This window comes from Bos mutus, chromosome 6 (genome assembly GCF_027580195.1).
Source record: "Bos mutus isolate GX-2022 chromosome 6, NWIPB_WYAK_1.1, whole genome shotgun sequence".
In the NCBI taxonomy this organism is placed as follows: Eukaryota; Metazoa; Chordata; class Mammalia; order Artiodactyla; family Bovidae; genus Bos; species Bos mutus.
The window spans coordinates 19,148,873-19,267,259 of record NC_091622.1 but is presented as its reverse complement, the minus strand read 5'-3'; the positions used below and the strand labels follow the sequence as shown (position 1 = coordinate 19,267,259).

General features: G+C 41.0%; 2 protein-coding genes and 1 pseudogene across 9 annotated transcripts; 2 read left to right on the top strand and 1 right to left on the bottom strand.

Moving 5' to 3' along the window:
- The first annotated feature begins 2,926 nt into the window (after positions 1–2,926).
- Positions 2,927–102,622, top strand: NPNT (nephronectin). 7 transcript variants are annotated; one of them, XM_070372049.1, is made up of 14 exons: positions 2,930–3,322; positions 5,528–5,628; positions 23,445–23,495; positions 43,414–43,506; positions 48,000–48,092; positions 53,213–53,332; positions 54,650–54,769; positions 56,623–56,757; positions 57,066–57,188; positions 58,572–58,961; positions 71,669–71,755; positions 72,330–72,428; positions 79,163–79,419; positions 80,800–82,850. In XM_070372049.1, exons 1-14 carry the CDS (start codon positions 3,252–3,254, stop codon positions 80,908–80,910), a joined length of 1,851 nt encoding a protein of 616 aa, XP_070228150.1. In that variant the 5' UTR covers positions 2,930–3,251; the 3' UTR covers positions 80,911–82,850. The 7 variants fall into 7 exon arrangements, with proteins under 7 accessions (XP_070228153.1, XP_070228150.1, XP_005907350.2 ...); XM_070372050.1 differs by lacking the exon at positions 2,930–3,322 and adding an exon at positions 4,290–4,418; XM_070372052.1 differs by lacking the exons at positions 79,163–79,419; positions 80,800–82,850 and adding an exon at positions 99,513–102,622 and having other exon boundaries at positions 2,927–3,322.
- Positions 90,741–91,122, top strand: LOC138988283 (ragulator complex protein LAMTOR5 pseudogene; annotated as a pseudogene).
- Positions 102,623–115,521: 12,899 nt separating the features above from the next.
- LOC102281851 (tropomyosin alpha-3 chain-like) lies at positions 115,522–117,635 on the bottom strand. 2 transcript variants are annotated; one of them, XM_070372921.1, is made up of 2 exons: positions 117,429–117,608; positions 115,522–117,294 (listed from the first exon to the last, which is right to left on the bottom strand). In XM_070372921.1, exons 1-2 carry the CDS (start codon positions 117,494–117,496, stop codon positions 116,814–116,816), a joined length of 549 nt encoding a protein of 182 aa, XP_070229022.1. In that variant the 5' UTR covers positions 117,497–117,608; the 3' UTR covers positions 115,522–116,813. The 2 variants fall into 2 exon arrangements, with proteins under 2 accessions (XP_070229022.1, XP_070229021.1); XM_070372920.1 differs by having other exon boundaries at positions 115,522–117,635.
- Positions 117,636–118,387: the final 752 nt, after the last annotated feature.

The window sequence follows — 118,387 nt, the reverse complement described above, 5'->3', positions numbered from 1 at the left end:
CTTTGACAAAATTCAACACCCATTTATGATAAGAACTCTCCAGAAAGCAGGAATAGAAGGAACATACCTCAACATAATAAAAGCTATATATGACAAACCCACAGCAAACATTATCCTCAATGGTGAAAAATTGAAAGCATTTCCTCTAAAGTCAGGAACAAGACAAGGGTGCCCACTTTCACCATTACTATTCAACATAGTTTTGGAAGTTTTGGCCACAGCAATCAGAGCAGAAAAAGAAATAAAAGGAATCCAAATTGGAAAAGAAGAAGTAAAACTCTCACTGTTTCTTGTTTGTTTTTAAGACTGAGATAGCAATATGTCACTCCCATGGGAACCCCGCTTCTTTTTTGGAATGGGCACTGGTGGTCCTAACTGCATCAGGCTACCCGATTAGACCTTGCAATTCTTTTAGAACCCCCTCTGCTCCATGATTCAACAAAGAATGATATAATTAACTACAGCTGACTTGAAGGAGAGGCTAACGATCACCAAGCAGAAGTCAATCCAGCCTGTGCCAGGTACCGTGCTGGGCACAAGGAATATAGTGACACTGCTCTTGCCCTCCTGCTGGTTAGTGTCTTGGGGAAACCTCAACGTGGTAGAGAGGCAGTTCCACCAGTGCTTTAAGAGTTACTCTAGGGGACGCGAAGGGCTGTAGAAACACAAGCTACAGGAGTCTCAGCCAAGTGAAAACGTACACGGGCTTCCTTCCTGGGTAAGTGTCAGCTAAGCTTGGACCCAAAGGGTAAGTGGAAAGTGTGTCTGTATGAAGAAGGGAGATGCTGAGTCACTTTGCTGTACACCTGAAACTAACACAACAATGTCAATCAACTATATTCCAATGTAAAAAATAAAAAAAAAGAAGGAAGATGAATGGAGTGTTTTCTAGGTCAAAGAAAAGATACAAAAAAAAAAAAAAAAAGAGGCAAACAGAGGGGGTATTACAATCTTACTCCAGCTATCCATCCTGTTTTCACCTACTACTCATCCTCCTTTCCTTCCAACTCCAGTTTCTAGCCTGTCGGTTAGCCCCTTTCTCTCTAATCATCCATTGCTCAACCCAGGAACCTATAAAACAAAGAAAATGACTAAGGAGTAGCCACTGAAACCTGGAACCAAGCCTACATTACACTTAAAAATTTTTATTTTCTGCAGAAAAAATATTTTGACTACTACATTTTTGGAGTTCATTAGAAAGATCTGAAATGGATGACACCAAGCTGTTTGCCTAAAATAATTTCCCAAGCCCAAAATGGCATGGATGTTTCCTGAGATTAAAATAGAAACTTGTTTTGCTAACAGAAAACAACTTGGAAATCAAAGAGTCATTTAAGTTGAAACCATTATTTTTCCTTTTCTTGCAGAAAATGCCTGTGTTTATACACACTAAGAGATCAGGATAGTGAGGTCACTCTGCCACAAAATTTTCCATTAAAAAATTTAAAGTTGGAGAAATCTCAAAAAGAAAATAAAGATTGGGGTAAAGTTTGTAACGTAGCAAACTCAGTCAATAAACATTTATGAGCATGAATGAAACATACCGTTTCACTACATGAAACACACCGAACAAAGAAACTTGCCCTTGTAGAGTTTGCATTCTAGCAGGAAGAAGATGGGCAAAATAAGAAATAAGCAAATTATATAGGAAACAGATGGTACAGTGGTAAAGAATTTGCCTGCCAACGCAGGAGACCCAAGAGAGGCAGGGTCGATCCCTGGGTCAGGAAGAGCCCCTGGAGGAGGAAATGGCAACCACTCCTGTCTTCTTCCCTGGGAAATTCCATGGACAGAGGAGCCTGGGAAGCTACAGTCCATGGCATCGCACAGTCGGACAGGATTGAGCACACAGGTACAGAAAACTAGAGGATGAGTGGTTTGCAGAAAAGACAAAGAAGAACTGGCAGGGGACATCAGGAGGGGACAGGTTGCATTTTTAAATAGGGTGGTCAAGACTGGTCACCTAGAAGAGGTGACATAGAGCAAAGACAAGGGAGGGTGAGAACCACACAGAGAAGAACTCTCTGGGTTCAGGTGGAAGTGACCGTCAATGGCCTAAGGCAGGAACGCCTGAGTGTGGAAGAAAGGCATGGGCGACCACGGATTAGAGGAAGGGAGGGCATAGACTGTTAGTTAGGTCGGAGAGGTGTGGGATGCCAGATCAGTGCCCCGGGCAGTCATTCCGGGTTGGGTGTGGGATGAGAGGTGACTTGATCCGACTGATGCTTTAACATGAATTTTAGTATAATCATTGCGTGTTTATATTTGAACACAGCCCTTCTACAATACATTTCACTCAGCAGTAACAGAGCAATAATTGCTCAAAATGGTTCTCTAAATGATCTTCGAGGATTAGGCACCACAAGACTTAAGAAGTAACTGCTCTCCCTCTCTGGCGGGCATGTGCCCCTGAAGGGGCAGCCGCTGCTATCCTCCTACTGTGCTCAGAGTCGAGCTGGCGGAGACGGAAACAGTCTGCACCTCTCTTCAAAACTCGAAGACGCCAAGCATTTCGTTCGGTTGGTTACAAATTTTTTAAAAACCCTGCCTCTGCCAGCTCTGCGGGAGAAGCAAACTCCCAGAGTTTGCCTTCGCTAATTTGTCCAAGTCGTGCTGCGGTTTCGTTTAAATGCAGACACAGCTCAGCTCTGGCCCCACAAACCTCTCATCTTGGACTTCGCCCTCCGGTGAAAGCTAGGGCTCGCCCCTGCGGTCCCCACCTGTTCGGAAGGAACCCGCGGAGCGCGCACCTACGCCCGGGGCCCCTTTCCTCCCCGGCTCAGACTTTCCTGCTGAGCACCCTGCTCTCCCTGGTCCAGGCCGGGCTGGCAACTTTTCTCCCAGCCTGGCGATCGCCCGGCTTGGCTGGTCCCCAAGAGACTCTGCCTTTCTGCAGTGCCCCCGCCCCCGAGCTTCCCGCCGAAGGGCCGGGCGCCCTCCACCCCTCACCCGGGGACCCGAGGGCGGCGAGCCGAGCGCACGCGCGCCCCCCGCCCCTGCGCCCCTCCCCGCAGGCGGCGCGGCTTCCCGGGCAGCGCCTCCCCTCGCGGGGAGGGAGCCGGAGGGGCTCGGGACGCCGCAAGCAGACCTGCTCCGGCTGCGTGCCGCGCGGCTCTCCTCCGAGAGGGGCAGCAGTAACCTCGGCGCCCGCAGCTCCTCGGGGGAGCCGAGCACGCCTCTTCTGCGCCCCCAGCACCCGCCACCTGCTCCCCGCTTGCAGCTGAGCCTCCGCCCGGGACTCGCAGCCCGAGATGGATTTCCTTCTGGCGCTGGTGCTCGGGTCCTCGCTCTACCTGCAGGCGGCCGCGGAGTTCGACGGGAGGTAAGTCGCCCCCCGGGGACCCTCTCTTGCTCTATCCAGCGCTAATTTCACACCGCCCTGGAGTCCCATCTCTCTTCTCTAGGGCCAGAAACGGGGCCACCGCACGGCCTCGGCGGGAGGAGAGCCGTCGAGCAGCCGTCTCCACCAGTGGCTGCCCAAGGCCTAGAGGGCGCGCCCCCTGCGCGTCCGGGAACCCGGGGAGGCTGCGCTGCGGGGTGGGCCGCCGAGCCCTAGTCGGGGCTGCGGGAGAAGGGAGGTGGAGCCCGGCATCTGGGCTCTGAGGGCGCGGGTTAGCTGCCCCACAGGCGGTGACGTGCGGGACATCCCTTGGGTGGGAAATTCTTGCTTTAGACAGCTCTGCAGTGGGGAAACTTCCAGGTGGTCCGGGCCACATCCCGCCTGGGGGCTGTCACGATGACTCACACAAAGGGTAGGGAGAGGAAGCCACTGTGTTTCCAGAGGGAGACCCGTTTGCTTCCCCACTTGGTTTCCTTGGTGGGAGGGAGGACTCAAAATAAGGACCGAGGGGCCGGGGGGAGGACGCTGCGCGCGCGTGTGTGGGTGCCTGTACGCACACACAGCTCCCGAGACCTCGGGCGAGCCTGACTGCTGCGTGCTCTGACAGGTCCCAACAACCCCAGGCTCTGCTCCGCTCCCCTGTCACTCAGCCGCTCCTCCTACTGCAGAGCGAGGAGCCCTCGCCCCGGCTGCCAGATCGGCTCCCGAGTGTGTGCGTGCATGCGTGTGTGTGTGTGTGTGTCGGGAGGGCGTGCTTGGTTACTCCACCTCGGTGCTATTACAGACCAGACTTGCCCCGAGCGCCCATCGCTGCTGCTTAAGCAGAAAACAGGCAGCAGGAGCCAGGAGAGATTTTTAACTTGGGTCCCACCGCCACCCAGTCAGCCCTCATGCAATGACCCTCACCCCCGCCCCCGCGCAGCCAGAGAGACTGCCGCACCTGTTTTACCTGCAGTCTTGGAACGAATCAATTCCACGATTGATTGGCTTTCTTGTGCCTGGAAGGAACGGAGGGGAGCCAGTGGAGCGCTGGAGAGAAAAAGAGCAGCCGCTTGTTTATCACCTGGTCTCAGGAAATGTAAAGTTCGGGGTTATTTGTCCTTTGGGCTCGGGGGCAGAAGCGGGAGATGAAGGCAAGGGGAATGAAAAGATTAGTAAAGTTAAAAAAAAAAAAAAAAGTGGGTAGCGGCCAGAGGCTGTTTTATTTTATTAAAGCAATGATTTCCCCACATTCGGATATCCTGTGCGTTTCTTGCACACATATTTGCAGCAAGAAATAATCACATGACTATGCATAGATTTTCATGTAGTCTTAAAAATATCTAAAACAGACGATTAAAATATTGATCCTCTGGTGGAGGGGGTGGCGAGGAGAGTCGTCGAGGTAGGTGTGAATCTAAACAAGGAACCGATGTACCAAATAAGGTGTCAAAGTGGAATCTGGTTGGTAAATCGGATCCTGAAATCCAGTGTTTGCTTTAGTCCTTATTTATGTTAGAGAGGACGGTAACACGAATTGTTGATGCAGGAAGGAAAGTTTCAAACTACAAGGACACTTGAGATGTTAGCTACACTTTAAACTCTCCTTGGTTTCATTTAGTCTTCTTTCTCCAGTACGTTTTTTTTTTCTGAAACCTTTTTTTGCAGAAGAGTCATATCCCCAAAAGAGTTTTGTTCCATTTGATTTTGAGAAACCTCCCCTCTTTCTGCCCCTTCCCACAGGTACCCCCTTATACAAGGCAGACTTTTTTTTTTTTTTTTTCTGCTTTGACATGTCTGATTTAATACTTTTCAGTTTACCATGAATCAGCCAAAACTGGCCTTCCCCTCAGTAACAGGTGTGGGCCTTTGAGGAATCTGTTTTATTTCAAACTTCAGAAACCATCCTGTGAGTGGCAGACTTGAGAATTCTTCATTTTAGCTGGTGCTATTTCCCTGTAAGAAAGGATCTTCCCCTCCTTTTTCCCCTCAATTCTTGCGCTGTTGTATATATGTCTGTCTGATGTTTGAAATTAGATCATAGCAAAACCATTTCTCTGAAGGTGTTCTGTTGTTTAATTTCTTCAGGCATGAAAAGGATTCGTAGAAAATTGTTGGGTGCTATTAAAAAGTTTTTCTAAAGTACTGAGAAAATTATTTTTGATTTCAAGAGTGTCTTTATTTAATTTGCATCTTTTTGTTTGGTAGGTGGCCCAGGCAAATAGTGTCATCCATTGGCCTGTGTCGTTACGGTGGGAGGATTGACTGCTGCTGGGGCTGGGCCCGCCGGCCCTGGGGACAGTGTCAGCGTGAGTATCAGCCGGGGACGCCAGCATCTGTGGGGGGCGGGCTGTCCACTGTCAGTCATGGCTTCACTGTGCACATCGGAGGGCTCCTTACTGAGCAAGGCTTCCTGGTGTGGTTCTGACGTGGGAGTTGCCCCTGACCTCTTACTCTGCCCCCTTCCAACCGGAATCCCCCCTACTAAAGTAAGGTGCCAGTTTTGTTATTCCCAGAGGTACCTAAGACGCCCATTTTAGCATTTGTCCTAGGGACCTCCAGCTCTTGTTTTCCCATCAGGCTTACTCTTTGCTGTGGGCTGTGAGATGGGGGTAAGATAATGAGTCTAGACTGTATTTACACTAAATAAACTCTGAACCTTACAGCACTTGTAAATTCCTTGCCATAGCTGTTGTATAAAGTGGCCTATTTGTAAATCTTTTTTTTTTTTTTTGAAGTGAGATTGTATTGACTGGATTCTAAATGGACCACCCAGTATAATCAAATAGCACTTAAAAAAAATCATTTTGAAGTTCTATGAGTAGTCAACATCATGTAATAAGTGCCAAATCAGAACACTGATTTTTTTTTACCTTTTCCATAATCACAAATGGATATTTTACTGGTAGAAATCAGAGCCACACCCCAGAAGTTTGAGAAATTCATTCCCACTTTTTTATCTACATCTTAAAATTTTATCTTTCCCAATTGCCCTAACAAAAAAATTCACAAAACATTCAAGTAAATTTCTGCCATATCTTTGGATCCCTAGATTGGTATGTCTGGTTAGATGGTGGAACTGAGTTGATTTCGATGTATTCCATTGTTTTTAACAGTAATAAAAAAGGGGCTTAGAGAAATATGGAAGGGTGGTTAAAAAGGCTGGAGTTGCAAAGGGAGGAGCCTGCCTTAGAGAAGTGTTGGCGAGGTGAGGAATCAGGTAAATTTCAGTTTGGAAAGCTAGGCATTTCTTAGTTATTTCAGTCTTTGGGGATGTCTGCCCCTAACTTTGTGAAAGAGGGAGAGTAACAGCCCTGGGTTGACGTCTCTGGTTAGGGAGGAAAAGGGAAAGGGGACTCATGGTTGTTTGCCCGTTCCTTGCAAGCCACTGGGTCAGACTTGTTGCACAGCTGGGTCACTGCTGCGTTTATTAAAGGCAGATGGTGGTAACTCCAGTTTTTGGTAAACAAAAGAACAAGGTAAAGCTTCTGTGCCCCTACTGGTTGGTCTGTTTCACGTTGTTTTTAAGGGAAGATGGTCAGAGAGAAGAATGGTACCTGATGGACTATAGTCTATGGTGCCACTTATGCCACTGGGGCAGAGGTGTTTGCACAGCTGGAGGCCACAGGTGTGGAATGTGAAGATCAGTCAGGTGTTGTTAAGCGAAAGGTGAAGAGAGGACTCTTCTCTTGACCCAGTCAATATACACACCTCTCCTGAATAAAAGATAAGTAGCTTCTTGGCAGGCAGGAAGGTAGTTTCCACCTCCTTCATTGCCTTTGTTTTCTGAACACCGCCAAAGCGAGTGTTGCAGCACTGTGGGGTGTGCACAGGCCCCCAGCCCCACCCAGGACAAGGCTGCCTGGCAGAGCGCACTGGAGTGCACCTCCCTTGAAGGCAGCGTGCCAGGGCAGTCGGCAGAGGCAAGTGGGAGGATATTTGCACTCTGCCAGCTGTGCTTAAAGAATTTTGAGGAGAAAACTCTCTTAGAGGTTCATCAGCTGTGGAATTCCCCCAGAAAGAGCTGTTTTATGTCTCTTTATCTTGGAATTAAATTTGCTCTGATACACACTGCCTTGGCAGTTCTGAATTTGAATGAGTTTAAAGACCTTTGAAGAGTCCAGTGGTATGACAAAATCTAAACGTCCAAGTGATTGCCTGGCATTTCATTTTCTGTGCAGTAGTTTTCCCAGCAGATACGGGACACTCTAATTTTCTGTACCTTCATTTTGTTTCTGAAAGACCGCACAAGCAGTCAAATATAGTATTTGATAGTATTTATCTTTTCTTTCTTGCATTGGATCTGAGGAAGCTGCAACGTGGCATGAGTTAGTTATTGAAATGGTGATAAATGCGTTAAGGTGATCCTTCACAAATCCCAGTTTATCTTAGATTTGATGAAAATTTGAAAGGCAGCATAATGGAGGAAATGTGGACTCTGGAGCTAGACTCCCTGGGTTTAAACTAGTTCCACCTCCTATTAGCTGTGTGACCTTTAACAGATCATTCAGTCCCTCTCTGCTCTGTTTTGTTCATCTCTAAAATGGATCTAAAATAGTACAATACCTCCTAGGACCGTAACAGAGTTGAAGTAAATTATCATTTGTAAAGCATAGAAAACTACTCCAGGTATACCCTATTATGTGTGTCTGGTGAAATTAAATATAAAGGAATACTGGTGTTGACACAGTGTTGTGGGATGGGTCCTTATGTGCCATTAGATTCTTTGTTCTTTATACCGCCTATGTTTTTTAAAAAATGGTTCTGAGATTCTCTTTGTTGCAGTAAAATAAAATGCCTTCAGAAAGGGCCAGATGGATCTTTACCGATGGATGCTTCCTTGCCTGTGTTTTATTTTTGCAGAATCTCAGATGGTCCCAGCATCTTTTACCAGTTCAGAGATCCCTCTGTCTTTGTTTTGCTATAAACAGGTAGAGGAATGTGCATGTTGGGGGTGAGTCTGCTCAAAGTGGGAGTGAACAGCACCAAAAAGAGGCTTGTCGGGGACAGAAGGAAAACTCCTGATTGGTTTTAAAGAAAGCTTTTGTGAAATTTAAACCCTTGTCACTATATTTATTCGAGGAAAAGAGACTTGCTATTCTTTAACAGTTACATCTGGTAATGGATTACCTATAAAAATTCCGAACAGCTGCTGGGAAATTTAATGTGAAAAATGTTTTTGCCTTTCTGACCCTTGTATAATCTCAGAGTCCCTTTCCCATGAGGAGCGTTCTCCCTTCCTCAACAAGGTGCCCTGGGTCTCGTTTTTCTGAATGATTCACTTTGAAATTTTCCTTCAAATCAGCCCAGCAAAGCAAAAGGGAGCAATTCCCTCCTGCGTACAGTACCTCCCAATTTATCCCTTAGGAAAGGTGTAAGTTGGGGGAGATCTCACAGGCTAGAGCACTGACCCTGTGATGTCTATTCCATTTGGTTGAGCACATGTGAGATGTTTTGACTCAATATTTATGTGAGTCGAGTATATGTATTTACCCAAAAGATGCTGTATTTCATTTTCACTTGCTGCCCACCTTTTCATGGACGATTCACCTGGCATGGGGCTTGCATTGCTCAGCCTGCAAGTCCAGCCACAGTTCCCCCAGACCTCCCGTCCTTTCCTCTGGGACTAAGAAAGGAGGGACCAGAGATGCTCCCCAGCAGGCACAGGAACCATCCTGCATCCTGCCCATGCCACCCAACGCTTCCACCTGGCCAGGGAAACACGCCCTGTTCCAGAAATAGGCAGGTTATGTTTTCACTGCGCTTTCAGAGGTCATACCTGTATCTTCCTTCTATCCTTTGACTCTTTGTTTCATATTCTTGACTCAAACGGATCTCTACATGTTGAGGATTCAGAATTGGAGTTTCTAATTACCTGTCTTGGACTTTACCTTTATTGACTATTGATATAACTCTGGACTGGAAAAGGGAGGTTTCCTAGTATGTTTGCAGCACACCGGATGGGTCTATGTTTACAGAAGCACGTTAATCATTCAGAGGGTCACAAACTACTTGTTACTTGCTCTGTAGTTATTCTGCTTCACTTCCTTAACTTCCCCATCGTGTTAATGAGACATTTCAATTACTTTAACAATTTCTCTGCTCCTAACAAGTGGAGATCTCAGTAATAAAGATTTCTCGGTGTTTCTCTGATTTTAAAAAGCCATGCATGCCGTGGAAACAGTTCTTAACTAAAAGCACAAGACAATTTGAGACGACTGAGTGGAGTTCTGACGTTTGCACCTGATTGGCTATTTAACATTTCTCAGCGGCACTTTCCCAGTTTACCAGTGGATTCTAAGGTGCCCTGCAGCTCTAAATCCCACCTGAGAACTTCCTTTATTTTTTAAAGTATACAGGATCTAGACATTGCATTTTCTGTATGGTTGTTTCTCTGTTTCCTGGGAGGTTTGGCTCTCTATGTGGCTGTAACAATAGTGTTTCTGTCGAAAGCACTTTGTAAAGGTGTGAAGAAAAATTCAAAATGCAACTAGTTCTAGGTTTCAACAAAGCTATTAAGTTTCTGAGTTCTTTGGCTGTCCTTGAGCAATTATTCTTAAGACCAGGAAAAACTGTGGGAATTTTGTTATGTTTCTTTGGAGATTTTGGTGAGAAATAAAACCCACACCTAAAGTTTGATTTTACTTTACTAGTTCTAAACCTCATTTCCTCCTACCGTCCCCCGCCCCAAAGTTAGTAAAGGCTGCTGCTGCTGCTAAGTCACTTCAGTCGTGTCCGACTCTGTGCGACCCCATAGATGGCAGCCCACCAGGCTCCCCCATCCCTGGGATTCTCCAGGTAAGAACACCGGAGTGGGTTGCCATTTCCTTCTCCAATGCATGAAAGTGAAAAGTGAACGTGTAGTCACTCAGTCGTGTCCGACTCTTAGCGACCCCATAGACTGCAGCCTACCAGGCTCCTCTGTCCATGGGATTTTCCAGGCAAGAGTACTGGAGTGGGGTGCCATTGCCTTCTCCTAGTAAAGGCTACAACTGTACAATTGCCATGTAAAGTGAAAATTCTGGATTCTTAAAAGTGCTTGATAAACTTACAGGTTAGTTCAAGGACTAACTCAAGGACTGAGAAACAGTAATTCATTCTGAAACTGTTTTGGAGTTGTACCTCCAATAATTTCATTTGGATAATATGCGTTATGGCTAATGATCGTGGATCACTGGAAAGAATGATGAGCAAATTATTGAATGCATTATTGCTGTATGTCAAATGAAATGGTTATTAGTTGAAGCAGAAAATTTTAATACAGTAAATGAAACACTTAAAATTCATATTTTATTCCTCATTCACATCTGGTTTCAGAAATCCAGCCTCATAAAAGGAACATGATTTGTTCATTTTCGCTCCCTATGTTAGTCATTGATTTCATGTCCCTAGTCACAAAATACATAGATTACATCCTTCTTGGATTATTTGGATTTTGAATCCTTTTTTAAAATAAGAGTAAACGAGAAATACCAGAAGTGATTTTGAAGGCCAACCCTAGTGTTCCCACACTGTTCCTAGTGAGTGCCTTTCCCTTAGTAGTGAACAGCTATGGCAGCCTGCACTGGACATGAATCAGCGTTTTATGGATGAAGCAGTTTTCTATACCCATACAACTGTATGCATCCCACCAGGAGTGGCTGGGAATCTCAAGGTGAGCTGTGCTGCTCAGAGCCGTGTTGAAGACTGCCAGCAGGTGCTGGGCCAGCTTAATGGAGTTGAGCATGCTTCTCTGTCTTAATGTTTTTCAGCTTCCTCCTCTAATCTTGGGGTGAGAATGCAAAATGTCATGGTTTATTTTTGGAGGTAGGAATAAATGCTAGACTGTGGACCATCTTATAACTACTTTCAGCGCTCAATCTGAATTTCCACATCCTTAGGAAGTAGTCTTCAAGATAAACCAAACCACCCACTTTCCATGAAAAGGTTATTTAAGAATGGCATGTACTTTGGGTAACTTCAAGTGGTCCTGGAATGTAGATTCCACACCAAAATCAACGCTGAAGAAGTTTGACTCTTTCGCATAGGTAGTTTTGGAGGATGAGTCTTCTTGCAAGTCAAGGTTCAGAGAAATTACCTTGTTCGTTCATTCTTTCCCTTGATTAGAACTGATCTTTATATCTTACTATTGAGAGCTACTAATTTCCTTAGAGGGCTTCCCAGGTGGTGCTAGTGGTAAAGAACCTGCCTGCCAATGCGGGAGACATAAGAGACGGGGGTTTCATCCCAGGGTCAAGAAGATCCCCTAGAGGAGGGTATGGCAACCCACTCCAGTATTCATGCCTGGAGAATCCCCTGGACACAGCCTGCAGGCCGCAGTCCGCAGGGTTGCACAAAGTCGGACCCGACTGAAGCAACTTAGCATGCTCCTAAGATCCCCATTTCAGTTAATCTGGGCGGGTCTTAACGTTTATAGACCAGAAATGTTAGCACTTCTCAGCCTGGGATATCAGGTCAAGTGAAAGGAAGCACTTTAGTGGCTGGAAGTTCAGCTGCTTCGTCTGCCCTCAAATACCTGCCACATGGAGATGCTGCCTGAAAGCATATGCACCTCTGGTCCCAAGGAGCCGCTTCGGGCCCAGAAATGACACTGTTTCCTCCTTCGAAATTTTTTAATAAGCTTTGAAAAATGTAGGTGTACTCCTCACCCTCCCCTCCTGTGGCAATTGTAATGGTGGTTTTCAGATGTAGAGTTCGTGTTATCTGCATTTTCAGTCAATTGAACCAACCGCATGCATTTAAAATGACAATCCAGAGATGCTGAGTGATTCTGCAGTTTCCTTCTGTGAATAATGGAATATATCCACAGGGGAGGTGAAAGGGAAGAGGAGGAGCATTCTTAGCCTTAATTCTCATTACTTCCCCCTCCCCTAACTATAGTGGATATTTTTGTCTCTCTCTCAGCAATTTTGTGCAGGTTTAAAATTTTTTCCCACTAATTTTTAAAAAAAATATATTTTATTTTATAAGAGTGTGTTCAGGTCCTTAAATACCCCTTGTTAAACAATATTACCAGGTTTTTGTATACTTTTCAGAAATATCTTACATATTTGTGGGCAAATTCCTGTGTATCTCCACGCCTACCTCTTTGATGCAAATGAAAGCATGCTATATACCCCATTTACCTTCTTAAAAATGCATCTTGAAGGCCTTTCTTTATCATCAGTACATGAAGCAATTGATCATTTTTTAATGAATGTGTAGTATTCCACCATTGGAGAAGGCAATGGCACCCCACTCCAGTACTCTTGCCTGGAAAATCCCATGGACGGAGGAGCCTGGTGGGCTGCAGTCCATGGGGTCGCTAAGAGTCGGACACGACTGAGTGACTTCACTTTCCCTTTTCACCTTCATGCATTGGAGAAGGAAATGGCAACCCACTCCAGTGTTCTTGCCTGGAGAATCCCAGGGATGGGGAAGCCTGGAGGGCTGCCATCTGTGGGGTCGCAACAGAGTCGGACACGACTGAAGTGATTTAGCATTAATATTCCACCATATGACTATGTTATAATTGATTAATCAAAATTCTTCCTGTTCATAAAGTAATGGCATGAAGTAAACCTAGTCTGTACCTTCTTTTTTCATATAATACTACATTTTGGAGGCTAGTTCTTATCAATTCATGTAAGCCTGACTCATTCTTCTAAATATGGATTACCATATTATTGTTCAGTCGCTGAGTCGTGTCCAACTCTTTGCAATCCTATGAACAGCAGCGCTTCAGGCTTCCCTGTCCTTCACTATCTTCTGGAGTTTGCTCAGACTCATGTCCATTGAGTCAGTGATGCTATCTAACCATCTCATCCTCTGCCATCCCCTTTTCCTCCTGCCCTTAATCTTTCCTAGCATCCGATCTTTTCCAATGAATCAGCTCTTTGCATTAGATGGCCAAAGTATTTGGAGCTTCATCTTCAGCATCAGTCCTTGCAATGAATATCCAGGGTTTATTTCCTTTAGGATTGACTGGTTTGATCTCCTTGCTATCCAAGGGACTCTCCAGAGTTTTCTCCAACACCACAGTTCAGAAGCATCAGTTCTTCAGCCTTCTTCATGGGCCAACTCTCACATCCATACATGACTACTGGAAAAACAACAGCTTTGGCTAGATGGACCTTTGTTGGCAAAGTAATCTCAGCTTTTGGACACACTGTCTAGGTTGGTCATGTTTTTCTTCCAAGAAGCAAACATCTTTTAATTTCATGGCTGCAGTCACCATCTACAGTGATTTTGGAGCCCAAGAAAATAAAGTCTGTCACTGTTTCCACTTTTTCCCCATCTATTTGCTATGAAGTGATGGAATCAGATGCCATGATCTTAGTTTTTGGAATGTTGAGTTTTAAGCCAACTTTTTCACTCTTTTCTTTCACCCTCATCAAGAGACTCTTTAGTTCCTCTTTGCTTTCTGCCATTAGAGTGATACATTTTCATATCTGAGGTTGTTGATATTTCTCCCAGGAATCTTGATTCCAACTTGTGATTCATTCAACCCAGCATTTTACATGATGTACTCTGCATATAAGTTATATAAGCAGAATGACAATATACAGCCTTGATGTAATCCTTTCCCAGTTTGGGGCCAGTCTGTTGTTCCATGTCTGGTTCTAACTGTTGCTTCTAGTCCTACATATACGTTTCTCAAGAGACAGGTAAGGTGGTCTGGTATTCCATCTCTTTAAGAATTCCCAAGGTTTGTTGTAATCGACATCAAAGGCTTTAGCATAGTCAATGAAGCAGAAGTAGGTTTTTTTAATTCTCTTGCTCTTTCTATGATCCAGTGAATGTTGGCAATTTGACCTCTGGTTCCTCTGCCTCTTCTAAATTCAGCTTATACATCTGGAAGTTCTCAGTTCACATACTGTTGAAGCCTCGCTGGAAAGATTTTGAGCATGACCTTGCTAGCATGTGAAATGAGCGCAATTGTACATTCTTTGGCATTGCTTTTCTTTGGGACTGGAAGGAAAACTGACCCTTTCCAGTCCTGTGGCCACTGGTGAGTTTTCCAAATTTGATGTATTGAGTGCAGCATTTTAACGGCACCACCTTTTAGGATTTGAAATAGCTCAGCTGGAATTCCATCACCTCTACTAGCTTTGTTCATAGTGATGCTTCCTAAGGCCCACTTGACTTCACACGCCAGGATGTCTGGCTCTAAGTGAGTGATCACACCATCATGGTTATCTGGGTCATAAAGATATTTTTTCTACAGTTCTTCTGTGTATTCTTGCCACCTCTTCTTAATATCTTCTGCTTCTGTTAGGTCCTCGCCATTTCTGTCCTTTATTGTGCCCATCTTTGCATGAAATGTTCCCTTAGCATCTCTAATTTTCCTGAAGAGATCTCTAGTCTTTCCCATTCTATTGTTTTCCTCTATTTCTTTGTATTGTTTACTTAAGAAGGCTTTCTTATCTCTCTTTGCTATTCCCTGAAATTCTGCATTCAGTTGGGGATATCTTTTCCTTTCTCCTTTACCTTTTGCTTCTCTTCTTTTCTCAGCTATTTCTAAGGCCTCTACAGACAGCCACATTGCCTTCTTGCATTGCTTTTTCTTGGGGATAGTTTTGGTCACCACCTCCTGTACAATATTGCAAACCTTGGTCCATAGTTATTCAGGCACTCTATCAGATCTAATCCCTTGAATCAATTTGTCATTTATACTGTATAATCATAAGGGATTTGATTTAGGCCATACCTGAATGGTCTAATGGTTTTCCCTACTTTCTTGAATTTAAGCCTGAATTTTGCAATAAGGAACTGATGATCTGAGCCACAGTCAGCTCCAGATCTTGTTTTTTGCTGACTGTGTAGAGCTTCTCTATCTTTGGCTGCAAAGAATATAATCAGTCTGATTTTGGTATTAACCATCTGGTGGTGTACATGCGTAGAGTCTCTCTTGTGTTGTTGGAGGAGGGTTTTCCTATGACTAGTGCGTTCTCTTGACAAAACTCTGTTAGCCTTTGCCCTTCTTCATTTTGTACTCCAAGGGCAAACTTGCCTTTTATTCTAGGTATCTCTTGACTTCTCACTTTGGCATTCCAGTCCCCTGTGATGAAAAGGACATCTTCCTTTTTGGTGTTAGTTCTAGAAGGTCTTATAGGTTTTCATAGAACTGATCAACTTCAGCGTCTTTGAAACAAGAAGGCATAGACTTTTTCTATGAAGAAGTGGGTGGTAGGGGCATAGACTTGGATTACTGTGATGTTGCATGGTTTGCCTTGGAAACAAACCAATATCATTCTGTTGTTTTCCAAGATTGCACCCAAGTACTGCATTTCAGACTCTCTTGTTGACTATGAGGGCTACTCCATTTCTTCTAAGGGATTTTTGCCCACAGTAGTAGGTATAATGGTCATCTAATTTAAATTCCTCCATTCCACTGGAGAAAGGAATGGAAAACCATTTCAGTATTCTTGCCTTGAGAACCCCATGAACAGTATGAAAAGGCATATGACACCAGAAGATGAGCCCCTCAGGTTGGTAGGTGTCCAGTATGCTACTGAGGAAGAGTGGAGAAATAGCTCCCGAAAGAAGGAAGAGTCTGGGCTAAAGCTGAAATGCTGCTCAGCTGTGGACATGCCTGGTGGTGAAGGTCAAGTTTGATGCTGTAAAGAACAATATTGCATAGGAACCTGGAATTTTAGGTCTATGAACCAAGGTAAATTGGATGTGGATGCACCATAATTAATTTTAAATTAATTAATTAAAAAATCCCCTGTTTATGTATATTTAGATGGTCTTCAGTGCTTTGTTTTTACAAAATAAGCCGTAGTGAATATCTTTACATATTCATCATCACTATTGTATACATACAGATGTGGGGGAATTGGAGAGTCATTCTGTTTTTATGTAAGTACAGTTACTAAATAGCTCTCATTTTATTTTTATAAAATTTCTTGTATAAAACATGTAACTTAAAGGAGATTAAGTCATGGATAATATTACTGAGCGTAAACCTTCCATTCAGTCACTTTCTATTTTGGGCTCCTTAGAAGATACCTTAAAAGACAAGCAGAATGGATTTATTTCTATGGTTTTATGTCCTACCTTGTTTGGAAGAGGATGTGGTTTCCAGGAACGAGTGCCTTAAAATAGGAAAATAGAATTAACAAAGTCTAGAGGAAGAAAAAAGGGTAGAACAAAATGTAAGATGGGAGGAGAGTTAATAAATGCAGACACGTAAGCCATAGGAGTCAAATTCTGTTGTACAATTTGGCTCTTAGTTTTTCCTAGCCAAAGAGAAAAGGGAATTTTCATTGCTCATATAATTCTTCTTGTTTGTTAGGGAAGAAGCAAGCCCGTTATTTGGGGGAAATTATGGCTTTTACCACATACAGTTCTGAAAGACTTTCATGTGGTATTTAGAGAAGAGGGGTGAATGATGGAGTGGAAGGGGCCACAGCAACATTTTTACCATGAAATAGTGGTGGTTTTGTGAAGCTGTTCCAAAAAAGAAGGCCAGCCTAAGATGAGGCCTTTACTCGAGAAGTGCAGTTCGTAGAAAACTGTTCTATATGCAGCTTAAGAAACATTATACACACTGAGCTGTCCATTTTTTTTCTTTCTTTCTTTTTAAATAAAACAAAGATGAATATTTTTAATGATAAAAGGTACAATGTATGAAGAAGATAGACATCATAAACCATTAGACACCTAACAACAAAGGAACAAAAGATACATACAGCAAAAGTCAGAAGAAATTAGGGGAAAAGAAAAGAGTATATGATCAGAGTAAGACACATTAACATTTCTCCGAATATTTTATCAGGTACAGAAAAAATAAGAATAGGAGCATCTTGAATGATGTCATTAATAATTTAAACATAATAGATTTCTATTTATATTAATTTATATTAATCTTATATCTTACACAAATATATTTAAAATTTTGTTTCTCATATGTTGTTATTAGATGTCCATGGGACATTTAGAAAAACTGGCAAAAAGATACACATTACTAAATTTTAAAAAGTAGAATTCTTTCCTTTTTTTGTGTGTTTGTTTGCCTTAGCATGAATAGAATGCTAGATTTCTAATTTAAAAAATAAGTATGCAACAAGCAACAAAGTTTTACTGCATAGCGCAGGGAATATAGTCAATACCTTGTAATAACCTATAATGGAAAATAATTTAAAAAAATATATATATGGTATAATTTGAGTCACACACTGAGCTTTCTGATGGCTCAGCTTGATTCATTTCAGAATATCTGGCAGCAATGGGTTAACTATGGGATTTTGGATGGACTAATTGGATGAACCAATTAGATTTTGGTTAGACCAGACAGTTTCAAGTTAGGATCTCTAACAATGTCAGGTTTTCTGTAATATTAATTAAAAGCTAACCATATATCTTTACTTTTTTAGCCCATGTATTTTAAGATCAGTCAGCAGTTGATGGAGTTGGTACCTAGAGGCACTGGGAATGGAATACAGATAGATGTCTCCTAGGATCCAGTATCGGAGAAGGCAATGGCACCCCACTCCAGTATTCTTGCCTGGAAAATCCCATGGACGGAGGAGCCTGGTAGGCTGCAGTCCATGGGGTCGCTAAGAGTCGGATACGACTGAGCGGCTTCACTTTCACTTTTCACTTTCATGCATTGGAGAAGGAAATGGCAACCCACTCCAGTGTTCTTGCATGGAGAATCCCAGGGACGGGGGAGCCTGGTGGGCTGCCGTCTATGGGGTCGCACAGAGTCGGACACAACTGAAGCGACAGCACCAGCAGCAGCAGCAGCAGGATCCAGTATAAAGAGGCTCTGCAAAGAAATCAGTGGGAGAATTTTTTTGTATCAATTTTAATGAGTTATTATTTTTGTATTCATTGAACATCAGTGTGAAAGTCATTATCATTTTGTATGTACTTTCTCCTTTTTGTGCAAATTATGACTTGGCATAAGTGGTGAGGCATGAACGCATCATTTATCTTACTTACGCTGTAACATGGAATAAGGGCCAGTGAGCCAAGAAACAACAAAATCTTTGACCAGTGTTCATTTCCCCAAAGCTCCTGATTGTTATACATGTGCAGAGGAGCCAAAATGACTCTTAGTTTTTATTTTAGTTCCCCTGGATCTCATGGAAGGCTGCTTTAAATAAGCTACTTAGACCTGAATAGACTCAAAGCAGGGTCTCAGGTCACCATCCAGACATACACTTAACTTCACTGGGGCCTGAGGAAAGCCTGCCTGGCCTTCCCAGGTGGGGCTAGTGGTAAAGAACCTGCCTGCCAGTGCAGGAGACATAAGAGATGTGGGTTTGATCCCTGGGTCAAGAAGATCCTGTGGAGGAGGAAATGGCAACCCACTCCAGTATTCTTGCCTGGGAAATCCCATGGACAGAGGAGCCTGGCGGGCTACAGTCCATGGGGTCACAAAGAGTCAGACACAACTGAAGTGACTTAGCACACACACACATGAGGAAAGGCTAATTCTCAGGGACTCCTGAAGCTCCAGTGGCACTGGAACCTGAAACTCTGGGATACATGTGCCCAGGAGAATCACTCTGTCTCTCTCTCAAAAAAGAAGAGGACTCACCATGAATCTTGAGAGGGCACCAATCCAGTAAGTCCCCCATCTCTTTAGGAGAAACACAGAAAGGGGTTTTGAATGCCTCTCCTCAAAGATCAGCACCAACCGAGAATCTAACCTGTCCAAAAATTGCCACCTTGTATCAACCTGGAGGGGAGCCAAGGAGTTTACATTGCCAGGGCCAAGATCTTACACTTCTTTGTGGGGATTAATAAATGATCAGTTCTCAAAGAATTAAGCAAAGATAATTTGGCTTGAAAAAATTTTAAAGTGGTATCAATCACTGCCCATAGCAAAATACTGTTCAGTTCAGTTCAGTTCAGTCGCTCAATCGTTTCCGACTCTTTGCGACCCCATGAATTGCAGCAGGCCAGGCCTCCCTGTCCATCACCAACTCATTAGCATAGGCTTAATGGGATTGACAGTGTATCCCTGGAAATTGACCAGAGCAAACTGGTTGCAAAATATGAATCTAATTACTTAAAAACTGGTGCATTGCAAGGTACAGAGTTCAGTTAAGTAATGTCAAATATAAAGAAGCTTGTGCATTTTAAATTATATTTAGTGCATTTTAATGCACTAAAGCTTCATTTAAAATTTTCCAGTTTTACCACTCAAGTTACTGCTAGTGCCTAATTCAGATAATTATGGTCATAATATAATTACTAATAAAATTCCTAACAAAGCCAGCATAAAGGAATACATTATAGCCTAGATGTGATAAAGTATTATTATATGTTAAAATAATGTCGGATACCCATGTGTTATTACATATTCTTTCATAAATATTCTCAAGAATTGTAGTTTTACCTTAGCCTATGAAGCACAAGTCAATTTGTTATTTTTATCTGATTGAAGCAAAAAGAGCTATGAATAATTAAGTTGGCTTCTTAGCTTTATTGTAGTTGATTTTGTAGAAGAAACAGTTTTATTTTTAATTATATTTAGCTAGAAGCCCTCATTTTTTTTTTTGCCATATTTAACCAAAGGCTGGAGACAGTCTTCATAGGTACTAGATGCCAGGGAAATACAAGTTAAGACTAAAGATTTGCTGTAGATGATTCAAATGAGGGTATTCTAGAATCAAATAAAATTTAAAACTGAACATTTAATTTGGTCAATATGTCTTTAACTGTCCTGTAGATTAACGATATAAATTCTCCAAATCTGACATTGTTTTCCTATTATAACATCATTAAATCACAAGGTTAAAGTTGTCTTTTGTAAATATTACTGACTTATTCTCAAGTTTTAGGAACTATGTCATCACAGTTAAAATTTGCACTGATGTACACAAATGAAGAAACTAATATTTTTGGATTTATGCTTAACTTTGCTGAAAACAATGCTGTTTTATAAAACTTTAGCCTTGTTTTCATAGATCAGAGTTTTCAAACTCAGTTTCTATGAAAAATCCTTAAACGGTCAGAGAAACTAACTAGCACAGAAACTAACTCCTAGGATAGACTTTCTGAATATAGCTTCATGCCACCCAAAATATTTTTCTAAAGCCTTTGTGACCTCCTGTTTTCTTTCACTGTTAAGGTTTTGTAGGTACTTGAAATCTACTGTCCAAATGCTTTCATGCCAACAACTAGCAAGTAATAGAAAAACACAAATTGCAGCTTACATGTATTTTTTTAATATACATGGGTTAGGGTACATGATTTTATATAATTTACTATGGCGATAGTTTCTACTAGATAAATTGTCCTAAGTTCATCTGATTACATAAATATTTCATGGTGTTTCATATTGATAAGGTTAGTTTCAAGTTCTTTTGTCCCTTAGATTGTTTTTAAATCACTGATGAATTAAAAAGTTCATTACATCTTTGTGTATGGTCCAAAATTAAGATATCCCCCTGCATAGCTTATTTCCTAATTAAGGCAGAATTGTGGGGGTTTTTTGTTTTGTTTTTTAAGCAATTAAAAGGGGGGAGAAAATACAAAATTATGAAGAGATAATTTGTAGATTTGTTAAATGTTCTGTTCTCTAATCTTGTGTTGAGGTTTAATGAATTTTGTAACTTAAATACTTATAAAAGAATGGAAAGATTCCAGATTGTTACTCAAAATTCTATTCATGGGATCTGTTGTCTTGGATGTTGCTTTAATAAACATGCAGAGTTGGAGAGTTGTCTATAAATAGTGTTTCCTGGGCCAATATTAACTTTTTTGACAATGAGAGATACATGAAATTTTGGGTTAGGACATAGAGAACATCTTAGAGTTACTGCTTTTTCCAGCTGGAGATTAGGGTTGGAAGATAGAGGTGCAAAGTCTGGGAGGGCCAGTCCCTTTCATCTGGGAGCCTGGATTTATCGCCTTGAAGGAAGTGCGTGTATCATGCTTCAGAGGCTGTGTGATGATACACCATAAGATAGGGATCCCCTTGGATAATACAGAGGCTCCATTCCTTTGGGTTTCTTATCCCTTATTTTCCCTAACTCTGTCCAGGGCCCAGAATGGACTCCAAATCTGTGACCTGTGTTTAGCAGGCAAGAAAAGACATCCCCAAATTGTTTAGCTTCTCTGGTTTATGTTAGTTACAATTTTATAAAGTCATCAGAGTGCTTATGATGTTTAAGGATGCCTAATAATCACGGAGACCTGTCTGTAAAGTCAGAGTGTCACTGGGAACCTCAGGTGAACTGAAGCAGTGGTCTGGGGCAAGTCTCAGGAGAGACTTCTGCAGTTGAGAATTCTCACTGGGTGGCTTGGAGCTGGCAAAATTGCATGTGTTAAACACTATGGCTTTTTATAGTGGCTGTTGGAAAACTGATCATCAGGAGAAAATGGACAGGCGTTTCTATATTATGTGCTACGAATGAATCCTATTTTAGTGCTTTTCACTGTGGGGTTTATACCACACAAAAAATACATGTAGGGCATTTTTATTTTGGCAGCTTTCACAAAAATTGTGGTGATGGTTGCCTATGAACATTTCCTTACACATCATTAGAGAATAGATTCCAGAAACTTCCTGGAAATAATTACTCCAAGTTTAACATTGCTTTGATTTAAAATGCAGTTTTGTATAGTTTTAAAATGCAAATTTTAGAATATGGGACCTCGGCTAAAATTTCATTCTGGAAGTCTTATTTAATGGGTGTAGATACCAATACCATAAAACTTGCTAAATCTATGTGTGTCAACACTGATTTAAGTGAAGTAGGAGAAATGTGACCCAACTAAGATATTATGAGACAAAAATAAACTATACAGAACTGTTTGGCTGCTTGATACTAACATAACTAGTTAGAAAATAATGATGTTTGCTATTCTTTATTAGCTTATTTCACCTTTATTTTAAATCATTTAATATTTTTTCTTGATAGATTATTCAAAATTGACATTTAAAGAGTATTAAAGAAACAGTATCCTTTTATATTTTTCCTTCTCATACATAACCATAGTCCTGGTTTTCCTTAATATGTGATCCAGAATATAATTTGCAATTTATGCTTCGATATATTTTCAGCTTTTTGCTTAGATTGTGCCTGATATATTTCATTATTTTAAGAAATGTATCAAGATCAGGAGTTCTTTTAAAGTTAGGAACAATAACAAAAACAACATGCTAACTTGTAAACCCAATGGACATGAAAATAATACTCTAAAAAGCAAATGTTATGTGTGCCTTTAAAAGTATAAAACAATCATTCTGGATCGATAAACTGCTACTTTGAGTCAAATTGGACTTACAGTTTTTTTCTTCTGATACTACCCCAAAGAAGGCTCTATTCACCTCGCTTTAAATTATACAAACAAATAACACAAATGGACAGTTAGAGTGAATATTTTATGCTTTAAAGAAGACTAATATTTTATGCTATAAAGGCATGATCCAAAAGAGAAGTAATAAAATCATCTCTTCCCTTACCTCTAGGATTTCTAGGCTGGTCGAACCCTGACCATTACTAGTAGTGTTTCAAGTTTCTTCCATTTACTTTCATTATACTGGGTTATTTGTATCTTCGAGTGAAATGGCTGAGCTTTCCCTCTAATTCCTGTTGCTATTGACAACCAAAGCAGCCATGCAAGAAGAAAATGCTGTGGAAGGAAAAGAAAAAAAAACCTTAATATTCCCTTCTCAAAGTTGGAGAGAAAAGGGAAACACAGTATGTAAGAAACAGGTAAGTAAAAAAAATATCAATTTAAAAAACTACCAGCCTTGGTTACTAATTGATCAAAAGTTTTAATTTTTTTTCAGATATTTTGTCCAATATTCATTTAAATAAAAGGATACTGTCTCTTGGAACCAAACATTAATATTCTGAAGATTAAAAATTGGACTGGAAGGTACAATGTCGTTGAGGTCTGAAATATTTTAATTTAGAATTTGAACTATGAAAGAATAGCACAACTTCAATTATTGGTTAATATTTTTGTTACAGAATGTTTTTTAATGACAAAATGGTGACTAAAATATTACTATTTTGAACATGTCCTAGATTTTTTTTGTTTGTTTCAGAAAAGCACTGAAAGTTGCAAATATGTAAGTCTCCGGGAATGTAACAAGTTGATAAATACCCAAGTCCAGCCTCCTTACAGAGAAAAGATCTGGAATTTCTTTTTTTGGACATTTGTTTTGCAGCTTTCTACGTCTTAAGGCAGAGAATAGCCAGGATAAGGTGCCAGCTCAAAGGTTAGATGAACATTTTTTTTGAAATAATTTCAGCTAATCTATGTCTTGAAAGGCATACTTCTAAATAATAACTTTATAAAGTTATTAATAAAACTTAACACTAGTTGTGTTCTTGAGTTGCTTTTTGGGGGGAAGCTGTATTCCTTAGAGATGTGTTTATTCTGTTCATAATTTTGTTTTCAGTTCTTACATTAAACTTTTCCATTTCAGTTTATAATTCCTTTCTTCTGTTTTACGAATCTAATAAATTGACCTCCATTCTAACCTAAAGGACAGTTTATATTTTTAATACTTAAAGAAGCAAAAAAAAAAAAAAAAATCCACCAAATGAAATTACTAACACCATCCTATCATTAACCTGAGGGAATTGTGTCTCGTATTCATTAATTCTCCATGGAAAAATCAGGTAAGAAATATTTTTATTGTATAGCATATGTAAGATGTTGTACTAGCACCTAGGAGTGTTCATGCTATGATTTTGGTGCATAAGGAATTTCTTGTTTTAAATATTTTTGAAAATGAACAATGTCACCTGACAAATCATCCTTATGATACTTAACTGGAAATTTTTGGTGAAATATGTGTAATTCTGTTTTATGGATTTGGTACCAAAAAGACAATGTACTTTATACTTTTACATGTCAGAGAAAGTGTCTTTAAGGGGAGATTTTAATAAAACCATTTGGGAACAAGCTTGATAGTTATAGAAATAAATGTTAAGACTTTTTCTGTTCAGAGAGACTTAAAAAATCAAAGCATGTGTATCTTTTATTTACTGTCAGCTGTAGGATTAACTATCAGAGCTATGGCTGAAGTTAAGGAGTCAGTGCCAAAGAATATAATTTGGGTTTTGTCCCCAACACATGTGGGTTCAGGACTCTTTCCTGTGACTCACCAACTATGACATACTGCTGCTGCTAAGTCGCTTCAGTCGTGTCCGACTCTGTGCGACCCCATGGACTGCAGCCTACCAGCCTTCTCTGTCCATGGGATTCTTCAGGCAAGAACACTGGAGTGGGTTGCCATTTCCTTCTCCAGTGCATGAAAGTGAAAAGTGAAAGGGAAGTCGCTCAGTCGTGTCTGACTCTTAGCGACCCCATGGACTGCAGCCTACCAGCCTTCTCTGTCCATGGGATTTTCCAGGCAAGAGTACTGGAGTGGGGTGCCATTGCCTTCTCCCATGACATACTAGATATTTTATTTAAGTTTTCTGAGCCACGGTTTCCTAATCTTTAAACCTACTGGCAGGATTGTTGCTGGCCATAAGGAGAAAGCCTCCTTCTCATGAAGAACAGTTCTTGATAAGTGTTTGAACTTTGAAATGGTGTTTTACCAGGGTCCATGATAGCATCCTTGGTATATAGCATGTTTTAAATTACATTTTGTTTACCATGCCCATCATTTGGAAATAATCCATTGGAAATAGTAGAAAATTTCTCAAATTATTCATGTCTAAAGTAAAAATTGTCATTGGATAACTGCCTGTGCTTCTGAACCATTCCTTTTCCACTTCTTTAATAACATCCATTTGCAGATGTCAGAATGAGGTACGGTTTTGGTTACCTAGCCCAGGAAAAAGGAACTGGAAGAATTGAATTGTAGAATTACATGTAGAGTTACTTAGAGATTTATTTGACACACATTTGAGAGCTTACTAAAGGTAAGGAGCTAAGTTAAGGGCTGGGAGAGAGACCTTTAGTAAAAGTTTAATCCAAGTTTAGTAAAACATGGACTCTTGCTTAGGAGGAGCTGATTTGATAAGTGAAGTGAAGTCGCTCAGTCCTGTCTGACTCTTTGCAACCCCATGGACTGTAACCTATCAAGCTCCTCAGTCCATGGGATTTTCCAGGCAAGAGTGCTGGAGTGGATTGCCATTTCCTTCTCCAGGGGATCTTCCCAACCCAGGAATCGAACCCAGGTCTCCCACATTGCAGGCAGACGCTTTACCGTCTGAGCCACCAGGGAAGCCCTTCGATAAGATGGTTGTCTCTTATTCCTTCCTGGATTCTAAAGTAGGCAAGAGTTAGGGATTAAAGAGCTGAGGCTGTTTAGAGGAAGAACTACTGCCGGAGTGGATCAGGGAAGATTTCACAGACTCAGTGGGCTTCAGGTGATTCATTCATTCAGTAGCTACATACTGAGGGCTATCCCCTGTCTCATTCTGGGCCAACCACTGCAGACATCAGTAAGATGAAGCTACAGGCATTGATGTCATTCCCTGTCCATGTGGAAGGCCTGCAGATGAAGACAGTATTGGATGAGAGGTGTGTTTTGATGCAGGTGTGCTTTGAGATAAGCACTGTGAAAGCCCATCACAGTGGGCAGCATCCCAGCCAAGAGTGATGGGCTGGTGGCCCAGCTGTATCCTCAGGGTTAAGTCAAGTGAAGGACACCGGGCCAGATAAAAAAATACACTGAAGCCTCAGAAGCCAGAGTTAGGGGCACATTCCAGGAAATGTAAGAACCTTCATCTGGGCATTGGGGTGTGTGTTTGAAGGGTTTGTGATGACAGATGCTGTGGGAGAGGGAGAAATGAGCTGACTTGCAGAAGGCCTTTGATGGCATCTTAGAGTAGTGTTTATCCCAGGGCTGTAGAGGAGCATTGTGTATATTTTAAGCAGGGGAATTACCCAATCAGATTTATATTTCAGAAGTTATAAGCTCGTTCTAATGGGTCAGCATTCTTGCCTGAAAAATCCCATGGAGAGAAGGAGCCTGATGGGCTACAGTCCATGGAGTTGCAAAGAGTCGGACACGGCTGAGCATACACGCATGCAGCGGGTCCAATCTAGCATACAGGTGAATGTAGTTTTGCTCACAGAGAGCTTGAACGTTTTTTAAAATAGGTTCCAGTGTTTCCAAGGAAAAGTGATCAGGCTTTGTTAATAAATCAGTCGCTCCTCTTGCTACAAGGAATTGGTGGGCTGGAGTTGCCTGGTGCTGCCCTGTTGGATGAAGCAGGCACTCCCATAGGACTCATTGCTTCAGGACAGACGCCAGGATCTGTAGGTACTTGGGTTCTGGGGCCACTCGCTGAACATTTTGCTGGTTGGCAATTAAGAGAGAGCCTTTTGAGGCTCAGGGCTAGAGGCTGTTACAGTAAACCTGGCGAGACATCCGAGTTTTATCTTAAGCGACACTGGTGGGAGCAGAGAAAAATAGGGATTGGTGGATAATAAAAAGAAAGGATGGAGGGGTGAGTATTAGGACAGGGGCGAGGAGTTCAGGCTTCCTGGTCAGACCCAGCTGTTACCAGACCTGTGTTTTTGAGAAACTTACCTGACCTTTCTGGGAAATAGCTTCTTTTTTGGTAAAATATAGATAAGAACTCAACCTTATAGGGTTTTTTTTTTTTTTATGAAGATCAAATGAAAAAATGTGAAGCACTTGGTTTAGTAATTATTTTTTCACATTCGGTGAAATGATAGCAGATGGTGTGAGAATGGTGTGAGGAAGATAGAATCAAGGACGATGCCCGGGTTTCTGGTGTGTGATTTGGTGGAGAAAGTTCAGGGGATGACCTCAGTGTTGGATGTGACATTGATGAAGTTCTTGTGAGACTCAGAAGTGGAGAGATGTGATACGTGGGTGGATTCCAGGCCTAGAGCTCCAGGGCGGGTCTGAGTGGGGCACCGGCTGGGGTTGATTGAATGATCTCTTCACCTCTGTCCTGCTCGCACCTTCTTTCCCCACCATCACCTTCAGTCAACATTAATAATCCTCACAACTTCCTCCATAGAAGAATAACATTAAACATATCCGAGGAATGTGGGAGAGGGAAAATTCTGTATTGCATGTGGGCTGAAACGTTCTCTTGACAGTTTTCGGTTCTTGACAAAGTTTCTTTCCAGTTTACCATTTTGGCCTTTAGCCAAAAGAAATGAGTAATTCAACATTTGTTTATATCAAGGGCTGAAAAAGAGAACCACTCTCTTAAAACATTCTATCTTTCTTCCCCTTTTGGTTAACTTTTTCTGTATCCCATCACTATCCCTTTTAATTCTAAGCAGATACTCAAAGTGAATTGTTGTTAGGAATGAACAGCCACACTTGTGTGCGTGTGTGTGCATGCGTGTGTGTGTGTGTGTGTACGTGCTTAGTCTCTCAGTCATGTATGACTCTTTGTAACCCTTTGGACTGTAGCCTGCCAGGCTCTTCGGTCCATAGGATTTTCCAGGCAAGAATGTTGGAGTGGGCTGCCATTTCCTACTGCAGGCGATTTTCCTGACCTGGGGATCGAACCCACAATCTCCTGTGGCTTCTGTATTGCAGATAGATTCTTCACCAGCTGATCCATTGGGGAAGCCCACACGCATGTTAGAAGTTTATGTTCTTTCTTATTAGAACATACTGTGACTCAGCCCTGCCTCGGGTCCTGGCTCAGATGCTGCCTTCACTCTGCATTCCTGACTTTAGTGACAGGAAGTCTTCTCTTTCTCTACACTGAGTTATAATGCTGGCGTGGCACCTGTCTCATCCTGCTCTACGTTGGGATTATTTGTGGATCTATATCATTTGTTCTGCTAGACTGTTAGTTCCATGAATCTGGGGACTGTGTCTTATACCTCTTTAGCTCAGTCAGTACTTTGAAGGTATAAGGACCAGGCACTTCTATATAAAAGAAATAAAAAATGTGAACATGATGTAATATTACTAAGCAGATTGTAGTTTTAGGAAAGACAGTTTACTGAGGAAATAACTATATTTAATTTGTCTGCCTTTCTTATGACCTTACCACATATTGTATAAAAGATCTTAACACTTGAGGAAGGTTCTTAAATCAATGTACACGCTTGAAAACACATAAAGCATTGTCTGATTGTGACATCTACTTCTTATAATCGACTGATTGTTTGCCATTATGGATGGAATACTGTTTCTTTGAGTATGAGAGTCTTTAAGCTGGTGATTGCCTTATCTTAGAAGGACTCTTTCTTGCCTTTTGGACACAATCACAGTGGGCTACCCTTGTGCTGCCAGACCCTCTGCTGCTTCTTGCGCCTCTGGCTTTGCTTATGCTGGTTGTTTTGAAGAAAAGGCCCTTCACCCATCCACGTGGTGAATTCCTATTCATCTTTTAAGATTCAGTTCACATTTCCTCTTGCAAGCCTTTCCTGACATTTTCCCTACTCCTGCCTGCCTGCTGAGAAATTCTTTCTTCTATATTCTTTTAACACCTTGTACACCTGTCATGCCTGTCTTTGTTAGGAGACTGTGTGAAATTTCAGAGCAGATACTGTGTATTTAAAGAGCTCAAAGTCTAGAGAAGGAGCTAGGTAAGAATAATACTTGTGATACTATAGGATGATGTGTGTGTGTATGAATCACACACACATATATATATAATTTATGGCAGAGTTATGCACAGAGGTTTATGAAGGTGCTGAGGAGGGCCCCAAAATCAGAATTAAGGGCTAAAGCAAATATTATTTAAGCTGAGTATTGAAACTGTCTAGATGTTAGGCCAGCAAACAAAGGGAAGCACAGCAGTCTGTGTAAAAGCGTGGGAGTATTGGAGTATGTGATTTCCTGGGAACTACCATTAGTTGGTCTGTTTGTGGATATGACCGGAGAGGAGACTGGTGGGATAGGCAGGAGTCAGATTGTGAAATGTGGTGTTGAATGCCGTACAAAAAGTTAGAACCAGCATGATGAGCTCCAAGTAAACATGAAGGGGAGTCAGTGAGTGTGTGGGGAGAATGGCATGGTGAAATCATGGTGAAGCCTGTTTTTAGTGAGGTCGCTCTAACAGCAGATGATACCTGACTTGAAGTCCACAATCCTGGAGGCAGCAAGACCCTTGTGCCACCACTTATTTAAGCAATCCCTTTTTGATGGACATTTGTTTCCAAGTTTCTGTGTAAGGTCCTCCATCAGATAAATTTGGAACAATTAGTGAAGTAATGCTTTCCTTTAAAATAAAAAGTGAGCCGCACTGACAAAATGCTTCACATCCTGCATTTCTGTGTACAGTCACAAAGTTGGTTCCATCTTAAAATGGTTAATAAATGGCTCAACTCATTCTCCTTTAAACGTAAGGATTTTGGTCACTGAAGGAACTGGTGATGGTTAGTTTAACACTTTCTGGCCTTTTTTTGATGATTGCTCAGTACCCCTATTCAAAATTAGAGCATCATCTCCTTAGCCAAAACAAATATAATTTTCACCTAATATGTCTCTCATCATTGCTTGCTTGCTTGTGTGCTCAGTCATGTCCGACTCATTGCAATTCCACAGACTGTAGCCCGACCACACTCCTGTGTCCATGGAATTTTCCAGGCAAGAATACTGGAGTGGGTTGCCATTTCCTACTCCAGGGGATCTTCCCAATCCAGGGATTGAACCTGAATCTCTTATATCTCCTACATTAAGGGGTGGATTCTTTACCACTGCGCCACCTGGAAGTCTGTGTTTCATCATAATCTCAACGAATTCTTACATTATGCTATTGGTGTTTTATAAGTTTCTTTTTTTGAAAGAAATCTGTTAGCACTATTTCCTTTCCAAAACCTTTTCTGACTCCCTTAAACCTATGTAATTGACCGCTTCCTCTCCTGTATCCTCTACATATATCTGTTATTAAGATATCTTTGCTTACTTCTCTCTCTCCTTACTAGACTTCGTAGTTGAAGGTGAGAACTTGATCTCTTACTGATTTTATTATCCCTAGTCCTTAATACAGTTTCTTAGACACTGTAGCAATTCGTCTTTGTTGTTCTTATAATTCTGTTTATAGATATTTTTTTTTGAGCTCTTACTATGAGGTGGGTACTGTTCTAAGTACTTTATTTGGATTTTCTCATTCAATCATCCCCATAAACCTATGGGTAAACTCTATATGCACCCTGTTGGCTTACTGCTTTTTAAGTAAAAAATGGCTGCGCTGACATTTTCCTCTGGTTCAACCTGTAGTCTTCATTTCAGAGCAGAGAGAGCTGGATACTCTGCATAGGTGAACCTGGGACCCAGGGCTCTGACTCCAGCACGTGGCCCTTACCCCTTCTCTAGAGTGCACTAAGTACACTGAAGCCCACAAGTTAAGAAATATTTGTCAGAGTAATTCAGTAATATTTGTCAAGGTATGCATATCATACTACATTTGTTTATACATTTTTCCCATTTTTGTACTTGAAAAATTTCAAATCTACACAGCAGTTGAAAGTATAGCAACAGTAAATAGCCATGTACTTTTCATGTACAATTGTTAACATATTACACATTTGTAGGTATGCTACATACACTCTTTCCCCTCTCTTTCTCTCTCCCCACCCCTATCTGCACACACACACACAATTAGTGAGCCATTTGAAAGTAATCTAGATATAATGGCTCTTTGTACTTATATACTTTAGCATGCATACCATGTCACACTTAAATTTAACATAGGTACAATAATAGTATGTAGCAAACAGTCCATGATTAGATTTCCCAAATTATCTCCAAATGATTTTTATGGATTTTTTGGATCCAGAGCCAATCATAGATGTTTCATTTCGATGACATTCCTTAGAACAGTTCTAGACCTACTTTTTTTGTAGACCTGAATTTGAAGTTTCCTCATTATTAGATGCTGGTTAAACCTTTTTGGCAAAAATATTACATAGGTGATCATGTATTATGACATTACCATTGCACATAATGTTAGTTTATTCTGTAATTGGTGGTGCCAAGTTTGATCACTTGATTAAGGAGTCTACCAGATTTCTCCACTGAAAGGCACCTTCTCTTTGTAATGAATAAGTACCCCATGGGGTGATACATTGACATTCTCTGAATGTTCTGTTCCCTAACAAACTTACACCCAGTGAAAGTTTTAACATCTATGGATAATTTTTACTCAAATTATTTCAGTCGTGGTTGTAAAATTATCTTTTCAGATTCTGTCATTCCTTCTGCATGTTTGCTGGCATTCTGTAAAGAGGAGCTCTGTGCTCCTTTTTTAGAATCACTCTGGACCATGGATTCTTTCATTATTCAGTTCAGTTCTTCAGTCGCTCAGTCGTGTCCGACTCTTTGCGGCTCCATGAATCACAGCACGCCAGGCCTCCCTGTCCATCACCAACTCCCAGAGTTCACTCAGACTCATGTCCATTGAGTCGGTGATGCCATCCAGCCATCTCATCCTCTGTCGTCCCCTTCTCCTCCTGCCCCCAATCCCTCCCAGCATCAGAGTCTTTTCCAATGAGTCAACTCTTCTCATGAGGTGGCCAGAGTACTGGAGTTTCAGCTTTAGCATCATTCCTTCCAAAGAAATCCCAGGGCTGATCTCCTTCAGAATGGACTGGCTGGATCTCCTTGCAGTCCAAGGGACTCTCAAGAGTCTTCTCCAACACCACAGTTCAAAAGCATCAATTCTTCGGCGCTCAGCCTTCTTTATAGTCCAACTCTCACATCCATACATGACCACTGGAAAAACCAGAGCCTTGACTATTCAGTTGTTATCAATTACTATCCTTATTCTTTTTGGTGCTCAAATTATGTCAAATATGGCTAGTGGGAACACTTCCAAGTAGCTCCTGTGTCATTTTCACTTGTTTCTATAATTTTTTGAATATGCCTTTGCTTTTTGTCACAGCAAAATATTCCAGCCTCTTTGCTTCAGCCCTGGTTTTATTGTGGAATGGTATTTGGAAACCAAGATATGGGTGTTATGTGTGCTCATTGCTACTGTTCAGTTCAGTTCAGTCGCTCAGTCGTGTCCGACTCTTTGCAACCCCATGAATTGCAGCAAACCAGGCCTCCCTGTCCATCACCAACTCCTGGAGTTCACTCAGACTCACATCCATCGAGTCAGTGATGCCATCCAGCCATCTCATCCTCTGTCGTCCCCTTCTCCTCTTGCCCCCAATCCCTCCCAGCATCAGAGTCTTTTCCCGTGAGTCAACTCTTCACGTGAGGTGGCCAAAGTACTAGAGTTTCAGCCTCAGCATCAGTCCTTCCAATGAACACCCAGGACTGGTCTGCTTTAGGATGGACTGGTTGGATCTCCTTGCAGTCCAAGGGACTTGCAAGAGTCTTCTCCGACACCATAGTTCAAAGGCATCGATTCTTCAGTGCTCAGCTTTCTTCATAGTCCAACTCTTACATCCATACATGACCACTGGAAAAACCATAGCCTTGACTAGATGGACCTTTGTTGGCAAAGTAATGTCTCTGCTTTTGAATATGCTATCTAGGTTGGTCATAACTTTCCTTCCAAGGAGTAAGCGTCTTTTAATTTCATGGCTGCAATCACCATCTGCAGCAATCTTGGAGCCCAGTAAAATAAAGTCTGACACTGTTTCCACTGTTTCCCCATCTATTTCCCATGAAGTGATGGGACCAGATGCCATGATCTTAGTTTTCTGAAAGTTGAGCTTTAAGCCAACTCTTTCACTCTCCTCTTTCACTTTCATCAAGAGGCTTTTTAGTTCCTCTTCACTTTCTGCTATAAGGGTGGTGTCATCTGCATATCTGAGGTTATTGATATTTCTCCCTGGCAATCTTGATTCCAGCTTGTGCTTCTTTCAGCCCAGCATTTCTCATGATGTACTCTGCATATAAGTTAAATAAGCAGGGTGACAATATACAGCCTTGACGTACTTCTTTTCCTATTTGGAACCAGTCTGTTGTTCCATGTCCACTTCTAACTGTTGCTTCCTGACCTGCATTCAAGTTTCTCAAGAGGCAGATCAGGTGGTCTGGTATTCCCATCTCTTGAAGAATTTTCCACGGTTTATTGTGATGCACACAGTCAAAGGCTTTGGCATAGTCAATAAAGCAGAAATAGATGTTTTTCTGGAACTCTCTTGCTTTTTTGATGATCCAGAGGATGTTGGCAATTTGACCTCTGGTTGCTCTGCCTTTTCTAAAACCAGCTTGAACATCTGGAAGTTCATGGTTCACGTATTGCTGAAGCCTGGCTTGGAGAATGTTGACCATTACTTTACTAGCGTGTGAGAAGAGTGTAATTGTGCGGTAGTTTGACCATTCTTTGGCATTGCCTTTCTTTGGGATTGGAATGAAAACTGACCTTTTCCAGTCCTGTGGCCACTGCTGAGTTTTCCAAATTTGCTGGCATATTGAGGGCAGCACTTTCACAGCATCATCTTTCAAGATTTGAAATAGCTCAACTGGGATTCCATCACCTCCACTAGCTTTGTTCATAGTGATGCTTCCTTAGGCCCACTTGACTTCACATTCCAGGATGTCTGGCTCTAGGTCAGTGATCACACCATTGTGATCATCTGGGTCATGAAGATCTTTTTTGTACAGTTCTTCTGTGTATTCTTGCCACCTCTTCTTAATATCTTCTGCTTCTGTTAGGTCCCTACCATTTCTGTCCTTTATCGAGCCCATCTTTGCATGAAAGATTCCCTTGGTATCTCTAATTTTCTTGAAGAGATCTCTAGTCTTTCCCATTCTGTTGTTTTCCTCTATTTCTTTGCATTGATCACTGAGGAAGGCTTTCTTATCTCTCCTTGTAATTCTTGGGAACTCTGCATTCAAATGGGAATATCTTTCCTTTTCTCCTTTGCCTTTCTCTTCTCTTCTCTGCACAGCTATTTGTAAGGCCTCCTCAGACAGTCATTTTGCTTTTTTGAATTTCTTTTCCATGGGGATGGTCTTGATGCCTGTCTCCTGTACAGTGTTATGAACCTCTGTCTATAGTTTATCAGGCACTCTATCAGATCTAGTCCCTTAAATCTATTTCTCAGTTCCACTGTATAATCATAAGGGATTTGATTCAGGTCATAGAAGGCAATGGCACCCCACTCCAGTACTCTTGCCTGGAAAATCCCATAGATGGAGGAGCCTGGTAGGCTGCAGTCCGCGGGATCGCTAAGAGTCGGACACGACTGAGTGACTTCACTTACACTTTTCACTTTCATGCATTGGAGAAGGAAATGGCAACCCACTCCAGTGTTCTTGCCTGGAGAATCCCAGTGACGGGGGAGCCTGGTGGGCTGCCGTCTATGGGATTGCACAGTTGGACACGACTGAAGTGACTTAGCAGTAGCAGTATACCTGAATGGTCTAGTGGTTTTCCCTATTTTCTTCAATTTAAGTCTGAATTTGTCAATAAGGGGTTCATGATCTGAGCCACAGTCAGCTCCCGGTCTTGTTTTTGCTGACCGTATAGAGCTTCTCCATCTTTGGCTGTGAGGAATATAATCAGTCTGGTTTCAGTGTTGACCTTCTGGTGATGTCCATGTGTAGAGTCTTCTCTTGTGTTGTTGCAAGAGGATGTTTGCTATGACCAGTGCATTCTCTTGGCAAGACTCTATCAGCCTTTGCCCTGTTTCATTCTATATTCCAAGGCCAAATTTGCCTGTTACTCCAGGTGTTTCTTGACTACCTACTTTTGCATTCCAGTCCCCTATAATGAAAAGGACATCTTTTGTGGGTGTTAGTTCTAAAAGGTCTTGTAGGTCTTCATAGAACCGTTCAACTTCAGCTTCTTCAGCGTTACTGGTTGGGGCATAGACTTGGATCACCATGATATTGAATTGTTTGCCTTGGAAACGAACAGAGATCATTCTGTTGTTTTTGAGATTGCATCCAAGTACTGCATTTCGGACTCTTTTGTTGACCATGATGGCCATTCCATTTCTTCTGAGGGATTCCTGCCCGCAGTAGTAGATATAATGGTCATCTGAGTTAAATTCACCTATTCCAGTCCATTTCAGTTTGCTGATTCCTAGAATGTCGACATTCACTCTCGCCATCTCTTGTTTGACCACTTCCAATTTGCCTTGATTCATGGACCTGACATTCCAGGTTCCTATGCAATATTGCTCTTTACAGCATCGGACCTTGCTTCTATCACCAGTCACATCCACAGCTGGGTATTCTTTTTGCTTTGGCTCCATCCCTTCATTCTTTCTGGAGTTATTTCTCCACTGATCTCCAGTAGCATATTGGGCACCTACTGACCTGGGGAGTTCCTCTTTCAGTATCCTATCATTTTGCCTTTTCATACTGTTCATGGGGTTCTCAAGGCAAGAATACTGAAGTGGTTTGCCATTCCCTTCTCCAGTGGACCACATTCTGTCAGACCGGTCTACCATGCCCGCCCATCTGGGGTTGCCCCACAGGCATGGCTTAGTTTCATTGAGTTAGACAAGGCTGTGGTCCTAGTGTGGTTAGATTGACTAGTTTTCTGTAATTATGGTTTCAGTGTGTCTGCCCTCTGATGCCCTCTCGCAACACCTACTGTCTCACTTGGGTTTCTCTTACCTTGGACGTGGGGTTTTCTTCACGGCTGCTCCAGCAAAGCGCAGCCACTGCTCCTTACCTTGGACGAGGCCACCCCTCCTGACCTTGAACGTGGAGTAGCTCCAGTTCACCCTACTTAAAGAAAACCTCCCCCAAATCTACTTCACACTTCCAGATAAGTAATAACACTTTATGAAATGTTCTTAAAGTCTCATTTAGCATTAGTCTAAGTTTCAGTGTTCTGCTACAATGAAAACAGAAAAAAGTTAAAATTGCAAGTAAACCAAAAATGACAATACTTTCAGAAGAAGATTCCTTAAATGAAAATGGATAGTGCTTAATTATAGTAAATAAAAGTTGGTTTGCAATTCAAAGATGCAGGCACTTATTTTCTTTGGTCTACTTCAGGAATTAAAGGTTAAATAGAGATTAAATAGACACTTGAGAAATTTCAATTGGATGTTTCAAAAAAGATAAAAATAAAATAACCAGACATCTTTTGGAAAATAACATTTTATAGAACAGAAATCCTTATTTATTTTAATTTCATACTCTAAATTACCAACTGATTGACTTAATATTTGACTGTAGTTTATGATTAGTTTAAGTTCTTAATGAAAATAACATTTCTTAAAATGTGAGAGCAAAAAAATCATAGATGTAGTAATACATCAGAAGAGATAACAATTCTGTATACTTCATTAATGATTCAGAATCTAGCTTCTGTACCTAACAAGAAGTGAAGTAAAAAGATCATTTTATGTTGAAATATTCTGGCAGTGTTAACTTAAATTTTCTCAAATTATAGGTTGTATTCTTAACTGTGACTTCTTCCTCGAAGTTTTATACCTTCCTAAATACTTTTATGCCTTTAATTACCTTTGATATTCTCTATCCCTCTCATCCTTTCCTGGTTAGTGTTTTCATATAACCTCACTCTCCTCTCTTCCAAATCCACTCAAAAAGCTAGGTTTCTGGAGTTTTTCGGAATACCAAAAGAATTAGAAGATTATAAGAAATTTTTTCTGAAATCGGGCAAATCACTTAACTTTCTGTGCTTTTGCTTGTCTGCTGGCAAAATAAGAATAATGTCTGTCTCTCTCTTGCCTTATATGGATATTGTGAGGGTAAATCTAATCAGTCATATAAAGTGGTTTTGCGTTCTGTATTCGTGAGATCGTTTAACAGATAGTTTTTTTATAATGATAACAATCAGAGGCATTTTTCCTCCAGTTTTTACGACAGAAGGGATTTAGATTTGAAAATAGGATATGCAGCACTAGAATACAGGATATTAGGAGGCTGGAGAGTTGTTTTCCTCTGGAGATCTTGGGATCTGTAGGATTCTTCTCTTGGGTTTGTGGTACCTATGATAAAGGAAACTCAAGGCCCTTTTCGGTGGAGCCCTCTACCATTCTGCCTCTGTTCCTTCCAGCTCCCATTAATACAGCAATGGCTTGCTTAATGCCTCTTTTAGCAACTCTCTCTCTCCCAAGGCCAGTTGCTCTTTGAAAAAGATACTCCTTATTTTGTGTTCCTCTTTCCTTAAAATGAGTGTATCCATATCTGAGTTCTGTGAAGCTTGTTAGGTGTCATGAGCACTCTAGGAAATGTCCCAGTTTTGTATCCATCATCCTTCTGCCCTGCTCTGGAATACTTTATGTAATTGTTGTTTCCAAATTACTCACCCTGGAGAGCAGTTTCTTTGTTCTGCCTTTAATGGTGCCATGTCTGAATAGCAACATAATGGAGACTGCAAAAATTACAAGTGATTCTTAGGATTTGAAAGACAATCTTATCTACATTAAGAAAATACTTCCCAAGTTACAACATGATATAGAATAGGAAGATTACAAGTGATTTTTTTTAATTTTATTTTTAAACTTTACAATATTGTATTAGTTTTGCCAAATATCGAAATGAATCCGCCACAGGTATACCTGTGTTCCCCATCCTGAACCCTCCTCCCTCCCCATACCATCCCTCTGGGTCATCCCAGTGCAGCAGCCCCAAGCATCCAGTATCGTGCATCAAACCTGGACTGGCAACTCGTTTCATACATGATATTATACATGTTTCAATGCCATTCTCCCAAATCTCCCCACCCTCTCCCTCTCCCACAGAGTCCATAAGACTGTTCTATACATCAGTGTCTCTTTTGCTGTCTCGTACACAGGGTTATTGTTACCATCTTTCTAAATTCCATATATATGCGTTAGTATACTGTATTGGTGTTTTTCTTTCTGGCTTACTTCACTCTGTATAATAGGTTCCAGTTTCATCCATCTCAGGTTCAGAAGACGATCTTATTTACGTTAAGAAAGTACTTCTCAAGTTACAACAACACCTGAGGTTGAGTTGGCTTTTCCCTTGCCCCTCTCCAGAGCCAACATCTGCTTGGGCAACTCAGGGTCTTCATTTTTTTTTTTTTTAACAAATGTTGGCACTTGACTCCCAACTGTGATTAGATTACATAAGATATTATATAGAACTGATGTGGGAGTTTAATTTCCCCCATCTTATTTGATAACATTGTCTAACTTAGTGTCAGAAAACATTGTCCAACTCTCAAAACTCCAGTTACATCAGTTAGGATGAATTTTTAAGAGGAAAATCTTAGATTGTAGTCAAACAGGAACATGTGCCATTAAAGAACTCTGTTTGCTTTGCCAGTTGAGACTTGTTTCTTTAGTTCAAATAATGGTTTAGGGGTTATTTTAAGGGCACTTTGGAGATTGTGTTGTAGGAATGTTACAGAGTAAATTTTGAGTGTGATATGCCCATTTGACCTTAATTCCAACATCTGATTTTGCGGGGAAGAGAATCTGTCATTCACTGACTACCTGTGATCCTCACCTGAATTTGGTTTCTTGAGCTGCTAAATCATATGTGGATGCCAGTGGTCCTCCATGGACCACATGTGGCCCAGACTTCTTGTCCCTGATCCACAGGAAGCTCAGCGAAACAGTGCTGACTTCTGCTTAACCTTTAGCGACAGCAGACACATTGTTTCCTACCAGTCAGGGTCTCATCTATTTTTGTTGTTTTGAGAAGATCATTCTGAAATAGACTGCTAAAAAAAAAAAATAGTCTGCTTATTTTTTTTTTTCCTTGACCTACTATTCACAGCAAGTTGTGAAGGTTGGTGTGTGCTGACCACTGAGAACTCACATTATAGTGAAATGGGTTGTCAAAGGGTGGGTCTGTTTACACGGAAGTTGGGAATCATTTTTCCCTAATGTCAAGGTGGATCTGTGTTTTTTCATCTAGTATTTAGATGTAGCAGTGAAGTTCTTTAGATACTTCTGAAGTATATGATAGTGGAAGTTTAAGATAACTTGACAAGTTGTGTTTCTTTACGAAGATTCTGTCATAACAGTTCTGTCTTTAGTTTGTATCCAGCATCTGCTGGCTTGATGTGCTCCAGGATAGTCAGGTATTACTTGTAAATTATACTATATTGTAATTGTACTTGGCTGCAAGGAACACTGACACAAAGACCAGTGTCCTAAAAGGCTAGAATGGCCATTTAGGGTTAGTATTATGACTTCTAGTTCAGCCTCTTTCCCATTCTCAAGATTCATCCCATAATCACAAAGTAGCCATTGTAGTTCAGCCATGACTTCTATATTCCAGGCAAAAAGACAGAGGATATATATACTAATCAGTCACCTTTTTAAGTAGCTTTCAAGTTCCAAAAGCTGCACCCAATACTTTATGCTGACCAGAATTTAGTCACTTGACTACCCAAATATGTCAGGGAGGACAGGGAATATAATTGTCTATTGCTAACTCATTACTTGTTATGGGTTACTCATTACAATGTGGGAAACCCAGGTTTGATCCCTGGGTCGGGAAGATCCCCTGGAGAAGGAAATGGCAACCCACTCCAGTACTGTTGCCTGGAAAATCACATGGACAGAGGAGCCTTGTAGGCTACAGTCCATGGGGTTGCAAAGAGTTGGACACGACTGAGCAATTTCACTTTCAACTCATTACTTAGGACTTCCCTGGTGGCTCAGTGGTAAAGAATCTGCTTGCCAGAGCTGGAGAGCAAGAGACGCAGATTTGATCCCTGCCTGGGTCAGGAAGATCCCCTGGAGAAGGAAATGGCAACCCACTCCAGTACTCTTGCCTGGAGAATCCCATAGACAGAGGAGCCTGGTGGGCTACAGTTCATGGGGTCGTGAAAGAGTCAGACATGACATCGACTAAACAATAAACCCTTCACCTACTCAGAAAAAAAAAAGCCACTCTATTTTAAAGAAGGGAAAAACAAATATTAGTAACAACCTATCACTTTCTGCCACCAGTGCCTTTTATGACTTACACCAACCTATCTTTTGCTCCCATCTGCTGTTCTAAGCACTGTATGGCTTTACCCTGTATGGCTCCACAGAGCCTTGGTGGCCCCTGAGAACACCCTTTATTGTCCTTCCCTCATCCTTTGCTTGATTCTGCAAGGCTTTGTCTCCCATCTCAACTGCCTCTGCTGCTTACCTCTCAGGCGTTGCTCAGATCACATTTCTGGCAGGAAGCCTTTCTAGGACCACAGTCACAGTTACTCTCTGCCCCTCTCTGCTTCTTTCATCTCATCTGTCACAGCTCTTGTTAACTTTCAGCCAACATAGTAAAATTTCAAAGTTAGTTTTCATATCCTATGTAAGCCCCTCTTCCCCCTCACTTGCCTAGTAGAATAACTGCATCTACTCAATATTTAGTACATGTGTATTGAATTCCATTGCAGACCTAATGCTAGCAGGATAATAGGAGAAGGTCTTTTTGTGCAATAAGGGTGTTCTTTTTGTAAGGCAATATATATATATATATATATATATATACACACACACACACACACACACCAGCATTGTGAGTATCTTAGTCTATTTAATAGCTGTTGACTAATATACAGGTTGTTGGTTACTTCAGTGAATAGTCTGTTAGGTAGAAGTGTAAATAGCAGTCTGTTTGAAAATACTGGCTCCCTAAACATGTAGGAAACATTAACAGTCTGGGCCTCTTAGAACAAGGGCATTTGATGTGCCCGAGATTAGGGCACTTCACTCCAAACAAACAAGGAAAAAGGAAGGGGGACAATAAAACCTTTTATTTCTGAAAAGTACCTGAAAGCACCATAAATGGATGGACTTCAGGCTGGTCAGTGGGGCAAAAGGCAGCCCACCCTGGGTGCCTCATATGTAATTGTTTGACAAACTTTTTCATGTGCTACTTTCTAAATTTCTTTTTCATGTTTTAGAGATATTTTCAAAATCCAGTTATTTGGGGAGGTTTTTACCTTGACTTGCATTTAATTATTTTGAGGTGTTTACTTTTTTTCCCCCTTCTTCTTTTATAAAAATTTATTTTATTCCAATCTAGTTGATTTACTAATTTTTTTTTTCAAATATGGCACTTGGGATGCATCTGTGATAACAATTCAGGTTGTATTAATATATAATTGTTAAGATTTATGGAACATCTTTCCTTTAAAATTAAAATGTTTTAACTTGCATTTCTTGATTGGGCCTGGAACTTACATAAAGGATGGCTTATTTCTGGGACTTCTTTTTAAAACTGCATATAAACCATCTACCAGGTATACAGTTGACTGAAGCATAATGTTGGAAGGACCTCCTAGATAGTTCATTTCTTCTCACTGCTTTCTGTTGAATGTCATGCCATGTCTAAAATCGGATTTTTATGAATTTCCCCAGTGCATTTCTCTACCACTTATACTTGACTCTCTGCTCATCATTTCTTTGTGCAAGATTTTACATTAAATACCTATAGAGCAGCAGTAAGGATTAGTCATGGTACAGGGTTCACTTGGGGTGAGTAACACAGGCGGGAAAGGGCTAAAAGTAAGATTGGCAAACAAACCTGTGTGTGGAGTGCTCAGCAAGGGGAGGGTTGGTGAGTCAAATGAGGAAATGAGGAAAACACCAAAGATAAAATGCACAACAGTTTCATAGGAGTGTTAGTGCTTTGAAGGAGATGATGTTTGAGAATTGTCCAAAAATGGGAGCATCTGCCAGGATGGAGAAGAGTGTGGGCTGATATGGCAGGGAGCAGGTGTCAGGTACTGGAGACACAGAATCACTGTTGACCCCTCTCCCCTTGGTCTTCAAGACCTATTTGCTTGTCCCTCAGGGGTTAGTGAAGCCCACCTCTTCCTGTCACCAAACATAGATCATTTTATCTGCATGTCAGACTCCAGTCCATCCTGCGTATCATCACCATGCTAATATTCCCAGGTTATTTTTATCAGGGAATTCTCCTAAAGATAATGATGAAGTGTTCAGTTCTTGTAGACAAAGTGCATATTCCTCAGTCTGGAATTTAGGGAGCATCACGCTCTGGTACCACTCACCTATGATGCCTACCTCTTATTCTTCCCCCTAGTGTTTGCCTGTCTCTTTGGCTGGATAAGCCTCCTCTAAATCAATGAGACCCGTTTTGCTGTATAAATCTGCACACCTTGGATGGTCCACTGTCTTCTCTGTCTACCTGGCTTCAAGATCCACCTCAAGACCTCTTCTTCGAGGCTTTCTGTACAACTCTATGTGGATATGTGATGATTTCTTCACAAATCCCACGTGTGCCACCATTTTTGCTCATAAATGTTGCCTTGAATAAAAACATGATTGCTTTGTCTTTGTGTCTAGAGTATAGGCTCTTTGAGACCAGGGACCACACTATACAATGATTTTGCATCTATTTTAATATCTGGTGTAGCACCATATACAGATTTGGTATAGAGCAAGATTTCTCAGTCTGGCACCATCACATTTTGAGCTGGATAATTTTTGTTATGGGGAGTTACCTGAGCATTGAAGGATGTTTAGCAGCATCACTATATACTTGCTAGATGCTAGTGGTACCCTGTTCCCAGTGTGACTATAGAAAATGTCTTCATTTGTGCTAAGTGCCCCATAGACAGCAAAATATCCCCAGCTGAGAATTACTGTATAAACAGAATAAATTCTTATCAGTATCTTAGCAGGAATTGAAGACTATGAAAAGATTTGATTGATGGTTTACAGCATTTTAGGGTCTTGAACGATGACAAACTCAGCTGATAGAAGATTGGCAGTGTAAAATGGAACTTTGTCTTTTCTGTGATAAGCTATAGGAAGCCTATTATAGATTGATGAGTGATTATATGTAACTTAAGGTGAAGGAAGGACAAAATGACAGAAGTATACTGAAGTTGAAGTTTCCAAAATACTGAGTTTTAGTTTCTAATTCATTTTGAACCATTGTATACTTGGAAATATCCTTTCCAAGAAAATATTTGTTATTTAATTGGAAATTTATCTAGGGGTTCATTTTTAACTAATATCTTTGGATTGAGAACTATGTTTTGAAGCATATTTGAGAAAATCATTTTGAAATTATGGGTGCAGGTTATTGTAAAGTGATAACCGTTGACAAAAATCAGTTGTATTTGTATATAGCTTTCCAATGTTTCTTCTTTTTTGGCTATTTGAGTACTGTCCTCAAGTTTAGCAAAATTCCAGCCCCAAGCAATACACACACAAGCAATATACACACACACAAAATACATGTGTGTGATTGTGTAGTCTAGACAGTGCTTACTGCTCACTCTGTTGCAAGTTCTTAGTTTTTTCTTTGATTATCAAACGGGTACATGACATAGATTCTACATGGTTGACGTGCTGCTGAACTAGGAATAATGCGTGATACCCTCTTTCCACAGCTGTGTGCCAGCCACAGTGCAAACATGGTGAATGTGTCGGGCCAAACAAGTGCAAGTGTCACCCTGGATTTGCCGGGAAGACCTGCAATCAAGGTAGGGAAACCCTGTGCAAAGTAGACAGTCATAAACCCTCTCTACTCCTCCCTGATATAGAAACTTAAGTTCTCATGCAGACCACTTTTCCATGACCATTGTCCCCAAACATGTGAGATGTCATTTTGCTGAAAGATAAAAATCGAATAATGATAAGTCTTGTTAAATCTACTTAATTGTGGGGCAGTTAAAGAATTTCGTCCTTTCATTCACTATTAATAATGAAAATGCATTTTGAAAAAGAAAATGATGATGCCAGTAGAAGCCTTACGTCTGCTCCTCCTTGGTCTTCCACTAACTATTTGGAAAACTTTAGCAAACTCTTAGCCTCCTTGGATCTCTGTGAGGTGAAAACACTTTAATACGCAAAGTCAGGTAGGAGGTTTGGCTTGAAATTTTGAGGTCCCTTCCAACTCTGAGCTCTTTGATCTTTGTGATTCAATTCCCTTCAACTTTTGACCAGTTTGTGAGGTTCCTCTGAGAAATCAAGATTTTGATTAACCTAACAAATTATTTTTAATTTGGTGTCAGTTGCTTTTAAAAGTAGATCTTTATTTAGTCCTCATGGTGCTAAGGTATTTTGCATATATTACCTGTTTATATCACTACAACAGCATTAGGAGGTAGAATGTTATTTATTATAATTAGGCTATAAATAGTATTTTCCTCTTGATGAGACATCGTATATAATCAGTGTTTTGTCCAGGTTCACAAAATTAGTTGGTAAAAGATCTATGTCAACTTAGAGCTGTTGTCTATATAACTCATGTTCTTTCTACCAGTGTAGTTTTGGATGGCAAAAACATTGGAAATGTGATCCTCTGACTTGCTGCATTACAAGGCTGACAAGGCTTGTCTGTTTAATTTCAACCAAAATCTTTCTACCGTTCAAAGCTAAAAACAGATGTAAAGAAAAGATAGGGTTAGATTTCACTAGAAAGATTCAAGGATAAAAGGAGTAAAATTTTTCATTTATTCCTTAAAGTAATATTTCCTAGCATTTTAAATGTCAAATGAAACAGTTTGTATAGGGTCTAACTGTCCCATAGATACTTAGTTGACCTCATCTGATACAGAAATGATCTTGTTGAAATATTCTTGTTCTTCGGTATCTGATGTTCCTTGAAGTGTGTCATGTAAACTTGTGATTTATAGACATAGTTTTCACAAGAATCAGGCACACTGAAATTTAAAAGTATGGGTAATTGTTCCTGAACTACCAGATGAAATCCATGTTAGTGAAATGTGACATGTTTTTAAACGCATTTGATTTTAAAAACCCATTTAATTTCCTCTCCAGTGTGAGTTCTCAAGTAGCAGCATGTTCAGTTCTGATTATTGAGTTGTCAGTGTTCATCTTAGAGTGCCAGCATGCTTCTTTTTTTTAAAGTGCTGAACATAAAGCATCGCAGGTTTCATTAATATGTCAGCACCATGAAACGCTCTTCCTCATGCCAGGAATGTATACAAAGAAGATTATTAAAAGAAGCCACTGTTGAGGTTGCAGAGAAATTCATTTAAATTTATTTGCAGGAGCTACATCAACTTTAATATGATTCGTAGACACTAAAACTATCATTGGAACACGGATCCATCTCTGGGTATCTCTGATTTTCAGAAAACTAGTTGACTGTGTACCTTTCCTTGCAATAATATCTGTTTCTTTTAAGAAAAATGGAAATATACCGAGTTGAAATCTTGCCTTCCCAAACTAAATATAATTGGGGGAAAGAGGATTTTATCAGTGGCAAAATGGGATTTTACACCTGCAAAAATAGTGAGCCTTACTGAAAATGTAATTTCAAGTTAAATCCTGAATATAAAACTTGCTGCTGCTGCTAAGTCGCTTCAGTCGTGTCTGACTCTGTGCGACCCCATAGATGGCAGCCCACCAGGCTCCCCTGTCTCTGGGATTCTCCAGGCAAGAACACTGGAGTGGGCCTCCATTCCCTTCTCCAATGCATGAAAGTGAAAAGTGAAAGTGAAGTCGCTCAGTCATGTCCGACTCTTAGTGACCCCATGGACTGCAGCCCACCAGGCTCCCCCGTCCCTGGGATTCTCCAGGCAAGAGTACTGGAGTGGTGTGCCATTGCCTTCTCCATATAAAACTTGAGTCTACAGTAAACCTACATATTTTGATCATCTCTCTTTTCCTTTTTTACCATATAAGCAATTGTGGCAAGTTACATTCGTTGAGAGCAGGAACCATTTGTGGGGTCCCTCTGACTTCTTGGTTCCTGAAAATTTTTATCAAAATGATTTGCACATGATAAGTGCACGTGAAATATTTGCTTAGTGACTGTTTAATGTCATGGTTCTTGGTCCTAACACCATAGGAACTGAGAGAGTTCCCTGGAGCTGTTTGGTATAGCTCTTTATTCTTTGTATCCATGGACTATTTGTCAGGGTCAGAGAGGCTGCCGCAGTGATCCAGGTAGAGGCCAGAGAGCCCCAGAAATGTTGTTAAGTATTAGAACTAAGTGTTTATATCTGCTACATGACAAATTAACTTAGACTGATTTTATCCAGACGTTTTATCCATACATTTTAATAAAATGAAAAACATGCCTCAGAGATATGAGAAATCAAGCAGGTTTTTTTTTTTTTTTTTTAAGCCCAGGGTGTTTTTGTTTATTTTTTGGCCACACCATAGGGCATGTGGGATCTTAGTTCCCTGACCAGGGATCAAACCCATGCCTCCTGCAATGGAAACACAGAGTCCTAACTAGGAGACCACCAGGGAATTCCCTGGTTTCTTTTTTCTTGAGGAGAGAAATGTTAAGAAGAGTTAGAATTGAAATAAATCTCCACAGAACTGGAAATTAGCATTTGATTAAAAGTAGGTTTGGGTATAAGGCAAAAATTATACCCACTAAAAATTGTGTTACGAGCTGTGTACTTTAAGAACTCACCCCTGGAGACTTGCTTGAACAGCTGAGTGAACAGCTCGAACGGATGACAAGCACTTAATGAGTGCTTTTGGAGCTGCCAGAGAGCAGAAGAGCAGGGCAGGCCCACTTTGGAACTGGCTTAATTTAGAAGCCTTGGTACAAGATTAGTGTGAATCTGCTGGTCATGGCTTGTGCTTCCCTCTGGGTCACACTCTGGATTTGCCATAGCCAGATCACATAGAAAATCGTAGGCATGGACTGACCATATTCATTCTAATCTGAACTCTGGCGAATTTTTTTTTTTCCAGCTTACTTTCTCTGGTAATTTTATTCATGAAGATTACTACCCCCACCCCCCGCCAACCTTGGGCCTCTACCCATACAAATCCCCTTTCTCCTCAGCCAAAAAAGGATACTATTATAGATAATAGTGTTTTTCATAACTTTCCCATTAGAGAATTATTTGGGGCATGTAATGTATCATATCATTGCATATTTTCAGGAATGAAAGATATCCTGCTGAATTTACAGCATGCTTTACAGTATAATAATTTCAGAAGAAACTTCATAAATATCAGTTATTAATCTCTTCGCATGGTTTTTGTTTCAAATGTTGAATTCTTATCCCAAGAAAAGAGTTGGTATCTTGTACCAGGGAACCAGACAGTCAACTGTGGTAAGCTAATTAGGTCTAAATTGATTGCCTTCCTTAGAACAATAGTTGGAGTGCTTTAACTAAGATTAAGGTAGTTTCTTAAGGCTTTATTTTTTGAATGACGTGTGGTTTCAACCCCAGAAACCAATATTCATTTAATTTGGAAATTTAACTGGCTGTTAATAATGTGATAGTCTTGAAACAGGATGTGATTGCCTACTTTGGGACCTACTCATAATATTTTGGTAAGCTAATAATGGCAACACCACTTTTTTTGCAGAAAGCTTCTAATGTATATTCTTTTCTTCCCCCAACCCCTGATATCTCAATCCTATCTGTGTCCGGGCAGGGTTTCTTACGTATATTCTAATTAAAAGTGACCTAAATGTGACATTAGTTCTTACACCTGAATGAATACATAAATGATCTATCATGTTACTTATTTAAATGAGATCTTTATGCAGATCATAAGTTTATGCATGATTATGTAAGGTTTTAAACTGTTGTACAACATACTAATATAGGAAAAGATATTAAGTTGGTCATTTAAAACCTAGATGTACCTGAACAGAGCAGGTTGATTATAGTCAATTTTTGTATAATCTTTGAATTTTCTCTTTGTTGATGACTAAAATCATTTTTAAAATGACCATCTCTTTTTTGTGTGTGCTTAAAAAAGTTGATATGAAGATGTGGATTGTTAACTTATAATGTTTGTGTGTTCTTCGGAAGCAAGATAGCAGTGATAAATTTTAAGAAACACAGAAATTAAAACTGAAAAAGAGAAGCCAGAAGAACTAGAAACTTATTTTTGTAAAGTATCTAAAGCGTTCTTTTTGAACTCCACCAACTTTATGTAATTGTTTAATATATACTTACAAAGATTTTTAGGGCTAAAATGACATCAGTTCAAAGTTGACTCTTATTACCTTCTTCCTGGTGTGAAGACGAGCACCTCTACCCAACTCCTCTTGACCAAGGCAGTGAACAGCCTCTTTTGCAACCCCCGGATCATCCAGCCACCAGTTTGCCTTCAAGGGGTGAGCGTGCGTCGTCTCAGGTGGCCTGACCCCCACCTGCACGGCTTCCTGCAGTGTTGTCATTTCTTGCCGGTGTCCTGAAGGCTCCCCCAGGAGCGCCCAGTCCTCCGTGTCCTGAGCATGTGAAGCAAGTGGCAGGAATTGTCAGCTGGTGCCGATTCTCTGCGCTCCTAAAAGCCTGGCGCCTCTGCTGTCCTTTCCCTGCCTCAAGTACCCATGGCCTTTCTTCTTCTCTTCTGAGTTTCAAACTTTTTCTCAGAGAATCAGATAACAAAGTAGCTTCTGTTTTCTTATGTAGGCCAAGTCAGGAATTCCACAGCACCTGAGACTGGGGTTTTGATGACTTCTGCTGAATAGATTTTAGAAGTGTGCAAGTCCTCTTCCCCACCACCACATTTGGTGTATAGAGTTTTAGGTCACCTGGAAATCAGACCATATGTGAGCTTCCCTCTTTTGGTGAACCAGCTTGCCTGGTGGCTCAGATGGTAAAGCATCTGCCTGCAATATGGGAGACCTGGGTTCAATCCCTGGGTTGGGAAGATCCCGTGGAGAAGGAAATGGCAACCCACTCCAGTACTCTTGCCTTGCCTAGAAAATTCCATGGACTGAGGAGCCTGGTAGGTTACAGTCCATGGGATCGCAAAGAGTCGGACACAACCGAGCGACTTCACTTTCATTTTCTTGCGATATTAGAAAGTCTGAGTTGTGGTTCCAGCACAGGCCTTAAGAGGCTCTGTCATCGTGCTCAGTAGTGTCTGACTCTTTGCAATCCCATGGACTGTAGCCCTCCAGCCTCCTCTGTCCATGAAATTTCCCAGGCAAGAATATTGGAGGGGGCTGCCATCTCCTACTCCAGAGGATCTTCTTGACCCAGTGATTGAACCATGTCTCTTGCATCTCCTTTCTTGGCAGGCAGATTCTTTACCACTAGCACCACCTTGGAAGGCCCAAGTAGCTCTATAATTGTGAGCAAATCTTGGCATACCAATTAATAATAGGAGAGTAATTCCTGTTCTGGTCATCTGCAGGGCTGGCGTGAGAATAGAAACACCCAAAATATTAACGTCTTCATTAGGCTGGAAAGTTTTGTAGAAAAATTAAATGGCAGTATAACTTTACAGTATTTCTGAAAGACTTTTTTTCCTCACTCATAAATTTAGGAACTTAGAATGACTGAGTTAAATTCATTTAAATTATTATTGCCTGTGCTCATAGGGAACTTGATTTGGATCAAGAAATTCGGGCAATAGGATGAGTTTCAGAATCATTGAAAATTTAAGGGGTAAGAGTTATGACGGTTGACATACTGAGATCTGTTTGCCTGTGACCTCCACTTGAGTCAGACAAAATGCAAAAGCTTATTAGACTTCTGAGGCATTGCATAGTTTAAGCCTCAAAGGAAGAAAAAAATGTCCAAATTACATTAAATGAATGAAAGATGATATTCCTTAAAAATCCATGGCATTATTTCACTCAATGAATCTCTTCCAGATTTTCAAGTTAATTTTCATTGTCTGCATGCTAATAAAATTTCTGATTCTTTTTTCTTCCTGAAGTGTAATTATAATGCTATGCAGCTTGCATTTTTGTCCTGGACCAGCTCCTTCCCGCTTCCCCTCCCCCCACCCCAATCCAAGCTCCTGAATTCACCCACTTGCTTAAATATACTCCTGACTGTAATAGACACTCCTTAAGGATTGTATATATAACAATATGAGTATTTGAATGTAAGTGGTTTAATTGTAAAGTTCTGTCATTGATGTGATAAGATAGGTACATGATAAAGTCATTCATTTTTTTATAATAGATTTTCCTTATGAAGTATATTACATTACAAACTTCTAGAGAAAGACCAAAATTTAAGTAAATTTAAAACAAAGACACAAGTTTTCTTTCCTACATTCTTTCGTCAGCTTCTAAGTGTGATCTGAGAAAGTGCGATCAAGGGGCATTTACTTGTTCTTTATAATCTGCTCGTTATTGTAGGAGCCTTTCCTATAAATTGGAAGTGTCATTTTCGAATTTCTGACTTAATTTGATAGTAATAAAAATGTTACAAGGGCTATTACGCTAGAGATTTTGGGAGCAGGAAACATCAACTCAATTTTATAAGGTCAATAAGGAAATAAGGTATTAGTCCCTCAGTCATATCCTACTCTTTGTGACCCTGTGGACTCTAGCCCGTCAGGCTCCTCTGTCCATGGAATTACCCAGGCAAGAATACTAGAAGGGGTAGCCATTTCTTTCTCCAGGGAATCTTCCCAACCCAGGGATTGAACCTGAGTCTCCTGCATTGCAGGCAGAAATAAAGTACAAGATAGTAATCATAGACTAGAAACTCTAAAGAATATTGAGGAAAAGGAAGTTCATCACAGGACACCAGATGCTTTTAATCTGTTGAAGCGCCCTGCCTTAGAGTTCTAATATTTGGTAAATACTGAAAATCATGGATAATTGTGGAATTCTATTTCATCATTTCTGCAGTGGTTTTATAAGGGTCAGTGGGAAGTTTTTAGGAGACTTGCGTATGGCAGATGGGGCAATGGTGGCCATCACTCAGGACGTGGACAGCGGCCAGCTGTCGGGGGGTGTCACCCAGCCTGTCACCAGCTGTTAGAGTACAGCTTTCTCAAATTGCTTTCAGCCTATTTGGATGCTTATGTGTCAATTTAATAATAGTAAAATAGCCAACACGTGTCTCCATATTTGCCCCCCTAAATACTGCATGTTTATTTAATTTTCCATATCATTTCATAGGTGATTCTCAGGTTTGTTTGGGTCTTTTTTATTGGAATTATGATATCTTAGTGATTTTTCATTTCCTTTCAGTTTTATGCTTCTTAACCCCTAAGTGTTTTTTTCTTATGGGAAGGGAAAGGTAAATTTGATTGAAGACCACCACCAACCCCAGTCTGAGTCGCAAAGACTCCCCTGGGCATCCTCAGGGCCACTTTATCCACCAAGACTGGAGCAGCCTCAGCTGGGCTTCAGCTTTAGTTCATGACCGTAGTGTCCGCAGACATTTCCATTGGCATAAATGCGCCTTGTATACAAGCTGCCTGGTGCTATAAACATCTAACCAATCCCATCCGGAAACCACAGAAGTTTCTGATGCTTTTTAAGGGTTCTTAATTGACATGTTTTATATCCATCAGTATGCTTCCCTTGGGGTATAGAATTCAGTCTTACTCTATTCTTTGTTGTTCTATTCTAAAACACAAAGCCTTTCTCTTAATGTATTCAGATTTAAATACTATTTACTATAATATCAGTCAGTTCAGTCGCTCAGTCGTGTCCGGCTCTGTGACCCCATGAATCGCAGCACGCCAGGCCTCCCTGTCCATCACCAACTCCCAGAGTTCACTCAAACTCATGTCCATCAAGTCGGTGATGCCATCCAGCCGTCTCATCCTCTGTTGTCCCCTTCTCCTAATATCATTCAGGGATTTATCAAAGCCAGATGTGAATCTGCAGGGACACATTAAGCATTGTAATTAACTCTTAGAACATGAGAAATGACTGCTTGACTCTAATTTTTAATAAATACTGAAAAACAAGGTAGAAGAATATAAGAAGTGGAATGGATGTCTTTCTCTGTCTTTTCTCTTTGATTTAAAAATTTTACTCATTTTAACAGAGGGGAGAAAATAAAATTTTTGTTGATATTATAATTTGCAAAGCATTTTCTTTGAGGAAATTTTTTGAAATAAAAAATTTTAATTATGATTCTGTTTTGAATATCCTTGGCTGGGGAAGAGTGTATGAAGTTTAAAAATAAAGAAAGCATAGGAGATGATGAAGGTATCTGGTTTATTTATGTAACCTCCCCAGGCTTCACCCAGCTGGGGATCTGCTCACAGTTGTGTTAAGGTTAGAAAATAGACTAAATCGGCAAGTTGGTAAAACAGTTTTAAAATTTTTATATGAAATAACTACTTGATGGTTTTAAAAAACAGTGTACTTGGTTACATTAAGTATATAAAAATGTATACATTAAGTATATAAAAAAGTATAGACTTTTAATAAATGAGCAGGTCAGATTTAAATTTAGTTAGATTTGAAAACAACTTGTAACTAGATATATTTCCAATTTGATGACATGGATTAATAGATAATTAAATTAGGCTAATCAGGTGCCTTTGCTGGCAGTCCTGACAAAATAAACACGTCATATTTCTTTTTAATGAAATCTGTATTTTGGGCATTAGTGTTTCAGTGTATATTTGTCATGAGATTTATTTTCACTTGAGGCAATGTTCAACTTGGGTTGGAAAAGTCTCACGTGAAGTTCATTAGCTCCCTTCGTATTGATATTTAAACCAGTAAACCTAAAATACAGGATGATAGTCTATTATGTATTGTCCATTTGTATTTCTATATGCCCTTCCTAACTGCAGAATGAATGAAAATAATGTTGGAGGGTCTTTTTTTAAGTTTATTTTGTGACTCGAATGGTTTACTATAGTAGGAGACTGAAGCTTCTTCTTTAATCTGAGATTAGTTTATAGACTATGAATAAGAGGAACCTCAACAGTGATCACTCTAATTCATTGAGCTTCTATCCTCTTAAAAAAAATAGCCTTTCTTTGGGAAGGTCAAAGCAGTCTAATATTAAAAATCCGTATACTTTCTACAAACTAAGATAGGTTCACACAGTATCTTCTTTAAACAGAGACAAGAAGTTGAAGTAGGAAGATCACATGGACCAGAGTGAATCTAGCAGTATAACCCCAGATATTTTGAGGATGTTGAAGTCAGATAGATGGTGTGTACACTGCTCTTTCTAGGGATGATAAGCCATGTATGTGTCGGTGAGGAGAATCTCCCCAACTGTCCTCTGTAAACAGAGATCACACATGTTAGATTAAGTCCCAGAAATTCACACAGCCTTCCATTGTTATAAGGCTTCTGGTCACCTTTGCTAGCAGACTCTTCACAGCTCTAGTGTAACCAGCATTAAAATGAAGACACTGTGAGCAAACGATCTCTTATGTTTATGGCTGGTTACGATAGCTTGATTGACTTTTCCCCTTTATTCTTCGGCATAGAGAAGCATTTGCAGTGGTTCGCAGTGGCGTCGAGGTTTTGTCATCTCTCTGCTTCCTCCCCGTTCTCTGCAGACCTAAACGAGTGTGGCCTGAAGCCGCGGCCCTGCAAGCACAGGTGCATGAACACTTTCGGCAGCTACAAGTGCTACTGTCTCAGTGGATACATGCTTCTGCCGGATGGGTCCTGCTCAAGTATGTCAAGAATCTTAACTGCTTTATAAGTGCTCTGGGCTTGACTGCACGCCGTGCCCGGCAAGTGTGTGAGAGTGGCCTCCTAACCTCCTCCCAAGCAGGATGTGAGCGTGTGTTTTTATGTGTGCCTGAGGAATGGAAAACCAGAAGAGCTGCCCACTGTAGATGTCTCGCATTCTTTTACTGTGGGTGCCAATGTCAAATTAATTTGGAAATGGTTTTCTGATGTTATTCCTAGCACATTTTCCCTGTCTTCCATCTGGTTTTAGAACTGTTCCATGTAGAAAAAGAACTTCGGTGACCATTTGAGGACTGTTGTGCTCTCCATAAGGCTGGGCAGTAAACTGTTGGCTGGTAGGGAATCCACCCAGCCTGGTTATTGAGTATAAACCACCCACAAGTGGTTTGTACTCAATAAACCACTCACTTCAGTTTTACATTTCTTTATAATAGTCTGAAGGCTAAGTTACAGCTTTTGTCTTGAAAAAAGCATAGTTCAAATGAAAAAAAAATGCTTATAATAACTTAAAAGTAGATTTCACATGTGTCTTTGTAAGAAAGAAATGGATGGTGTTTCCTACTATCATTTGGATGTGTTTTATAAATGGACAATGGCCTAAAATTCTCTGCAGGCTGAATGTTGAATTGAGGTTGTGGTTATAGGATATCTAATAGTTAATGACTTGAATTTTATTTTTACTGAAATAGATCAGCTAGATCAGTTAATTATCAATAGGTATCAGCTATCTCTAACTGGATTGCATTTTATAAAATAAAAAGGTTAGCTAATTTTATTATTTCATATTTAGCATGGAACTTTTTGCAGTGAGGCGAGTTCATGCTTCTGAACAAGTGGGGGGGATGCTAGACTCCTCTATCCTTGTACAGCTCACTGGGAACAACGTGCTGTACCTGGAGACATTTAAGGGATGGTTGAGGCAATTACTTGGATGTTTTAGCTAAGACCAACACTTAATATGAGTAATCAGGGAAAAATAACCTCCATTTTCTATCTGGCTTGGCCACTGGAAAAAGTTCCATATGATTTTTCCAAGTTTTACATTTGTCTTTTAGTTCTTCAGATGCATTAAGGATCTTCCCCAGATACTAACAGAACTGGTTCACTTCTTAATCATCTCTGAGGAAAGAGATCTCCTTCTTATTTTTGACTTTTTTTTTAGATTGTTGGAGAATTAAGCCCGTTTTGTCTTCTTTGTTGGTTCCGTGTCACTGATTTCAGGATAAGTAGAAAACATAGCTGTTTTGGGGACCAGGCATGCTCCCCGTCTCTGAGGCAGGCAGTCCCTGTCTTTCCAGGTGCCCTGACGTGCTCCATGGCAAACTGTCAGTATGGCTGTGATGTTGTCAAAGGTCAAATTCGGTGCAAGTGCCCCTCTCCTGGGCTCCAGCTGGCTCCTGACGGGAGGACCTGTGTGGGTGAGTTGTAAGACCAAGCATCTCTGTCAGCAGCCTCTTGAGGGTAAGGAAGAAAATGAAATATGATGGAGGGAAGGGAAAAGGGCAGTTAAATAACATCAGGAAATTAGTTGCCCTTGAGAGGCTGTCACATGTCTCACAGGGGGACCCACTCTCTCTGTGAAAACCTTGTGAGGGGCAGGAGGAAGGTGCAGCCAGAGGAAACCGCATGTGCCAAGGCACTGACGTTGAGAGGGAGCGCAGTGTTCAGGGAACAAGAAAAGCTCAGTATTTCTAGGACATAAGAGGCAGTGAGCGTTGAAGCTGAGCAGGTAGACAGGGCTAGACTGCATGTCCTGCACTTAAGGATTTGATTTTTTTCTCCTGTAAATTAGGAAGGCAGTAAAGATAAGAGTGTGGGCTTTGATTTCAAAGCTGGCTCTGCCATAGACTTGATATGTAACCTTAGGTAAGAGACTTCCTTTCTTTGAGCTTGAGTCTTCTCATTTTTAAAATGGGAGTAATGCCATATGGAACCCTTGTGAGGATTGAATGAGATCATGGATGCAAAGAGCTTAGCATCTAGTAAGCTAAGCTTGTAGTACCTTGCATGGAGTAAGCACTGAGTGAGTGGAGGTGTTTGGGGACTTGAGAGAGATTTGTTGAGTACTTTCTATATTCCAGACACTGTTAAGTGCTAGGATGTAGAGTAATGGACAAAGCAGACCAGATTTTAATCCTTACAAAACTGATATTTTAATGGGAGGGACAGAAAAGAAAGAAATATCCAGTGAAATTACAAACAATACCAACTGTTAATATGAGGTACTAAGAGAGTGAAAAACAGAAAGGATCTGTTTTAGAAAATAATGGTCAAGATAGCCATAAAGTAAGACCTGGACTGCTGGCCATGTGAAGAATCAGCCAAGCAGGTGAACATGTTCTAGAGCACTGCAGTGAAAGAGAGGCTGACTTCTTTGAGGTTTGGAAAGAAAGAAGACCATACCCTTAAGTACACAGTATGAGGGGTGGTGGCTTAAGATACAGCCGGTGAGGGAGGTGAGGACTGTTTATTACAGGGTCACCAAAGACATGGTGAGGAACGAGGAATGGATTCAGAAAGCAAGTAGAAACAGTTGAGAGTTTTGAGCTTGGTAACAATCCCTTCTTAGGTCTCGAGAGTGAAAGTCGCTCAGTCATGTCTGATTCTTTGCGACTTCATGGACTGTAGCCTGCCAGGCTCCTCTGTCCATGGAATTCTTCAGGCAAGAATACTAGAGTGGGTAGACATTCCCTTCTGCAGGAGATCAAACCCAGGTCTCCCTCATTGCAGGCGGATTCTTTACCATCTGAGCTCCCAGGGAAGCCCTCTTATGTCTTAATAAAATCGTTTGTTGGCAATTGAGTGGGAATGCTTTGGAGGGGATAAGATTGGCAGAGGACAGGCCAGTTTGGAGGCTCCTATAATAGTCAATCCTGGGAGAGCTTGGACTATAGTCATGGCAGTAGGTGAAGAGCAGAGTAAATGAGTTCACAGAATTTTCCAGAGAAACAAACAGCTGGGATCAATGATGTAGAGATTAAGGGATATGGGGTTGTCAAGGATGACTCATGTTTCTAGTTCAGGCTAGCAGGGGGATATAGGTGTAGTGCATCCTGTGATGTGGTGCAAGAGGAGGACAGCTTGGGTTGTAAGGATGAATTGAAATTTGGAGATACAGAATTTATGTTGCCTGCCAGGGCCACCAGCCGGATAACATTTATGATGAGCCACTACGTCAGGCAACCGTTTGCAGATAATTGTTTATTTTAAAATATACTCCACCTGAACATGCTGTTGCTCTTCCTAAAATGCAATTGGCTTCTGTTTCTAGACATTGATGAATGTGCTACTGGAAGAGCCTCCTGCCCCAGACACAGGCAGTGTGTGAACACTTTTGGGAGTTACATCTGCAAATGTCATAAAGGCTTCGACCTCATGTACATAGGAGGCAAATACCAATGTCACGGTAATAAACCCCAGCCATTGCATTGTGTTGTGTTTTTCCTGTGGAGCGGAAAGATCTCTTAATTATGATGATGACTGGGATGTCAAGGGCACAGGAGGTTACTGGCAATTAAATTAAGCAGACGTGAAATTCAAACCCTAGTAGTCATGGATGCAAATGTACTTTATTTCTTCCCTTTATCTGCGATTTTACGTGAACATTCACATTGCAAAAAAGAGGCCTTTTTTTTTTTTTTGAAACTATGTATTTTTTGTGACTCATTATTTATCTCCCAAATAAACCTCTTCTTTTCCTACTTCCTGATGCAGATATAGATGAATGCTCCCTTGGGCAGTATCAGTGCAGCAGCTTTGCGCGATGTTACAACATACACGGGTCCTACAAGTGTAAATGTAAAGACGGATACCAGGGCGATGGACTGAATTGTGTGTGTGAGTCATGCTTCTCTCCCAGCTCTGAATTCCAGCAGGAAGTACAGGGTTACACAAAGGCCATTGCTAGAGAAGATAAGGAACAAGATTAAGTATCAAAGAAATATCGTTTTTCATAGCTAGTAAAACTAGTCTTTGATTTCCACAAATAAAAATCACTTGCTCAGGTGTTTTAAAAAATTAAAGACTCAATGATAGACTCTCATCTTAAAAGCATTGAGTTCCTTGACTGAACTCTCTCAATAGCTTCTCTTTAGCAGGTAAGGCATTTTAGAGCCCTTCCTGAGAATTTGATTTTGTTACAATCAGAAATAAATCTATGTTTGTCATCATCATTAGACTAAAATGATGGGATAATCTGAATATTTTGTACATTTTTGTTCCTCTGGTTTATGCCTCCAATTCTGCTATTAAAAAAGCATTTCTTTATTTATTTTCTCTATGTTCAGAACTGTTTTGCTTTTTAAAACTTTATACATTCTATTTGTAGTATGGCTATGTTAGTAGATAAACATGGAAAAAAATACCCTCCAAGATGAAAGTTTCACAAACCAAAGGCCACAATTTAGCATACATTTCATGCAGCAATAGATAAATTAAAAATTTCTGTAGTAAAATATTTACTGAAGATCATGGAGCATAAAATCAGGATTAAAGGATTTTTGAAGGGTCATGTAGTTATATGCCCAGTCTAGAGTAGATCATTCCAGAAAGATTAAATATTAATTCCTTTTGGTGAATACAATCAAGGACGAAGTTTCCACAGATGATCTTCATGATCTCTGGACATTTTTCTAAAAAGCAATTGTATAAATTAATAAAGGGGAAGGAAAGCCAAATATTAAACCATAAATAGAGCATTTAGTGAGAATGTGTTTGTGTGAATTGAATTTATATAAAGTGTGGAAAAGAAAAGTATTAGTCTTTAGACAATTCTAAACATGATTTTATATTGCTAATATACACATACCATGGGGACATTTAACATTGACTCTAAATATACATTTCTCATACTTTAAAATTTTAGAATATCTCTGCATTAAAAAAAAATCTCATCGATTCTTGTTTCTTTCTACTTTACAAATACTTAAAACTGTGTTTTGATACATTTCACTTTAGAAACACAATATAATTCTTTGTACATCCACCAGATATGTTTATGCGATATGTGTTTGAGTATATATATGTATATATTATATATACACACTAGTATTTGCTTTTTTCTTCTTAAACAGCGTGACTTACATTAGGGGAATATTCTAAATGTAAAAAGTAAGCCTCATTGGCATGAGGTATTTTGATGTGTTTGTTTCTTACAAGTCGATATCTTTGTTTTTAAGGAGAGATGGTTATGCACTAATTAAAATATATTTACTCTTCTAGATATTCCAAGAGTAATGATTGAACCTTCAGGTCCTATTCATGTTCCAAAGGGAAATGGTACCATCTCAAAGGGCGATGGAGGACACGGTAATTGGATTCCTGATGTCAGAAGTACTAGGTGGCCTCTGAAGACACCATACATGCCTCCCGTCATGACCGACAGGCCCACTTCTAAGCCAACAGCTAGGCCTACACCAAAGCCAATGCCAGAGCCTACACCCCCTCCACCCCCACCCACAGAACTCAGAACACCTCCACCAGCAACAGCCCCGGAAAGACCAACCACCAGACTGACAACCGTAGCACCAGTTGCCACCACGTCTCCAAGAGAGATTACAGTTGACAACAAGATACAGACGGATACTCAGAAACCTCGAGGAGATGTGTTCAGTAAGTCACAAATGCTGCCACATTTGGGGGGACTTTTCCTCCAGTTCTTTTGAGATGTAATTGACATTCAGCATTGTAGAAGTTTAAGGACGTACAGCATAATGGTTTGACTTATACTGTGCTGTGCTGAGTCACTCAGTTGTGTCCCGTTCTTTGCGACTCCATGGACTGTAGCCCACCAGGTTCCTCTGTCTATGGGGATTCTCCAGGCAAGAATACTGGAGTGGCTTGTCATGCCCTCCTCCAGGGGGTCTTCCCAATCCAGAGATCGAACCCAGGTCTTTTGCCCATTTTTTAATTGAATTATTGGTGGTGGTTTTTTTTGGTTTTTTTTTTGCTATAAAGTTATATGAGTTTCCTGCATATTTTAGATACTAACTCCTTGCCAGATATATGATTTGCAAGTATTTTTCCTCATTCTGTAGGCTGTCTCTTCACTCTGTTGATGCTTTCTTTTGCTGTGCAGCAGCTTTCTAGTTTGATGTCATCCTGCTTATTATTTTCTTGCTTGTGCTTTAGGTCCCATCAAAGGAAATCATTGCCAAGATCCGTGTTGAGGAACTTTCTTCCTGTTTTCTTCTAGGAGTTTTGTGGTTTCAGGTCTTTTGTTCAAGTCTTAAATTCATTTCAAGCTAATTTTTGTGAGTAGTATAAGGGTCTAGATTCATTCTTTTTTACCTGTTATTATCCAGTTTTCCCAGCACCATTTATAAAGAGACTGAATTTTCTCCTTTAAGTATTCTTGGGTCCCTTGTCAAATGTTATTTGACCTTATGTGCTTGGGTTTATTTTTGAGCTCCTGATTTTGTTCCATTGGTCTAAATGTCCGTTTTTATGCCAGTACCATACTGATTGATGACTGTATCTTTCTAGTATACCTTAAGATCAGGAAGGGGGTGCCGACCAGCTTGTTCTTCTTTCTCAGGATTGCTTTGGCTGTTTGTGGTCTTTTGTGTTAGCCACAGGCCATGTCTTGAATAAGAACCAGTTATACATAGTATAAGTCATATATCCCTATTGTGACATATTATAAAGAGCTATATAAAAGTCTGTCAATTGGGCAACTAAGAATGTGAGTGGAAAAGGAAAGAATAAGTAGATCATAGCTTCTATTCAGTATGAGAATTCTCCTAACCTATTCAGATTTAGTTGAAAACTTTCAGAGATGGGGAGCTTAACATAGCACATGCCATTTAACTTTTAATCTAAGTGTTCATTCATTCAACCAGTAAACATTTTAGAATGCCAGGCCCTGTATTAGGCACTGGCCTTACGAAGGTAAAACAGAAAAGCATACACGCTGATGGAAAAGACAGTTGCCCCGAAGATAACTGTAGTACTTAGTTAGTGGGAGAGAAGTGGAGGTAGGGAAGAGGGGTACCTAACTGGCCAGGGACAGTTTGGGGAATGGGGAGGCTTCTTGAGTGAAATGGGGCAAAGGGGATTAAAAAAAGGGAGGCATGGTTCACGGGCACAGCAGAGGCACAAGGGTAGGAAGCAGCAAAGCATATGCAATAAACTCCCAGCAAACCGGCAGGCTGAGCCAAGGACTGAGAAGAAAAACTGGCCAACTACCCCTTGTCTTTACTGTAAACTGGTGGTTAGATCTATACGGGAACCAGGTTGGATTCAAGATTCCAGATTTTTAATGGGTGTCAGTGGAGATAGAGGCTGTAGGTAAAGAAGTTTTGAAAGTGGGGAAGAGGTTGTCCTCTTATTACTAGAATAAAATTTGCTTTGTTCAACCTCTTTTTGAGCCTTTTAACGTGTTATTTTTTTTTAATAGTCTCTTTCTTCCCATTATTCCTCTCTATACCAACACACATGAATTTAAAAATAACATTGACGTTCACCCCTAGCATTTAGCAGGATAAAACTGGGGAGATGCAGGGCTCCAATGATGTTTGAGAGCACTCGTTTTAAGAGACTGTGATCTTAAAGACTTGCCCTCAGGAAGAATTACCTTGATCCCATGCCAAGACTGTTGGATGCGGCAGATAGTGTGGCTGCTTTGGGATACTCCTGCCAAAAATTAAATTCCACTCTCAGTTCATCTTCAGTCATAGCTGCTGGTTAAATTAGCATGGATGAGGATATTTTGGAAGCTTCTTAATTTGCTGTCTGGAGTCTATAGCATATATTCCAAGTAAGGGAGTGGTTCTAAGATTTTAATTCATAATATAAAGAAAAGTTCTATTTAACAACCTCTTCCACTAAACATATATATCTTTCAATGTAAAGAAAAATACAATCGAAGTAAGGGGCTATTTGGAGACTGCCCAACAGTGGCTGTAACTAACATCAACTGAAAATTCATGAAATGAGGAGAGCCAAAGTCTATTCTCAGACCAGTGGAGAGTAAGGATGGCTTAAGAAATTACGAACTTGGGTAAACTCCAGGAGATAGTGAGGGACAGGGAGGCCTGATGTGCTGCGGTCTATGAGGCTGCAGAGTCAGACACAACTTAGTGATTGAACAACAACAACAGCAAGAAATAATTATGCCAGGAATGAAGAAAGTATCCAATGAATAAATGGTGTTGAACTGAAATAGTGTTAAGGTTTCTCTGCCAGGTATGTTATAGTGCAGATTCATGGGCAGGTATCTAATCAGCAGTTGTTTTCCCTGAGGCGGGTCATACAATGCCTGGGACAGAGTAGGCTCTCAGAAATATTTGTTGAATGAAGTGAAATGGATTTTTATATTGGATTCAGCTATTTCTCAACTATTCAATAGACTATTGATTCTTACAGGCTATCCCCAAATAATCTAATTTATTTCAGACTTATGATCTTTCTCTTAGGCTGATGAAGCTTAATGTAGCTATTAAAATAAAACATTCTCTGGAAAACTAAATCTAACATACTTCTAAATTTTTAAGCATGATTCTGAGAAACAGTCAAAAGATATTGGAAAAGAATATAAGACAGAGGCATATGAAAATGAGAAGTTTTTAGCTACTGTTGAGGATAGAATACATTGAATCAGAAGATACGGTTTTGATTCTCACCTCTATTACATGTGAGTTCAGTGACTTTGGCCTGATTACTGTGTTTTCTACCTGAATGTTTTCATCTGTTACATGAATGTTTTCATCTGTTACATGGCAGTAGTATTTAACATTCTCATAGAGTGCTTCAGGGATCAAACATAATACAAGTAAAAATGTTTGTGAATTTTTAAATACTGTGAAATGTAAAAGATTGTTGTATTTTATAGGAATGACTATGATGGGGAACATTTAAATAATATGTGATTAAGACAATAACTTTTATATATGATATGGAATATTAAGCATATGTTTTTTAAATAATTTCAACGTGAGGAACCCTAGGTTTTTCAGATTGTGTGAACAGAATTATAATCAGATATATTTGCAGGACTAGCCCTAGCTTGTTTTAAGCAGCACTGAAGTTACCTGATGGGCTTCCCTAGTAGCTCCGATGGTAAAGAATCTGCTTGCAATGCAGGAGACCTGAGTTTGATCCCTGGGTTGGGAAGATCCCCTGGAGAAGGAAATGGCAAAACCCACTCCAGTATTCTTGCCTGGAGAATCCCATGGACAGAGGAGTCTGGTGAGCTATAGTCTGTGGGGTTGCAAAGAGTTGGACATGACTGAGGGACTAACACTTTTGCTTTCAAAGTTACCTGATACAGCATTAAATTCTTGTTCCTCCACTAATGGGACAGACCGATGCTTTTCAAAGTGTTTTATAGAACGTTAGTTTTCTGGGATATTAGGCAAGTGTATACCTAAAAAGTTCTGAAGTCGAATAAATTTGAGAGATCCTATGCTTCGTCAGGGCTTCCCAGGTGACACAGTGGTGAAGAATCTGCCTGCCGACGCAGGAGACACAAGAGATTCAAGTTTGATCCCTGGGTTGGGAAGATCCCCTGGAGGGGAGGGCATGACAACCCACTCCAGTATTCTTGCCTGGGAAAGCCCACGGACAGAGGAGCCTGTTGGGCTACAGTCCATGGGGTCACAAAGAGTCGGACATGACTGAGCAACTGAGTAAGCCTGCAGGTTTAGTCAACTTAAATAGGTTTGTTAAGTATAGGACTTTTCAATATGCTAGCGGTCATTATGAATCTCTTGAAGAGGCATATAAGGTGCATCATTTCCCAAATGGATTTAACCATGGGATTATTTAACTGTTGGGCTCAGAGTTCATTATAGCCCACTTCAGATGAGGCTGGGTTGAACTAAGACTTCTAGAGACTACAAACCCAATAGCCTTATCCCATTAGCTGTCATTTATGTGGTTTCTGAAACTACTGGGTTGATCTTGGACTCAAAGAGCCTGGTGGGGATGTAGTAAGGGGGTGTAGGGAGGACAGAAAATTACCGGGCAGACTTAGAGCAAGAAAGGCAGATTTAACTGGTGGGCTGCCTGCCTGGATATCAGAGGTATGCTGCAGGGGATTGCTAAAAGGTTGGAGACCAAGTGAACACCAAAGACAAAAATCTGGTATCAGAGCAGGTAGGAGGGATCCCAGAGCAGAGAAAAAAGGAAAAACGCTATATAGAACCCAAAGTAAAGGACGTTAGGGAAAAATGCAATTCCAGTCTAGCAATACAGTGAAATATTATGCATTGATTTCTTTTTCTAAAAAATGTTCGCTGACTTGGAAAAGTACTTACTTTATAAAAATGTTAAGTGAAAGAGAATATACAGAACTGGGTATACCATTTGATCCCAATTAGGTATAAAATACACATCTTCCTATGTCTGGATGAATACAAAAGTCTGGAAGAAAAAAGACCAAAATAGTAACCATGGATCTATCCAGTTCTTGATGTTTGGGGTGATTTTCATTGCCTTTTTGTTATCCTCATGCAGTGATTTTTAATCTTCCCATTCCCCCTGTCACTGGTCACAGTAATTTATTACAACAGTCTTTCCTTAGGAGAGGGTGGTTGTTGTTGTTCAGTCGCTAAGTCGTGTGCAACTCTTTGCAACTGACCCCAAGCATGCCAGGCTTCTCTGTCCTTCATTGTCTTCTGTAGAATCCCACCCTCCTAGCAAGAGAGTTTTGTGTTTTGAAAAAGTACCCCAGGGAATGTTGATGGTGAATCATGTTAACTTTATTAGAACTTGCTGGTTTTTAAAAACTCAAAGTTTTGTTAACTTCTATTTTTAACCTTTCAAAATTTGTTTATAATTGAGCATGTCAGATTTGTCCAGTTTTAGCTAGAAAGCTCTGCAAGGAATATAATAGCACTGGGATCAGAAAGTAGATTTTTCTCAGAGTGTTACCAGAAGCCCAGTTGAACCAGAGTGATTTAGGGTACTTATAAGATGTAGAGTCCTAATCCACACATTAACTAGATTGGACTTTCTGGGGAGGCATGTCTCAGTCTTCAGTGTGTATATAAATCAGACAGAGACTATGTTAAAAATGTCCAACTCTTAGAATTCCATGGACTGTAGCCGCCAGGCTCCTCTGTCCATGGGATTCTCCAGGCAAGAATACTGGAGGAGGTTGCCATTTGCTTCTCCGGGGGATCTTCCTGACCCAAGAATCAAACCTGGGTCTCCTGCATTGCAGGCAAGTTCTTTACCAAAGAGTAGGGTTCCCTAAAACACAATGACAACTCAGTACAGCAAAACCATGCCTTGAATGGAGACAAAGCCAGCTGTGGGTTGTTCCACCTGCAGTGCAGGAGATGCAGGAGATTCGGGTTTTATCCCTGGGTCTGGAACAGCGCCTGGAGGAGGGCATGGCAACCTACTCCAGTCTACTTGCCTGGAGAATTCCATGGATAGAGGAGCCTCGTGGGCTACAGTCCATGGAGTCACAAAGATTTGGACATGACTGGGCAATGGAGCGTGCACACATGGTTGTTTAAAATTTAACACTTGTGCCTAAAACATAGTGTATAGCATCTGGGCCATATCAAGAAGGAAAGTGTTGCAGAATAAAGATTATGGAATATAATGTAATATGTATCAGGGGCTTTTAAGAGTGGCCATATCAGAAAACCAGACTCATTGTTGCTGTAATACTCTAGATCATGACTGTGTGCTGAAATTCCAGTTGAGCACCATCAGTAAGACAGAGTTGTTTGCCCTTTAATGATTGCTGCTTGGCTGCCTCCTGTCCACAAGTTCTTTCTCTTTTCCCTTTTACGGATTTTGCAGAGTCTGTGGCTGGTGTGATCACATTGTTCCATAGTCATGGAAATATGATCTCTTTTCTGATTCTGTGTGGTGATGAGTAAAAAGATTGTTTCTGCTGAGGGGTGAAAAGGTCTTCAAACTAGTTTGCTTTCTAGTAGACCGTAAGGCCTAGAGAGACCCTGGAGAAGATGCCTGGCATCTTCCTGAAGATGAAATTTCAGCAAATGTTTTGAAGGACTGCTTGAAGGTCAGGTTCGAATGCTGTGAATTCTGAAAGTTTTCAAGGCATTTTATTTATATTTTAATTGGATCCTGTGATGGCTGTTTAAAAAAAAAAATAGGTCTCTCCCGAAGGTATAAATTGAGTTCTTGGTGAACATGAGCAAAGTCAGAGATCAGATTTTTTTGTTGAGTTGCTGTGCACATTTAGAGTTGTAATGAAAAATACTATGCTCATAGCCACTCTGTGACTTGCAGCATGTTACCAAATCTTCCTGTGCCTTTGTTTCCTTATCTGTAGGTGGGGGTAATAACAGTATCTGCTTCATTGGGCTGTTGTGAAAATCAGGTGAGAGAGTGCTTGTAAAACTCTTACCATAGTGTTTGGCATACAATAAGAACTCAATACCCAAAAGCTGTACTACTTCTATTGATATTGTTGAATTCATTTACATGGTGAAGAAAACATGTCCCACTTAACTCATAAAAACACAGCCTTATTTTGTCTTCTAGTTTTGAGTTTATATTTTTCTGATGCTTTTTATCATGTTTCATTACTTACGACCAAGTAATTGGAATATCCTGTTTTATTTTTTTAGGTATTTATGGTACCTAATTGAACAGTGGTAATGTTAAAACAGAGACAGTATCACCTCAACTTCTTTACTGAGCAAATAGTGACGACAGCCTTTTCAGAGATGAATCTATGTAGATGGGAAACTTACATGATGGGTCTTCTAAATACCAGAAATAAAAGCTTTCCCTTTTCCTTTGAAGTGATTCATTAGTCCCAAGGGCATGAGGCCTGTCCCTCACAGTGGTGGGCTTCTGTGTCACCCAGGGTATTGGTGCTGTGTTCATCCAGGCAGCAATAGTCAGAGAGTCGGCTATGGTACCACCTGTGCTCTGTTCTAGGGCTCAGACTCAGGCCTCACCTTCTAACTTCCTTTGGCTTATAGGAAAGCAAAGGGAAAAAACGTTTCTGGTGGTAAAACCTAGGGATCTTCAGAGATTACAGAGTGGGGATGAAAGGCAAGGAGTCTGAGATGCTGTCTTTTGCCTCCCACCACTCCTCTCTTCCTTGTTCTTTGCCTCCACATTCCTTGTCCAGTGATCTGTGATCTAGAAAAGATGAGTCATCACTCTTATGGTCATACTTAGAGAAAAGCCATCTCTTAGACATTCTCTTCTCCTGGTGTGGCTCTAGGCAAGTGCTTCAAGTCATCCTGCAACCTTACTAGAAGAGAAAGGGAAGTTACAAAAATGGGGCTGATTATTGTTAGCTGTGTCTATGTTCCTACCTTTCACTAGAGATTTAATTTTTCCCAGTTCTACTCTTTACTCTCAGCCCAAAGGTGTCTTTTGAACTTTGGGGATTTTTCCCACAGTGAAAGCTTTGGCACACTGGGGCTTATTTCTGTGGAGCTCAGCAACCCTTTGCATTTTGTTAGTGATCGGTAGATGACTGAGAATTTTCTCTAAGGTAGTTAAGGAAATTTCAGAATCTCTTTTCTAATCTTTTTATTTGCTTCCCTCTGGTGATTTAAAGCTGTACTGTGTATGTTCTTCATCTGGAGAAGGAAGGAAAGGACAGGGGAGAGAGGGAAGTGGGGCAGGGGGAGAGGAGGGGAGGGGAGAAAGGAGGAGGGGAGCAGAGAGAGGTGAGAGATAGTCTCTTAAAACCCTTGTCATTCATGCCCACTTCTGCCACAAGAAAGAGCCTTCAGAATATTAGGGAAGTTACATATGTACCATTTTCTCCAGATGAACTAAACTGCTAAGTATAGAAAGAATTTAAGACAGTGTTATCTTTAATCTTCTAGTCCTGCAACAAATGCCAAAACTGGCCTGGGTAATGTCATGGGAGCCACCCTGGAACAGAAACAGAATTTGTAAACCTACCTTTAATAAATTGTGCTTACATTCTGCTATAGTAGTTACTCTTTGAAAGAAGTCTGGTAGTAGGTGTGTGGGATAATATTTACATTTCCTTCACTGGGCTTACCTTTTTTTCAATTGGAGTTGACTTGCTTTACAGTGTTGCATTAGTTTCTGCTACAGCACAGTGAATCAGTTATCTGTGTACATGAATCTCTTTCCTGGGTTTCCTTCCTGTTTAGGTAACCACAGGAAATTGAGCAGAGTTCCCTGTGCTGTGTAGCGGGTTCTCAGTAGTTATCTATTTTATACATAGGCTTTAGGGGCTTCCCTGGTGGCTCAGTTGGTAAAGCGTCTGCCTGCAATGCGGGAGACCCAGGTTCAGTCCCTGGGTTGGGAAGATCCCCTGGAGGAGGAAGTGGCAATCCACTCCAGTATTCTTGCCTGGAGAATTCCAAGGACAGAGGAGCCGGATGGGTCACAAAGAGTCAGACACGACTAGGCAACTAACACTTATACAAAGTAGAGTATATATGTCACTGTGCTTACTTTTAATGTTTTTTGGTAAAAATATTCAGTTGACTCTTGGGGAAACCTCATTTATGAAAACAGATTATATATTAATACCATTATCCCTGAGGAAAATATACTTACTAGAACATCCCAGGGCAGAGTTCCTTTTAAGAGGTTTTTTGCTTATCTGTGTGGCCAGTTCTTCTCCCAGGCTTCAGGGCTCCTGTGTCCCCCAGCCATCGGGAACATCCTGGGCCCCTGAGCCCCATCCAACCACATTTTATCCGTCTGTCCGCTTGCTTCAGTACCTGTTCCTTCTCTTTATTTTAGTTCATAAGATTATAAGAAGTAGGTTTTGGTGGATGAAACATTGACTAATGGAAGAAAAGGTTTTAGGAAATTATCTAAATAGTATATGAAAACAGTCTTTGGTTGGTGTTAATTGTGGTCCTAACTGCCCTTTGACAGCCACTCCCCCCTGTTCATCCTCTACGCTCCAGCCAGAATGCTGTACCTGATCTTGGCGCTCCTCTGTTACAGTCTTCGAGACTTCAGTTTCAACCAGAATGAAGTCCACAGTCTTCACAGTGCTGTAAAAGGCCCTGCAGGATCTGCCTGCACCTCTAGCTTTATTTGGAGCCCTCCCTACTTCCCCTCTCCACCACCGCCTCCAGCACCCTCGTGAGCTCTGCCCCTGGAATGATGTTCACATTCATACCTGATCAGTCTCTAGGGCGCCAGCTCACAGTAACTCATCCTGCAGGTCATAGTGTAAGCAGCTCCTCTCAGAGATGTTCATGCATCTGTCTTCTGGTCAGCCCCCTGTTCCCCGGGGAGTCTTTAACCCATTCTGTCATTTTGTGTGTGTGATAATGATCCAGTTTCACCTTTTTTTTTTGCATGTGGCCATCCAGTTTCCCAACATTTTTTATTGAGGAAACTATTCTTTCTACACTGTAGACTCTTGGTTCCTTGGTCATATATTAATTGACCATGCATGGGAGTGTATATCTCATCACTTTTTTCTAGTCTGTTTTTTTCTTTGTTCATTTGTTTTTCTTGTACATAGTGGAAATCATTTCATTTAAAGTTTTATATAAACTGTAAAATATACCAGGGGGTGGGTAGTGAACCTTCTCTTGACACTTCAGTGAGACACTTCAGTCCATACTGGTGTGTGTAAGGAAGGAGGATTCGTTGAATAATTTAGCAGAGCCACAAACTGCAGCACACAAAATTGTACGAACTAATAGCTGCTGAGCATCTTAGATCTAAATTCCTTGGCATACTTCCCGGTGAACTGCAATGAAGGTGGGCATGACCATCCACTGCTAAATTAAATGGTTCTTGGAAACGAAGTGCCTAAAATACTAATGAACCATCTGGCACTTCACAAGTTGTTAGATGACTAATTCTCTGAGTGGCTGTTTTCCAAACGTGTGGTCTCATCCCTTACTTTTAACCTCCATCCCTCCCACTTTCTTCGTTTCTGAGCATCCTCCAGACACTGTGAATACCTTTCTCTCATATTTCCAAGCACCTTCTTTGTACTCACTGCCTTAAATACTCGCTCTTCCCCGTCTCCAGCACTTGGCTTTTAGCTTGGAAGGTTCCATCTTCTTTCCGTCTCAGACTGATCAGTGGTTGCTCAGAGAGGACCTCCTTGGTAAAACAGGCCCTTGTGCCAGGAAACCTTTGTCCTGTCCTCCCCTCTGCACCAAGACTCTCCTTACCATTTGACGTCCTTCATTTAGAGAAACAGGGGCTGATAAACCTTCATCAGTTCAGTTCAATTCAGTTGCTCAGTCATGTCTGACTCTTTGCAACCCCATGAATCACAGCACGCCAGGCCTCCCTGTCCATCACCAACTCCCGGAGTTCACTCAGACTCACGTCCATCGAGTCAGTGATGCCATCCAGCCATCTCATCCTCTGTCATCCCCTCCTCCTCCTGCCCCCAATCCCTCCCAGCATAATGCCCTTAAAATATGGTAGTGTCAAATTTGAGCTATTCCAGTCCAGAGATGATTTGTATATTCTATAACAAGAGAAGGGAACAAAAAAGTAATTGTTCTATGGATTTGGTTTTTTTAAAAAAAACTCTATGTCATGAGAAATGAAACATGTGTGCCTACAACCCTGTAATATTTCTAGTCATAAGAGGCGGACTGCCTCTCAGAACCCCAGATGAGGAAAGGAGAGCTGAAATTGGACGACTTTGCTGTCAGTCATTTGGGTGTAAAAGTGGCCTCCCCAAGGGCGCTTGTGATCAGTTTGTCCCGAGATCTTGTCCATTAGCTAGCCTCTCTTCTTCCACCCATCTGATGCTGTATTTCAGATGGTATATATGAGTGGGGGGCAGGGCGTGGAGATGAGCAAGGGGCTTCAGTGTTTAGATTTCCACAAAAAAAAAAATAGAAAAGAAAAACTTCAAAAGTAGTAAGCTAAAAAAATCAGGGCAAGTATTATGGGTTTGTTACTTAATTTTAAAAATTATTGCTAAAAATCACTGGAACATTATTGAAAAAGAACTTTTTTGACTGATGTCTGTTCCATGGTGTTCTACATCTTTCCTCCCTGCCTTATAAAAATAGAGCTAATTAATTTAAGTTCTGGCAAAGAAAAGGGAGGATTCCCTGGTCTTGGGCCAAGAATCCCCTCCACTACCACCAGCATTCTCTCACACTCTCCACTCCCAGCCCAGCTACTCTCCCTGACATCATCTGGCGCTTTTCCATGCTAGTTTTCATTAGAATTTGGAGTTGTAGTGTCCTAAATTCTACATTTAAAATTTGCCTCTCCCATTAGAATGCAGGCTCCGAGGGGGCCGGGTCCTTCTTGCTCTTGTGCAGTCTGTTTCCTCGGGACCTCCCCCAGGGCTTGACATATGTGTGGCAGTTAGATGTACATTGAAGAAGTAAATAAATGGATATGAATCCATTTTTAAAGTGTACATGGGCTTCTGACAAGGTCTTCCCATTCACTCAATAAACACTTACTGAATGCCTGTCACTTGGTTCAACCCTGGAAATGCCACATGAATAAGACGTGATTGATGCCCTCCAGGACTTCAGAAGCCAGCAGAGGGAGAGACGCACATGTGTGTAAATGACTGCAGTTCTTTAGGAAAGAGTGGAATAGCAGCATGTAAATATGAGTACAGTGGGGAAGAGTTGAATTCACTCAGAACATTAGAGTTTTCACCCGGCCAGTGGTATTTATGCTGAGCTTTGAACAGAGATCTTGCCTGGAGAATCCCATGGACAGAGGAGCCAGGCAGGCTACAGTCCATGGGATCGCAAAGAGTCAGACATGCCTGAGCGACTAAAAAAACATTTTTTTTTTGTAACAGAGAGGGGAGGTTAGATTGGTTAATTAGCAGGAAGAAGAGCATCCCGGGCTGGGCAGGGGGTCAGAGAGGTGAACAGGACAGCATGTTCGGGCAGTACTGTGTGTTTTAGGGGGTGGATTGTGAACTCTGTGCTAAGGGGTTTGGATTTGATCTAAAAGGAGCCAGGGATCCTGCTTAAGCCCTGAAGCCTATCGCAGATGCGGAGTTCACTGGAGACGAGTTCATGCTTTGGTTAGAAAGTTAAACCGTTCGCTGCAATTGCAGGCATCCCCACCGCCCATTAAAACAGCCTTAGAGTCCATAATGTATCTTTCATAGACAAATTTTAGAATTTCATAGAGATATTTTGCTAGAAATTGGTAGCTGTTTTAAAATGTATTTTCCAGATACTTTTTAATGTATGTTGAATTTTAGAAGCTTTTGAAACCCATTTATTAAAACTGTACCCAGAAAAATGTTATCTCTCCAGAACAAACTTCATGAATCCTCATGTGAACTGTGATGAAATATTTTGGAGTTTCCAGATGAGTGTAATACCTACGTCTTTCCCCCATTGTTAAAGGTAATGCCTCTTTGTCAATGCCTCATTAAAACTGAACAAAATGCATCTCTCTTGCAGTTCCACGGCAGCCTTCAAATGACTTGTTTGAAATATTTGAAATTGAAAGAGGAGTCAGTGCAGATGATGAAGCAAAGGATGATCCAGGTAGATCCCTATATTCTTAGTACTGTTATAATGACACTATTCCCCTCTATTTCATTAGAATAACATTTTTTAATTGGAGGATAATTGCTTTACAATGTTGTGTTAGTTTCTGCTTTACAACAACATGAATCAGCTTTAAGTAAAACAGCTTTTAAATTGTAGATTGTTTGGTCACATCTGAGAAAATGGTACTTTTTTCTTCTTTTTTTACCACTTGGTTTCCCCTGTAGTTAGATCAGTTGAGCAAAACAGTGAATCGTCATTATCTTCTTTTAAAAAATATTGAAGCAGCATTAAGCTGAGGAGGAAGTCATATTTTATAAGTGATGACGTAACAAGGTCATAATTTGGCAGCAATGGTGTGTTCTATTTTTACAGCTGAGCACTGATGCACCATTGTGCTGAGAAAGGATTCATGTGATTTCCTTTTGATCTCATGGACAGACCTTCTGGTGGGATATTTAAATGTGGACAGGAGAGAACACTTGGACAGATACTCCTAGTTCTCAAGACTTTTGTTGTTGTTAGCCCTTGGGTTTGTGGTCTACTCATCTTTCTGGTAATTTCCTTGCAGGTGTTCTGATACACAGTTGTAATTTTGACCATGGGCTTTGTGGATGGATCCGGGAAAAAGACAGTGACGTGCACTGGGAACCAGTGAGGGATCCAGCAGGTAAAACCATTCGTCTAACTCTAGTACACATTTCAGCTGGGTCCTATCTGAGGACCCAGTTCCGCTACTCAAGGATGCTGCGACACAGCTCTCTGTTTACTCAGAAAAGAACGTGTGTCCAGCATTCATCTTCTATTTTTTTAGGTGAACTGAATTTGTTAGCTAGCAATTAGAATTATAAGTAGACAAGCAATTTATTAAAAGGCCAGCTAATTTCTCTCAAAACAGCTTGGTGTAAATATAAAACATGTAGACTCATTCTAACATGTAAAGTTATGTGTAGTGCCCCCTGCCCAAGGATAAAAATAATATGATACAGCAGCCATCATATAGTCCCTGGTTGTTTTCTTGATTATGTCTTTCTTTAAGAAATAGTAGAAGGAAACAGTGGAAATTTCTGTGAAGTTGTGGATCTCTCTCACAATCTAGTTTTCAGTCTAATTTGGATGTTGGACAAATTCGTTATAAATTACCACCACTTTTTCTACAAGTGAATGTTATTGGAAAGGTAGGTGTAAATATAGACACTCGGAAAATTAAGACTTTTAAATTACACACGTCCTACAAATCTAAAGTTTCAGAAATTACAACATGTTTTGTCATCTTGCTTCAGGAAACAAAGCTACATATTATTGTTGGTTTTCCCCTCCTCCCTTTAGTAGTTAGTCTTTTATGGGTGAGTCAAACTTAATGGAAGGGTGAGAAGTTTGGGTTCTTTTTTTTCCTTTTTACACTCCCGATTCTAGACTAGGGAATGAAAGATGAAAATCATGAAAAAAAGAATAAAAAAAAGTTACTTGCTTTAAAAGCCTAGTTCCTCAATACTATCCCAGCTATAGAGATAGAGCACAGAACATGTAAAGGTTAGCTTGAGGATATGCTCTATTAAAACCAGCTCTTCTTAGTGGTCAGTATGCACCAAATCAGCCGGAGACCTTGTTAAAATGTAGGTTTTCATGCATTTCTCATACTTCCTGGGGATACTTTTCAGGTTCATCCCTCATGTACATTTTGAGTAGCAAGTTACTAAAGATTGGGGGCCAAAATATATTCATTAGATCCCCTAAGACTGAAATGTTAGAGATATTTAAAAAATGAAATTTGAGGTAAGCTTTTAAAAAATTCCCTGGTGGTTCAGATGGTAAAGAATCTGCCTGCAATGTTAGACACCTGGATTCAGTCCCTGGATTGGGAAGATTGCCTGGAGAGGGGAATGGCAACCCACTTCAGTGTTCCTGCCTGGGGAATTCCATGGACAGAGGCGCCTAGCAGGCTATAATCCATGGGGTCACAAAGAGTCAGACACTGACTGAACGACTAACTGTTTCACTTAAAAAAATAAGTATGCAATAAATTCAGAGGGATTTTTAGATTTAACTATAAAATAATTTTTAATCTCACATACACACATACCAGTACATTCTCTCTCATTCTCACTTAAGGTTAGCTCTGAGACAGATGACATTATTATTAATGTCATAGATAACTGTGAATAAGGGAGAAATCAACATTTATTTGATAGGTACTATAGTCCTGACTCATTCATCATCTCAGTTTTATTTAATCCTCTTATCTACCCTGTGGAAGTAATGTTTTTATTTCACAAAGGCCCAGGGGTTACATCAGTTTCCTAAGGCTACAGAGCTACAGAACAGACTTCCCATCCAGGCCTCTCTATCCTGCCTATGCAGCCACCTCAGCAGTTCAGTGCCCACAACCCCTGCAGCATTACTGAGGTTGGCCCCATCCAGCCTGGCCTCCCTGTCCTGGGATTGTGTACATGATCTGATTAGCAAGTCTCAGGCCTGGAGATTTGAGTGACCACTGACCTGGAGTAGTGTGCTATAGAAGGAAGGATCTTTAGCAACCTGATGTGAAAAATGGTGAATAATGCTCATAAGCGTAATGAATAACTGTTCTAAGTAAGGTACACTGGGGAGAGTAATTCACACTCAACTCAGAATTCATTGCACTTGTCTGTAAACAGCCCGTGTGAAATGTTTGACTTTTTAGAATTTAAATACTGTCTTTTAGAACCAATTTAGTACTTTTCAATAGTTTTTATTATTCATCACATATGTAAATATTTAAATTTGCTGTGACCAAACCCCGCCTCCCCCCCCACCCCCGACCCCTGCACCCCACCAAATGCACTTGCCCTCCAAGAGGAAAATGAAAAGAGGATTGGCAGTTAGAATGGTAGACAGAAAAAGGTCTGAAACGGTCCTTTGGCTGTGATAATACAGAACAAGTGGAAAGGAATGGTGGCTGCCTGGGTAATTAGACAGCTCCTGCTCATTGGCTCTGGCCCCTTTGCTGGGGTTGCTCCAGGTTTCTGCCAACAGCTTGGATGAACTGGATGTTGAAGGCGTACTAACCAATCTGTGGATAACTTAAAGCCATGGGAGAAAGCAACTGTGTGTGCTGACACAAACACCCTCCAAAGATTAGACCAGTGGGCCACACTTAAGAGGCGGCATCTCCTGGGGATGAATACATAGTGTAGCTCTTGAACCACCCACACAACTGTGGGAGTGCAAGGATGTGACTTAGCAGTAAGTGTGAAAGACTTAGAGTTTTAATGGATAAAATCAATGTGAGTGAACCCTGTGTCACTGCTGCCAGAAAGTTGGGTCATTTGCATAGAAATAGGTATTTTTTTCTAGAATGCAAAATACACTTTGGTTCTTACCAGTCAGAGAAAAGAGGTAATTGTCGGTGACTCAGAAGAGTATGACCTTGATAGAAAGATATCTCAAAGCTTATAGAAAAACAGGTAAGAAACCCAGGAACCCAGAATGTTTAGTCTGGAGTAGAAATAATGGAACAGGGCAGCTTTTCAAATACATGACCGGCAACATCTATCTCCGTTGTTCTGTGACCGCAAGGGGATAAGAACTTGAATCAGTAGGTAGAAACTTACAGGGGGGCTGACCTTTGCTCACTATCAGAACTTTCCCATAGTCAGAGCTGTCTAAAGAGAGATCAGGGGGCTGTCAGTGGGGACCTTGGACTGGGCGACACGTGACAAGGTGGTGTTTTGAGAATTGGACAAGGGTTGGATTCGAGCCCTGGGAGCCTCTGAACCAGAAGGGAACATCCCAGGTCATCCACGGAAATCAGAGAGCAGAGTTCTATCTTGGAAAATGGATGGGAAGTCCAAAGATGACGGAGTTGGAAGAGGTGGTTAGAAGACCAAAGATGACACAGCTTATATGTCAGGGCGTAACTGCAGGTGGGTGGTTTGTTTTGTTTTGTGTCTTAGCACATATTGGGAAATTCTGACCATATACAGATTCTAACACACTCAGATGGTAAATACTACTGAAGCTTACTTTCTGAGCCTACTTTTCTTCTAGGAAGTCCAGGTGAGGTTGTGTGTATATCACATGCTTAAGGCCAGAAAAAGACTATAAGCAATTTAATCAATCACTTTTGTGTGATTATTCTAATTACCAAACTGTTTGCTTTTTGCTTCTTTCTATCTAGATTATACCATTTGTAAGGGAACATATGTTTGGATTTCTGCAGTTATGACTGACTTTTATGTTGTGTATTTCTTATGCAAGATCCAGATTTGCAAATATTCTTAGATACTAATATCTCTAAGACAAACCTTAATTAAACAAACTTACAATTTTGAGAAATAGCTGCAAAATAAGTGCATTTATTAGCTGCTTTCCTCGTGCTGATTAGATTTTGTTATCACATTCAGTCTTGAACTTAATTGTGACTTAGTGAAATTAATCCATCCTCTAGGGAGTGTGTGCTCCTGACAGATGTGATGTTGTGCTATAGACTTGTTGCTGTGACCCTGAATACATGTCCTTTTCCTGTAGCGTCAAGACTAAACTTGGGACCCTTTTCCTGGAACCCTCTGGGAATCAAGAGTTAAGGGCAACTGACTCAGCCTGCTACTGAGAGCTACAGGGAATTCATTTAAATATAAAATTATATGCTAGCATGTATGTACAAGTATGTCTACTGTAGCATTAAGAAACATTATTTTGAAATACATTATTTTGAAAACAGGAAAAGAAAAGCTCCCTCCTAACCCTGGCTGCCAGATGCAGCCAGTTTCTTGGTTACCTTTCCAGAGAGAGATTTTTCCACACAACAGCCCCCTCTTCGGTACCTTGCTTCTTCCACTTAACGGTGTTATCTTAAGAGTTAACATGAGTGTGGACTTTGAAGCCAGGAAGCCTGGGCTGTAACCTGGCACCACCACTTACTAGCTTTGATCTTGAGCAAGTTAAGTTACTTCAGTAGTGTCTGCTAAACATATGTAAAGCATTTAAGGCAGTCCCCGGCCCAGAGTTACCATTAAAATAGTATTAGCTGTTGCTGCTGAAGATTGTTCTGTATCAGCACATACAGGGCACCCTCACTCTTGTTAATGGTGGTTACTCCATTACTCCTTAAACGTATTTAAACAGCCATCCACTGAGGGACGTTTCAGTTGTTTCCAGCCTTTGGATAGTTCAGACAATGCTGTAGTAAGTAACCTTGTCCAGATATCATTTCCTATCTGTTTGAAATTAAAATTTTATCACCTGTATATCTGGCATCTATTATTGACCAAAACCAACTTTAGATACTGTGATGCTTTAAATTGAATCCATGAAAATAAATGTAATTTTATATTTAAACCAGTATTTTGTAATCAGAAGTGAAAATATTTAATAGGGTAGTTTGTTTGGAATGCTCAATCACTTTTCCCTTACCATTCTAAAGTTGTAATAGCTCCATTTATTAAAAAGGGAAAAAATTCTTTGTGGTTAAAAAACAAAACAAAATAAAAAATTCCTAGTGGCCACAAAGTAGCCCTATACGGGGAGAGCAATTGTAACCTCATTTATAGAATTTGAAGTATCTATATAAAAGGATTATTTGACTCTTCATAGGATTCCTTGGTTTTTGTTAGCTTGTCTTGTTTGCAGGCAGTATCTGGTATGGTGATAGTATCCATTCCACAGGGACTTAAGATAATCCTTGTTTTCTTAAATATTACAGATTAACTGTAATAACCTTATATCTTTGTCTTGACCAAAATACCTGTGATGATTCAAAAAGCTGACTAACAGGGAGACATTTTAAATCCATCTAAATATTTTGGCTCAAAATATTGTTTGGATTCATTTGAGGAAGAGAGAGGTGGAAGGAGTACAAAAAATTGTGTTTGTTTTGGTGAGTCAAGTACATGACTCAGGGACTTATTTCTCTGTTGTTTTTTGCTGTATTCTTGGAACATCATTAATTCAACAAATGGCATTAAACACCTACCATGTATTAGGAATGCAACGGGGTTTAGGGGAGAAGTTGGTTACAACAAAGAGTTCATAGTCTCCTGGAGGAGGGAATTGTGGAGATACGTGATTCCCATGCTGAACAGGTATTCAAGCAGTTTTGAACTCAAACTGTTACTCAGCTACACAGTGGCTGGATGACACCTTGGGTGACTTCACCTCTCAAAACCTCAGGCTTGTCTGCAGATGCAGAAGCTAAGAGGTGTTCACCTCAAGGCTTGTTAGCAGGCTGAATGAGATGCTCCTCATGGAGCACTTGCACAGGTACACCCAGATCACCTCTTTGGGTCTTTAAAGGCCCAGAGGGGACTTGGTAGAGGAGAAGTCACTTGCAGAATAACATCCCAAACCTTGTCATGTCTTGTGCAGTTTGTGTTAAGAAATCATCTCCAATGAAATGTAAGTGGTGTTTCTACCAAAACAGATACACATGTTCAGCATTGCAACCACATTCTTCCTATGGACAAGTCAGTATTGAGACATCAGTGTGTTTTTCAGTTGGTTGCAATAAAACAGCCTGAGGGGAATGTCATTTGTACACGGACTGAGTTTCAAAATATGACTTGCAGCTTTCCCTATCCTGAGAAGCAGCACCCCCTCCCACATCACTGCTGCTCAAATCTTTCCCCCTTAGTTGCAGTTCCTCTAACAATAGGGGGAAGCAAAAGCTGTAGCCCTGAGGATCCAAGATCATCAAAGTGACCTTTCCAAAGGGAAAGATTTTATTAACATTTTGTATTCATGTATACATAATAGAAATTGTATATATTAATTGCATTGTTATGGATTTGTTTTCATATAAACATGTTTTAAACTATTTGCCTCCAAGTAATACTGATGCTCTGGGAAGAGTGGCAGGTTCCCAGAACATTTCTGCTTCTTCTTGAGGTCAGGTATGAGAACCACAGTGAACTCATTTGTAAATGATCCTTCTCCCTTGAGAGATTTTTTTTTTTAAATGGGGAGAAGCGAGAATAATCAGATCTAGTGTCCCTTTAAATCACCATCGGCTCTACTGCCAGGAAGTAGAAAATCCACCTAGAAAATTCTCCCTGGCAACTTAAGGCAACCACCACACCAGGCAGGCAGTAGATGTATGCGGATCAAGAGGTGGTGAGTGTGTGTTTGCCTGTGTGTGTCTGATCATATTCAACTGGAAATATTTATAGCATTAAGATTACTATTGCAGGCATTCTTGGCATAATCTGTGCCCCTCATGAGCAAAGGTTCTCTGTTAATAGAAAACCACAGAATTTAAGACAGTCATAGAGATAAGTCCTGTCTTCCTCCTTCAAAAGTCTGCAATTATTTACAAATGACTGGCACAGCCTGAGGCTTACCAGGACAGAAGTGAAGCGCCAGTCCCCGCCCTGGTGCCAGCAGACACCTGAGCGCATGCGCACACACGGCCCTGCTCTTCCCCTGCAGGTGGACAGTATCTGACAGTCTCAGCAGCCAAAGGCCCGCTGGGAAGGGCCGCCCGCCTGCTGCTCCCTCTCGGCCACCTCCTGCATGCAGGGGACCTGTGCCTGTCATTCAGGCACAAGGTGACGGGGCTGCACTCCGGCACGCTCCAGGTGTTTGTGAGAAAACACGGTGCCCACGGAGCAGCCCTGTGGGGAAGAAATGGTGGCCATGGCTGGAGGCAAACGCACATCACCCTGCGAGGGGCCGACATCAAGAGCGTAAGTAGACCCACCAGGGACGCAGAACCGGGGAGGTTTTCCTTTCAGAGGAGAACTCGGGGGTCTGCAGTGGAAGCCTCCTCCTCTCTTCCTGAATTCAGGCAGGAGGCTGTTGCATTTTCCAGGCGCGGTGACCCTGCCTCTTGCTTCTTTCTTTAACCCCGTGCTCCTTCATACATGTTCTTCACGGCCACCTCTGATCACCACCTCTCCCCTGACCCTGGTGAACAGCCCCTACTTTTAATGGAAAAAAAAAAAATTAGGAGTTGCAAAAGTTAAAAAAAGTTAACAAAAACTTCAAAAGGTGGGGGTTGTGGTGGACTTAACCTGCTTTTCCTTTTACTCAAACTCCTTCAAACTATGAGCACCATGAGCTACCCTAAAGTGGGTTATTTTTTAAATGTTTCTTTAAAGTCTTTTTTTCCCCCTCTTTGGCTCAGAGATCATAGTTAAGCAGCCTTGGGTGGGAACCAGAACCAGAATGTTTGGAAAGTATTATTCTATTCAGGACAGGATGTGGGGAAAGCTTCGATGGAATATATAAATTTTATCTGAAGTAATCAAGTTATAGGTGGCAATAAAAGATCTATAACACCCCACTGAAATAGTGAATGTATTTGGGAAATGTGTCGTCTTTATGGCGATACTTATAAAAATTATTAGGGGATTCTGCATCTATAACTAGATGTATAGTTTCTAGAAACTGCTTTAAAAAGAAAGGATGGAGTCCTTGAAGACAGCTTTTATCAGAGAATTGGATTTTGTTTTACTATTTTTCTGAAATTTTCTCTCAATATTTACATTGTTTGGAGATAAAAAACAGTAAGTTGTTTCACACCCTAACATAGATTTCTGTTTTAAAAGGAGCAAGGATACTCTACAGAAGATAAAATGCAGGAAAGACTTTGGTCTTTACATAAGTGACCAAGGCTGTGATTGCATCAGGGTGTTTGGTTCTGCTCCATTTTAAGCAACAAAACTTGGAAAACATCTAAGATAGGCTGCATGATTGTGATCTTTCAGATCTTTGGCTCCTAATTTCTACACCATTATATTCCATCCCACTCTTTTCTTCTGACCTTGGTAATCTTTGACAAAGTCTCTACTTCATAATCATTCCTAAATGTAACTAGTCTATTGTTTAGAATGACTTTTCAAAGAAGAACTGATTCTGGGTAAGGTGATCTGGTGAACAGTCGACTGATGACTTAAATTCCTACCAAAAGGCAAGCATCGGTGACACTGGCAACTCTGTTCTAGTCTTTCCTTCTGTTAAGCTTACTATTTAGTTTTGGGGAAAGGTTGCCTTTATTTTGGTAAATGAGCAGACATTGGACAGGAGCAGAGGAGGCTTGACCCGTGTGTGCATTCTCTCTCTAGGTCATCTTCAAAGGTGAAAAAAGGCATGGTCACACTGGGGAGATTGGATTGGATGATGTGAGCTTGAAAAAAGGCCACTGCTCTGAAGAACGTGAGCAACTCCAGAACTAGCAAAGAACCCCTGTGTTGCTCCCTCCTCTTTTTCCAGCCTTCACCTCCTGTCCTCTCCTCCCTCTTATCAGGCCTAGGAAAAGAGTGGGTCAGGAAAGTCTGGTTGGTGACCCACATCCCGCTGGCCTGCTTTTGTTGTGCAATCCCAACGAACAGTGACACCCTCCTTGAAATACAGGAGGGCATCTGTAGATGTGTCCAAAGTCATTTTTGGGTGTTAACCTTTCATGCTGAGTCTCTTAAGAAGGCCTTCGGCGTCTGTGACCTATACCATCCTTCATCCTGGTTGCAAGGTGTTTCTTGTAGCAAATTATGGGAGAAGGTTTCAGAAGAAATCTGTGCAAATGGCCATTCTGTTATCTGTTCAGTGTTGTACCACAAGTAGTAGTGACTTCCCCTAAGATGTGTTGTACAGTGTGCTTGTGAAATTTGGTTTCTGCTCTCCACTCAGTATGGATAGTTCCTGAACTCTTTCACTGCCATTCTCTTTGTAAAAGAAGGGTGTATAACATATCAAGATGCATTTATTCTTGTTAACTGTATTTTTCTTCTAAAGACAATTATGTAAAGTGGGCACATAATCCCTCGTTAGTAGTATTGTGTTTTGTGTAAATGTGTTATTGGTAATAAGTAGTTACGTGTTCCTAATTGTTACAGACTCTAGTTGCAAGGGAAAGGCAGCTTGTGATCTCTTGAGTTAAAAAATACGCGGTGGAATGGCATCCAGTTCCATGACCTTATATTGGCAGCAAGAGAAAATTGGAAGAGGTGTCAGGCTGTGGTCATAGGAGGTGAATTTAATGGCATCGAGTTTGATCATTACAAAGGACAGTAGACCATTCAGTAATAGACAGGAAACTGAGGTTAACATATAAAACCCTCACTGTCTCAGGTTACGCTTGAAAACCAACAGCTTTTACTGTAACATCAAGGCTCTTTCTGGTAATCTGTAAGAAGCTTTATGAAAGTTCAGGTTGTTTTGAAGAAAAGGTTCTGTTTGTGGAAGCAGGGTGTTTGGAAGCATGGGGGAAGCTCCGTTGAATAGATTTTCATACTAATTTTAAACCAGTATAAATTTAGGCAGATCTAGATCATGACCTATGTGCTGTTGTGTCAGGAAAGGATAGGAGGCAAATCTCATGCTTTGAGGCGCTGGATGTGCTGGAATGGGTTTCAAACACACACTAGGGCCACAGGACAAGATTGGAATTCTAAGATCAATGAGCCCCGACTACATTTCCTCCCTGCAAAGTTTACTTGTAGGTTTAAAAATATACATACCGAACTTTTAAAAGGCAACTTATTCCTGAGGCTTTCGTTTCTGATTAAGTAATCAAAATATTTTCTGCTGTTTTTGCCAGGAATCACAAAGATGATTAAAGGGTTGGAAAAAAAGATCTATGATGAAAAGTTAAAGGAACTGGGATTATTCAGCATGGAGAAGAGAAGACTGAGGGGCAAACCATTGCTGGTTTTCAAGTATATAAAGGGTTGGTACAGAGAGGATGGTGACCAGCTGTTCTCCACATGCACTAAGAATAGAACAAGAGGAAACAGGCTTAGACTGGAGTGTGAGGGAGCGTTTCCTGGCAGGGACAATTGTTAAATTAGAATCTTTTGTTTTTAAAAAAAGTGTGAATTTTTTTGAGACTTTACAAAAATTTGATAACATTCTTTTCTATTAATTTAAGATGGTTAAAAGTGTTCTTACCTCAAGGTAGAGTAACAGATTACAGAATCTCTCCAAAGATACCTTGATTGTATTACTATGTAATGAAAATTTCCAGGCCTAAGTAACATGGACTTAAGCTAAGGTCTAACTGAGGTATTTCCCTCTTGGCCTCCGAATAGAGAGGAATGAAAAGGGGGAAATCCACAGTACTGAGCTCATGAAAAGGTCTCTCTGTTTATGGCAAGCCTAGAAGTGTTACAAAAACAAACCCCCCCCCCAAAAAAAATAGGAAAAAATGTAAAATCTATTTATTCCAAAAGAGTATGATGGGCAGATATTTTAGTATCTCAGTGACAGCCTAATGTGGTGGTGTGTATTTTTTTTCTTAGTAAAGTTATAACCCTTTCACTTGCTTAATGGATGATATTTCAAATTTTTAGAGAGACTATAGCTAAGAACATAGCTTGAGAGAGATTTTTATCTGGTGCAATCTCCCTGCAGTGTGTGTGACAACTTAACCTGGCTACTGAAAAAGAGTGCCATGCCCAACACCACTGCCAGGACCTTTCCTTCACCTAATAGCAGGAGTTTCTCTCATCAATTGGAATCTCCAGGCCCCACAAAATGGTATTGTTTTTGGAACAATAGGACTGTAGAATCTTTCATCATTTAACTTGGTGGAGGCAGGGCTGGAGGGGGAATATAAATCAGTAAGCCTTTGAGTTAGGGGCCAGGAAATACAGCTTTAGATCCATTTTTAATGATTCATTTCCTTTTTGGTCATATAACTGCACAACGGGAGATGAAAGGGGAAAATAGAAAATTTGACTTTTAGGTGCCAATAGTACATTGCACTACACTGATCGAAGAAGTTATCCAAAGTACTGTATAACATCTTGTTTATTATTTAATGTTTTCTAAAAGTGAAAAATGTTAGTGGTTTTCCAAACAGCCAAATAAAAATAATTCTTTGTAAATAAAAACACTGTTAATAATACCAATCGTCTCTTTGAGTTTCTTTTTTTTTTTTTTTTACCTGGAAGAATTATCAAGGTAGTTTGAGTTTTCACAGAAGCCATCTATAGTAGAACCACTTTAATACCAGGAATATTGGGAACAAAGATGATAAAATATTGCCATTATCAGTAAACAGAGGATGTCGCAGTCATCAGCGATTGCAGCCCTCCAACCTGAGCTGGTGAGCCCTGAGAAACAGAGCTGAGAAAGGAAAGAATACCTACCATCTAGCAGCCATTAGCCTGCAGCCACTCCCTATGGTGAGCCCTGAGGAAACTCAGGATGTGAAAACACAGGATACTAGCCCCAGGGAAGTGAAATGAAGTGAAGTGGAAAGTTGCTCAGTCGTGTCTGACTCTTTGCGATCACATGGACCATACAGTTCATGGAATTCTCCAGGCCAGAATACTGGAGTGGGTATCCTTTCCCTTCTCCAGGGGATCTTCCCAACCCAGGGATCGAAGCCCCAGGGAGCTGAGTTGCATATCAAAGAAATGATTTCACTGAGCCCAGACTCTTGCATCTTCCCATACCAAAAAAAGTGAGAAATTCCTTGAGATATCTAGTTTTCTTTAATTAACAATAATCTTGATGTTCAGACTACCTGCCCTTTAATGCAAGACTTCTATATAACCTGGCTCCTTCCCTTGCTTTCTTGGAGCAGTTCTCTCGGGATTACTTGAGATGCTGCCTCCCAGGCTTGAAGTCCTAAAAATTGCCAATGAATGAAATATAACTCTCAACTTTCAGGTTGTGAATAATTTTCTAGTTGAAAGATATTACCACATTATTATGCTTTCTGAGAAAGATCGGAAAATCACTATAACATGTCATACCTCAGCAAATTGCTTTAGTTATGTTTTCTCATGTCTCATTTACTTCTAAACATTTGTCTTAAATCTTTTTATGTAAAGGAGTATAAAGATATAAATAAGTATATATATATGAATTATGAGCCTTTTTAAAAAAACGTGTTGATTTGGTTAGTGACATTTTACTCCTATTCTAATCTTTCCTGATAGACAAATCTAAAGATTGACAATTAGTCCTACAGAATTATTATAGAGAATATGTTACTAGCTTCTTCCTTTCCAGGACTCAGAGAACCCTTAGTGGCTAGGAAGCTCAAATTTTGTATAAATATATACTTTAAGCAAAAGATAATAAAAAACTTCAGCTTCCTTATCTCAGTTTTTTCCTTATCTCAGAGATCCTTCCTAATCATTTCTAGGAGATCTGAGAAAACTGAAGTTTTCCAAATATTTTAGAAATAAAACCTCTTCCTAAAGTGTTTGAAGTTGGAAGAAGCAAATGAGTTATAAGATCTCAGAGTCACTGATTTATTTGACAGATTTTACAGCACTCACTATGTGCCTGGCTCTGAGGTACAACCCCCTTTGTGGAGTTTGAAACTAGAGAGGAAGATGGACATTTATCAGAGTCATACAAATAAATGCAAAGTTGCTGTTGTAAATACTGGTATACCTTGAAGGCTCTGAAAATGTGATGGGTTCTAGGACCTTTGGCTCACTGCTTTTCAAGCTCTAATGCACGTGTGTGTGGGAGGTGAAAGTGAAAGTCGCTCAGTCATGTCCACTCTTTGCAACCCCATGGATTATACAGTCCATGGAATTCTCCAGGCCAGAATACAAGAGTGGGTAACCTTTCCCTTCTCCAGGGGTCAAACCCAGGTCTCCCACATTGCAGGCAGATTCTTTAGCAGCTGAGCTACCAGGAAAGCCCAATCTTGTTAAAAATTCAGCTTGATTTGGGAATCTGGAGCGAGGCTTGAGATTTTACATCTCTAACCAGCTCCCAGGTGATGCTCATGTTCCTGGTGTTGGAATCAAATTTGGATTACAAGCCCTTACTGATAATACACTGGGTGGGGGGTGGGGTGGCTAGGGCCTTCATCTCTGTTAATATTCATTGTTGGATGGTATAAAGGACCATGATAGCAAGATGTATATTTACAAATATTCACTTAGTTCCAGTGTATTCTTTCCTTCAAGAAACTTCTGAGCCTCAACAAATAGAGAATATCAATTAAGTAGAGAAATATTGGGGCAGGAGGAGAAGGGACGACAGAGGATGAGATGGCTGGATGGCATCACCAACTCGATGGACATGAGTTTGGGTAAACTGCGGGAGTTGGTGATGGACAGGGAGGCCTGGCATGTGTGATTCATGGGGTCACAAAGAGTAGGACATGACTGAGTGACTGAAGTGAGGTAAATATTATTTTAAAAACGTGGATATCATAGCACAATCACTAAAATGAAAAAAAATGATCAAAATACTCAACAGCAGAATTGAGCTGGTAGAATAAATAATCAGTCAATTTGAAGATTGGTCAGTTGAGATTTTCCAATTTAAGGAAAAGAAAGATAAAGCTTAAGTAAGGATAAACAACTAGACTTGAGATCAAAAGGATATAGAAATGTTGAAAAGTTCTATAAACCAACCAGCATGCACGCATGCACTTCAGTTGTGTCTGACTTCTGTGCAACACTATGGACTGTAGCCCTCCCACTTCCTCTGTCCATGGAATTCTCCAGACAAGAATACTGGAGTGGGTTGCCATCCATTCCTTCAGGGGATCTTCCCAAACCAGGGATCGAATCCATATCTCTTACTCTCCTTCACTGGCAGGTGGGTTCTTCACCACTAGCACCATGTGGGAAGCCCAAATATCTATAGAACACTCCACTAAACACAAGAGTATATGTTTATTTCAAATGCATAGAGATGTCGACAGACATGAATTAGGCCATAAGACACTATCTTAAATGTAAAAGGCTTGAAATTATACAAAATAGGTCCTTCTACCACAGTGGATGAAATCAGAAATCAGTAACAAAGGAAAATATGACAAATTCAAAATATGTGGAAACTAAGCAATATGCTTCTAAACAATGGCTAAAAGAAGAAATCACAAGGAAATTAAGAAATATTTTGAGATTAATGAAAATATTCCAAAATTTATGGGATAAACTAAACCCTTGTTTAGAGGGAAGTTTATATTCATAAATGCCTATATTAAAAAAGAACCTTGTAAAACTACGAAGAACAAATTAAATCACAGTAAGCAAGAAGGAAAATAAAAATTAGAGCAGAAAAAAAAAGAAAAACAATATAGAAAATCAATGAAACTAAAAGTTGGTTCTTTGAAAAGGTGAATTAAAATTTATGCACATTTAGATAGAGTGAAAAAGAAAAAAAAAGACTTAAATGAACAAAATCAGGAATAAAAGAGGGGACATCATCACTGACCTTATAGAAATACAAAGGATTTTAAGGAATAAAAGAGGGGACATCATCACTGACCTTATAGAAATACAAAGGATTTTAAAGGAATACTATGAACAATTTATGTCAATGAACCCAGATGACATAGAGTCTTAGACAAAAACTATTGAAACTGCGTCAAGAACAAATAGAAACTTGAACAGACATTTCAAGTAAATGGAATGAGCTAATAATCAAAAACTTCACAACTGAAAGAAAATGCCCAAAGAGCTTCACCAAAGCAACGAAGTAAATGGAGTATTTAAGAATTAGTACTAACCAACAACAAAACTAAGTATTCGTAAATTCTATATGGAGGAGGATACACTTTCCATATATAGAATACCCACCCTATCTATCCATATAGAATATCCATATATAGAATATTTCAGAGATTGCTAAGTCATTTCAGTCGTGTCCGACTCTGTGTGACCCCATAGACGGCAGCCCACCAGGCTCCCCCGTCCCTGGGATTCTCCAGGCAAGAACACTGGAGTGGGTTGCCATTTCCTTCTCCAGTGCATGAAAGTGAAAAATGAAAGGGAAGTCGCTCAGTCGTGTCTGACCCTCAGCGACCCCATGGACTGCAGCCCACCAGGCTCCTCCATCCATGGGATTTTCCAGGCAAGAGTACTGGAGTGGGGTGCCATTGCCTTCTCCAATTTCAGAGATTACCACCATCTTAACAATATTAAGTCTTCTATGAACAAGGGATGCAACGAAGGCAGTGCTCAGGTACTGCAGTGAACACAGTAAATGGTGAAAAGATCTAAAATCCATGTTGATGTTGTTTAGTTGCTAAGTCATGTCCAACTCTTTTGCGACCCCATGGACTGTAGCCTGCCAGGCTTCTCTGTCCAAGGGATTTCCCAGACAAGAATACCAGAGTGGGTTGCCATTTCTTTCTCCAAGGAATCTTCCTTACCTAGGGATTGGACCCATGTCTCCTGTATTGACAAGCAGATTCTTTACTGCTGAGCCAGCCAAAAAAGATGCAAATTAAACTTAAAAACAGCAGGAGGAAGAAAATATATATGAATGAAAATGAAAGAGAGAAAACCCAGAGAATCAATCAAAGTAAAAATTTGTTCTTTGAAAGGATCAACAAAAATTAGAAACCGTTAACTAGACTAACAACCAAAAAAAGCTCTAAATAACTAAAATCAGGAATGAAACTGGAGTTGTTACTACTAACCTGACAAAAATAAAAATGATTATAAGAGACTGTTACGAACAATTATATGCCAGTTAGTTAACGAGTTAGTTAACAGTTAATGAGTTAGATATTCTAAATGAAAAGAACAAATTCCTACAAATTGGAAACAAACAAACAAAAGAACCCTCAAGAAAACAAAATCTCAATAGGCTTATTACAAGTAATGAAAGTGAAAGTGAAGTCGCTCAGTCTTTTCTGTTTCTTTGCAACTCCATGGACTGTAGCCTACCAGGCTTCTCTGTCCATGGGATTTTCCAGGCAAGAATACTGGAGTGGTGTGCCATTTCCTTCTCCAGGGGATCTTCCCGACCCAGGGATTGAACCTGGGTCTCCTGCATTGTAGTCAGACGTTTTACCGTCTGAGCCACCAGGGAAGTCCAAAGAGACTGGAGCAGTAATCAAAACCACCCAACAAAGAAAACTCCAGGACCACCTAAATGTCTTCACTAGTAAATTCTACCAAAATTTAAAGAATTAACATCAATTCTTTTCAAACTCTACCAAGAAATAGAGGATGAGGGACAGTTCCTAACTCATTCTATGAAGCCAGCAATACTGATACAAAACTAGATAAAGATATAACAAGAAAAGAAAATACAGTTGACTCAAACAACTTGGGTTTGAACTATTGGGGCCTACTTATACGTGGATTTTTTTTCCCAATAAATACCACGGTACTACATGCCCTCAGTTTGGTTAAATCCATGGATACAGAACCACTTTATAGTGGGAGGGTCAACTGTGAAGTGATGCTCAGATTTTCAATCTCCCCAGGGGGTGAGTGCCATTAATCCCTACATTGTTCAAGTGTCAACTGTATAGATCAGTATCCTTTATAAGTACAAATATCTTCAACAAAATACTAGCAAGCTGAATCCAAAAGCACATTCCAAAGATTCTATATCATGACGGGATTTATGCCAGAAAGTCAAGGATTTATGCAAAGAAGGGAAAAGTGGTTCAAAATAAGACAATCATTTATTCAAAATTTTACTGGATGATCTAGTTAATGCAATTAGACGACAACAAGAAATAAAATGTATTGGAAAGGAAGAAGTAAAACTGGCGCCGAAAACTAGGAATTCAGAAAATCACGGTAAACTGCAGGCTTCACATGGCTGCGGCTTGAGGCCCCTAACTTACTTCTTGCTTTCTTTCTCTTGCTCTCCCCTTTGCTTTCTTTTCAAGATGATGCTAGGTGTAATCTGTCTGCTCACAGCATTATGGCCCCGCCAGCAACACTGTGGCTGGCAAGGGAATCCCTAGGCCTTGCAGATTCAAATAATGGTTGATGGACAGCTAACGCTGTCCTGTGGAACATGGTGGAAACATGATTTCTGAACCCAAGCGGTCTCACTCTCATTCTTTCACTGTCCCATCTGGAACCCTCCATTATTCTTTTCTTTCCCACTTGACTCATACAAGCAGGTCTCTTTCCACATTTTATCTCCTAGCCCTTTTAGGGAAGGAGTTTAGGATGTCATTCCTAAACTGCAGCCCCACTGTCATACCCGGTACTGTCTGTGTCAAACAGATTCCATTCTATCTTAGCTGCCAGGCAGATAGGGCAAAGGATTTGGGGTTTTCCTGCTGTCTAGTCTCTCGTTTCACTCAATCCTCAGAAATTTACTATGACAATTTCTCTCTCAGCCCTCAAGCCGTAGACCCTGTGCCATCTTCCACACTGCTGGGTGCTGCACTTAGTCACTCAGTCATGTCTGACTCTTTGTAACCTCATGGACTGTAGCCCGCCAGGCTCCTCTGTCCATGGGGATTCTCCAGGCAAGAATAGTGCAGTGGGTTGCCATGCCCTCCTCCAGGGGATCTTCGCAACCCAGGGATCAAACCCAGGTCTCCCACATTGCAGGCAGACTCTTTAACATCTGAGCCACTAGGGAAGCCCATCTTCCATAGTGCCCAGCTCCAATTTCTCCAAGGGTTCCTCTTTGCATCCACTGGACTCCCTTCACCCCAGGCCTTGGCAGCCAACACACTGCTATGGTTTATCAGGCTGACCACTACCCATAAGCCTAAATTACAAACTCTGTGGATGCTCAGTCACAAGGAGTACACCCCAGTGGGCATGCATGAGTGGGTGCTAAGTTGCTCAGTTGTGTCCAATTCTGTAGACTCCATGGACCAAAATCTGCCAGGCTCCTCTGTCCATGGGATTCTCCAGGCAAAAATACTGGAGTGGGTTACCATGCTCTTCTCCAGGGGATCTTCCTGACCCAGGGATCAAAGCCATGTCTTTTATATCTTCTGCATTGGCAGGCAGGTTCTTTACCCTACCTGGGAAGCCCACATCCCAGTGTAGGAAGACTTATAGGACATAAGCTCTCTAGACAAGGAATACCTCCTAAGGAAAGTCCTGACAACCAGTCTGCTCTAATTCCAAAGTCCTCCTCTGGGTATGCTGTGGGAGGCAACTTGCGCAATGTCAAAAGGAGGGCCAGAGATGTCTGGTCAGAAATCACTGGGAGAGTAGAGGATGCTTGAAACCCCATCAGATTTGAAGGGAATTTGGGGGACGCCCTGATATCCAGGTTACAGCTTCCTGGTAAATGTTTCTGAGACACTGGATTCCATTCTAGGAGTGCTCTCTTGTTCTCAGGTGTAGGTTACTCAACATGGGAGGAGCCCCCTCTGAGCCAGAAGAAACGCCTCTGTACATACTTATATACAGCGTGTACTTGAGAATCAGAATTTCTGACCTGACACCAGTGATGAAGAAAGGCAATGCACAGTGGGATGGAGCTACCTTAGAGCAGTACTTGGAGGACACGATGAAGAATCCATCCATTGCTGGAGCGCTAGGCACGGATTCACAATGGCTCAATCTGGGCTGCCTCAGAACCCTGTCAGATGAGCATGCTGGGGTGATATCTGTTTTAGCCCGGCAAGCAGCTAAGCTAACCTCAGACCCCACTGATATTCCTGTGGTATGTCTAGAATTAGATAATGGGGACGTTAGAAGCACGACAGCATCACACTGGCCGTGCACAAAATGGCCTCTTGATGACTCATAGTGGTTCTCCAGCATCCTGTCACAGGGACTCAGTCACACTTAATTATCTTCTAGAACTATTAGAGTTCCAGTAATTAGACCATTCATGTAATATGCACTGGGTACTTTTCTATTAATTTTAGAGTAAACTGCTTTTTGACATTCTGTGGATTGAATACTATCAATACTTATCAAATACTAGATAAAGAAAGTATCATGTTTTGAAGCAGCAGGTTTAGGTCACCTTGTATACAGAATTTTGTTATGTTTAATAAGCCTGGTTGGAGGGGGGAGAAAAGAATTGGAATTTTTTTTTTAACTGAAGGGCTAAAAAAGGAAAAACTTAAATTCTATTGTAGCTGTGCCTGGCCTTTGTGTAAGTTGGAGGATGGAGAAAAATGGCCTAAAAAATGGGTCTCTAATGTATAATATCACCCTGCAATTGTATCTCTATTGTTGCAGGATGGGAAAGTGGAGTGAGAGTCCCTATATTCAGGCTTTTGTGGTCCTTTACCAAAATCCTGCCTGATACAATTCTTATAATTTAAAGCCTGGAGGACCAGAAGACTCTCCTGACATTTTATATGATTCTCTTCTAAGCTCTCCTGTCTCTCAGAGGGAAAACCCAGCTCCTCCTTCTTCTGACAGAACCCTTACTTCTCCAGAGGCACCTACTTCTCCTGATCCCTCTGATTAGTCTGACTCCACCTTCCTAGGCTGGAAGAAGCACAAGCTGGAATCAAGATTGCCGGGAGAAATATCAACAACCTCAGATGTGCAGATGACACCACCCTTATGGCAGAAAGTGAAGAGGAACTAAAAAGCCTCTTGATGAAAGTGAAAGAGGAGAGTGAAAAAGTTGGCTTAAAGCTCAACATTCAGAAAACCAAGATCACGGCATCTGGTCCCATCACTTCATGGGAAATAGATAGGGAAACAGTGGAAACAGTGTCAGAGTTTATTTTTTAGGGCTCCAAAATCACTGCAGATGGTGATTGCAGCCATGAAATTGAAAAGACGCTTACTCCTTGGAAGGAAAGTTATGACCAACCTAGATAGCATATTAAAAAGCAGAGGCATTACTTTGCCAACAAAGGTCCATCTAGTCAAGGCTATGGTTTTTCCAGTGGTCAAGTATGGATGTGAGAGTTGGACTGTGAAGAAGGCTGAGTGCCGAAGAATTGATGCTTTTGAACTGTGGTGTTGGAGAAGACTCTTGAGAGTCCCTTGGACTGCAAGGAGATCCAACCAGTTCATTCTAAAGATCAGTCCTGGGTATTCATTGGAAGGACTGATGCTAAAGCTGAAACTCCAGTACTTTGGCCACCTCATGCGAAGAGTTGACTCACTGAAAAAGACCCTAATACTGGGAGGGATTAGGGAAGGAGGAGAATGGGACGACAGAGGATGAGATGGCTGGATGGCATCACCTACTCGATGGATGTGAGTCTGAGTGAACTCCGGGAGTTGGTGATGGACAGGGAGGCCTGGCGTGCTGCAATTCATGGGGTTGCAAAGAGTTGGACACGACTGAGTGACTGAACTGAACCACCTTCCTATGTTCCTCCATAACCTCTGTTATCCCAAGAAACAGAGACTAGTCCCTCTGGGGTAACTCTAATTGGAGTTCCTATCACTCAGGATCCTAATTTTATGCTCTCTCAAGGCAGTGGCAAATGGTGAAGGATCAGAGTACATATGCCCTTCTCTTTAACCAACTTAGCCCAATGCAGACAGGAACTGAGCCAATTTTCTGAAGACCCTAGTAAGTTTGTTGAAGGGTTTCATGCCCTCACTCCAGTTTTTGATTTATCTTGGAAGGATATTCAAGTCATTTTATCTACTTACTGTACCTCTGAGGAGGAACAGAATCTGGACAGAAGCCCAGGGGCACGCTGACCAGCTTGTTGGAGACCAACCTAGACATTATACTATGGGTGGAGATGCAGTCCTAAGCCAGGAGCCCCCTTGGAATCATAATTCCTGGGAGGGAACAGAAGCCAAGAAGCACATGAGCCAATGTGTATTAGAAGGGATGAGAAAGTGTTATCAAAAAGTCAGTTCACTATGAAAAGTTTAAAGGAGTGACCCAAGAAGAAAAGGAAAACCCAGCCCCCTTTCACAGGCAGCTTGTGGAGCCATTTAGGAAATATATATCAACATAGATCCCTCCACTTCTGAAGGTCAGTCCTTTCTGGGACACCACCTTATTAACCAGTCTGCCTCTGATATCGGAGAAGGCAATGGCACCCCACTCCAGTACTCTTGCCTGGGAAATCCCATGGATGGAGGAGCCTGGTGGGCTGCAGTCCATGGGGTCGCTAAGAGTAGGACACGACCGAGCGACTTCACTTTCACTTTTCACTTTCATGCGTTGGAGAAGGAAATGGCAGCCCACTCCAGTGTTCTTGCCTGGAGAATCCCAGGGACGGGGGAGACTCGTGGGCTGCCGTCTATGGGGTCGTATAGAGTTGGACATGACTGAAGCGACTTAGCAGTAGCAGCCCCTGATATGGGGCACAATCTGGCCCACAAATGCCCATGCCCCAACTTCTACATGTGGCCTTTGAGGTATTTAATAATTGAGACCAAGCTCAGGAGGAAAAGAGAATCCAACGTGAGAAAAGACAGGCCAGGGCTAACACACCACAGATAGCTGTTGCTGACAGCCATGCCTTGCTACCTCAGGACAATCTGAGGGGGCAAGAACGTCCAACCATCCGGCTAGAGGTAAGACCAATAAGGGGGAATGCTACAAATGCAAGTCAGCTGGCCACTGGGCCCAAGATTGCCAGAAAGAGTTCCCCGGGCCATGCCCAGCCTGCCAACAAACAGGTCATTGGAAGAGGGGCTGCCCTCAGTCCTGAAGGGGAAGCGGGGCCTCCTGCTCTCGAGATGGCCATGCTGGACGACTGAGATAGCCCAGGGATTCTGGCGGCTCCCCACAATGAGATGTCTGTCTCTATGGAGGAGCCCCGGCTAGTTCTTGCAGGGGCAGGTAAGAAAGTCTATTTTTTAATTGATACAGGAATCACTTACTGTCTTAATTTCTCACATTGACTTCTTTCCTCCAAAAACTGTACTGTGACTGGTGTTGATGGAAAGCCTCACACCCACTATCTTACTGGTCTCTCACTTGCCAGTAAGAGCAGTAGTTGATTTCACATGCTTTTCAGTTGTACTTGAATGTCCCACCCCATTACGAGGGTGAGACCTTCTGAGCTCCCTGGGGGCCACACTATGAGTAGGAGGCCCTAAGTAGCCCCTTATCTTGACTCTAAGACAGACCAGCCAGAAGAGCAAGATGTTATTCCCACCATATTCTACAAGCAGTTGACCCTCAGTTTAGGACAAAAAAATCCCTGAAAGGGCCATAAATGCCCATCCTATAAGAATTAGCCTTAGGCCAGAAACTGCCTAACCTAGCAGGAGACAATATCCTATAAAGCTGAAAGCGAAGAAGGGTTTATGACTTCTCTTGGATAAATTCTTAAGGCATGGCCTCTTGTTGCCCTGCCAGACTCTGTGCAATACTCCTATTCTGCTAGCTGTTAAGCCAAAGGGTGGTACAAGACCTTAAAGCAGTAAATGACACAATGGTCACTGTATATCCCTTTGTGGCCAATCCTTACAACATATTAAGCCAGATCTCTGAGGACGCTATATCATTTATTGTACTAGATCTCAAGAATGTCTTCTTTTTCATCCCAGTTCATTTCTCATCACAATATCTGTTTGCTCTCGACTGGACTAACCTTGACTTGGGCCAAATGCAACAATATACCCGGACGATATTGCCTCAGAGGTTTCCAGACAGCCCACACTTGTTCACCCAGGCCCTGGGAAGGGAACTAAGGGAAATACACCTAAAACGAGGTGCTATTCTATAGCATGTAGCTGATATATTAATATATAGTCCCTCCATGGATCAAAATACCATGGAAGTCCTTAATTTCCTGGGGACCTGGGGTTACAGAGTCTCTTGTACAAAAGCACAAATCTCAAAGCAACAGGTTAAATATTTGGGATTATGTTATAAACCCTGGAATTAGACAGTTATCTCCAGATAGAAAACAAGCTATGTTAGGCCTAAGCACTCTGAAGACAAAGAAACATCTCCATACATTTTTGAGCAAGGCAGGACTTTGTAGAATTTGGATTCCAGAACTCGGGCTAATAGTTAAGCCCCTATATGAAGCCACTAAAGGCCCAGATACAGAACTGTTACTTTGGAACGGAGAATAGGAAAAGATTTTTAACGATAATGAGCCCCTGTTCACAGTCTTCCCACCTTGAAAAAGCCATTCATCTTATATGTGGCTGACAAGCAGGGGACAGACGTGAAAGTCCTCATACCAAAGTTAGGGGGAGTTCCTCACCTATAGGTTACTTTTCCAAGCAACTAGACTCCATGGCCTGATGTTGGCCTGGCTGCCTCTGGACAGTAGTTGCCACCACTTTCTTAGTGGAAGAAACTAACAAACTTACCTTTGGACAGCCCCTGGAAGGCCGGACGCCTCATCAACTGTATGTACTCATCAAGTACAAGGGATGCTAGAGATAAAAGGCCACCATTGGCTAACAGGAGGCTGCATTATTAAGTGGTTTTGCTCCTTGACTCTCCAGAACTAAACCTCAAAACTTGCCACACTCTTGGGCTTCCCTGGTGGCTCAGCGGTAAAGAATCCACCTGCCAATGCAGGATACACAGATTTGATCCCTGGTCTGGGAAGATGCCACATGTCATTTAGCAGCTAATCCTGTGTGCCCCAACTATTGAGCTTGTGCTCTAGAGCCTGGGAACCACAACTACTGAGCCCATGCCCCAGACCTACTGAAGCCCATGCACTTAGAGCATGTGCTCTGCAACAAGAGTAGGCAGTGAGAAGGCTGTACACTGCAACGAAGAGTCAGCCCCGTTCTCCACAGCTATAAAAAAGCCTGTACAGCAATGAAGACCCAGAACAGCCAAAAATAAATAAATTATACATAAAAAATACTTGCCACACTCTTAACTACATTAATGCCCACCAAAATCCCATAGCTAACACATTCTTGCCTCAAAACCCTTGACCAGGTCTGTGCCCATTCAGTTCAGTAGCTCAATCATGTCTGACTCTTTGTGACCCATGGACTGCAGCACACCAGGCTTCCCTGTCCATCACCAACTCCCAGAGCCTACTCAAACTCATGTCCATCGAGTTGCTGATGCCATCCAACCATGTCATCCTCTGTCGTCCCCTTCTCCTCCTGCCTTCAATCTTTTCCAGCATCAGGGTCTTTTCCAATGAGTCAGTTCTTCCCATCAGGTGGGCACAGTATTGGAGTTTCAGCTTCATCATCAGTCCTTCCAATGAATATTCAGGACTGATTTCCTTTAGAATGGATTGATTGGATCTCTTTTCAGTCCAAGGGACTCTTGAGTGTCTTCTCCAACACCACAATTCAAAAACATCCATTATTCGGTGCTCAGCTTTCTTTATAGTCCAAATCTCACATCCATACATGACTACTGGAAAAACCATAGCCTTGACTAGATGGACTTTTGTTGGCAAAGTAATATCTCTGCTTTTTAATATGCTGTCTAGGTTAGTCATACCTTTCTCTTCCAAGGAGCAAGCGTCTTTCAATTTCATGGCTGCAATCACCATCTGCAATGATTTTGGAACCCCTCAAAATAAAGTCTCTCACTTTTTCCATTGTTTCCCCTTCTATTTGCCATGAAGTGATGGGACCGGATGCCATGATCTTAGTTTTCTGAATGTTGAGTTTTAAGCCAACATTTTCACTTACCTCTTTTTTTTTTCACTCTCCTCTTTCACTTTCATCAAGAGGGTCTTTAGTTCCTCTTCACTTTCTGCCATAAGGGTGGTGTTATCTGCCTATCTGAGGTTATTGATATTTCTCCTGGCAATCTTGATTCTAGCTTGTGCTTCATCCAGCCCAGCATTTTGCATGGTGTACTCTGCATATAGGTTAAATAAGCAGGGTGACAATATACAGCCTTGACATACTCCTTTCCTGATTTGGAACCAGTCTATTGTTCCATGTCCAGTTCTAATTGTGCCTATAGGTCTGACCTAACAGACCAGGTATAGAAATCCCTGAGGAAGAATGGTTTACTGATCACAGTAGTTTCATTAAAGATGGAGTCAGGAGGGCAGGATATGCTATAGTAAGCACTCAGAGTCATAGAAGCAAAACCTTTGCCACCTAACAAACTCAGCCCAAAAGACTGAACTGTTAGCTCTAACCTGAGCCTTAATCCTAAGGGGAGGAAATACTGTAAATATGTACACAGACTAAAAATATCCCTTCCTCTTTTTACATGCCCACACAGCTATCAAGAAAGAGGGAGACTTCTAAATGTAAGAAATTCCTCTATAAAATATGGGGTTGAGATCTTATATCTCATAGAAGCGGTTCAAAAACCAAAACAGGTAGCAGTCACTCACTGCTGCAGGCACCAAAAGGGAACTTCTCACATTTCCCGAGGAAACAACAGGGCAAATTGAGAAGCAAAGAAAGCGGCTTTGATGCCCATAAACAAAGTGGCTGTAATGCCATCCCTAACCCCTTTTAACATTATACATGGTACTTGACTTCCAAAAAGCACTGGGCACAAGACAGAGAGGGAATTAAGGGAACAGATGGGTGGTGGCACATAGATCAGAAATTGCTCATACTTCTGACCAATGGAAAATTATCAAAGCGCTCCTGGAGACAGTTACTCAAGCCTGTGCCCTTCATACCATCCATAATCCAGGAGGCAATGTCAAGCCTCTCCCTCTTGTTAACCAAGTACGGCAACATGGGACTTACCCAAGAGAAGACAAGTAGATTTCACTCAGGTGCCCTCTTTTCAGGGCTTCAAATACTGACTAGTCTTTATAGATACCTTTGCTGAATGAATAGAGGCCTTCCCTACTAGAAAAGAGAAGAGACTGAAGTGTCGAAGGTGCTCCTAAAGGAAATTATTCCTAGATTTGGGTTGCCCCATCATCTTCAGAGTAACAATACACCTTTGTTTGTAGTGAAAGTAACTCAACAATTTTTGCAGCTTTAGGAATTAGCTACCACCTCTATTCATTCTGCGGAGAAGGCAATGGCACCCCACTCCAGTACTCTTGCCTGGAAAATCCCATGGCTGGAGGAGCCTGGTGGGCTGCAGTCCATGGGGTCGCTAGAGTTGGACATGACTGAGGGACTTCACTTTCACTTTCCACTTTCATGCATTGGAGAAGGAAATGGCAACCCACTCCAGTGTTCTTGCCTGGAGAATCCCAGGGACGGGGGAGCCCGGTGGCTACCATCTATGGGGTCGCACAGAGTCGGACACGACTGAAGTGACTTAGCAGCTATTCATTCTGAAAACCTCAGTCCTCAGGAAAAGTGGACCAGGCTAATCATACTCTAAAGAAAACCTTGTACAAACTCTGTTAGGATATGCTAGAGGCATAGTATTGCCTGCTGCCAATAGCCCTTTTAAGGGTCAGGGAAGCTCCTAAAACAATGACTAAGTTAAGCCCTTTCGAAATGACATATGGAAGACCGTTCCTTACTCTGAACATGCTAGGTGATCCAGAAAACCAAGCTCATAAACCTAGCATTAGTCACTTAGTCATGTCCAACTCTTTGTGACTCCATGAACTGTAGCCTGCCAGGCTCCCCTGTCCATGGAATTCTTCAGGCAAGAATACTGGAGTGGGTAGTCATTTCCTTCTCCAGGAGACTTCCCAACCCAGGGATGGAACCCAGGTCTGCCTTGCAGGCAGATTCTTTACCATCCGAGCCACTAGGGAAGCAGTGTATTCTAGGTGTCATAAACCTAGGCTAAATCCCAAAGTCTAAATGAGAATATGGCAACAGGACTTCCCTTATGATTCAGTGGTAAAAAAAATCTTCCTGTCAATGCAGGAGACACTGTTTTGATCCCTGATCTAGGAAGATCCCACATGCCATGGAGCAACTAAGCCCATGCACCCCTGTGCTCTAGAGCCTGGGAGCTGCAACTGCTGAAGCCCTTGTACCTTAGAGCCCCTGCTCTGCAACAGGAGAAGTCACTGTAATAAGAAGCCTGTGCAATGCAACTAGGGAAAAGCCCATGCAGCAGTGAAGACCCAGTACAGCCAAAAATAAGAACTGAAATTAAAAAAAATAGGAATATGGCAACAGAGTACAGCCCTCTCCAGATAACAGTTCCAGTGGCTCTGTTGTAAACTCTGAAAAGTGGGTACTTTAAAAGACCTTGAACAATGAGTCCCCTGGTGACCAGCTACTCCCAAAATGGAAGGGTTCTTCCCAAGTTCTGCTGAGCAACCCCTATGGTAGTCAAACCCCAGGGGTTCACCAGCTGGGTTCATCTGTCCAGGATTAAACCTGTTTCTACTGATATGTTACAGGAATCTGAAGACCCACATTCCAGCCCATCCCTGTGAATCCACTCCTTCCTCCAAGACTCCATAGGATCCAGAGGATCCAGGACAGCATGAAAATTTCAGATGGAGGAGTGAGCCACTACAAGACCTGAAGCTACTATTCAAAAAGGCCCTAGGCCTAAGTATCCATAGCTACAGTCTTCCTTTTGCCTCTTGGTACTCCATTCCACTTACAGAGAAATAGATATATTCTGGTAAATGATAACTATTGTCTTTTTTTGCCCTCACCCTTGCTCTCAGAATTCACTGAACTTTTCTGCCCTTGCTGGGTGATTTAAATATGATCCTGACTGGTGCTGCTATAAAGCTAATAATTGCCTTAGCTTTTCTATGACTATTTTCCTTACCCACAGGATAGACATACAGCTCTCTGGTTTGCAATGCACAAACTTTCATTTCCTCCACCCAGTTGACAGAAGGCTGAATTTGTTTACTCCAAGCTAAGTCCATCATGCACCAGAACGACCCCCTTCCCATCCCATAAGGAATTTTAACCAAGTTCCTGATGGAAATTGCTCTTCTACCAGAGATCCAAAGGCTCAGAACAGTAATGTACAGGGTCAGAATTGTTCATTTTCCTACTGAAGAAAATTCTAATGTCTCTTGCCTAAGTCCACCCTTAGCAATAGAAAGAGAAAATAAAGCCAAACTAGAAGGACGAAGAATTGGCATTAACACACCCCAGCACTTTATAGTGTCTCCTCCTAAACCAGAATTCCAGTTACCTATGTGTGCTCAGAGTCCAGATTGCTACCCGAAGGAAGAAGGATCAACACTTAAGGAACAAGTATCAAGATGGAGGGGCTTCCGAGGAGGCTCAGAGGGTTCAGGATGGGGAACACATGTATACCTGTGGCGGATTCATTTTGATATATGGCAAAACCAATACAATATTGTAAAGTTAAAAAAAAAAAATTAAAAAAAAAAAAGAACTGACATCTTGGGGAAAAAAAAAGATGGAGGGGCTTTCGAGGCAGTTCAGTGGTAAAGAATCTGCCTGCCAGGCAGGAGCTTTGGGTTTGATTACTGTGTCAGGAAGATCCCCTGGAGAAGGAAATGGTAACCCACTCTGGTATTCTTACCTGGGAAATCCCATGGACAGAAGAGCCTGGGGGCTACAGTCCATGGGGTCACAGAAGAGTCAAACATGACTTAGTGACTCAACAACAATCAGGTTGGAGAACATTTTTCATAACAATAGAATTGAGCGGCTGGGCCTCGAAACCTTAAGCCCACTAGTCTATATTGTATCCCACCAGGATATGTTTTCATATGCCAGGTGGGTAAGAAACCACGGGCCACTAATTGCCTATGCAGCAACTCCACACCTACACAGTATATGCCAGGAACCTTGATTACTCCTTTCTCAATACACTCCTTAAATGAATTGAAGCATTTGGCCGAGTTCATCAACTGTTCACTGGATTAACTTGAGACTTACCTGGTGCCATCCCAGACAGAGACACCTGTTTCTTTGGGTAAACCTTGTTACCATAGTGGAGAGTAGCTGCACACCAACATGTCCTTCGAAACTTGTCTCATACTCTTCCTGCCATAGCTAACAGTACCGCTAATTCTCATTAGTTTACAGAAGTCTCTAGACTCACTGGCCAAGGCTGTACTTGACAACCATATGACACTGGATTATCTGTTGGCAGAAGGAGGAGGAGTATGTGCAGTTGCCAACAATTCCTGTTGCACTTATATTAACACCTCTACTCAGGTAGAGACAGACATTGAAAAAATTCAACAGCAAGCAACCTGGCTTCAACAATTAGCTAGCAATCCTCGCTATTCAATACAGGCTGGAGAATTGAAAACTGGTTTTCTAACTTGTTCTTCTGGATTTCACAAGGTATTAAAAACTTTCTGATGGGAGGTTTCCATTTTCTTATAACCTTCCTCATTTCAGCCATACTGATTTATGCTATATTTTGCCTAGTGCTTTGTTGTCTTCCATATTATTGCAAATCTGCAACTTAGACCTTTCAGTCCAACAAGGAGGCCTGAGACCAACAGGTTCAGACTTTCCATTTTAGAGATAGATATTAAAATTTTAAGCCTGAGATTAACAGATATGCTGACCTTGCATAACCAGATTCCTACCCTTGCTTGAGCCTCTGATTATAATAGTCGTTTACTGGTTTTTAGTAAAAGACCCCTGCTTCTCTAACCAGTTTGTTTTCTCCAGGGCACCATAAGATAATGATGATGCAGGGACTTCAGCCACTCCTCAAAGCAGATCCTGCCGAAATAACAATAAAAGTCACTCTGGGGCCCCTTAATGAGACAGGTTGAGAGCTCTGTGACCCCAACTAGGTAGGGTCTAAGAGCCCCTTGCCATGCTTTAGAAGCTACAGAAAACAGACCTTTGCCCTTCATCTTCCCAATAAAGATTTCTTGAGGTCTCTTAGTGGGTATTTGAGAGAGGAGGTAGATGGACCTCACAAGGTAAAGCAATTAGAGATTCATCCCCTGTGGACCTGGCTGCTCAGATGGCGCTAGTGGTAAAGAACCTGCCTGCCAATGCATAAGACACAAGTTCAATCCCTGTGTTAGGAAGATACCCTGGAGTAGGGCATGAAAACCCACTTCAGTTTTCTCCAGTGTCCATGCCTGGAGAATCCCATGGACAGAGGAACCTGGCAGGCTACAGTCCACAGGGTCACAAAGAGTTGGACACAACTTGAGTGACTTAGCATGCAGCACTCATACGCCCCTGAGGACCTATTCTCTAAGATGAGACTAGCAGGACAATTGAGAAAGGGGGCTGGGCTCTGTCCAAATAGAAGGTAAGAGACCACATATGTCTCAAAGTCAGGAGACCTCACCAATTACACAGACACAAACACACACACACAGAAAGGCTCCTTGGAGGTCAAAAGGGGAGTGATGCTAAGTGATGCCAACTACCCACAGGCCTCTCTTGTAGAATCTATGTTGGCTAAGAGATGTGTGCATACACATGGGTGGATCCTGAGATACACTAACTATGGACTCTGAATCAGCAAATTAAAATGATTGGCCAAGGGAAACCTGGAAGAAATATCCCATAAAAGTAACTCAAACTACCATAAGTATATGACTCTGTGACTCTTTCTGAGTCTGCCCGTGTGTCTGTCCACATGTACTATATGTACTCTTTTTCTCTTAATAAATACTTGTTTCACTATATTCCATCTTTGTGGAAATTCTTTTCTGCAAAGCCAAAGAACTAGGGCCTTGTCACTAGACCAACCACTGGTCTAGTTAGGTTAGGATTCAGTGCTCTCACCCCCATGATCTGACATCAATCTCTGGCCAAGAACCAAAACCCTGCTTTAAGTCACTGCAGGCCAAGACCACACGAAATCAAAACTATCTCTAATGCAGATGTCATGATCCTACATATAGAAAATCACAATAAACCCACAAACAAGCTGCTAGAGTTACTAAACAAATTCAGCAAAGTTGCAAGCTGCAAAATTAACAACTCAGTTTTTCTTTGCATCAGCAATGAGCAATGTGAAAAGGAAATTAACAATTTCATCCATAACATCCAAAAGAATAAAATAACTAAGAATACATTTAGCCAAAGAGATGAAAGAACTGTACACAGAAAACTAAAAACACATTGCTTAAATAATGTGATGAAATAAAATTTATATTTTATGGCAAGGTGGGAGCAATTTAAACATGAAATTTTTCTTCTCCTATTTGGGCTTCCTCATTTCCCTTTAGGGTATATTGTGCATTTAACCAGACCTCCTTAGGAGATAACCTTCCTTTTTAATCTGCTAAGGGGCCATGATAACCCATGATCCACTGCTCATTCTTACGTGTAGATCTGGACAATGTAAACTGTCAGCAATACATCATTTGACATACAACCCTTTGTCTCAAAACTTTGTATAATTGTGCTTTGACCTTTAACAGGTAGAATAGTCCTCAGAGCTTTCTGAAAGATTGTCACATTGGACATTTTATATATATATATATAAAACATTGGAATAAAATTTTTCCTTTCTTAGATCAACTATTAATAATTATCTACCAGTTTAAGAAGATTTTAATAAGTTGAAAGACATTCTGTATGTGTGGATTAAAAAACATCAATATCTTAATACTACTAAAAGTGATCTACATACTCATAACAATGCCTATCAAAATTCCAATGACCTTTTCTTGAAAAAATTGGAATCAGTTCAGTTCAGTTTAGTCGCTCAGTCGTGTCCAACTCCTTGCGACCCCATGAATCACAGCACGCCAGGCCTCTCTGTCCATCACCAACTCCTGGAGTTCACCCAGACTCACATCCATCGAGTCAGTGATGCCATCCAGCCATCTCATCCTCTGTCGTCCCCTTCTCCTCCTGCCCCCAATCCCTCCCAGCATCAGAGTCTTCTCCAGTGAGTCAACTCTTCGCATGAGGTGGCCAAAGTACTGCAGTTTCAGCTTTAGCATCTTTCTTTCCAAAGAAATCCCAGGGCTGATCTCCTTCAGAATGGACTGGTTGGATCTCCTTGCAGTCCAAGGGACTCTCAAGAGTCTTCTCCAACAAAACCAATGTTCAAATTGATACGGAATTTCAAGGAACCCCAAATGGCCAAAATAATCTTGAATAAGAAGGACAAAATTGGAGGATTCACACTTCCCATTTTTAAAACTTACTGCAAAACTACAGTAATAAAAACTGTGATACTGGTATAAAGACATACACATGGATCAATGGAAGAAAATCAAGAGTTCATAAATAAACCCTGGGGAAAGGACAGCCACAGATAGAGCTGGGACAAGAGGATATCCACGTGCAAAAGAATGACATTGCCTCCATACCTCATATTATATACAAACATTAACTCAAAACTGATCAATGGCCTGAATGTGAGAGCTAATACTATAAAACTTGGAGAAAATATACAGGTAAATTATCATGACCTTCAGATTTGGCAATGAATTCTTAGCTATGACACCAAAAGCATGAGTAATAAAATAAAAAATGGGCACAATGAATTTTATGAAAATTGAAACACTTTGTGCAAAGGACATAATTAAGAGAGTGAAAATACAACCCATCAAATGGGAGAAAATATTTGCAAACTGCATATCTCATAAGAGTCTAGTAAACAGAATATGTAAAGAATTTTCACAACTCACCAAAACAATCCAGTCTAAAGATGGTTAAAGAATTTGAACAGACATTTCTCAAAAAAAGTTCTATTCAACTGGTCAATAAGCACATGAAAAAATACTCATCATAATTAGTCTTTTGGTGTTCCAAGATTCAATTTCCAATGTATGTATATGCGGGTTGGGGGAGGGAGGGTTGTTTCCCACACACCAAACAATTTTTGGACACCAGCAGGATTTTCAAGAATTCAACTCAATTCTGATATTAAATATCCACATAATTTACCTGGAGACAGTAACAGATGCCATAGGTTAAGAATTCAGTGTCACAAGACTACCAACCAAGTCCCCACTTCTGACCTTAGTTGCAAGCCCAGGCTGTCACGTGTGCTTCTGACTGATCAGCTACAGATGGAAGATTCCTACAACCCTGCTTTGGATTTGATTAGTTTGCTAGAGTGGCTCACTGAATTTAGAGAAACATTTTACATTATTGCTTGTTTTAAAAGGGGATATAACTCAGGAACAGTGGGATGCAGAGGGAAGGTATAGGGAGGGGCTGGGGAGCTTCCATGTCCTTTCCTTCAGGTGCCATTCTCAGCACCTCTATGGTTCAGTTCAGTTCAGTCACTCAGTCGTGTCTGACTCTTTGCAACCCCATGAATCACAGCTCACCAGGCCTCCCTGTCCATCACCAACTCCAGGAGTTCACTGAGACTCACATCCATCAAGTCAGTGATGCCATCCAGCCATCTCATCCTCTGTCGTCCCATTCTCCTCCTGCCCCCAATCCCTCCCAGCATCAGAGTCTTTTCCAATGAGTCAACTCTTCACATGAGGTGGCCAAAGTACTGGAGTTTCAGCTTTAGCATCATTCCTTCCAAAGAAATCCCAGGGCTGATCTCCTTCAGAATGGACTGGTTGGATCTCCTTGCAGTCCAAGGGACTCTCAAGAGTCTTCTCCAACACCACAGTTCAAAAGCATCAATTCTTCGGCGCTCAGCCTTCTTCACAGTCCAACTCTCACATCCATACATGACCACAGGAAAAACCATAGCCTTGACTAGATGGACCTTTGTTGGCAAAGTAATGTCTCTGCTTTTGAATATGCTAGCTAGGTTGGTCATAATGTTCCTTCCAAGGAGTAAGCGTCTTTTAATTTAATGGCTGCAGTCACCATCTGCAGTGATTTTGGAGCCCAGAAAAATAAAGTCTGACACTGTTTCCACTGCTTCCCCATCTATTTCCCATAAAGTGGTGGGACCAGATGCCATGATCTTCATTTTCTGAATGTTGAGTTTTAAGCCAACTTTTTCACTCTCCACTTTCACTTTCATCAAGAGGCTTTTTAGTTCCTCTTCACTTTCTGCCATAAGGGTGGTGTCATCTGCATATCTGAGGTTATTGATATTTCTCCCGGCAATCTTGATTCCAGCTTGTGTTTCTTCCAGTCCAGCGGGTGCTCACCAACAAAAACGCTTTCCAAACCCTGACCTTGTGTGGTTTTACAGAGCATTCCTCACACAGGCATGATTGATGAAATCATTGGCAAGTGGTAATTGTTTCAACCTCCAATCTCTCTCCTCTCTCCAGAGGTCAGGAGGTGGAACTGAAAGTTTCAACTTTTTAATCACTTGGTTGGTTCTCCTGACAACCACACCCATCCTTAGGGGGTGTCCAGAAATTACCTCATAGAAAAAGAACATTTATTGCTCACCTTACTTAGGAAATTTCAAGAGTTTTAGAAGCTCTGCACCAGAAACAGGACAAAGACTGTATCTATATATTTATTATAAATCACAATATCACAATTCATCATTAGGGAAATACAAATTAAAACCTCTATGTGACATCACTTCATACCCACAAAGTAGGTGATACTCAAGAAAATGGAAAGTAACCAGTGTTGGTGAGGATGTAGAGGAATGAATATTGCTGGTGGGAATATAAAACAGTGCAGACATCTTGAGAAACTGCTAAACTGTTTCCCACAAAGTTAAACAGTTAACCTACGACCCAGAAGTTTCACTCTTAGGTCTCTGACCAAAGTTTTGAAAACAGGTACTTAAACAAATACTTGTATACAAATTTTCATAGCAGCACTATTCACAATAGGCAAAACATAGAAATAACCATATGTCGATTAATATATAAATAGATAGGCAAGTTATGCATCAATTCATGGACAATTATTCAGCCACAAAATGGAATGAAGTGATGCCACATGCTCCAATGTGGATAAACCTCAAAAATACTATGCTGAATAAAAGGAGTCAGACACAAAGGTTGCATATTCTATTATTCCACTTATGTGAAATATCCAGAATAGATAAACCCACAGAAACAAAGTAAATTTGTGGTTGCCAGAGGGTGAATGGAGAGTAACTGCTTAATAGTAAGGGATTTATTTTGGGTGATTAAAATGTTTTGGAACCAACTGGAGGTCGTGTTTGCACAATGCTTTAAGTGTAATAAATGCCACTGAATTGTTTACTTCAAAAATGGGTAGTTTATGTCAGGTGTGTTTCACCTTATAAAATATTTTTTAAATTTTCAAATAATGTAGTAGAAAAAAAAAGAGAAAGAACAGTAAACAGATGAAACAACTAGAAAACAAAGAGCAAGCTGATAGATTTAAACGGGAACTTTAACAGCAATCATATTGTGTATAAACGGGCCTAAACACCCCATTTAAAGAGATTGTCAGAGGTGGTCCTAAGATGGCAGAGGAATAAGATGGGGAGACCACTTTCTCCCCCACAAATTCATCAAAAGAACATTTAAATGCTGAGTAAATTCCACAAAACAGCTTCTGAATGCTGGCAGAGGACACCAGGCACCCAGAAAAGCAGCCCATTGTCTTCAAAAGGAGGTAGGAAAAATATATAAGACAAAAAAGAGACAAAAGAGAGAGGGACGGAGCTCTGTCCCAGGAAGGGAGTCTTAAAAAGAGAGAAGTTTCCAAACACCAGGAAACACTCTCACTGTCGAGTCTGTGGCCAGCCTTGGAAGCACAGAGGGCAACATAATAGGGAGGAAAAATAAGTAAATAATGAAAGCCCAGAGATTACGAGCCCAACGGTAACTCCCCCAGCAGAGAAGCAGCGCAGATGCCTGCACCCGCCACTAGCAAGCAGGGGCTGGGCAGGGAGGCGAGGGCTGCATCGCTTAGAGTAAGGATTGGGCCTGAATGCCCCGAGGCTAATCAGAGCGAAATAATTTGGGCTAGCAAACCAGAATGTAGGATAGCTACCACGCGAAAAGCCCTAAGACACTGCCAGGCCCATGCACAGAACAATGGGCTAAACAGAACTAGCCGGCTGCAGACCATCCCCCTCCTGTGACAGGCAGCCAGAGCCCAAAGGGGGCAATCACAGCCCCAGAGAGACATTATCTACTTAACTACAAGCCTGGGGTTGTACTTCCAGGTAAGACTTCCTGGGGTTCTGGACAGTTATCATCCGCCTGAGAAGGTGAGCCGGTTCTACACCCAGAAAACCGAGTGGCAGGGATGGGAAAAGCGCTAAGTTGCAGTGACTGCGCTTGCCAAACATCTCATCACCCGAGCTACTCGGAGCTGGGAAGGGCACAAAACGCAGGCCCAACGGAGTCTGCACCTCTGAGGACTACCGGAGAGCCTGAACCTGAGCGGCTTAGACCTGGGAGGTGCATGCAGCCCAGGGCTGGCCTCGGACGGTTCCGGCGGAGCAACCTAGAGCCTGAGCTGTGTGGGCAGGGAGGGTGCACACGCTGTGAGCGGGGACAGGCCCAGTGTGGCTGAGGCACTGCGAGCATACGCCAGTGTTATTTGTTTGCAGCACCCCTCCCTCCCCACAGCGTGACTAAACAAGTGACCCTAAAAAAAGTGTCCACCACCACCCACTATGTGTCAGGGCGGAAATCAGACACTGAAGATACCAGCAAACAGAAGAAGCTAAAACCGAGGGAACCGCCTTGGAAGTGACGGGTGCAATAGATTAAAACCCTGTAGTTAGTACCAACTACATAGGATGGGGCCTATAGATCTTGAGAAATATAAGCTGGACCAAGGAACTATCTGAAAATGAACTCACCCCACACTGCCCACAACACCACCAGAGAAAATCCTAGATGTATTTTTACTATTTTTATGATCATTCCTTTTTTTTTTTTAACTTTTTAAACAATTTTTAAGTCCTCTATTACTGCTTTAATTTTCATTTTTATAACCTACTATTACTTTAAAAAAAAACCATTTTTTAAAGCAAACTTCAATATATATATTTTTTGTGTGTGTAATAAAGTTTTATTAAAGTATAAAGGAGATAGAGAAAGCTTCTGACATAGGCATCAGAAGGGGGCAGAAAGAGTACCCCCATATATATATATTTTAATAGCTTTTGTGACTTTGTTTTTTTTTCTTCTTTTCTTTAATATTGTATTTTTGAAAATCCAACCTCTGCTCTAGAATTTTAATCTTTGCTTTCTGGTATTTGTTATCAATTTTGTACCTTTAAGAACCCAATCTTCAGTACCCATTTTTACTTGGGAGCGAGATTACTGGCTTGACTTCTCTCTTCCCCTTTGGACTCTCCTTTTACTCCACCAGGTCGCCTCTGTCTCCTCCCTTCCCCTTCTCTTCTCTACCCAACTCTCTGAATCTCTGTGTGTTCCACATGGTGGAGAACACTTAGGGAACTGATTACTGGTTGGATCTGTCTCACTCCTTTTGATTCCCCCCTTTTATCCTCCTGGCCACCTCTGTCTCCTTCCTCCCTCTTCTCTTCTCTGTATAACTCCATGAACATCTCCGAGCAGTCCAGACTGTGGAGTGCACATAAGGAAGTGATTACTGGCTAGCTTGCTCTCTCCTCTTTTGATTCCACCTCATCTCATTCGGGTCACCTCTAACTCCCTCCTCCCTCTTCTCTTCTCCATGTAACTCTGTGAACCTCTCTGGGTGTCCCTCACTGTGGAAAAACTTTTCATCTTTAATGTAGATGTTTTGTCAACGGTGTTGTATAGAAGGAGAAGTCTTGAGACTACTGTAAAAATAAGACTGAAAATCAGAAGCAGGAGTCTTAAGTCCAAATCCTGAGAACAACAGAGAACACCTGACTCCAGGAATATTAATCGATAGGAGCTCATCACACCCCTCCATACCTACACTGAAACCAAGCACCACCCAAGGGCCAACAAGTTCCAGAGCAAGACATACCACGCAAATTCTCCAGCAACACAGGACCACAGCCCTGAGCTTCAATATACAGGCTGCCCAAAGTTACTCCAAAACCATTGACATATCATAACTCGTTACTAGACACTTCATTGCACTACAGAGAGAAGAAATCCAGCTCCACCCACCAGAACACGGACACAAGCTTCCCTAACCAAGAAACCTTGACAAGCCACAGATACAAACCCACCCACAGCAAGGAAACTCCATAATAAAGAGAACTCCACAAACTGCCAGAATACAGAAAGGCCACCCCAAACTCAGTAATATAAACAAGATGAAGAGACAGAGGAATACCAGCAGGTAAAGGAACAGGATAAATCCCCACCAAACCAAACCAAAGAGGAAGAGATAGGGAATCTACCTGATAAAGAATTCCAAATAATGATAGTGAAAATGATCCAAAATCTTGAAATAAAAGTGGAATCACAAATAGCCTGGAGACAAGGATTGAGAAAATACAAGAAAAGTTTAACAAGGACCTAGAAAAAATAAAGAGTCAATATGTAATGAATAATGCAATAAATGAGATCAAAAACACTCTGGAGGCAACAAATAGTAGAATAATGGAGCAGAAGATAGGATTAGTGAATTAGAAGATAGAATGGTAGAAATAAATGAATCAGAGAGGAAAAAAGAAAAACGAATTAAAAGAAATGAGGACAATCTCAGAGACCTCCAGGACAATATTAAACACTCCAACATTCAAATCATAGGAGTCCCAGAAGAAGACAAAAAGAAAGACCATAAGAAAATACTTGAGGAGATAATAGTTGAAAATTTCCCTAAAATGAGGAAGGAAATAATCACCCAAGAAACCCAGAGAGTCTGAAACAGGATAAACCCAAGGCAAAACACCCCAAGACACATATTAATCAAATTAACAAAGATCAAACACAAAGAACAAATATTAAAAGCAGCAAGGGAAAAACAACAAATAACACACAAGGGGATTCCCATAAGGCTAACTGCTGATCTTTCAATAGAAACTCTTCAGGCCAGGAGGCAATGGCAAGACATACTTAAAGTGATGAAAGAAAATAACCTACAGCCCAGATTACTGTACCCAGCAAGGATCTCATTCAAATATGAAGGAGAAATCAAAAGCTTTACAGACAAGCAAAAGCTGAGAGAATTCAGCACCACCAAACCAGCTCTCCAACAAATGCTAAAGGATATTCTCTAGACAGGAGACACAAAAACGGTGTATAAACTCGAACCCAAAACAATAAAGTAAATGGCAACGGGATCATACTTACCAATAATTACCTTAAACGTAAATGGGTTGAATGCCCCAACCAAAAGACAAAGACTGGCTGAATGGATACAAAAACAAGACCCCTATATATGTTGTCTACAAGAGACCCACCTTGAAACAAGGGACACATACAGACTGAAAGTGAAGGGCTGGAAAAAGATATTCCATGCAAATAGAGACCAAAAGAAAGCAGGAGTAGTAATACACATATCAGATAAAATAGACTTTAAAACAAAGGCTGTGAAAAGAGACAAAGAAGGACACTACATAATGATCAAAGGATCAATCCAAGAAGAAGATATAACAATTATAAATATATATGCACCCAACATAGGAGCACCACAATATGTAAGACAAATGCTAACAAGTATGAAAGGGAATATTAACAATAACAGAATAATAGTGGGAGACTTTAATACCCCATTCACACCTATGGATAGATCAACTAAACAGAAAATTAACAAAGAAACACAAACTTTAAATGATACAATAGACCAGTTAGACCTAATTGATATCTCTAGGACACTTCACCCCAAAACAATGAATTTCACATTTTTCTCAAGCGCACACGGAACCTTCTCCAGGATAGATCACATCCTGGGCCATAAATCTAGCCTTGGTAAATTCAAAAAAATTGAAATAATTCCAAGCATCTTTTCTGACCACAATGCAGTACGATTAGATCTCAATTACAGGAGAAAAATTATTAAAAACTCCAACATATGGAGGCTGAAAACACGCTGCTGAATAACCAACAAATCACGAAGAAATAAAAAAAAGAAATCAAAATATGCATAGAAACGAATGAAAATGAAAACACAACAATCCAAAACCTATGGGACACTGTAAAAGCAGTGCTAAGGGGAAAGTTCATAGCAATACAGGCATACCTCAAGACACAAGAAAAAGTCAAATAAATAACCTAACTCTACACCTAAAGCAATTAGAAAAGGAAGAAATGAAGAACCCCAGGGTTCATAGAAGGAAAGAAATATTAAAAATTAGGGCAGAAATAAATGCAAAAGAAACAAAAGAGACCATAGCAAAAATCAACAAAGCCAAAAGCTGGTTCTTTCAAAGGATAAATAAAATTGACAAACCATTAGCCAGACTCATCAAGAAACAAAGGGAGAAAAATCAAATCAATAAAATTAGAAATGAAAATGGAGAGATCACAACAGACAACACACAAATACAAAGGATCTTAAGAGACTACTATCAGCAATTATATGCCAATAAAATGGACAACGTGGAAGAAATGGACAAATTCTAAGAAAAGTACAACTTTCCAAAACTGAACCAGGAAAAAATAGAAAATCTTAACAAACCCATCACAAGCACGGAAATTGAAACTAATCAGAAATCTTCCAGCAAACAAAAGCCCAGGTCCAGACGGCTTCACAGCTGAATTCTACCAAAAATTTAGAGAAGAGCTAACACCTATCCTACTCAAACTCTTCCAGAAAATTGCAGAGGAAGGGAAACTTCCAAACTCATTCTATGAGGTCACCATCATCCTAATACCAAAACCTGACAAAGATCCCATGAAAAAAGAAAACTACAGGCCAATATCATTGATGAACATAGATGCAAAAATCCTTAACAAAATTCTAGCAATCAGAATCCAACAATACATTAAAAAGATCATACACCATGACCAAGTGGCCTTTATCCCAGGGATGCAAGGATTCTTCAATATCTGCAAATCAATCAATGTAATACACCACATTAACAAATTGAAAAATAAAAGCCATATGATTATTTCAATAGATGCAGAGAAAGCCTTTGACAAAATTCAATATCCATTTATGATAAAAAAAAATCAGGAATAGAAGGAACATACCTCAACATAATAAAAGCTATGTATGACAAACCCACAGCAAACATTATCCTCAATGGTGAAAAATTGAAAGCATTTCCCCTAAAGTCAGGAATAAGACAAGGGTGCCCACTTTCACCACTACTATTCAACATAGTTTTGGAAGTTTTGGCCACAGCAATCAGAGCAGAAAAAGAAATAAAAGGAATCCAAATTGGAAAAGAAGTAAAACTCTCACTGTTTGCAGATGACATGGTTCTCTACATAGAAAACCCTAAAGACTCCACCAGAAAATTACTAGAGCTAATCAATGAATATAGTAAAGTTGCAGGATATAAAATCAACACACAGAAATCCTTGCATTCCTATACACTAGTAATGAGAAAATAGAAACAGAAATTAAGGAAACAATTACATTCACCCCACTCCAGTACTCTTGTCTGGAAAATCCCATGGATGAAGAAGCCTGGTAGGCTGCAGTCCATGGGGTCGCTAAGAGTCGGGCACGACTGAGCGACTTCACTTTCATTTTCACTTACATGCATTGGAGAAGGAAATGGCAGTCCACTCCAGTATTCTTGCCTGGAGAATCCCAGGGACAGAGGAGCCTAGTGGGCTGCCATCTATGGGGTCACACAGAGTTGGACACGACTGAAGCGACTTAGCAGCAGCAACATTGCAACGAAAAGAATAAAATACTTAGGAATATATCTACCTAAAGAAACTAAAGACCTATATATAGAAAACTACAAAACACTGGTGAAAGAAATCAAAGAGGACACTAACAGATGGAGAAATATACCATGTTCATGGATTGGAAGAATCAATATAGTGAAAATGAGTATACTACCCAAAGCAATCTATAGATTCAATGCAATCCCTATCAAGCTACCAACAGTATTTTTCACAGAGCTAGAACAAATAATTTCACAATTTGTATGGAAATACAAAAAACCTCAAATAGCCAAAGCAATCTTCAGAAAGAAGAATGGAACTGGAGGAATCAACCTGCCTGACTTCAGGCTCTACTGCAAAGCCACAGTCATCAAGACAGTACAGTACTGGCACAAAGACAGAAATACAGATCAATGGAACAAAATAGAAAGCCCAGAGATAAACCCATGCACCTATGGACACCTTATCTTTGACAAAGGAGGCAAGAATATACAACGGATTAAAGACAATCTCTTTAACAAGTGGTGCTGGGAAAACTGGTCAACCACTTGTAAAAGAATGAAACTAGAACACTTTCTAACACCATACACAAAAATAAACTCAAAATGGATTAAAGATCTAAACATAAGACCAGAAACTATAAAACTCCTAGAGGAGAACATAGGCAAAACACTCTCCGACATACATCACAGCAGGATCCTCTATGACCCACCTTCCAGAATATTGGAAATAAAAGCAAAAATAAACAAATGGGATCTAATTAAAATTAAAAGCTTCTGCACAACAAAGGAAACTATAAGCAAGGTGAAAAGACAGCTTTCAGAATGGGAGAAAATAATAGCAAATTAAGCAACTGACAAACAACTAATCTCAAAAATATACAAGCAACTCCTACAGCTCAACTCCAGAAAAATAAATGACCCACTCAAAAAATGGGCCAAAGAACTAGACATTTCTCCAAAGAAGACATACAGATGGCTAACAAACACATGAAAAGATGCTCAACATCACTCATTATCAGAGAAATGCAAATCAAAACCACAATAAGATACCATTTCACGCCAGTCAGAATGGCTGTGATCCAAAAGTCTACAAGCAATAAATGCTAGAGAGGATGTGGAGAAAAGGGAACTCTCTTACACTGTTGGTGGGAATGCAAACTAGTACAGCCACTATGGAGAACAGTGTGGAGATTCCTTAAAAACCTGGAAATAGAAATGCCATACAACCCAGCAATCCCACTGCTGGGCATACACACTGAGGAAACCAGAACTGAAACAGACACGTGTACCCCAGTGTTCATCGCAGCACTGTTTATAATAGCCAGGACATGGAAACAACCTAGATGTCCATCAGCAGATGAATGGATAAGAAAGCTGTGGTACATATATACAATGCAATATTACTCAGCCATTAAAAAGAATACATTTGAATCAGTTCTAATGAGGTGGATGAAACTGGAGCCTATTATACAGAGTGAAGTAAGCCAGAAAGAAAAACACCAATACAGTATACTAATGCATAGATATGGAATTTAGAAAGATGGTATTGATAACCCTGTATGGGAGACAGCAAAAGAGACACAGATGTATAGAACAGTCTTTTGGACTCTATGGTGGAGGGGGGGGATGTTTTGGGAGAATGGCATTGAAACATGTATAATATAAGAAACGAATTGCCAGTCCAGGTTCGATTCAGGATACAGGAAGCTTGGGGCTGGTGCACTGGGATGACCCAGAGGGATGGTACGGGGAGGGAGGTGGGAGGGGGGTTTCAGGATTGGGAACATGTGCACACCGTGGCGGATTCATGCTGATGTATGGCAAAACCAATACAATATTGTAATTAGCCTCTAATTAAGATAAATAAATTAAAAAAAAATAAAGAGATTGTCATATTGGATTTATTTATTTTGGAGGGACTGGTTATTTCAAAAAGACATTTATCAATTTTCAGTATCAAAACAGTTACACTATTGGGTTTTTTTCTCCCAATTGGTCCCCAAAGAGACCACACCAAAGGAGAGGACATTTTAAGCCAATTAAGCTGCAGGATGCACCCCTAACAGACCTCACTGAAACCTCATCAAAAAAGGGGGATTGGGTAGGGAAAGAAACTTTAAAAGATCAGCACACTGCTAGCCCACAGACTGTAGAGAGCTCTCACAGGCAGAGGGGTGACCAGTTTGCCTCAACCCCAAAGAAGCAAAGTTCCAAAATATAAAAATTTACAAGTTTTGTACATACGCTTTTCAAGATTTCTCCAGCACTAACCGATACAAAGCACAGTGAGATGGCACTTTTAGAGACAGCAGCTTCAGACCCAGAAAAGGGTGATGAGATGAGTTTCATATGGCTAAATCAGTGGCAAAACATAATTTTCTTTCCTTTCTTTCAAGGAGGCAGGAGAGCAAATAAGTTGTCACTTCAATATAAGGGGCACATGATCCATTCTGTGAGCAGTTGGGAACAGGGTAGAGCTGGAACAAGGATTTGGTCTCAGAGGTTTTACCATCTTAATTGTTTGGTCACTTCTGATGAAAAAAAAAAAAAAAAAAAGTGTCCAAAGATACCGTAAAGCTGAAAACCTGAACAGCATTTTTTTTTTTTTTTTTTGGCTAACTCCTTCTGGAATCATCTTTCTGCTTTGGCAGGTACTTTTTACAGGGCAATGAGGTTTCCCCAAATGAAGCCTTTCTCTGGGCTGCTAGGCTCTCAGTAAGGCAGGCCCAAACCTTTTCCCTTTCTCTCTGGAGAAGGCAATATGCATTAAGCTGAAATGTTACCTTCCAAAAGTGAGAAAGGGATTAGACTGCTGCTTCAGTTCTACGGAATTATCTGGAATGTTTTTTTACAAATGGGTGTAACATCAAGAACAAAAAAGGTAATTACAAAATGTGTACATCACAACATGCTTTTAAAGACACTTTGCATTGTGCTCACATTCCCTTAAACGTTGTTCCCAAAGGTGCTCAGCCTCTAGCCCAACTGGAATCTCTGGGGAGAGGCAGAGACTGTTTGGCGAAAAGGACACAGGAGTAGGGGGGTGGGAGAGGTGGCGAAAGGAGAAAGCAGCCTTCCAGTTAAAGATCAGCCCTCCGTTTAAAGGTCAGCTTCGGGCAGGCTGGCCCCAGTGGAGTCGGAGTCGGGGTGAGAGGGAGGAGCAGCGGCAGGGCGGGGCTGGGGTGCTCTACATTTTATTCAGGTCAAGCAGAGTCTGGTTCAGCATCCTTTGTGTACAGAGGTCCTCCTCTTTGGTGCATTTCAGTTTATCTTCCAAATCATCAATTGTCTTTTCCAGCTTGGCTACTGATTTCTCAGCAAACTCAGCACGAGTCTCTGCCTCCTTGAGTTTATCGGTAAGAATCTTTATCTCTTCCTCATATTTGTCTTCCTTTTGAGAGTACTTTTCTTCAGCAGCACTCAGACACTTCAGGTGCTGGTCCATCAGTCTGATTTGCTCACCCATCTTTCGGCAATGGGACTCTGCCAGCTCCGCTCGCTCCTCTGTGCGCTCCAAGTCTCCCTCAATAATCACCAACTTGCGAGCCACCTCTTCATACTTCCTGTGTGCCTCTTCTGCAATGTGCTTAGCTTCTTTGAGTTGGATTTCCTGGAGTTCCATTTTTTCTTCATCTTTTAAGGCTTGGTTTTCAATAACCTTCATAACTCTCTCGCTCTCATCAGCAGCTTTCTCAGCTTCCTCCAGCTTTTGCAGCGCAGTGGCCAGGCGCTCTTGAGCTCGGTTCAGCTCCTCTTCAACCAGCTGGATCCTACGGTTTAAGGAGACCACTTCAGCCTCAGCCTGTTCTCGGGCCCATCTTTCTCCATCCACTTTCTGCTGGAGGCGCTTGGCCCTCTCCTCTGCATCATCGGCCTGCTGCTGCAGAACCTGGATCTTGCACTTCATTGCCTCGGTGACGGCGATCGCGGCCATGACAGTGGTCCCGGCCATGGTCCCCACCCAGCTCCTGCTTGCCTTCGGGTTCCTGCCTCCTCCGCTCGGCGCTCGGCGTTGCAGCCGCTTCTCACCCAGATTGGATTAAAAAAAAAAAAAGCAAGACTTAACGATATGCTGCTAGAAGACAGCCCCCAAAAAGACATTAAACAAAACTTTGGAGCACAGAATAAACTTGATAACCTGGTACAAAATGTTCCTTTGTCTAATAAATAGCAGGGGCTTCAGAATAAGAAAGTCATAATTGAGGACACTTAAACATAAGTGAGGCAGCGATCCAGAAAGCCCACATTTTAGAAGACAAAGGGACATTCATGTATCGGGGACAGCTGACTAAAAATGCTTTGCAGGGCTCCAGGATGAGGAAAGCTGAAAGCAGCTTGGAATTACAGCGCAAGTTAGTTCCAAGTTGATTATCTGGGGTTAATTCACTTAAAAGCCAAACACTGAGCCCTTATCATAACCTGGTCATTAAATTTTGAAAAGCATGGATTACTACTCTGTTCCATTGTTTCACATGGATCTTCGTTTTTCAGACCAAGCCACTTCATCATTTCTGGATTTTCTCAGTCTTTTCCGATCTGTTGAATTATCTAAAGGTGTGGTTCCCATTTGGGGGCAATTCTGACCCTCAGGGGACATTTGGTAATACCTATAAGCATGTTTAGTTGTATTATCCTGGGGATGCTACTGGCATTTAGTGGGTAGAGGCCAGATATGTTGGTACACATCTTATAAAGCCCAGGACAGCTCTTTACAAAAAAGAATTATCTGTCTAAAATGGCAATATTGCCAAGGTTACAAAA

Coding starts and splice junctions, on each gene's coding strand:
- NPNT (XM_070372049.1), top strand. CDS start 3,252: ATGGATTTCCTTCTGGCGCTGGTGCTCGGGTCCTCGCTCTACCTGCAG. Junction 43,507..47,999: donor CGGGAAGACCTGCAATCAAG/GTAGGGAAACCC, acceptor CCTGGTGTGAAG/ACGAGCACCTCTACCCAACT. Junction 53,333..54,649: donor GCCGGATGGGTCCTGCTCAA/GTATGTCAAGAA, acceptor CTGTCTTTCCAG/GTGCCCTGACGTGCTCCATG.
- LOC102281851 (XM_070372920.1), bottom strand. CDS start 117,578: ATGGCCGGGACCACTGTCATGGCCGCGATCGCCGTCACCGAGGCAATG.